Source organism: Rhipicephalus sanguineus, chromosome 4 (assembly GCF_013339695.2).
Source record: "Rhipicephalus sanguineus isolate Rsan-2018 chromosome 4, BIME_Rsan_1.4, whole genome shotgun sequence".
NCBI lineage: Eukaryota > Metazoa > Arthropoda > Arachnida > Ixodida > Ixodidae > Rhipicephalus > Rhipicephalus sanguineus.
The window spans coordinates 116856505-116999828 of NC_051179.1; the positions used below are offsets into that span (position 1 = coordinate 116856505).

The 143324-nt window shown below is 47.0% G+C and overlaps 4 protein-coding genes, 1 long non-coding RNA gene and 14 other non-coding genes across 19 annotated transcripts in view; 17 read left to right on the plus strand and 2 right to left on the minus strand.

Annotated features, from left to right (window-relative positions):
• LOC119390613 (eIF-2-alpha kinase activator GCN1-like) overlaps positions 1-5160 on the minus strand; it is a 298045-nt gene extending 292885 nt beyond the window's left edge. Inside the window, 3 exon segments of the mRNA XM_049415316.1 lie at positions 211-406; positions 4843-4942; positions 5063-5160. Of these exon segments, the coding sequence (XP_049271273.1) occupies positions 211-406; positions 4843-4942; positions 5063-5077 (311 nt within the window). The 5' untranslated portion in view covers positions 5078-5160.
• Positions 5161-18980: 13820 nt separating this feature from the next.
• LOC125758284 (uncharacterized) lies at positions 18981-25366 on the minus strand. Its single transcript, XM_049415317.1, is given in 5 exon segments — positions 18981-19946; positions 19949-21182; positions 23642-23693; positions 24694-24842; positions 25362-25366. Coding segments are annotated over 5 exon segments (2370 nt in total). The 3' UTR covers positions 18981-19016.
• Positions 25367-49230: 23864 nt separating this feature from the next.
• Positions 49231-49303, plus strand: Trnam-cau (transfer RNA methionine (anticodon CAU)). The gene has a single exon. It is a non-coding gene; the product is annotated as a tRNA-Met (tRNA).
• Positions 49304-49464: 161 nt separating this feature from the next.
• Trnam-cau (transfer RNA methionine (anticodon CAU)) lies at positions 49465-49537 on the plus strand. Its single transcript has one exon. It is a non-coding gene; the product is annotated as a tRNA-Met (tRNA).
• A 2189-nt stretch (positions 49538-51726) lies between these two features.
• Positions 51727-51799, plus strand: Trnam-cau (transfer RNA methionine (anticodon CAU)). Its single transcript has one exon. It is a non-coding gene; the product is annotated as a tRNA-Met (tRNA).
• Positions 51800-58833: 7034 nt separating this feature from the next.
• Positions 58834-58906, plus strand: Trnam-cau (transfer RNA methionine (anticodon CAU)). The gene has a single exon. It is a non-coding gene; the product is annotated as a tRNA-Met (tRNA).
• Positions 58907-59300: 394 nt separating this feature from the next.
• On the plus strand, positions 59301-59373 carry Trnam-cau (transfer RNA methionine (anticodon CAU)). Its single transcript has one exon. It is a non-coding gene; the product is annotated as a tRNA-Met (tRNA).
• A 160-nt stretch (positions 59374-59533) lies between these two features.
• Positions 59534-59606, plus strand: Trnam-cau (transfer RNA methionine (anticodon CAU)). The gene has a single exon. It is a non-coding gene; the product is annotated as a tRNA-Met (tRNA).
• Positions 59607-59767: 161 nt separating this feature from the next.
• Trnam-cau (transfer RNA methionine (anticodon CAU)) lies at positions 59768-59840 on the plus strand. The gene has a single exon. It is a non-coding gene; the product is annotated as a tRNA-Met (tRNA).
• A 184-nt stretch (positions 59841-60024) lies between these two features.
• On the plus strand, positions 60025-61246 carry LOC119391541 (uncharacterized). Its single transcript, XM_037659219.2, has one exon. It carries the CDS (start codon positions 60059-60061, stop codon positions 61244-61246), a length of 1188 nt encoding a protein of 395 aa, XP_037515147.1. The 5' UTR covers positions 60025-60058.
• A 3570-nt stretch (positions 61247-64816) lies between these two features.
• On the plus strand, positions 64817-64889 carry Trnam-cau (transfer RNA methionine (anticodon CAU)). The gene has a single exon. It is a non-coding gene; the product is annotated as a tRNA-Met (tRNA).
• A 161-nt stretch (positions 64890-65050) lies between these two features.
• On the plus strand, positions 65051-65123 carry Trnam-cau (transfer RNA methionine (anticodon CAU)). Its single transcript has one exon. It is a non-coding gene; the product is annotated as a tRNA-Met (tRNA).
• A 161-nt stretch (positions 65124-65284) lies between these two features.
• Trnam-cau (transfer RNA methionine (anticodon CAU)) lies at positions 65285-65357 on the plus strand. Its single transcript has one exon. It is a non-coding gene; the product is annotated as a tRNA-Met (tRNA).
• Positions 65358-65518: 161 nt separating this feature from the next.
• Positions 65519-65591, plus strand: Trnam-cau (transfer RNA methionine (anticodon CAU)). The gene has a single exon. It is a non-coding gene; the product is annotated as a tRNA-Met (tRNA).
• Positions 65592-72586: 6995 nt separating this feature from the next.
• Trnam-cau (transfer RNA methionine (anticodon CAU)) lies at positions 72587-72659 on the plus strand. The gene has a single exon. It is a non-coding gene; the product is annotated as a tRNA-Met (tRNA).
• Positions 72660-72823: 164 nt separating this feature from the next.
• Positions 72824-72896, plus strand: Trnam-cau (transfer RNA methionine (anticodon CAU)). Its single transcript has one exon. It is a non-coding gene; the product is annotated as a tRNA-Met (tRNA).
• Positions 72897-73057: 161 nt separating this feature from the next.
• Positions 73058-73130, plus strand: Trnam-cau (transfer RNA methionine (anticodon CAU)). The gene has a single exon. It is a non-coding gene; the product is annotated as a tRNA-Met (tRNA).
• Positions 73131-75423: 2293 nt separating this feature from the next.
• On the plus strand, positions 75424-79313 carry LOC119391542 (activating signal cointegrator 1 complex subunit 2 homolog). Its single transcript, XM_037659220.1, has 2 exons — positions 75424-75828; positions 79074-79313. The coding sequence occupies exons 1-2, from the start codon at positions 75424-75426 to the stop codon at positions 79311-79313; spliced, it is 645 nt and encodes a 214-aa protein (XP_037515148.1).
• A 2974-nt stretch (positions 79314-82287) lies between these two features.
• LOC125758106 (uncharacterized) lies at positions 82288-86870 on the plus strand. The gene is made up of 3 exons (XR_007415857.1): positions 82288-82333; positions 83268-83372; positions 86847-86870. It is a non-coding gene; the product is annotated as an uncharacterized LOC125758106 (long non-coding RNA).
• The last annotated feature ends 56454 nt before the right edge of the window (positions 86871-143324 follow it).

Consider the following 143324-nt stretch of genomic DNA (forward strand, 5'->3'; position numbering starts at 1 on the left):
AACTGCATACACTTAGGATTACACTCACTCATTACTCAAAATAATGGTGTCAGTTCATGAGACAAGTACAGCAAAGCCTCAGTAATCAAACTGATAATCATGCCACACCGGGCAGCAAGGAGAGAAGCAACCAAAGTCATGTTTGCACAGCTATGCATGACAACAGGAGAAGCATCAACCCAGCGTTGCAGCAAACGAGGTAACACTCACGTGATGAAGAGGGGCTTGTGGTCACGCGACACGTCAAGGATGGTGGAGATGAGGTGACCCGCGCTGGACGGTTGGGAGGCCAGCAAGGAATCGACCAGCTGTTCCACCAGGTGGCGCGAAGTGCTCCCATGATACCGGGAAAGCGTCAGCCGCAGCACTTGGCACAGGCCACGCACCACAGGGTCCGCTAGGCATCCTGAAACGAGCGTCAGCAGGAACCCTCGAGTCTCCGACAAAGCTGTGTCCCGTAACAAAGTCTTCCTAACTCATCGTTTTAGAGTACACCGGCGAGAACGAAGTCACGGAAGAAATGAACCTCGGCTCAACAGGTGGTTTAGGGTGAAACCGTATTGTCGTCACCAGAATTCCTGTGTGCTCTAAACATAGCTTTCATCTTGTGTTCCACACAAGCGTGACATTGCTACAAGACTTCTGTCACGTGACCACTAGAGCTGGCCTTTGTCAGGCCTTCTATGTTTCATGGCAGGAATCGGAGGCCTCTCCCTACATTCACCAATTGCTCCTATTTTGTGCAAGCAGACATGAATTTTAAGCCTACACATGTCTTTAGCTTCTCTCACCGCATAGTTTTCTATTTTACCCAACTTCACTTCCCTTCTCCTTGTGGCACTAATTCAGTTCTGTGATTAATTGACGACCAGCTCTGTCCCACACACTACATGGACTGCCCAGCAGCATACTCCGCTCTCAATAAGAACTAGAATGTCCCTATGTTTCTACTCTGCATCACTCTCTTCGTATCTACTATACACTTAACACCTTATTTTACTGTAGTACGTAAAGCCAAGCTAGTTGGTATGAATGCGTAGTGCAATAAAACGTGAGTTGAAAGTTCGCCCCTGTATCGTCTCTCTTACCTGTGTTTCTTGCGCTATTGCACTATGCTTATTTTACTGTATGCTGCACAGTCCTTAAGTTCTCAAGTTTCACAAGGCTGTTACCAAACCTAACTTTATGGGTTAACTTGCATGGTAATACACAAATAGAAAAAAAAGAAGCATATATTTTTTCTTCATAACAGAATTAACTGCGTTTAGATTAATTCAACACCTCAAGACAAACAGCACAGGCACACATTGTGATAACTTAACGGCTATGCTGCTGCAATACTAAGCAAGAGGAGGCAGTTTTGATTCCTGGTTATGACAGTCACATTTGAATGGGAACTAAGTGTAAAAATACCCATGTATTTTGGATATAGGTGTACATAAAGATCTTAGATCATCGCAATCAACCTAGAGTACCCCCCTACAGCATGCCTTGTAGTAATCGTATCGTGATTTTTACACATAAGTTCCCAGAATTGAATACACTAAACACAGCACGACATGCAGGCCAAATACTTTTGGGTGTCTGATAGAGTTGAACAGCCCGACGTTACACCATACAGTTAGAATGACTACAGTTTATCAACCTCACAAGGACACGCTTGAAGGTGACTCATACCTCTCTAGTCTTAGACAAATGCTCATGCAGGAATGAATATTTGGAAGTCCACAGCGTGTGGGTCGCACAATGGTCAGAGCTTCTATGTGCTGCATAGTCCAGTAATATTGCCATCTGTTCAGATAAAAGTGCCCAAAAAAATCTGAGTTCCTTCAAGCTGACTGAAGTGTAGTATCAGCTGTACAAGTCATCAAACATATATAGGGGGTATGCACCTGACGTCATCCGCAAGGAGCGCTAGCGTCGTTCCAGGATGCCGCCATTTTGGCGGTCTCGGTGGTTCGCGGCGCTCATGGTGGCACTGTGGAACTATCTGTTTTTTCGCTTTTTATGGTGCATCTGTGGACTGCAATGGACTTAAGCGCACACGCACGTGGGTTAGATAAACCTGCGCGATTGCGCTACCTGGCGAAAGTGCGTCTGTGCGGCGGCGCAGACCCACTCGAAGACGCTGAACTTCAACCCGATGTTGCACTGCATGCTGCCGCGTGTCGACTTCACCGACATGAAGGACTACCTTGTTCGCGAGACAAGTTTTGTGTCGCGTGAGCAACTGAAAGCTTATAAATCCATGCACGGTCACAACTATCTCACGAGCGGACGGGTGCAGCAGCCGGGTATCAAGGTTCTCCAAGACAGCAGGATAGTTGCAGTTGGAAAGGTAAACAGACTTCCCTCGTCCACTTGTAATCGCGTTTATTGTGCCGTGCGAGCGCTCTGCCGATACTGTAAACCCAGTAACGGGATGTAATGGCAGAAAAGCGATCACAGCAATTGGTGCAGTGCTGTTTTCAAATGGTTTTTTGCTTCTCAACAACCGCTGCGTGCGGTGCTAATGTGTAGCCGATTTATCGCAGCTTTTTAGTACAGGCGTCAAAGTTCTGCCGTACAGCACAATCGCTGTTGTCAGAAAAGTAAGCCGACTTCCCCGTTTATTTATAATCGCGTTTGTTCTGTCGTGCTAGCGCCGTGTGAAACCCGTAAACACGGTAACGGGACGTCAGGGCAGGAAGGGATTACAGCACTTGCCAGTGGCTGCTTCTAAATGGTTTTTCGCATTTCAACAACCGCTGATTGCCTTGCTCGTGTGTAGCTGAGTTATCGCAAGCGTTGAGCGACAGTTCTAGCTAGGGCGACGCGCAGCTTTCTGAAGGATTAAGTATGATCTAACTCCATTCCGCGTTAAACGCGATCGCCAGACTTTAAGAAGCCGCATTGCGTCGATCACTTACGTCGTGCAAGTCAGCGTTGACGTTGCTTTATTCAGACATTCTTAGTGTTCCAACTTTGCAGCTATGATAGCTTTCTAATTTATTTCAAATGTTTAGGTCACATCACTGAGGTTGTCTGTTTGTACTCCCAGGTTCGTCATTCACAGTCATTTAATGAAAAGCTCCTTACGCCGTGGCTTCTCATCAAAGAAGACGGTGAGGTACAAGCTGCTCACTGCACCTGCAAAGCTGGCCTTTGGTATGAAAAAAAAACCAACCGAGGCAGCATACTGATCCACAGGCTTCTTTTTCGTGTGGTTGTTACAACCAAACACGGCGCAGTTCACCATTGTCGCAGCTGGCTGACGTGCAACCACGCCACGTACCGTCTCTCCGCACACACAAATAAATTCGTTCAAAGATTTTCATGTAATAAATACGCACCGCGCACGAGACACTGCGGTGCGTGGGCTAAGCAGAACGCATACAGAACGTAGCCCGATACTGCCGGTACTGCTACCTGCTACTGCGCTCACGAACGGCCGGACCGCCAAAATGGCGTCGCTGCCCGGCGATGCTATCGCCACCTCGCGGATCAAGGTACAGTGCATACCCCCTATAGCTAGCTGTTTCTTAACTAAATATCTGTTACAATTTTTCCATTGGATATGTAGTACCAAAGTGAGTGAACCAAATCACAAAGGCGTCACTGACATAAGACAAAGTGAAGTGCCTCTGCTTGCTCTAAAGTCTCCGCCCAGGCAATGCAGAAGATATTTGTGGAAAACAAGGGCTGGCTTAAGGTAAAAAGTGGCCTTTGCATTTCGAAGTTGCTCAGGGAATTGCTGGCTGATTTTGTCTCAAGTACTTGAGAGCAATGCTTCATAAATTTAACGCCAGCATTTTAGGTTTACATGGCCAAACCAAGGTTAAGTTGCCTGAAAGCAACCGTAGGCTTTTAAAAGTTACCGCTTGATGAATGTTGCACAAAGTGGCGGATAGCAAATAAACGGACAGTCAGTGCAGTCCTCGCAGTTTTTTACTGCTTTTGCTACAACCGAACTTTTTCTTTAAAAATCTCCTCTCTACCATGCAGCTCGGTGCCCCCTTTATCTACAAAAATGCACAGGTCATCAACACCCACAAAAGGGGGCGGGGGGTTGGGCACTAGTCTTTCATACTGCAAACTACTCGTTATGAGGAGCCGTCACGGTCTCTTTTCAAAACTTTACACTGCGATTACTGCGAACGAAGCGGGAGATAATCGTGTCGCTATTGCCCAACGGCATCCGATCACGCTTGTAGCGGTGGTGGTGCATCGGGTTCTCGAGCTCCCACAGTGAATCGAGGGTTACTTATCCCGCCGCTTCTGCCCCGTGTACGTCGAAGGGCATCCACGATTTCATAAATGAATGCTCACCTGCGCCCGCAGGGTCACCGCACGGCATTCCGCCCACACTTCGTGCGTAACCGCAAGATCCAATTCAGGAACTTTGGTGCCTCGCCCGATCGAGCAATCGTACGATCGTTGCAAGCAAGCCGCCACCGGCGCGAAAAGTATTTACGCTGGATTACTAAACCAGACTAACGACACCGGCAGGTGCTGTACAACTGGGCAATTACACACCGTAGTAGCAACAGCACCGGCTTAAGATCTTCATCGTCTTTGCGGAGAGAAATAACTACTCGCGAGACTATTTTGCGGACTTATAAAGGGTTACGAAAAGAAACCCGATCACGCAAACGCCATGAGAGACGCCGGCCCGGCGTGGCCGCAAAACTGGGCAACACGTGCAAGTTATCGAGGTCGGTGCCGCATTTTGACGGCGCAGAAAAACTCCGCACTTAGTGCGAATCGTGAAGCCGCTGTGACACGTCACGCCGGCGAAATTGCGGGGCCGGCAAACTCATATTTTCCGTGCCCCGAATGAGTACAAACTGCGGAAGTCTTTACCGGTTTTTGCCGCTTCTTCCAGCTGGCAGAAGAGCTCCTTGCGAGTGACAAGCTTGGACGTTTGCACTTTGACCGGGAGGTCTTTAAATACTGGAGGTACCTGCAAAGAAACGATGTTTGCCTGTGCATCCTGATTCTTTCCACGTAAAGGATGCGCTCGAGGCAGTCACGTAGAGGCAGCAATATTTAAACTGCGCTAAACTTTATTGGGAAAACTTACTTCCACTCCTGCCATGACCACTACTCACAGGCTGCACTCACGGCGTGGAAAAACATGACGTGAAGCGATGACTATGGCAATGTGGCAGCTGGCGACGCTCGAAACAAAAACTGAGCTTGAAAATAAAAACAAAAATGTTCGGATGAAGACCCTTTATTTCGCTTACAACAAACGCTGACACTGCAAAATTTTTTTACACCGCATGTTAAAAACACACGCACGTACCATATTCGCCCCCTCCCCCTACGCTCCCTTTTCCTTAAAAAAAAAATCTGCTGTGCCTCAGCTACAGAAAGAATTACAAAAGTCAACGCAGGCAAACTTTATTATGCAAACTGAAAAATAAAATCACGCTACAAAAAAAATAAAACAGACGACACCGAACCCCTTGAGTTGCTAAAGAGCTTCGCCAGATGGCGGCACGTGTATAGAGGCCGAAAGACGCGCATCGCAAGTTTTCGCCGTGCTGTAAAAGGCCAGTTATCGCAGCAATTTTTCTGGCTATAAAACGTCCTTTGTGTTTTTGGAAACTTGCGACGGCTACCTGCCGGCTTTTCCCACAAAAGTAAGTGCCCCATGCTCCGTGGAGCTCAAAATTTTCTAATCGGCACGGACAATCTCGACAAGACTAGAGTGCCTTGATGCGCGCGCCCCTGCAGCGCGCGGGCATCAAGGCCGTGATCAAGGCACCCTAGACAAGACTGACGCAGAGCGCCGATCGCAAGGGACGTGCGTGCATTTTTTGTTATGGTAGTGTGAAAATTCCTACCGGCGAGTGTACAGAGTAAAAAGAAAATATTTAGTCTGCACGTCATTGTGAGAAGCACTTCGATTATGGAAGTAGGTAATTTATTATCTCCTGCGTGCAACTAAATTTCACAAAATATTGGAATTCACGATTGAATTGCCGAATAACGATCGATAGCTTAAAGTTATTCGATTTGAAGTTAACATTTTCGAGACACTGCATGTACTGGGAATACAACACCAGATCAGAGGAAGGCCTTTTGCTCTATGAATCAGGCTATATTCAAAAATGGTAAAAAGAGCGATAAATTGAAAAATCGTGTGCGCACAAGAAAAGTGCACTTGCCATCAGTGGCGTAAATCATGGGGGGGGGGGGCTCAGGGGCGTCTGGACCCCCCTTGTGTTCAGGTGGGGAGGGACACCCCTTGCAAGTGTCCCACCTTGAGATTTATCTTTCAAACGTCATATTGAAATTTTCAGTGCATTCACCGTAAAAGCAGCTCTGAAATCTGAAGCTTTTCCAATGAGCAGAAACGAAGTATAAAAGTTGCTGGTCGTTTCAAAAAGAGCACGAGCTTTCTGAAATGCTAATTCTGAAGTGCCGCAAATGTTTTTATGCTGGGCTTTAAAATGTAAAGTAAATAAAGAATCCACGATCACGTGCCGGCCGTTATTTAGGTCGGCGATTTGCTGAAAACCATTCACAATGAAGTATAAATCTGATTGCTTGACTATGATTGTGTGATTAAAAAACAAATTACCGGTGAACATAAAGATGCTTTACAAGAAATTTTCCAGGGGTAAATCGTGGCAGCTGCTATATAATGCAGTTGAAGTTCAAGAAAAGCTGTACCTTTGCGCGTTATCACGAAAAAGTGCTAGCATTGTTATTTCGTGGCTTGACCAGAATGACATAGCTGGAAATATGCTACCCTACCTACGTGTTACGCTTAGAAACAAACATCGCCATGCAACGTACGCTTACACTTTTGGCTGCTCACGCTCGTTATTTCTGAATTTTCATTTGAAAGGATACTCTTAATTTTTATATAATTAAAAACGTAAACCTATTCATAAAAACAGAATGGCCGCCATTGCACGACGTTCGTCCCTCCTTGTGATTTTTCTGGATTTACGCCACTGCTTAATTGCCATGCAGCTGGGTCACCCAACTTCGGTATGGCTATACCCTATATGTCAGTCTGCGAAAAAAATGCTGGCTGCTATCTGCAGACAAGGTAAACCTGCCAAAGATGACAGCAAGGAGTACAAGAAGATGGCCGTCATTCCGTACTGATATGCCGTATCGCATGGGCTCAAGAAAAAGAAAAGATAGGCGAAAGGAACGGGGTGAAATATTCAGTGCCATTTAAACCGCGTGGACTGCGTAGCCAATTCTGAGCAGGCGAGTCATGAAAAGTGCACTGTTAAACATAGGCATAAATAGGCGGAGGGCTCTGGAGGAGTCAGACATACGTAGGCCAAACCAATGATCTCCGCTGGTGGAGGCCAGTGGGCCAAGCTGGCCAATGCTTGGACGAAATTAATGCCGCGACAGCGTGAAGATTTGGTCAAAAAGTTGCCGATTTTGGACAAGACAAAGAAGCTAGCGCATGTGGCAGGGGCGTAGCCTGAAATTTTTTTCGAGGGGGGGGGGGGGGGGGGTCAACCATACTTTATGTATTTTCGTGCTTGCGTTTGTATGTGTTCGTTTTATATATACGCAAGCAAAATTGAACATTTTCAGCGGGGGGGGGAGGAGTTCAACCCCACCCCCCACCCCCCACCTTGGCACGCCCCTGGCATGTGGGAAGGAACAGCAGTACGAAGGAAATGAGCAAAGCGTTTTACTTTATGAATGAAATATTTGGCCGCGACTGCGTAAACGCATTACTGACTTGCTCCATGTGCTTATAACACGTGCTCGTTGGAGCTTGTTACGTCACACTTTCTTGTCGTTGCATCCCACTTCCTTGCGTCATGACAAGCGTCACCTTTCACTGTCTGTGCGTATAATATGACGAGCGAAAGCGAATGAATAAAAGTTGTTAGTGCGCAAAGTCCGTGTCCTTTTTGCGTTTCTTCTGGGTTTTAGTCTGTTGGCGGTGCATCGTTACCCTCAGTAAACTTCACTGTTGCGCGGTTGTCAATTATTTAATTGTTCAGCTTGCTAAGAACTGAAGGAAAGAGTGCAGAATAAAAGGGACTAAACAATTTTAATCGCAGTTAACTTGAGAACATTTCTCTGTGCTAGAAAGTGAATACATTTTCAAGGTTTCAGCATTTTCTGTACGGGCTGCAATAATGAAAAAAGTTTCAGGTAGGCCATTTTACCGTACACACATGATCGTGTAGCTGGTTCAGTCGCACTTCCTGCAAATTTCAGCTAAGATTCCGACGTCACTGCTCAGCTAAACGTAATATTTTCAGGAAGGACGACGAACTTTTAAAGGGACCGACAACTGGCCAGAACGTGGAGTTAGATCCTGGTATAAATGAAAAGACCGTAAAATATAGTGACTGATTCCAGCATCCTTTTCGCGTTGCGAGTAGGATTTATATTTTTAAATCGTGTGTAACAGTAACAAAAACCGGTATGTCGAGCAGCCTAGCGGAAGAGCCTTGAAGCTGTATTATGAAGTCGATCGCTTTGCTGCACGTAGTCTGATGCTGTCATGCATCCCATAATTAGTCCTCAAAGTTAGAGCATGCATATTATTATCCAGCCCCACTCAATTCTGTGCTGCTTACGAGGTAAAAGGAGCTGCACGGTGAGAAGCGGCGCTGCCCCGCCAGTGGCCCATGTCGAGCCGCGGCGCATGAGCGCGAAGTGCATGCATGCGCAGTAAACTCACCGCGCTCGAACACGAACCGCTCTCGCACTCACTGTTTGCAGCATATGTCTCGTGTGTATAATGACTTCATAATAATATATTAATATCTGGGGTTTAACGTCCCAAAACCACGATATGAGACGCCGTAGTGGAGGGCTCCGGAAATTTCGACCACCTGGGGTTCTTTAACGTGCACCTAAATCTACACGGGCCTCAAACATTTTCGCCTCCATCGAAAATGCAGCCGCCGCGGCCGGGATTCGATCCCGCGACCTTCGGGTCAGCAGTCGAGCGCCATAACCACTAGACCACCGTGGCGGGGCCTGTATAATGACTTCATATTCGCCGCAGATGAAAGAATGCCGTAAATCCGGAACTAATACAACTAATTACAACTTCCACTCTTCCCCTGCTAAAGTAAGTACTACGCACATTAAGAATTGAAGGGACCGGCAACCAATATTCATGGTACCTACTTTCTTCTCACCGGTCAGAGTGCCTAATGACGGAATGGTAACGCGGAAAAAACCCTGAAACATTTGTAATAAGCATTCTTTCATCTGCGGTGTATAATGACTTCATATTCGCCGCAGATGAAAGAATGCTTATTACAAATGTTTCACGGCGTTTTCCGCGTTACCATTCCGTCATTACGCACTCTGACCGTTGAGAAGAAAATAGGTACCATGAATATTGGTTGCCGGTCCCTTCAATTCTTAATGTGCGTATACTTACTTTAGCAGGGGAAGAGTAAAAGTTGTAATTAGTTGTATTAGTTCCGGATTTACGGCACTTCGTGATCTCGCTAGAAATCGTACATGGCGTGACGCGCTCACTGAAACGGCACTACCCGAGCCGGCCGGTCACGTGATCTCGCTTTGACCAGTCAGGTGTAAGTGCGCGTATTTCAGATCTAGCGGCGGATTTACGACGCCACGTGATCTCGCTAGCCGATCTCGTACACTCGAGAGCTTACAGCTTCGCTGTCCGTAGGGTTTTCACTGCGTGGAAGTGGCTCAATGTCTTTAGGAGTGCGCTTTCCTTGAAAGAAAATGCCACGGGCAACAGTCACAAACAATATATGAATCACAAAACAGCACAGTGGCTTCATTATCTGCTGGTTTTTATTAAGGTTGTGTCAAACAAAGAAACGAGCCCTCGATCAAAATCCTCATCATTAGGAGAGAATAGGACGTCATAAGTAGATTACGTCAAAGGAGGTTGTTAGGAACATCGCCGGCACACCATCAATATTTTCGTTTATTTGATTAGCACTCACTTGCGCGTTGCAATGGAATGTGATTTTTCTCCATTGGACACGTTGCTCACGTAATGAAGTCGTACCAGCCCGATAAGAGCCGAAACTCTGATAGCAGTGCCACCACGGACGCGCTCGATAAGACACAGTGCAAAATGTCGGCCACGTCCACCAACATCCATGCCCTCATTATCTCTCCGGAGAAAGGATTAACGACAGCCATGCACCGCACGCATATGGTTCGCCAGTTCTTCTTCTTTCTCGAAGCAGCTCAAGCACTTTTCACACGTGTAAGTGGGTTCGTCATGGACGCATATAGAATGCAGCCACCGCTTTTCGTTTGACACAAACTGAAGGCCGCAGATCGAGCATCGATGCAGTTGTGGAGCCGGACTCAAAGTAACTGCGACGTCAACGCTCTCCACATCTGCAGGGGAAGCTTCCTGGGGGAAACCTCTGGGTGCAGTGCCCTCAGTGTGCCTGGGACTTGCCAAAGTTCTATCAGCCTGGGCACCTCCTGCTACCACAGATGGTTCTGAGGTACCCGAACACAGTGTTTCTTGCACGTACGGTAATCGCCTACTTCTGTCGCCATCTCCCAACGTTACAGTTAATTCGCCCGTGCTGCCACCTGTTCTTCCAAAACATGAACGATCCTGGACTGTAGAGTGGCACTTGTCGAGCCTTGGAGCAGGAGGCGGCGTTTCTTTCCCGTGAGTTACGTCGTGCGTGCGAGCGCCCTCGGCATCAATTGCGCCTGTTGTCTGCGGTTTTAGATGCACGGTCATGTGCATTGTACGAGCGAGTATAATGGCGAACTGTTGACCGCACACAACGCACAGGTGCCTCTTTTTCGGGCATTCCACGGCAAGATGAGGTGTCATACCAGGGGTAAATGCGTCCGGGCACTCCTGGCACTGGAAAGTGTCCGGGCGCAACAGTTCGTATTCAGCGCTCGGGGGTGGGAAATCAGGTGGTTGAGAATCGTCCCCAGAGAAATGCATAACGTACCCTTCAAGATCGTCGTTTACTCCCTCAGCTTGATCGGCCTCCGCTGTAACGAGTAGAATTCTTGGTGGCGCAGGTCCTGTCACTTCACTTAGTCAACGGTGGCAAAGCTGAGTACGGACGCCGACCAGAACGAAAGGGCGTGGATACTGGTAAATTGCTGGGCTGAAGTCGACCAACGTGTATGTGCTCGGATCGTGATCGCTGCAATGGCGTCTTCGTCCCTGTACGTTTCATTGGCAATAAAGTGGTATCATGGGCTTCTTGATGCACGCTAGAAAAATATGGTTACAGCGCAAGAAACGGGACAGACTGAGGCACACGAAGCGCCGACTATCAACCACAGTTATATATGGCTTCTTTAAGGGTTCGTTTTAGAAAAAGGAAGAGGAGAATATTGATAGGTTCTGTGACAGAATGACGTTTTCGGCTAATCAGGCCACAGTTCAGAATCGCCTTTTCACTTTATAGATACGCACTTTCCTTACTCATAAGCGATAATGAGGGAACCGTCACGCACATTTCACCTTTTCTTTCGATGCATAGACATCGTAAATTTCGCGCGCACATTTGTCGACATAAGGTCTGAGTATCTTGCATTTGTACTTAGATTTAGGTGCACGTTAAAGAACCCCAGCTAGTCGAAATTTCCGGAGTCCTCCATTTCGGCATCCCTCATGATCATATCGTGGCTTTGGGACGTTAAACCCAAACAAATCTTATTAATTAGCTTGCATTTGTTGCAGAAAGCTTCACAACCGCACTGTCAGCTGCGCGAGGCAGTGCGACTACCGACGTGCCCCTTCATCAAATTTTGCTGTTACCTGAGAGGGCCGTTGAAGCATCGGCGAGTTTTGCCGACGTAACATTGACCACACGATAGCGGGACTTCGCAAACCACACTACGACAGAATTCAATGATCATATCAGAGGATTTTTTTTTTCGCACAAGTACTGCCCATACTCCTCGCTGTATGGCCTTGTGACACATGCTTGAGAAGCTGTTGTATGACGAAAGAAAAAAAAAAAAAACTTTTGCGCCTGATTGCTAGGCTACGATTTTGTATACGTGAGAAATTTTTGCCGAAATATTTTTATTCAGCAAGAAGGAGCATTCATAAGCTCTTGTATCGTCCCGATTTTTAGCGACATCTTTCTAGAAACGCTGCATGCTGGGTTAACATATGGACGGCTTGCTAATGCAGATATCACGGAATGCTTCCGTGTGCTCAACTTCTACAACTAGGCAGGTTAATCTCGTCCTTATAGCGACCCAATTAAAATGATGGTTCCGGGAAACACAGCCCGACAACAACACGACTGCGAGTGGAGGGTGCGGAAACCGTCAGGTGGCAGAATTCTTCATTAACCTAATGTCATTCATTGTAAATGACGTTAGATTTGCAGTGAAACCGGGGCATTATAAAGTCTTATCATCGTATTCTCTTAAAGAAGGCGCACATTTGCACATCGGCTAGTTTGCATAACGCATTTGCCACAGGACAGGACAGCGGAATGCGATAGCTGTCCTGGCTCGCGCTGCAGCAACAAGCCCACTTCGGGGCTTTTGTTGACAGTTTTAGGTTCATTAACCGAGAACTTTTTCAGTCTAACCAGGTGTGCCGACATTATGCCCCCCTCGCTCTATGACAAGCCGTCTGCCATTCAGCTCGGTGCATTTCATGCCGGAACGCAATTATGGGAGCGCAATGGGAGTTCTGGGCGAATCGACTAAAAAGCCGCCAAAACACGCCCATGTTGCCTGACCACTTTTTTGTGCTGTCCCTAGAAAATTCCAAGCGAGCTGTATACCTAGCCTAATCATATATGGCTCTACCAGATGTTCTCCGGCTCCGCGTGCGAGACCCACGCAAATGTTGGCGGCTTGAGTTCATATAGGTGCATATTTGCCGCTGTCTTTGGTAAGAAAGGGATCCACTTCCTCTTGAGCGGCATACGTGTATTTCGGAAAGGGAGGGGGAATATGTCAGGTTGTGTTTGAGCGTCCCGGAGAAGTGTGTCTCTGACTGCGGCCGGTCTGGAGGCGCACGCTCGCTCCGGCGAGCGCGCGTCTCTGACTCCCTACGTGAAACCAGTGGCGGAACCAGAGGGATCGCCCTTCGCACAAAAGCCCTCCCACCCTCTCCCTCCTGCAGTGCCTGTCGTCCATCTCCTTCGTCAGGTTGCTCCGGCTACTACTTTCCAAAAGGGGGAAGGAGAATCTCTTACTCCTCACCCCCCCCCCCCGGTCGGATGAAGGAACCGCCCCCCCCCCCCCCCAAAGTAGGCACCTGGATCCGCAAAGCACATTGCTTATTTCCTCATTAGATCAGTCATATGGTCCCTACTAAGCACTTCTGGGTGATAGTCACCGCAGAAAAAGATTAGCACGAGCGACCGTTGCGGCTAATGACCGTTTGTGCTGATCTTTCTCTGCGGTGACCGCACGTATCATGTAAAGAGATCTAGGCCGTCCTCAACCGGATGGTCGCGTATGCATGCGTTGCTCTCATTACTCATGCGTACAGTATCAAGGAGATACGGAACACTATTTTGAATAGCTTTTTCGATGGTATACGAAGACAAGTGTTTGTTTACGCCAAGAAAATATATGCACCTCTCCAGATGAAGTTTCGCACACCGTCGGATATCGGACTCGAAGGGGGTCGCGAAATAGTTCGATGTATCCGTAATTGGAGATCAAAAATACGCCTGTAAACCTTAATATTAACACGTCTCGGACAGTCCCATGAGCCGTCTGATTCCTTCTAAAGCTACTTCGAAGCCGTAAAAGTTTATCTAGCTATTAATTATTTTTCATCAAACCCTTCCCGGCCGCGAACTCTTTCCTGCAACGAAGAGCTACAGCTTCACAGTTTAGTTTTCTTCGCACAACGCCACTGTCTAGCGGTGAAGCTTAACAAGGCAAATCCCTTGTTGTGGAGCGCACATCGGAACACCATTCATAAGCCACACGATTCGTCCAAACTGAGCGCAGAGTACACAATGACGACGTAATGAGATCGCTGGTAGCCTAAGCAATCTCAGTAATTTTTAAGCGAACACTCGCAAGGACGCAGATACAGAAAATCTTTGAGAAAGACACGCCGTGGAGTTTGTCCAACTTCACGTTTCACCTGCACCTCGTCAGCTTGATTAGGGATTTTATCAGTACTAGCATAGTATGGTACTATTATAGTTTTGCTTGGCAGCACAGGGTAGCCAGCATGGAGAGAGAAGGAGAGAGAGAAACTTTATTAGCAAGAGTGTTATGGAAAATGCTTGCACCGCTAACAGCGGCCGATGTTTAGTTGGCTTTTTAGTCTCGTGAGGTCCTGGGCTCGTGAAAGAAGCGATAGCAACATCGATGTGAATCGCGGGGGGTCAGAGGGGTCCTGAGCCCCCTTGTGTTCCGGCTGGGAGAGACAGCCCTTGCAAGTGTCCTCCCTTGAGATTTATCTTTCAAACATCATATATTTGAATAGCTTGACAGTAAAGCATATAGCGCATTCAACTTTTTTAATGGCTGTTTCTTTTTTAGTGTTTAGCTGTGCTTCCAAAGCAATGTTGAGTGGCGCCACTGCTGTTATCGTCACTGGGAATAATATCCACGGGGCGTCTTTTGCCACAACACGGCCGCCCCCGCTTCCGCGCGCGCGCACAGCTCTCGAATTGCACCTGTGGTGCGTCACAGTGTAAGTGTTGCTGATTAGCAGTGCTCCAGGCCCAATGAGGAGCGCATGCGCACCAAGGAGGTTTTAAAAAAAAACTTCTGGAGTGGAGGTACGCGCCCACGCGAGCGTGTGAAGCCTGGGAAACCGGTTGGCAGCCATCTTGCTCCAGGCAAGAGGCAGGCGCGGGCAGCGTAATCGTGAGCTTCCGCGGGGGCGTTTCAGCATGAGAACGGGACAGTTAGTAACACCTATTTGACCTTTTTGTTTTGTCCTGCAAGATTGAAGGAGGCAATTTTTTACGCCATAGTACATGGGATGAAGCGTGCCTGATAACACGTAGAATTCGCTTTCAACATTCCCGAAGTAGAGCACATGGTGGAGTTAATAAGCGGTACATAAAATTTTATTCAGCCCCGGCTTTTATACAATTTCAAAAGAAAAAAAGAAGCATATACAATGTGGTTTATACGTGAATCGATAAATCAACAAGTTACGCAATAACTTCAAAATGCGTCATAATGCAGACAGTCACGAAACTAACCGTATGAAACACGCGCCCTTAAAAAGTAAACACAGCAAAAGAAAAGACATGAGAACAGATTAATTGACTAGCTTGCTGCAGCTCTTGTTTACGCTCGTTTAGAAATTTTAAAAAATAACAGTCCTTGTCAGCCGCGTTCTTACTGCACTATGGGAGCTTTAAATGCGAAGCATTTCTTAGCGAACCTTTGGCACATTCAGCGTTTCTATCTATCTATCTATCTATCTATCTATCTATCTATCTATCTATCTATCTATCTATCTATCTATCTATCTATCTATCTATCTATCTATCTATCTATCTATCTATCTATCTATCTATCTATCTATCTATCTATCTATCTATCTATCTATCTAGCCACCTACGTCTGGGTGCTCTCATGATCGCCCCCTTAACTTGGCGTAGACCAAAATCGGCATGGCAGGGTAAGAGGATTTGACGAATATGACTACTAGATCTTCGAAACCGCTGTTAAATTTTTCGTCGAAGCACTCGAAGGTTGTAAAAAACGGCATCGCCATGTCTTGCCTTAAATCAGCCCTCACCAAGTCGTGTGAGTACAAAATGAGTGATAGCTTTAACGCACAGGTTACGCGTCTTTTAGATGTAGGGTATCGTCGTGATGCAGTGGCCACGGTCGCTGAACGTTTAAAGAAGTCTATTGTGTTAAGTCCGAGCATGGTTGCAGAAAGCGATAGGAAGAAACGTGTCGTAGGTATACCGTACATTCATTGCGTATCTCACAGGCTAAAGAAGGTAGGAAGTAGATACGGCGTTAATGTTGTTTTCACGGCTGCCAATAAGCTAGATAAGATTTGTGCCGCTGTGCAGAGGAAGAATGAGCGAGTAAAAGATAAGAAGCGGACCGATATTTGTTTCGTAAAACACGCCAACAAATTCACTGATTGCCAGTGTGGTGTATAAGGTCCCTTTCAGCTGCGGCCGCTTCTACGTAGGACAAACGGGCCGATGCATTAACCACAGATTGTTGGAACATAAGAGATCGCTAATAGGAGGCTCATCTTCTAATATATCTCTACATTGTCGAGATTGTAAGTGCACGCCAAAATTCGATGCTTGCGCAGTGTTGTCGTCATAGAAATGAAGAAACGCGCCTGACGATTGAAGCATGGCATATCGAGAGTAGTGCATGCGTGAGCCAACCGTCGATTAACTTGCATAAAGATGAAATCAAATGCCTTAACAGTTATCTTCCCCGTAGACCGTAACGCGTGCCGGATTGATAGGTTCGCCTGTTGCATGGGCATGCGCAGATAAGTTTTCGTGCCTTCTTTCTTTTCAGCCGTTGTGCGTCTCTTCAGTTGTTAGTCGGCGTTTGTGGTGTCCTGACTTCTTTCTTGTGTCCGTGTTTACACGCCCTGTCTTTTTAGAATGAATACTTACCAACTAGCTCAGCTCTCTGTTATTCTGAGCTACATATACTACACGAATTTGACATCGCCGGCAGCAGGAGGAAGGAAGAAAGAAGCGGAAAGACAGGGAGGTTAGCCAGTTCTTAGACCGGCTGGCTACCCTGTGCTGGTGAAAGGGGAATAAAAAATGGTAGAAAAGAGATGTTACAAAAAAAAAGAAGAGCAAGAAAAGAAAAAAGGAAAGGAGAATAGGCTATATGTAGATAAAAGGAATCTAAAAAAGAAACGCTCCTAGACGAATTTTTTTAGAGGCCAGCGGCCATATAAAGTACACGCCTAACTGCACCTTTTGTTCTCGTCTATTACAAGTGCAACATATGCTGCACTTACCACGTCGGTCTTCAATTGAGCAATCAGGATACTGCGCTTCAGATATTCAAATAGAAATTTCCACGCATGCACCAATATAATTAAATTTCTTGCACAGGAAACTGCATCGAAAGGAATATTAAGTAACCTTTTAAGGAGTTCTGATTTAATACTGCAGTGTGAGTAGAAAATAATGTCCAGGATAGGTAAAAGCTCGTTCGTTCAGCCCTCGTTAATTCGGAAAATCGGATAATTCGGATGTGTTCCCTGGTCCTGGCCTTCGTATGCATTGTTTAATGGCATCAAACTCCCGTTAATCTGGACATATTTGGCTGCAAACTTGTTCGGGCAATCCTCGGAGCGCGCCGAGCCCGAAGCGCCGAAAATGTACGACGCAAAAGAGCGAAAACGGCGTTCGCAGACAAGCGAAAAGAGGCGGCGCAGTCCGCATCGCTATCTTCATCGTTTAGTGATCACGGTTTTGTCCACATACGAATCCGGCACTCAGCAGCAACGACCCCAAACGAGACAAAAGAAGTGGCAACATTCGCTGACTCAAGCGGGTCCAACATTTCAATAATCTCAACAGAGCTTCCGGCGGCCATCGCTCGGCGGCGCCACGGTACCTGGAAGTTGCGAATAGCTTTCAGCCGTAGTCGGCATGCTGGCGTAAAACTCGTTTGCTACATCGCGATGGACGAACTATCAGTAGCCGGCAATTTTACCTGCGAAAGAACTGTCGTCACGAGCATCGGCATACGTGATAAGAGAGAGGTGCAGAGCACGTTTTGAGCTAATTAAACGCAGGAATCTGCCGTAGTCGCATAGTGAAAGAAGTCGCAGGATGAAAAACTGCGACGTCTACACTGCTGTTTTGCAAAATAAGTGCAAATGTGCGTACTAATCAAGAAAATGAAAGTGCTTTGACGTAATAGACATCTGTTTATTGTTTTCTTGATATTTTCAATAATTCGGCATTCGGTTAATTCGAGCATTTTTCCTGGTCCTGTGAAATCCGAATTAATGAGCTTTTACTGTACATATTCCCAACCCAGTAAAGTCCCTTGTTCGCATTCAGCAAGAGTTGCATCACTCTGTTGGTATCCGACAGACGAACCTGTTTTCCCGTCAGCACTTCATTGGCAATGTTAAAGAGCCGCTCCATCGACGTGCATGAGGGTACTGCTGTGTTGTACGCATATAAGAATAAAGTCAATCGGAGGTCGTAGGGGCGAGGGCAGGCTCAGGGGGCGCAGAAAGAAGGTAGCGCTGGATGTACGCGTATCGTTAACTGCATGACAGAGAGGTTACAGGTGCGGCGGCTCTCGAACTGAGCTATAATAAAATTATAGACCTATAGCCACGTAGATAGCTCGCATGTTGAAGGAATACCTTCCCAATTGCAACCATCGAAAGCATCGCACAGGTGCCACTTCGGCGCCTGCGTCCACTGCCTGTCGGTCCTCTTCCCCGCCATGCACGCAGCCGGGTGCCAAAAGACAGACTTCTCGATAGGTGCCGGCGGCATGCACGAGATATATGTCTTAAAGGGTCGATCCAGCCAGCCGCTAACGAATGCGCGACGAGAAAAACACTGCCAGGAACAGGGCGGAAGCTTCGCAGTTGGCGAGCGCGCGAACATAAAACCAATAAAACGTCGGAAGCGTACGCTGCACGCGACAAGGCGCTCCTTCCCAAGAGGTCAAACCAAAGTGTAATTTCGCCACCGTTGCGTTGGGGCCCAAGACCACTCATGCGCAGCGGGAGGCCACCGCGTGGGATTTAGGGGGTTAGCACGTCGGAGCTCCACTCATTCTCTGCGGCCTCTGGCGTTGTGATGGGTTCCTCTATCTCACGCGCGTCAAACACCGGATTCGCGACGATGATTCGCGCTGTTACAAGACTCCGCGGAACCACGCGCAGGTTCCCTATGCCGACAAGGTCACGGGGACGCGTAGCAGAATCGTCTGAATACGCAAACACACCCCCCCCCCCTCACCACACACACACACACAAAAGAGGAAAAGCTATACTTTCGAGTTGGCCGAACAAAAATTCATCGAGGCAAAAAAAGAAAAAAAATTCCTGGCGGCGGCCTTGCGAGGGAGTTCAATAGTAGTAGTAGTAATAGACTTTTATTCAGCCAAATTCATAGGCCGAGCATTTCGACCGCCTGCGCGATCAGTCGACGCTGTTCTTCTTCCCCTTCGGCGCCGATCCAGTCGAGCCAGGTGGTGATGGAAAGGGAAGGGGGAGGGTAAGAGCTGGATTGCTGAGCAGTTGGGCAGTAGAAAAGGCAGTGTGGCAGGTCTGCATATGTAGATGGGCAATTGGGACAGCAGGGGTCCGATCTATATTTATAAAGAAAAAGGCGAGAGGGGGTGATCAGGCAGTTCATTTGGATGTGCCGTAGAATTCGAGCCTCTAGTAGAGTGAGCGATGGATGAGGAGGAGGGTAAAGACGCTTGTCGAGTCGGAGCTGTAGGTATACCTCCTTGATAGTATGGCGCAGCGAGATCTTCCCATCGTTCTTGACGGAGCTCCCACTGTCTTCCGAAGGTGTGGGCCAGGAGATTAACGGTGCCCGGTGCAATATATCACGGGCGAGCCGGTGAGCCAGCTCATTGCCGTCAATCCCCGAGTGCCCAGGAACCCAGCGTAGGAAAACAGGGGAAGGTTGCAGTGCATAGACAGCTTGCTCGACCTCCTGTTGGAGGTATGGGGGTAATGTGCGGTTCTGTATGTTACGGATGGCGGCGTAAGAGTCAGAGTATATCGTGTACTCGGGAAGTGAAGGGAGGGAAGAAAATGATTGTAAGGCATGGACAATGGAAAGGACCTCGAGCGAAAGTACATCGGGTGGGTGCAGGTATGGCCCGCTGGTGTGGGTTTCAGGTGTCGAAAGGTGTGGATGGTAGATAGCGTAGCCGCATGAACCCCGAGGAGCCACGAACGAGGCATCCGTATAGGCGACTCCCTGTGTAGAAAAAGGAGGGGAATGATGCTGCGCTGCCGCGTGACGACGGCCGGCGTGAAGAACGGGGGACATGTTGGACGGGAGAGGAAGGATACGAAGGTTGGGAGCAGGGTGCACGCGGGAGAAGGCAAGGTGGCAACAGGAACTGGAATGTGAGGGATACCCGCTTGGGCCAATAGCCATTGGCCCTGACGGGTAAGAGAAAGACGCGCAATCTGAGAGTCGTGGTGGAGCGAAAGAAGAGAACGTAGTGGATGGAAGAGGCCAGTGGCAAAGAGCTTAGTGGTAGAGGTAGTGATAGGGAGATTGAGAGCTGCCTTGTAGAGGCCTAACAGAGCTCTTTCGAGGGTGTTAAGTTGGGTTTGGGTAAATTGAACGTAAGGTATAAAGTACAGGAACTTGTTGAGGGCGAGCGCATGGGCAACACGGCACGCATGAGCCTCGTGGAGACCCGACTGCCGAGTGACAACGCGTCGCAGGAGGTGAGTTACCGAGTGGCAGGTCCTGACAGCGTGATGGAGGGCCTGCGCGTTCTTGGCCGCATGCAAAGGGAAGCCAAGAACTTTGCATTGTTGAACGGTAGGAATGGGAGAGCCAGAAAGATGCAGGGAGATGCGATCATTGTGGGAGCGCTGGTAAGCGGAGCGATTGAGTAAAAGCAGCTCAGATTTCTCTGGAGCAGGAGACAGGCCAGCAGTGGATAGAAAGGAAGCGATAAGATCTAGGCCACGCTGTAAAGTATCCTGCACTTGTCCGGGAGATCCAGACGTACACCAGAGAGTGATGTCGTCGGCATAAAAAATATGATGGAGGTCAGGAATTTCGGATAGTTGGGAGGCAAGAGGGGCCATAGCCATATTGAATAGGGTAGGAGATAGTACGGCACCTTGAGGAGTGCCGCGAGTGAGGGAGTGCGGGTTGGACAGATGAGTATCGACTCTAAAGCGAGCTACTCGATTAGAAAGGAAGGACCGAATGTAAGAATACATGCGGGAACCACATGAAAGGGAGGAGAGCTGAGCCAATATGTGGTCGTGGCAAACACCATCGAATGCCTTACGGACATCAACGGTTACAAGAGCATGAATCTGATTGCGAGAAGGTGAGAGAAATGTGTGCTGGAGGACGAGGAACATGTCCTGCGCACAGACGCGACGTCGGAAGCCGATAAGAGAATGGGGGAAGAACTCTCGCGCCTCAATAAGATCAGACAGGCGAGTCAGGGCCATTCGCTCAAAGGTCTTGCCTACGCACGACGTCAAAGAGATAGGGCGAAGGTTAGAGAGGGATGGAGGCTTGCCCGGCTTCGGAATAAAGTAAAACTTCTCCACGGTGTGTCTACACTCCAGAACGGCCCTCGATTGCTGTCAGACTGGCCATGACAAAAAATTCGGCAGATCCCACGTACCGTGGGAATTGATGTTATGCGAAGCATGCGGCTGGAAGGTGACTGTGACGTAATTTTTGTTACTGAGCGAAACGTTACAAAATGAAGCTAAACATCTATAAATTTTATACGCACACCTATATGCTGAAGAGCTGCATATGTGTTATTTAACCAGTTGTTTAAATTAGTTGGGTAACGCTGCCAATGGCAACGTGGGTATAACCAACACCAGAAGCCGTAAGCTGATATGTAGTGCTTATACTTCTCCATAATAATGGAGAACGCACGCACGTTTCACGAACCCGTGTGCATGTGTGGAAGAGGTTCTTGATAGCTTTTGAACAAGGTCAACATCACCGTGATCAGTGAGCACCAGCAGCTGGTCATGACTTGTTATTGGATCCGGTCGTGATCGCGGTGACGCGGGGTCCATATGTAGTGAAGTATGAGGTGCAGTACAGTTGTTGGAAATCGTGGATGCCTCGGTCATTTCATCGACAAATTGTATGTCAATATAGCCGGCGACATGTCGGAACCTGAAGTCACCCTTCGCGTTGGTGAGGTATAGGTCGTCGAGGCTGGTAGGCCTGGATAGTGCTACGTAGACCAACATCAGTTGTATGGCGCTTGTCGTATCCATAGACTACATGGGCGTATCTGGCCTACGTAGCCTAGTCTACATAGCGGCTGTCAATCAATCTGGCATCATCATCGGTCGGCATAATGCCATCGCCCGGCCTCGTAAGAAATGAAGAGGACACTGCGTCGTTCTGGCAGACTAAGTGCACTTTACCGTGCAGTTATGTGAATATCATACGTAACTTTCGTTAATGTATTCCTCCGGGGTCGAGAAATGCTTTAATATAGCTTTCTGAATCATAGGAATACAAATGTAATGTTTATTAGACTGCTATAGAAGCGGAGCCAACACTGGGACCACAGACGTTAATCTGATATGACGCCTGTATCGCAGGTATACACATCGTACGAGTATCATGTAGTGCTTATTGCTTTCTTGCAAAATTACATTGCCAGCACCATAATCACAATTCACGTTGCACCGACATCACGCCTGCATAGGCTGTTTTTTCAAACCAGCTTATAGACCTGGTGTGGCTCTGTGGTAGAATACCTGATTGCCGCGCATAATGCTTGGGTTGGATTCTTGCTGGGATCCTAATTTTCATTCTTTCCATTCGTCGGGTCAACGCTGCCGATGTCGGTTTTTCTTAACACTCTCGCATTTAACTTACCAGTGTCTGTCCTCGCCGTTCCTGGGTACATCTAAATTGTCAGTCACCTGTGGCGCATACCCGCACACCGCGGCCCGTGGTAAACGGGTATGTTCCACACGTGCCTGGAGGAAAGGGTTTGACGACGTAGGCGACAGGATTTTCACGTTATTCATGTCATGACCCCATAGTCATATTCGTCAAATCCCCTTACCCTCCCATGCCAATTTTTGTATACACCAAGTTGAGGAGGGGATCATGAGAGCACCCAGACGTAGGCGGCTAGATAGAGAGATATATAGATAGATACGTAGACAGAAACGCTCAAAGTGCCAAAGGTTCGCTAAGAAATACTTCGCATTTAAAAGAAAAAAATCAGCTGTCCCTGCCGATAACAATGTTCATTGTCTGTCTGTGTCCCTACCGCAAGTGGTCGGTCTCGGAGTCGCCTGCTTCCCTGCGCGCGCCTTGAAGTGAAAACCAGAAAGAACGCAAGAATGGGCTTGTTGGTGGCGTTACATGGTGAAACGAAAACCAGGAATCATCACGTTACAGGGAAGCGGTAGTGTTACATAGTTCCGACACACACAGGGCGTGCGTACAAAAGTACGACAGCACGCAGTTGACCGGCGAAACGTAATCGTTTATTCCTCCCACCTGGAAGCGTATATAAAGCAACTGAAGGGGGGAAGGGGGAAAGGGGAGAGAGAGAGTTAACGAAAGGCACATGCGCCACCAGCACGTGCAGAGCAGTTTAATAAGGACTGACGTCACCTTACAACATCTCTTCCCTTAACACTAAAGTCGCTGCACTGGTTTTCGTTGACGAGTAGAGCGCCGCAAAACTTGGGCAGGTTTGTCGGGCACGGCCGTACGTGGCAGCGTTACTAGCTGTGGCTTCCGGGCGAACTTCGGGATCAGCTGCTGCAGTGCCCTTCTGTTCAGTTGACGGCATCGGCGACTGTTCATGGTCGCTAGTAGTGCCTGATTGCGATGCTTGCCTCTCCTGTTCTTGATCCGAGTCGATCGTAGGTGTTTGAACATTGCCGCTTTCGCAACTGGTCACATGTCTTCTTAAAACTCCGGCCGGCGTTCGTATTCGAACTATCCGGGACCCTGCAGTAGACTCAACAGTTCTTGGCATCCATCTTTCACCCGTTCCGAAGTTGCGAGCGTACACAACTGCGCCCGGTGATGGCAGTGGCCACTCATCCGCGTCATCAGACGAACCTGCGCATGGAGGAGGAAAACATGCATCCAGGCGGGATCGTATTTGATATCCGAAGAGAAGTTCTGACGGCGATTTCCCAGAGCTGTTCGACGTCCTCCAGTAATTGAAAAGCAGCTTGTTTAGGTTATCTTCCAACCGTCCCTCATTTAACTTCTAGAGGCCATCCTTAATGGTCCTGACTGCCCTTTCTGCCAGACCATTCGATTCTGGGTGATAAACAGCTGTGCGCAGGTGCGTTATATTGTTCATCTTGACAAAAGAACGTTTCACTGGTAAACTGCACTCCGTTATCAGAGACGATGGTTCGTGGCACGCCAAATCGGCAGAAGATAACACGCAAGCAGCTAGCTGACTGTGCACGCAGCGTTGGCTTGTCTCATGGACACCGCTTCGATCCACTTACTGTTAGCGTCTACGACCACTAGAATCATACTCCCTGCAATAGGACCAGCAAAATCAATATGCACTCGTGACCACTTTTCTGTGGTAGGGGGCCAGCTCATCGGAATAGCTGACGTTGGCATGGGCATGTTTTGAACACAGAGATGTGACATGATGCGATAACTCGCTCTATATCGCCATCTAAGCCTGGCCACCAAAATGACTATCTAGCGACCGCTTTCATGGCCGAAGATCCCTGGTGTGTCTCATGCAGAAGGTATAAGACGCGACGTCGCGCCTTCATCGGAACGACTACTCGACGGCCCCAGTACAACAACCCGTGGGCCAAAGACAGCTCCAATTTCTTCTCGACGAAGGGTTCCATATTCGCGTTGAGGCCTTTTGCGCAGAACGGCCAGCCGTCCTTCGTGAAATTCATCACTTGACTTTAGAGGGCGTCATCTGCAGTCAACTGTTTTAGTTCTTTGACTGACACAGTTGCCTCATTGAAACCAACCAAGGCTAGTACATAGTCTGCTGGATCTGCTTCGGGGGGTTCCGACTCTGCCATCCGCCGTGGCAGTTTACTGAGGGCGTCAGCGTTCAGCAGCTGCTTACCGGGAGAATATTGAAGTTGGTAGCGGAGTCCACCCAGGTACAGCACCTGCAGCGCTGTATTCTGGCGGCTGCCAAAACTGGAGTTGGTCGGTCCGCCCTCAGCAGGCTCACGAGCGGCTGGTGGTCCGTGACCAAAACAAATTCTCGGCCTACGAGGTAATCACGAAATTTACACATTCCAAACACAAGAGCAAGGGCTTCCCGCTCCAGCTGAGAATAATTCTTCTCCGCACTTGTCAACGTTCTAGATCGGAAACCGATGGGTTTGTTGATCTTCCCGAAGGTATGGAAAAGCACGGCACCTATTCCATCTTGCGAGGCGTCACATTCTAGCTTGAGGGGTCTCTTGGGATCATAGTGGGCCAGAACAGCTGCTTCTCGGAGGCATTGTTTTGTCTTACGGAAAGCTGCTTCTTGAGACTGTCCCCAGACCCAAGATGTGTTGCTCTCTTGTACAGCGAAGCAAGTAAGGAAGACATGTTCGGCACGACCTTTGAATACAATGTGAGCATGCCCAGAGAAGACCGCAACTGCTGAACGTTCTGTGGGTTAGGGGCTTGCGCGATCGCCTCGACGTTCTTCTCTATTGGATGCAGACCCTCACGGTCAATCCGATTACCGAGATAAGTCTCTTGTCGAAAACGACACTTGTGAAGCCTGAGCCTTACTCCATGCTCACGGAAGCGCTGCAGTACTTATCTTAACCTGCCGAAGCTGCCGTGTTTTTCTGACACAAAGACGTCGTCGAGGTAAGCTTGGACACCCGTCAAGCCCTGCAGAACGGTTTCTATCTTTCGTTGGAAAATAGCAGGCGCGGAAGCTATGCCGAATGGCAGTCGGTTGAAACAAAACAACCCGCGGTGAGTGTTCATTACGCACAGCTTCCTTGACTCCTCATCCAGGGGAACTTGGTTATACGCGTCCCTTAAATCCAGCGTGCTGAAGTAGTCGCCACCATTCAGGCATGCAGAAATATCTATGGCTGGTAACGGATACTGTTCCAGTTCACAGACAGGGTTTAACGTCACCTTGAAATCAACAGAGATCCTGACGGTACCGTCCTTCTTTAGTACCGGCACAATGGGGGTAGCCCACTCGGCGTGTGTTACAGATGACAGTACCCCAAGTGACACTAGCCAATCTCATTTTAAACTTTGTCGCGCAACGCAAAAGGAAGAGAACGGGCCTTAAAAAACTTCGGCGTGGCTCCTTTCAGCTTCAGGTGGGCAGGATGGCCAGCAACTGAGGCCTCAGCTCGCTGCTGAAGACGTCGTGGAACTCCGCTAGCAGGGAATCGATGGCTGCGGTGCGGCTGCTTTCTGCCCCAGGCGCTTGCTGTGCGGATACGTTGAGCACAGATGATCCTGCCTCGCTGAACTTGGCAATCAAATCTCGTCCACAGAGGCTCGGACCTGAACAGTTCAACACTATCAAGGAGCATTTAACCTTCTGGTCGTTGTAGGACACAGTCATTTTCAGCTCCCCTAATACCGGCAGTTTTCCGAGATAACAGAAAAGTTTGATGCAAGCTCGGCGGCCACTGTTCACTGTGTTTCTCAAATAATTCTCTATCCACGACGCAGACAGGCGAACCGGTGTCCACAGTCATAGGTACATCAATGCCACACCATGTGAACGTACGGCGAATAGGAGGCTGTAGCCGACTTTCCGAGGGCGTGGTTAGCGTCCAAATGTGCTCGTTATCAGCATTTTCCTCCATTCCGTCCGCGGTTACTGCGAAAGTTTCGCCTTGCCTGGCTTGTGAACGCGTTTTTGGGCGTACTCTCCGCATGTCGCTCAGGCACATCTTCGCAAGATGACCGTACATCCTGCAGCGATAACACCTAGCTTTCGCCCAGCCACAAGCTTTGTTGTTGTGCTTCTTACTTCCGCAACGTTCGCATTGTAACACCGGTTCATTCGCACATGCTTGTCGCGAATTAACCTTCAGTACGGGGACAAGGTCAGCAGACATCTGTTTTGAATCGTTTTCAGCTGCTTCTGCCGATATGGCTATTGCTTCGGCGTCTTTCAATGTCAAGTCTGTTTTCGCTAACAGCTGCTTCTGCACAGAGCTTGACCTGACTCCGCAAACGATTCTGTCACGTAGCATCCTTTCTAGCATGTCACCGAAGTTACAGCCATCCGCAATCCGCCGAATTTCAACAATGAACTGTTGAGTGGGCTCCCCTTCCAAATGGCAGTGATTGAAGAAGCGGAAGCTTTCCGTTATCTCGTGACGCTTGGGGTGGAAGTATTCGTCCAAGACTTTGACTGCTTCTTCATACGTCAGCGAATTAGGCTTCCTTGGTGCAACTTTCCCTGCGAGCACTTGCACGGTGCGTGTACTTAGTGCTGCCGCAAGCAACGCCCTCTTCTTCCGCGAGTCGCTGACGCCAGTTGCCTCGAAATAAGCTTCCGCCTTCGTGATGTAGGCGTTCCAATTGTCACGCTGGTCGTCGTACTCCGGTAGTTGGTGATGAGCCATGGTCGGTATCGTTGCCGTCGTTGTTTCCTGCTTAACTGCCAGCTTGAGGCTTAATTCATGTTCGGCTTCGGGGTTCTATCTGCCTTCGTCGCCACTGTTACATAGTTCCGACACATACAGGGAGTGTGTAGAAAAGTACGACAACACGCAGTTGACCGACGAAACGTAATCGTTTATTCCTCCCACTTGGAAGCGTATATAAAGCAACTGAAGGGGGAAGGGGGAAAGGGGGAGAGAGAGAGAGCAAACGAAAGGCGCATGCGCCACCAGCACGTGCAGAGCAGTTTGATAGGGACTGACGTCACTGTACAACAGGTAGATTTCTGCACCTCACGCGGTCGCCCGTCCGCCCTATTCTGCACGATGTGCTGCATGCGTGCGCCGGTTCAATGCCGTGGAACGTTCACGGAAAACAACGTTCCCTCTGCCGTTCCTTCGTAAACGTAACGCGTTACCGTTACAGTTCCACCAATTCTGAATGGAACGGCGGCGTGCCTCCGTTCCTCCCAAAAGGAATTAGTTCATTGGAACGCCGTTCCGTTCCAAGTTTAACTCTCCTTCTCTCTCTCTAGCGTGCGATTGCTCGCACATTGCTTCGAGGATATTTTTTAAAATTTTTAATCTTGGGGATGTCGTGTTGGGGATGTTTGGTTGGATAAGCGGCCCAGGCACCTCGGCAGCTACCTTACGGAGGTTCCTTTTTCGTGAACTTAAGTTGGGCTAAGGAGGGCCGCTGAAGGCCAGACCTCTTCTTGAAACACGGTAAGGAGCCGCAAAGGTGCGGAACGCTAATCATAAGGGTGAGGTTGGCTTGTGAACACGGCGGTAAAACAAAACAGCCAAAACAAAACTGAGGCCACGGTGGTCAACTTACCTAGCTCGGCATCAATAACATCATTTATTCCTTATGTTGACCGAATTGTAAAGGTGTTTATTTTTTGGGGCGGGTGGGCAAGCAAAAGATTCTCAAACATGTGTAACTAGGTGAACAGGGAGGACTATGGGAAAAACTTGTGCGGCAAATAACACAACAATAAATTCGTTGAATGTTGTAACCATGTGGTGTGCGCCATTAATTTGAGCACCCTTGGTTTTGAGTTAAACTCGCATAATCTGCGGACTCGGTCCTGCCCTGCAGAAGCCGCTGCGCGCAAGGCAGGCGTGCTTGGCAGGGTCGCGACAGAGCTCTTCAAAAGGGTGCACCGGGAAAAAAAGGACCCCTAACTACACGTAATTAGTAGCATTCCAGGATGTTGTTTATTGGGCTCATAACATTTTGGTTGGAACCAACGTCACCGCCACGAAAATGGATTCGTATTGCAGGATAACGCTCTTTATTTCACATGACGGGCACCCACATGTTTAATTTTATCTTTATGGCCTTTGACGCTTGTGATGTGACGCAAGTCTCCTGACGCGTGTAATGAAAGCTATGTTTGGTGCACTCATGAATATGAGGCGGCGACACGGAGGAATCTGTGAGGCCGCGACAGCCAATGGAACAGCACCACGACCGTATACGAGGAGGCAAGGCTCTCTGTGTAGGAACCACGGAGCCGGCGGGTTCCCATCGTATACGTGCTCTCCTGTAAACAAAAAAATATTCGCAGATTTAATGCGGTGATCTCGAGAAACAGAAATGATTGACATTTAATCGCATTTGAGCTGTGCTGCCCTTGAGACGGGCAGCCAGCAATGAATACTTTCATATTAGCGCAGACAATGAAAATAGTTGGGGAAGAAAGAGCAGAAGCAACAGGTCTCTTTCTTCCTCAACTCTTAGTTTGCACTAAACTGGGTCCCCTAGCTGGCACCAAACTTGCCCAGCAACAAGTCCGAGGCTATGGTATAGAGGAGGCTCAGTGGCTATCGCCCCTTAATGATGCTTGATCCAGCCCGGCGATCAAGGGCGTACGTATAACTTTTTGCAAGGGGGTGCATCCGCGGAAGAGAGATTGGGGGGGGGGGATGGGGGAGGGGGGTGCAGCACAGGCCTTTCTGTCACTGCCGTCAAGATCATGTGTAACGCTCAAAGTTGGCTGGAAATCCTAAAGGCCCTTTCACACGGATACCTGAGTGTGCTAATCAAGCCGCGTAGCTTATTGCTACTGCATAGCAAAATACTATCAGAAACTTCAGGGGGGCTGGGCAGATGCCCCTCTCCTTGCACCCCCCTCCGGAAGCACATGCCGGCGATCAAGCCTCTGCTAAGAGTGTGTCTTAACCAGAATGCTTTCAGGACTAGTCAAGGTTGTGGCTAAGACAAACAAGTGCACATTTATCGCCGTGACAAATGTGTCCGGGATTTGAGATATGCTGTCTTCTCTGTAGAAGGAACATTCCTGCACTGCTATTTAATGCGAAGCTTCTTATAACTCACAGATTTCGGTGCGAAGAACACTGAACTAGAGACCGTGCAGAAATGCGGTCCTTGAGGGTGCGCCGGTCACATGCGATCAGCCGTTTCGGATATGGAAATTTGATCTTTCAACGTAGCCACATTTCATTGTTGCTTGGATATGAACGCATGACAGTCGTTGTTGCCTGTAGCAACCGAAGTGTTGCGCTGCAAAGCACGTGGATGAAGCACCTCCAATTTCTGGCGCGGAAAGAATTGGGAGGGAGCATTGCGCAATGCGAAAAAAAAAGAGAGAGAGAAAGAAAACCAGTAGGTACACCACCAAGCTTCACTTGCCTCCATTTTCCCGATAGGGCAAGGGCTCCTGAATTTTTTTCTACGTTTCTGCTCAGCCGTTTACTGTAGTTGCAGTCGAAGGAGCGACTTGTATAAGATTTCATTAAACGTAATGATAGTTTCCGTGACGGCCGCGCAGACTGCCGTCAGTCATTTCAATTACCCGGCCTGGTTCTTCTCAAACTATGACAATTCTAGGTTTTCCACGTGTTCCAGGTTGGTAGGCACCCTGCAGTAGGATCTAATAAGTTTGTTTATCTATCGCAATCTAGCATTACGACGATCTCTCCTTCTTTTTGTTCAGTAAAATGTATCTCAATGTTTTATACGTACGACCTGTACTGTAAACGATCTTGCTGATTTCCACAGCTCACCGGTGACTGCTTCCATCCACATTGAATTCATACTTCAAGACGCCTCTTCCTTCTAGGAATCCGCTGCCCTCTGGAGAATTCCATTCTCCATAAGCATTGTCACTTTCATCTGATGCTTGATCGAATATCAGATTTCACAGCCCGCGTCCTAGTTTCCTGTGGTAGATTGGATAAGAAGGAGGGAGAAGAGGGGTTCTTGTCATTAAAAAAAATCGTGGAGGACGGGTTGAACCATTCAGTCTACGCAAATAGAAATAATTCTGGGATGATCTCTACTACCTGTAAAAGAAGAGCGTAGTCAAGCATGATAGACACAATACTTTTGAGCGGGTCGTGATATGCGTTTGTAGTTTAAGAACATTCCAAAAGCTATGTGCAAGCAGTAACAAGGTTTTTCAAAGTTCAGTTACAGGAGTGCGGTTTTTTTTAAATCAAATTGGCAATAGCCACAGGCAATATGACGAGCATGGTCGAGAAGAGGACGTCAGAAGTGGATTACGACATGCGAGATTGTTAAGAATTTCACTGGCACACCGTGAACATTTTTGTTTATTGGATTAGTACTAATTAACTCGTTACAATGAAAAGTGTTTTTTTTTACTGCCGGTACTTTGATCACGCATTCACTCAGCAACAAATCGTACCGTCATGGGATGAGCCGAAGCGTTGACAGTGGTGCGACCATGGACGCGCTCGATAAGACACAGTGCAAAATGTCGGCCACGTCCACCAACATCCGTGTCCTCGTTGTCTCTCCGGAGAAAGAATTAACGACAGCCATGCACCGCACGCATATGGTTCGCCAGTTCCCCTTCTTTCTCGAAGCAGCTCAAGCACTTTTCGCACGTGTAAGTCGGTGCGTCATGGACGCACATAGAATGCAGCCACAGCTTGTCTCGCGACACAAACTGAAGGCCGCAGATCGAGCATCGATGCAGCTGGGGCGTCGGACATGAAGTGCTTGCGACGTCAACGCGCTCCATACCTCTAGGGGCAGTTTCCTGCGGGAAACCTCTGGGTGCAATGCCCGCAGTACTGCCCTCAGAATACCCGGTCCTTGCTGAAGTGCTCTTCGACCGAGCGCCTCTTGCAACAGCCGCTGGTTGCCGCCTTTTCTGCACGTTGGGCAATCGCCTGCTGCACTTGGTGTCTTCCAACATCACAACTAATTCACCCGTACTTTCATCAGTGCACCCAAAAGCTGAGCGGTGCGGGACCGCAGAGTGAGACTGGTTGTCAAGCCTGGGAAAAGGAGGCCGCGTTTGTTTCCCGCGAGTGACGCCGTGCGTGCGAACGCCATTGCCCTTGATGAAACCGTTTGATTGCGGCTTTTCATGCATGGTAATGTGCATTGTAAGCGCGAGTAGAATGGCAAACTGGTGGCCGCACACAACACACAGGTGCCTCTTTTTCGGACACTCCACGGCAAGATGAGGTGTCATACCCGGGGTAAACGCTTCCGGGCACTCCTGGCACTGAAAGGTGTCCGTGCGGATCAGTTGGGGGTTTGCGCTCAGAGGCGAGAAATAGGGAGGTGGCTCAGAAGTTTCACGAGAGAAATGCATGGCGCGCCCTTCAAGAACGTCGTGTACTCACGAAGCACCGTTGGTGCTTGGGCCTCCGCTGTAAATGGTAGAATGCTCGATGACACAGGTCTTGTTACTTCGCCTTGTCAACGATGGTAGAGCTGTGTCCAAATATGTAGGCTAGGGCGAAATGCCGTATATGCTGGAAGAGGTAAATTCCCGGACTGTAGTAGAGAAACACGGATGTGCTCGGAGCGCTGGAATGCCGTCTTCGTCCTACGTCTCACTAGCGCTCACCAAAAGCAAAACTGGCTAGTGTAGCTTCAACGACCGCTGACAGCTTCGGTGCCAATTTGAAGTCGCATCTCATCAGTGTCCCTTGACTAGAACGAGGTCGATAATCTTCTGTATATGCTGACTATGATCTTCTATGCAAAGCACACAAAACGGTGGCTTATCTGCTAGCACTGTAAGCGACGACTGTTTCTGCAGCTCACAAGGCAGTGTGTCATGGCGTCGTTGGGGGGAGGGCAAAGGGGAGTGAAACAGCAGAGGAGAAAGGAAGGGCCACCTTCCCGAGATATGAGTACCCACAGCAACGAGCGCCAGACGGAGGACCCCTCTCCCCATTGGAATGGTTCGGAAAGCGTCATCCTGCTTGGATAGCTCCCTCGGCGATTTGCAAATATATGTCAGTTGCCTCTCCTGAAAAAATCTTTTCTATCTGAAAGCTCTCGTTCACAGAATACTTTTCTCCCCAACCGCTTACGTCCCAGCGCGTCTCATAATAGGAAAAAAAAGTGACGGAGACATAATATGATAATTAGTTCTGCTGTCTTTGACTCCGGCGCACGTTGCACTTTTCCTTCAGAGCGAACTGGAGGTGCCTTCAATATACATACTTGTATTGTTTGATAGTCTTTCGCAGGGGCGTAGCCAAGGAGGGGGGGGGGGGTTGAAACCCCCCGAATATTTTCAATTTTGCTTGCGTATATATACACGCACACATACAAACGCACGCACGAACATACATAAAGTATGGTTGAACCCCCCTCCCCGAAAAAGACTTCTGGCTCCGCCCCTGGTCTTTCGGATCCTGTCGCCGCTCAAAAACGTCGCCGCATCTGAACAAGACTCAAAACTGGCCTTCGTGCAATTACTTGGTCGCGAGAAAAGCTGTGGCGACCTTGTGGTGGGGCCCAAGAAGAACGTGGTCTCGTCTTTGCTACGTTGTGCCCCTTCACCGAAGCCGGCGTCGATGAACTTTAGAGGGTCAAGAACACTGTCCACAGAGTTCGGCGGCAGAGGAAAAGGTGCACGGCGCAGCATTTTTTCCTTCCACTGGGGAAGGGAAAAAAGGATGATAAGTGGCGAAAGAGGGGTTCAGGAGGAGAGAGCAGAACTACTGTTCCCAACCTCCTCGCCCACGCAGGGAGAAGGCGGTCTGTCGGTCTGTCACCGTTCCCGCCATCAGCGGCTTTGTAGTCGCAGGTTGCTCAGAGCAAGAGGGAGATCGAGCGGCCGTGGCTCAGAGCTCAGAGTGTCGTTTGCTAGCGCGCAAGGGACCGCAGAAATTTTTGAAGGAGGTGCATTCGCAGGGAAGAGGGGGGGGGAGGGTTGATGGCATCCAGCAAAGGCAACCTTTCTTTCACTGCCGTGACCGGCAAAGCAATCCTGAAGGCCATTTCACACGGATATGCGGCACCAGAGTGTGCTAATCAAGCTGTGTAGCTTATTTCTAATGCATAGAAAAATATCTAAAATTCTAGGGGGGGGGGGCACCCCCTCTTCCGGACGCCCATGGTAGCACGTTGCGTTTTGCACGACTTTTGTGTCGCCGCTGTTCTTGCTCTTCGATTTTTCGTTGAGGTTACCTGGCATAGTGCATCTTACACTGTTCACGAACATGAAGAAGTGGTCTCTTTCTCTATCTGTATCCTTTCCACAACTGTACGTTTCCTCAGTCATGAAGTGCTCCCATGAAGTGCTCCCATTGGTTCTACTCAGTCCTTGCCCGCTTTCAAGATATGACGTAGCTTTCTATTGAGAACCCTCATTACAGACGACTTTGCAAAGACCCCGATATCTCAGCATTCTGCCACATCGCTAAAACGCGTATAAATGCGAGAACGCTAAGTTTCGTCGTGCGGGTTTCCCGTTCAGGATAAGGATCGGCCTTATGGATTTAGTTGCGTAAAATAAGGAAGGAAAGAGATCTAGCTCAAAAATTTGATTCCGATTGTGATTGAATGTGTGCCCACGTGACACCCATATATGCTATTTGCCAACACTTAGAATAACAGAGAGCTGAGCTAGTTGGTAAGTATTCATCCTAAAAAGACAGGGCGTGCAAACACGGAGACAAGAAAGAAGTCAGGACACCACAAACGGCGTTTGTGGTGTCCTGACGTCTTTCTTGTGTCCTTGTTTGCACGCCCTGTCTTTTTAGAATGATTACCAACACTTGTTGTTTCGAGAGAATTATTTGCTGAACGAAGAGTTTTGTTTCGCGACTCGTCGGCTACAACTCCCCGATTCATTTCTTTGCAGCTCTTCTAGTGCATACATAAACAGACAGGTGTAGCCGAGTACACAGCGCCTAACCACGAGTCACCACGTAGATCTTATTGACCTACATGTGTATTTGGCTTCGTTGAAGTCTTGAAGAAGAGAACTAACGGTTCTTGCGTGCTCATTCTAACATGCATTACATTATTCAAAATTATTGCCACGGTGAATGCACATGCGAGTGCTACCAAACGCCCTTGGTGTGGCAAAAAAAAAAAAAAACGAAACTGAAGCTGTGCTATCTTGCGTTCGCGTCGCGGCCCGAACGGCGCTGCTTCTCGAAGCTAGCGCCTTGTTCGTGCAACAAAGTGAAACGAATTACTGTATAAAACTCAATTAATAGAACTCCAAACTCGTCAGTATGTCTGGCGCTGTTGCCCCCCCCCCCTCTATTTTTTTACATGACTCGCCTCCAGCACCTCACAAATAGCCTTTCCAGCGCCCAGATGTAGGCGGAGACAGACAGACAGACAGACAGACAGACAGACAGACAGACAGACAGACAGACAGACAGACAGACAGACAGACAGATAGATAGATAGATAGATAGATAGATAGATAGATAGATAGATAGATAGATAGATAGATAGATAGATAGATAGATAGATAGATAGATAGATAGATAGATAGATAGATAGATAGATAGATAGATAGATAGATAGATAGAAACGGTCAAAGTGTCTGATATTTAAAAACTAAGAAAACGATAACTATCTAGACGAAGTTTGACGAACCCAGATAGCTCAGCTCTTTGCCAAGCAAGGCAACCGAGGATTGAGTGACGCAGGCCTCGGACAGAGTGCTTATGTGGGCTGCCTACACAATTTCCTGTGGCGTCTATATACACCGTGTGACGGCGCAAAATAGTGATGCTTCCAAACAAAGTATATAACCACACCCACGATAGTAGTGCGAATGTGTCGTATACGATACAAGCTACCATTACATGTTTTACGAGCCCCAATGAAAGAAGTATTTGTTTCTTCATGCTTATTATCGTTTGTTCATTATTGACACATGGGTGTGTGACGTTCCATCAGGCAGGGTGCGATCCGGCTGGCGTATGGATCGCTGAGAGAGAACGGACAGATGATTCCTTTGCGCGTCCGAGTCCGCATTGGCCTTGAGATTACATGTTTCATTAAATAAAATATGCCAAGCCCGAACACTTGGTCTGAGCAGTGGTTCCCTTGTCCAAAAGTTTGGAACATCACTTGGGAATGCCCCGCAACGGTGGTCTAGTGGTTATGGCGCTCGACTGCTGACCCGAAGGTCGCGGGATCGAATCCCGGCCGCAGCGGGTGCATTTTCGATGGAGGCGAAAATGTTTGAGGCCTGTGTACTTAGATTTAGGTGCACGTTAAAGAACCTCAGGTGGTCGAAATTTCCGGAGCCCTCCACTACGGCATCTCTCATAATCATATCGTGGTTTCGGGACGTTAAACCCCAGATATTATTACCACTTGGGAATCGCACTCCGTCTTTTTGACTCATGCGACGCAATCAGCTTTCTTCTGTGGCATTCTGACTTCTTTGGGAATCTGCGTCTGTAAAAATAATATCTGGGGTTTAACGTCTCAAAACCACGATATGATTATGAGAGACGTCGTAGTGGCAGGATCCAGAAAGTTTGACCACATGGGGTTCTTTAGCGTGCACAGAAATCTAAGTACACGGGCCTCAAACATTTTTGCCTCCATCGAAAAAGTAGCAACCGCGGCCGGGATTCGATCCCGCGACCTTCGGGTCAGTAGTCGAGTGCCATAACCACTAGACCGCCGTGGCGGGGAGCAAATCTGCGTGAGCTTGTGAATAACAACAAAAATGACTGAGTCATCCTGTCGTATTTTGAAACCCGTTTGTTATAATCTCTTTTCCTGCTCGAGGCACTTTAAAGCCCAAAGCTGTGAATATGATTTATATAGTTATTTGAGCGCGGCGTACCATATGTAAATTTTGTTCATTTCAGATATTGTGATACAACATTTTAAATTGCCGCGTTGGAGAGTCGTAAATCTAATTATTCAAGTTGATTAGTTTGAAGACGTAAAATTTCTAAACGTAAGCTTGCGCCTGTTTGGGGTCAAAGTAATCATCTCCCAATTCAAAAATGGTTGTAGGCTACATGAATATGACTGCTTGTGCGTAGCTAATTCATTCGCGGACTCGTGCACGGCTGCACAGTTTACAGCGGAACCCGAAAATTTTGACTCACTCCCTTTCTTAGATATCATCGGGAAACGAGAGCGACCGAACCTTTGCTTTCGTCGTTTTCATAAGATCTACACGTACAGGACGACGTTTCCAGTTGAATTTTAATCACCCCACCTGCCACAAGTTTTCTCTAGTAGCCCGAAGCATCGCCAAGACAGCCCAAAGAATTTGTTCGTCTCCGCACTTGCAGGAAAAAAAAAAAGAAAAAGAAAGAACTAAGTAATCCGTGACGGTGGGATGAAGGGTTCCCAAAGGCATTTTTTCACCGCGTCCTCCGCCGACGGAAGGAGAATGAAAAGAAGACGGTCACTGCCGCACCACAATGGCACCGTGCTTCGATGCCAGACCTTCGAGGCATCAGCCAGGCACCTTCCCCTGCACTGAGAAGGGCTGGGCTTGAAGTCCCTCAGTCACAAGCCTTTCTCTGAGGTCGGCAGCCAAGTCCCCCGTCCGAGAGACGCGTTCCTGTAGAAAAGAACGCCGCGGAATATGTGCAAGATTACTTACATCGGGCGACGCAAGATACTTCCTAGAAAGAATCAATGAAACAAGGAGAGAATTAAGCCAAGGAAAGCATAGGGTACGTTATTTGTTGTTTTTTAACTGTAGTGCAATTATTTTGACCTAAATTGAAGGGAATTAAAGTGGACGAAAGACCACCCTTTGTGTTGGTTAAAATTATTACACTACAGTTAAAAACAACGATAATGTCCCCTATTCCTTCCTTGCCTTAAGTGTCTGTTGGTTTCATTAGTTGTGCCTAACAAAGAAATGAGCCCCTCGAACAATTCCACTTCCTTCGCGCTTTCCTTGAAAGAATGCGACAACACAAGAATGACCTTCGCAACCTAAACAGATAACTGCGACCACCAGATTATCTCCCACAACGCTGTTGTCTTGGAAAGAGAAAGCAACCACGTCCTTTTCGAATCTTGGCATGCCCAGCAGATTTGAACGATTTCAAATATCCTCCTGCGGCGAGTGCCCCTTGCGATGGTTCAAACTGGTTTACAGTAAACCATTGGCGTAACCAGGGGGGAGGCGTTCGAGGATCCAAACCCCTCCACAGCAAAAATTTGCAATTTCACATGTGAATATATACACGCACACATGCAAACGCACGCACGCACGAACATACATAAAGTATGGTTCAACACCCCCCGACCAGAAAAAAATTTCTAGCTACGCTACAGCAGTGAACTAAATAACCAATTAGAGGTGAAGGACGATGAAGCAGATGTGCGATTATAAGATCTTCTGCAGTAAAATTGTTTCTCGTTGAAACGCAATACAATGTAAGCGTTCGGGGATGAAAAGACGAGCGCCAACCGCAAAGAAATAAAAGCGACTACCACAGGCAACGGAACTGCACGAGAAGGTGAAGCGATTGAACGGGAGTTTGTGGAGTATTTTCATCGTTTGCTTCGTCAAGAAGTAAAAGCTGACAAAAGGCGTGAGACTTAGCTACTACATTTGACAGAGCGAAGCTTCCAGACACTGAAATATAACAACAGGAAATGCCGATCGATATTGCCGAGATAAAAGAAGCTAACGGCGATTTGAGTGGTGGCAAAGCGCCGGGATCCGATGGATATGGAGCAGCTATGTATAATCGCTTTAAAAGCGTAACAGCTGAGGCCCTATGATAAATCATGTTTTCACAGAGGCATTAAAATGGAAAGCGCGTCCGGCGTCGTTTCGAAAGAAAGACGCACATGATACTAATACGAAAACCGGACACCCTGTAAAATTATTCTCCGTTAATATCGGTCTACCACCTTAGCGAACGTGTTCATGAAGGTTTTCCCGGGATGATTGCAGAGGGTGATAAGAACACTAGTCGGACCACATGAGACTCGTGTAATCAAAGGAGAATGCACAATAAACACCGGTATTCATGTAGCAAGGAGTGTGCTGGAGAATTGTGTTGAGTTAGACATATTAGTAATTGATGGGGTTTAATATCCCAAAACCACGATATGATTATGAGAGACGCCGCAGTGGAGGGCTCCTGTAATTTTGACCACCTGGGGTTCTTTAACGTGCACCTAAATCTAAATACACGGGCCTCAAGCATTTTCGCCTCCCGATCAAAAATGCATCCGCCGCGGCCGGGATTCGATCCCGCGACCTGCGGGTCAGCAGTTCAGCACCTTAACCCCTAAACCACGGTGGCGGGTTGTGATGAGTTAGAAAGAAGAGTGGGCATGCTCCAATTAAATATGGAAAAAGCGTTCGACCGCGTAAACCATGGCATTCTCCCTATGATGCTGGGATATGTTAATGTAATCTTTAAAGAGAGAAAGACGTCCTATAGAAAGCGCTTTACGCGTATGTTAGGGAGAGCTTTCAAGTAAAGACTGTTGGGCGTCAGGGAGGTCCAACGTCTGCTTTATTATTTGAAATATACCTGGAGCCTTTCTGTACGAAACTTATTAGCTCTGGAAACATGCGTGGTTATGAGTTAATGGAAAGTGAAGTAAAACCATTATATGCAGTTTACATTTCTGTGTTTTGTCGATATAAAGAAAGCATCAGCGAAGTGATAAGTCTTGTGGTCGGTTTCGTTAGTGGACAGGCAACGCAGAAAACTGGGACAAATGCCTCGTGATGTGGCACGTTTCTTGGGAGGCCATTATGCCAGACTCTGCAAGGAATTGGTCGATTGTACCAACTAAATATCTTCACGTTCTCGTGCAGTATTACAGAGATATGAATGATTATTGGAATGAGGTGTGCGAAGCTGCACGCGAAAAGACTCGTAAGTTGAGATGGCAGGGAACTTTCTATGTTTACTAATGCCACTGCAGGTAGCTGGTTCATTTTTTGCAAAGTATGGTACGTCCTTCGGGATCTGTTTCTGTCGAGAGCAAATTTACGAGAACTGCACAGAAGGTTTTTATCGGCCTTCGTTTGCTGAGCGCTGTGGGAGCGCATGAGACGGACAAACTTACTTCATTCTTCGAAAAACTGTGGAGTTAGTTTGGCTGATTTGTTCCTCAAAGATACAAAATCGAGTTTTATATTTTTTAAACGACCAATGCGCATGTTCATGCAACTTGTAATGCGCAATAGAATTCTAGGCAGGGCGTCTACCAACCGGGAGGTCTCAGGGATTTTGAATAGTCTAGATATACTCAGGGAACTCGGGCTTCCACAAGGAAAAATCAGCCGCAATTTCAGTGAAAAGGAACGAAGGTCGCTGTAATGCTGATCCTAGTTAGAGGACGTGTTTTAACGCGGCTCATACGAAGCGCGTCCTCTCCGGAGCCACCGCCGGACTCCCGCACCTTGCTTCCTAGAGCAGCAGAGCGCATTGCCACAGACATTTGGCATTGCGCAGGGGCGTATGCAGGTGCCTACTTAGGAGGGAGGAAAGGCGGATGGGAAAAAGGCACTTGCCCCTCCCCCCCCCCCTCCCTCACCCTTCCCACGCCGCGATGCAACACGGCTTTGCACCCCCCAGACAAACTCCTGTCGAAACTCATGGGGCGGCTCCTTGAAGCGGGGGAGGGAGGGAGGAGGCGAGTTAAGATTGGGTCAATGGAGGTGATCCCGATGGTTCGGATGATCGTGGCGACACGTTGAAGGACTGCACAGGCCCGGTTGCTCAGGTCCTGACAAACTTGAGTTTATTTACACACATTGAAACTTGCAGACAAAACAAGGGCCGGGACGGCCACTGAACAGCTCTCGCGCCAACAACTGGGCTGGACCCGCACCAAGCGTTCAAGCCTTAAGAGATTTCACTAAGTTTTTCGTCCCTGGATCTGAGTCGGCGCCAAGCACGACCTCTGTCCCGTCTTCAACCTATCCGTCGAGCACCAAGCTCCCCTTCCCCTCTCCTATTTCGTCCTTTAAATAAAGCCTGTCTCGTCTGAGACCTCCTTATGGGGCCAACACTTTTCGATGCGAACTTTCTCTCAGAGATGTGGCTCCGCCTTCACGTTCTCACGCTTTGCTGCCCTCACTATGCAGGAAACCAACTAAAGACGCCATCAGTCACATATACAGTCAAAGTACACTGAAATACACCACACCAACGTGCCTAGTTTACATTGCCGTCTCGAGCCTTGTCTGCGACAAGGTGCCGCCGCCTGTTGCAATTACCGCAAAACCACATCGGTGCTCATTCAGTGAGGACCGTCGCGACGGCGACATATTATTGTTTATGTTGTCAGTCTCCGTGAGACCGCTTCCGCCGCACGGGTGATTCCGCAGCGAAGTGAGCGGTCGACAAAAGGTCGCGGGGTTCGGCGACAAAGGCGCGGGTATGGGCGAACGGCCGGCCGCTTTTTATCAAAGGATGGATGGATGGATGTATACGGCTGTGCCCTTTAGATCGGGCGGCGGCTCACGCCACCTAGCCATAAAGTTAAGTACTATCACTATGTAGTGAAGGATTGCAATTCACTCGTGCCTTGATTGTAGCCACCAATCGGTTAGCCTCCTCCTGGTTATTTCTACTCGTTTAAAGTCTATTTTGCCTTCACTGTCCCTAAACCCCAATGCTTTGAAATATTCCGCGCCATTATCTTGGACTGTAGGGTGAAGCCCTTTACAGAACATTATCAAATGTTCAGCCGTTTCCTCCTCCTCTCCACACGCACTACATAACGTGTCTGTGCCTTCGTATTTGGCTCGGTACGTCTTGGTCCGCAATACTCCCGTCCTGGCCTCAAACAGCAGAGAACTACCCCGAGAATTATCGTCGAGCGCCGTCTACCGATTAGCCACCATTGACCCGCACCGGTGAAATCTCCCTCAGAACATAATTCCTTCCAACCCAAGAATGTTGTATGTGCGCTTGTACATTCAACATCAAAATTCCATGCGGGGGGCGGGGGGGGGGGGGTATTCACACTCAAGGGCGCAGACAACGTTTCGAATTTGTGTTCCAGTTTCATCACAACTTAGGCAAGTAAGCAAATAACATCGCACAAAAACAAACACTAAACATGCTATAGAAGGCTCCCCAACATCACTACCGAGCGCCATGCCGGATGCACCCCTTTCGTATTGTTTGTGGTCAGTCCAACGCATGAAGTCACGCATAATAGCACGAGGGGGGTTTTTACACACAGACACACACACACACACACACCGAAAATGCACTCAAGCAGACACACCCACACACTGTTTGGAACGTCACTCGCAGGTTGGACCCTGTACTGTAACATTCCTTGAAGCACCATGGCAATGAGTCAGCATTTAGGCACAATGCTCTTGCCGTCTGGCTAATAAAAAAAAAAACTGACATACTCTTATTTCACAATGAGGTCCATGTTACAGTATACTGGCCGAAAATAAAATTAACATGAAAGGCCTCTCCTCCAGTCACCCTCGGCTTCCATTAGCAATCCCCGCTGTCCAACCGCGACAAGGCATCGGCGCACTTATTAAGTGATCCCTTTATGTGAGAAAATGTGATGTCATACTTCTGTAATGCCAAGGCCCATCGGGTCAGGCGTGCACTGGATGATATGGAGCGGGTCAGGTAGGCAAGCGGGTTGTGATCAGTCACCACCTTTATTGTGGCGCTCAGTAACGAAGCGTTCAACCGTCCAAGCGTCCACACAACTGAAATACTCCACCGAACATAACTAGGGGGTTATTGCGCAACTCGCAGTAACTGAAGGGAAGAGTGCGAGAAGGCGAAGCCACATTCCTTCGCAGTAAGGTCCCAGGATTTTCAAGGTAGCGCTTCCTCTTGTTATCGCACGCGGAAAGTGAATTCCACATACTGAAAAATTGCTGTCGAAGAGATGCGGAGGCGGGGAAGATTAGTTAGTGGCTTTAGAGGGAGGGGGTGGGGGGAGGGGGGAGGCTTGCTTGAAACGCAACTGGTGAAACGTATCGCACGTGCAGTAAATTTTCGCTGATGGAGAGGTAATCGTGAACAGTGAAGATTTTACTGTAATTTCTCTCGGCCGTTTTAAATAATCGACCCAGTACGAGCGAGCTAGGACGGCTGCGCTTTCATTGTTATCAGAACCGTCCGAATAAACGTAGCCGGTAACGTTAGGTTGATTTTCGTGTCGTTATGGCCCCGTTTATTTAAGCGACCTTCTACTTAGTAGGGTAGCAGTTTGAGCTAGTTGGCTTTTTATGCTTGCTGAAGTGGTGCGAGGTGAAGCAGGATGGAGAACACAGACACGACAGACGAGCGCCTACTTCCAGCTGAACGTTTATTGTTTCCTGCGGACATGGGAGAAGAAGCAAGTAGCAAGAACAAAACAAGCAATGCGAAAGTAGACTTATATACCCCAACCCCTTCCCCTCTTTATCGCATACCGGACGCGCTGGCGACTTCCAGAAACTCCTTTTGGGGTAAAGGCCCGAACACACGTACGCGTTGAAGCGCGTCAACGCGTGGCTTCTTGACGCGGCGTCGCGCCCTCTCCCTATGGGGAGAGAGGGCGCGCGGTTACGCGAAGCTGCGCACCCTCCCTCTCCACAGGGAGAGGGCGCGACGCCGCGTCAAAAAGTCACGCGTTGACGCGCTGCAACGCGTACGAGTGTTCGGGCCTTAAGGCTAAGGTAAACATTCGACAGATGTATGCCCGGTTGGGGACAACAGAATTTAAAGGGGTGGTGCCATCAAATTTCGAGGCTATAACAAGCCTGTTGGGGGTTTCCTCTGTATGCACCGCAAACGTTTAGAATATATTTTAATTCACTTCCAAAGTGTACCTAAATGCCCATTCTCCCGATGAAAACCCATCGCTAGCGCGCCAACACTGACGTAGATCTGTAGGATGGGCAACGAAAGTTGTAGTGACGTCACACCAGATTTGCTGTAGTAACGTGAGTGACCTCCGGACCTCCGCCACTTCCGCAACGTACGTACCGGCTGTAGTGAACTAGAGTATATTCTAGTTCACTATAGTACCGGCAAAGCATCAGTTGCTACATCACTCGCCGAGTTTCGATCGCTTCCTGGCTATGTGCATCACAGCCTTGTGTGGTCACGTGACCAAGCCTCCTACACTTCTACGTCACTGCCCAACCTCGGCGCCCAGAAACCGAAACCGAAAGTTGTCCACATCAAAAGGCGATATTAAATTATTTAGCGAGAATACATGAATCTTGGTGCGTGCATCATGCTTCCTGGAGCTATAGAAAACGCTTACAGCAAAGAACGCGCAAGCCACAAATTTGATGGCACCACCCCTTTAAAGGAAAAGAGAAAAAAAACTCCAATCAAAACTGTATTTAAGGTCTCAAAGCCTGACCGGTTTCTTCAGGGGTGAGAAGACCCGAGATGCACTTTTTTTGACGTACAGTCGCGCTCAATATGACTTGCAACACGGGAGCGCGTGGCCTTACGTGTTTAAAGATTTCGCATTCCTTCCACTAGCCCTTATTTCTACGACTAAATGCTGCTCTCTCACTGGGGGATGTTCCCAAATAAGAAAATAATATTAAGTTACAGCAATGAAGCAAGTTGAAGCCATGCGCATTCATTAAACTCGTGAGGCCACGCGCTTCCGTGTTGCAAGTCATATTGGGCGCGACTGTACGTGCAAGGCTTGCGGCCACTTGTTGCAGGCCTCGGCAGTGGACGGAGGGCAGGTTACTTTATTTTCCTAGAGTGCCTCGATGTCCTCGTCGCCCGCCGCTCCGTACGGAGCGGAGACAATCGCGTCGTCTGCTACGGTGTGCGCCATTTTCAAGCCTGCTCCTATCTACGGACGCGTTGCCGGCACGCGTGTGAGCAGTTTGAAAGCACAATAATAATAACAATAATATCTGGGGTTTAACGCCCGAAAACCACGATATGATTATGAGAGACGCCGTAGTGGAGGGCTCCGGAAATTTCGAACACCTGGGGTTCTTTAACGTGCACCTAAACCTAAGCACACGGGCCTCAAGCATTTTCGCTTCCGCCGAAAATGCAGCCGCCGCGGCCGGGATTCGATCCCGCGACCTACAGTTTGAAGGCAGGACGGGGCCTTTGTGGAGACTTTAATACTGCGGAAAGGCATTATTGCGTGATCATATATAAACAAATAATATTTTTGATGGCTTATAGTCTATAACAGCACTATAAAATTCACCGCTTCACGGTGTCATCTTATGCTGGTGCCTGAAACCGGTTTTAAAGGCGCTGCGACCACTTGTTGGCGTGATAGTTTACTTTTGCAAACTGGGTCTCTTCGCAATGGCTAATCTTCCTCTGCAGGTGGAAAATAACGCATTTGCACAGGCATTATTGTAGAGCAATGGGCAAGCGACGGCCGAATGAAGATATTACTTGATATTACTTGTCGTTGCTGCTCTTCGGGAAGATTTGCGCTGCGAAGCTGTGCTGCTTCGGAACGGTCATTATGCAGCAATAATACTGAAATTCTTTGAGGACATGTCGACAGTAAAGGTAACCAGTTAATAAATGACGAATAGATATGTAATTGTTGTCTTGAGGTTTGGTCTAAATGCATGCTTTTATTATCTACCGCTATTGCTCACACATCTTTGGCAGGCACTCTGGGTCATTAGAGTATAAACTGGGAAAATTGTCATTCTATTCGTTTAAACGAAGCAAACAAATGAAGATATCACTCTACGGCTCAACTTGAGAAGTGAGGAAAAAGAACACAAAAGCAGAATCTGCATCATAATGGGCGACAAGAATTAAGCAAAATGTCTGAATTATGGCTAACGATCTCAAAGTTCACTGTAGCTCCCTCATGCACATAACTTGCTTTCATGCCTGTTAAGTCCCTTCTCCGAGACTTGGTTCACGTACGCGCAGCCTGGCGTTCGAAATTAGCCGCTTTTAGACAGTGTCTTTGTATTGCTGACAGCAACACAATGCACACAGATAAAGTTTTTGTGTAGCGGCCGTTTGTGGCGCTTGATCCTTGCCACTAGACAATTTTTCGGCGGTCTCTCGGAAAGTGTAGCAGCTGCCAACAATTCCCGGACTGATTTGAACACAGTGGAACACATCAGCCCGGCACTTCGCACAATGCCGCTTTGAACTCACTGCTGGTAATTAGGCTAACCGATAAATTACTTCGCATCGCACCGTTCTTGCTCAAAAACATTCCCTCTATCGTAGAGTGTAAGGGAAAAATATGCTTCGGTCACCGCTCTCATGCCACATAACTCCTGCAGACCAAACAATTATTCCGGGGGAGTGCCGTAATGCTAACACTGCATAGACATGCGGTTTTTGCTAAGCTGCCACTTGCCGCGCTTAATCTTCACCGCGCAGATTTTCCTTTTAACAGCGAAGCGAATCGTTCCGTGTTCACCCCTTACCAAAAACCTGTCATCATCATCATAAACGGGTATGAGCCACAGAAATTGGGTAAGTCCCACTATTCACCCCTTCTGGTCAACTAAAAATGAAGGCGGCAACAGTTAGCCTAACAAACGGGTATGTGTCACAGAAATTTGTGCGGCCTGTCAGAAAACTATCATCATCATAAACGGGTACGTATGTACCATAGAAATTGTGTAAATCCCACTACTCACAACTGCTCCACTAAAAAGGAAGAAGGCAATTCAGTCTAGGGAACGGTGGCTGCGAGAAGACCCCGAAGCATCGGAAGGCCTACGCCAACGACGACCTGCCCGTAGATCTATGAGAGGTGCGAACGCTTGATTTCAGCACGAGTTTCTGTCTCTGGAGTTCGGACATCCATGTCGTGTCTGTGACTGTCTGTGGTTTAACTCGAACCTCTCTGCGCTGAGAATCGACGAAGGAACAACCTAGCATCACTTAGCTAAAGCCTAGCAACGACCTAGAAGCAACCTAGAAACAACCCTTATCACCTTCCTAAGGCCTAGAAACAACCTAGAAGCAACCAGATTAGTCTCCAGAATCGTCCGGTTTCGCTGTTTCAAGCCTTGCACAGCTTAGTGCAACCTTCGCCAAATTTTTTTTTGAGTCTCTTGGAAAATTCAACCTTTCCTGAAATATTTTGAGCAAAGTGGCATGTAGAACTGGGCATTTCGTCCGGCAGCTCTCAGTGAACGATGAACTGACACCCGCAGAAATGGAATCAATAGAACATTACTTTTTGTCATGTCGCCGATACACATTACTAAGAAAAATACTTCTTCGCAAGTTAGCCACACGTAAAACACCTGCCCCTGTTGGTCTGGGCGCTGCATTTTATGAGAATTTCAAGTGTGACGTAGCAATAATCATTCAAGGCGTATAATTAAAGAGGCATATGAGAAAAAAAAATTCTTCCTTTCGCGAGAGTCACGTGATTTTAATACCGAACAGTGACGACCCTGAGACTCTACTTTCAGTACAGGCATATCGCCAAGTTATTAGCCTTACAAATACTGACCACAACATATTGTGATGGAGACGAGATGACGATTTAATGGATATTTACAACAGTGAATCGGCAGCCAAACAAAATGACTGAGAAACCCCACGCGCAAGCACTTCACGCCCACTCGTTGTCTTCATCTGCGGAGAGCACCGCGCTAACTCATATCCATGACGCACCGTAACAATATATACTAAAGTTCTCTGAAGGTGACTGCAATCTGCCATACATACGCTAGTAGGACCACATCAGACGTGTGGAATAAAAGGACGGTCGATTATGACCAACACACACGTGGCAAGAATTGTCCTTGAGTGTTGATACCTTCTCAGAAAAGGTCGCAATATTACAGTTGGATCTAGGTAGGCCGTCGATTGGGCGACAGCTCAGATTCTCTTTAGTGTACTGAGCATGTGAATGTCGGATCGATATTGACGGAGGGTGTTAAGACGTTCTACGGTAACGTTGTGCCTAAGATCATATTAAAGAAATCAATATCGGAAGTATGTTAGTGAAATCCTCTTTGAGACAGTGATGTTGTTGGTCGCCCTTGCTGTTTGCGCTATACTTGGAGTCCTTCTGTTTGAAAGTGTTATCGGGCAGTGAAATAGTAGCTTATAGTGTTGGCACCAGTGAACTGACGCTATTAGCATACGCGGATGGCGTAACGGTGTTTTACGGTCACAAGGAAAGCGTTACCAAAGCGGCTGTAGTGGCAAAAGTATTATGTAGAACGTCAGGTAGTGTTATTCATTGGAATAACACTACCGGTACCTATACATTGCAATAACACTACAGTTCCACTGAAATAGAAGGTATGAAGTGGCAATCTACGCCTATGAGGTACCTCAGTGTTCCGATACAGCATTTTCATGACACCAAGGATAACTGGAAGGATGAGGGCAAGCAAGTGAAGGAAAAAAAACAAAGAAATTTGGTGGTAAGGACTTTTCCATGTTCTCAAGAGAGTCAGTATGTAATATTTTTATTGCCGCTCAGTTCTGGTTCATGCTACAGGCTCTCTGGCCATCCAGGATGAGCACACAAAAACTGTACAGAGAATTCGCCGTCTATATCTGGCGATCAACGTGGGAGTGTACTGTGAGGGCTGGGCGTGATGACTGAGGCGTGAAGGCTGAGGCGAGAGTAACAGGGTAACGAACTATTTATTAGAGAGCATAGTGGAGCGCGCCAAAACCGTGACCGTCCGTCGCGGCGGCGGTAGCGAACGAACGTGACCCCTCCCTCGCTTGGGCTTGGTGTTGAGTTGGCGTAACAGCGCTCTAGGTGACGCTAGTGATGAGACAGGCGGCACATGCGGGCGCTCACAGTACAAGCCGTACGAATTTTTTACATCAGTTAAACGAGGTGGCCTGGGTTTAGCTCACTTGTTTTGAAGCAAGTGGTTTAACGGTTTCTGTTCTTACGCGATCAAATAATTTTTTTCTTACTAACTGTAATTCAGGAACGCCTACGCGACCATTTACACAATTTAATTGTTTCGTCGCAGCCAGATAAGGCTACAAGTATTAAATGTTTTCTTTACGTAACATTGTAATGGCTTTCGAATTCTTGTGCACGCGTTTTGCTTCAGAATATCTGAGCACTGTCAAACGCAAATAGTTGTACAGAGGTGTGGTGGACGTAACTCTGCCTGTACCAATTTATGGGTTGAAATATTGTCTGGAGATTGGTGCAAATGTTTTCAAAAGTGTAAAGCGGATGCCTGTACGTTCGTCAGTTAAATCCTGTTTCTTTCAACTGCACAGTAAAACACTACCGGTCAAACCATGGCTCATAGAAAAGGGATTGTTTTTAGCTTGGTCAATCGACTGTTTAAGATGCATGAAACCAGAGACAATAGAGCACATATTTTTGGACTGCTTTGATGCAGTACGCCATGAGCATATAACGATTCAGTCACCAAGAAAGAACTTCATTGAGAGTGTGATTCTAATGCATCAGGTGTACACGGAAAACCGGAAGAAAATGACTTACTTTCTGTAATAGATTAGCTGTCAAATAAAGTGATTTTAAACGCCTGCGTCAGCGTGGGTGTGGCAGACGTTTTTAATTTTTAAACATCATTACATTGTGATATTGCGTATTCTTTGAATGCGTTGTTCGTCGACAATTAAAAAAAAGACTCGGTAGCGCACTGCCCAGCGGGTCAGTCACATAATCTGAAGGTCGTGAGTTCGATCCTCACCCGGGGCAAAGGCGGCGCAGTACTTTTATTCTCTTATTACATTTTAATGTCATGGAAAGTGTGCTGTTATGTGTGCATATGAATCACTCTCGCCCTGTAATCTTACTTTTAGACATTTAACTCATTGGAGCTAAGAATGCCGGGTGTGTTTCCCCATGCTTCCTGTCCGCCTCGGTAGCGCAGTAGGCAGCGCGTCAGTCTCATAATCTGAAGGTCGTGAGTTCGATCCTCACCCGGGGCAAAGGCGGCGCAGTACTTTTTATTCTCTTATTACATTTTAATGTCATGGAAAGTGTGCTGTTATGTGTGCATATGAATCACTCTCGCCCTGTAATCTTACTTTTAGACATTTACCTCATTGGAGCTAAGGATGCCGGGTGTGTTTCCCCCTGCTTCCTGTCCGCCTCGGTAGCGCAGTAGGCAGCGCGTCAGTCTCATAATCTGAAGGTCGTGAGTTCGATCCTCACCCGGGGCAAAGGCGGCGCAGTACTTTTTATTCTCTTATTACATTTTAATGACATGGAAAGTGTGCTGTTATGTGTGCATATGAATCACTCTCACCCTGTAATCTTACTTTTAGACATTTACCTCATTGGAGCTAAGAATGCCGGGTGTGTTTCCCTATGCTTCCTGTCCGCCTCGGTAGCGCAGTGATTCCACTTCCGGCCGCCACGGGTGACGGACGTGTTTTCATGGGCTCGAACGACCCAGTGCTTGCGGCACAGTTTAGCTGCGTAAACAGGGACGCTATGGAAGATAACCAGGATTATCAAGTACTGCTGCCGCATCTGCCGAAAGGTTGTATTGTTTTGAACACAGTATTTTTGCACGGTGACCTACAAGCGAGACCGTACCGAGTCGAAGACTACAGGGATACCCTTGCTCAATTGGAATTTCTACCTGAGGTGGAAGCCTTAGGTGCATTTCAAATGAATCATGTGTGGGCCGTGACGTTCAAAAGTCGTGAAGGTATGCGAAAGTTGTTAGCTGCCGGACATATTAATGTGAAGAACAGGAAGTGCCTGGTGGTAGACCCAAACAACCAGGAGGTTCGAGTGAAGATACACTGGGTGCTCCACAATGTAACTAATGAGGATATACGTGTGGCCTTCGAGCCGTATGGCGAAGTCACAGAAGTGAATAGGGAACGCTGGCGCGTGTCCGGTGTGTCAGAGAAAGGTTCTACAACACGTGTGCTAAGCCTGAAGCTAAAGACAGGGGTCACAATTGAAGATGTTCCCCACCAAGTACATGTCGCCGGAGAACTTGCCCTCGTCGTAATTCCTGGAAAGGCGCCTCTTTGTTTGCGCTGCCAAGGAAAAGGTCACATCCGCCGTGACTGCCGAATCCCTCGATGCCAGCGGTGCCAACGGTTTGGCCACGACGAAGCCCAGTGTGTGCCTACGTATGCGAACGTAACGGGACCCGCGAAAAGCAAAGATGCTTCTGAAAATTTCATGGACGAAGCTGAAGCCGAAGAAGCAGCAGCGATGGTGCCGGAGAAACCCAAAAAGCCGGAAACGCCCCCCAGTACGACGGTGAAACGGGTGTTGATAGCGAGCGACCAAAAGAAGTCGAAAGAAACGTCAGCAGAACCAAAAAGTGAGGCACCCCAATATAACACGACCGAAAATCGTGTGGTAGAAGCGGCTACGCCGTGCGACCCTTCGAAAGATGAGAGTGAAGCCATGGAAGGCATCGCATCGATGTCCGCCAAACGAAAGCATAACGAAACCTTCGAAGACTCGGACCTTCCTAAGGATGCAAGCGGCGGCCCTCCGCCACCTAAATCGGCTCTGATGCGACGAATTTCGTTCAAGCCGAAACCGAACATTCCTCCTGACGGACGACCAAAGCAAAACCGCCGAGCTAAAGGCGGGGCCTCGCTTCCCTTGTGCAAGCCAGCGACATGCCTCCTCTAAAACAAAGACGTTTAGACGCTGCTGCGGAGTCCAGCCACCGGACATCTGTTGAGAGGGAAGACACGGGTCAGCTGGATGATGCCGACTGTGAATTGCCGCAGCACGGTGAACCCTCTTATACATCTCTGCGCTCCGAGGTAAACGCTGTGCGATCTAAGTGCTCCTCACAAATTAAGAACGGAAAGCTTGCCGTGTCCTTACGAATCGCCACTTTGAATGTACCTGGACTACCAGCCAAGAAGCGCCAAAGTCAAATTAATCGTCTCTGTCTCGAAAATAACTTACATCTGGCAGCTGTGCAAGAAACCAAGATTGAAAGTGAGGAGCACACGGATCGTATGGTGGAAACTTTTCGAAGACACTACAATGTTTCTGTCATCCACGCAAAAGGTACATCCGGGGGCTGCGCAATTTATATAAGAAACAACGTAGGCATTGAAAGTGAAGAAGTTGTAGCGTCAGAGGAGGGGCGCTTGATTGTGCTTGACTTTTTGTATTCTGGAAAGGAATGGCGTGTTATTTGTATTTATGCACCAAACACTGATAATGAGCGTGCTGTATTGTTTGAAAGAGTAGAACAATTTTTGAAATGTGAAAAATGCCTTATCATGCTCGGTGATTTTAACTTGCATGGCTGAAGATAGAGCTAGAAGTGACTCGCTGTCACTCCGTATCTTACTTTTTCGACCTTTACTTCATGGGAACTAAGGACGCCGGGTGTGTTTCCCTATGCTTCCCATCCGCCTCGGTAGCGCAGTAGGCAGCGCGTCAGTCTCATAATCTGAAGGTCGTGAGTTTGATCCTCATCCGGGGCAACGGCGGCGCAGTGCTTTTCAATCTCTTATTACAGTTTAATCATGTGGAATGTGTGCTGTTATGTCTGCAAATGAATCGCTGTTACTCTTATCTCTTACTTTTTCGACCTTTACTTCATAGGAACTAAGCACGCCGGGAGTGTTTGCCAACGCTTCCTGACCGCCTCGGTAGCGCAGTGGCGTACCCTATGACTTGATTATCCTCTGCGTACTGCACAGTGTCTTGAGATGTATGGCATTGCGAAATGTGGATGTTGGCGCAAGAGCGGCAAGTGAATACTTTAAAGGGACACCAAAGGCAAATAATTTGTCAGAGTGAAAGCTCAATGTATGACAACGTCTAAGACGGTAATATTATCAACAGCAGTGCCCTACTTACCGATAAATTAAGCTAAATGTATCACACGATGAGCGCCACGAGCGGAACATTTTGGAAATGATCCCGATGACGTGATAGAGTCCGACTACAATTAATCACCTGTAATCAAACTAGCTGCAATAAAAAAAGAACCTTCCGTGCATCAAGAGACGTAATAAAATGCTGCTTGTTGGTTTCTGTTTGATTCATGGAAAAAAGAACTTCTTTGGCGTAGACATGGTGAACGGCGCGCGTGGTTCAAAGGTTCCGTTTTCGCCGAACTGCGCTTGGCCCGGCGCCCTGCTTCGCTCACGCGGTCGAGTCTCAGTGGTAGTTTCGGTATCGCGTACTGCCGCGTGTGTTTTGTGCGCTCGTGAAAGTCGCTCCGGCAGAAAGTGCGACAAAGTGCCGCGTGCATGTGATGTTGCCAGATGCCCCATTGGTGCAACGCCGCCAGCGCACGCCGCCGCGCAGTAAAGGCGGGCAACATTGGGCGCGGCAACAGTGGCGCGAGTACACTCTAGCGCCAGAAAGACCGCTTTCAGGCGGGTGATTTGAAGCGCGCTAACGCTATGCGGACCACTAAAACGTGATTTTATTTAAAAATAAGCACTTCCTTGGCACAAAGGTAGCACTACGAGGTTTCTGGACCGCTATTTCAATAATAAACGTCGACGTAATATTTGCCTTTAGTGTCCCTTTAAGGAAAGCCTTCACAGATTTGTGGAAGAGCATAAATCTCAATCCAATGTACCGAAATGGTTGCCGCAAGTACAATTGTTGTTGATTCAGCGCTATTTTTAGTACCATGTTCTCAAAGACCAGAAAACGTTTTTAACTTTTTACCCTTTGTTGTATTCTTGTATTGTTAACCCACCTGTATGTACTGAAACTGTAAATAAATGAAATAAACGCTAGTAAGTGTCGATCGTGAAGCATTACTTCTTTTCACATCTCACAGACGGCGGCGCCGCCCCGCTCCACCCGCCGCGAAAGAGAAGAGAATGTGTGAAAGATATATATAAAGCGCGTTCGCGCTTTGTCTAGCATCTGCCGAGTTAGCTTAGTCATTCTGCTTCCGGCAGCCGCGCTGAACGGATCTCAGAGTCATGGGCTCCAGCGGAGCGGCCAGTCTTAGCCGCGGAAACAGGAACGGGGACAACGAATACCAGTTTATTTTGCCGCAGCTGCCAAAAGGACGACTTGTTATCAACACCGTGTTTTTACACGGTGATGTACGAGCGAGGCCATACAAGGTCGAAGATTTCAGGGACGCATTGACGCCAACGGGTCTGCTGCCGGATGTGGTAAGCCTCGGTGCGTACCAGGTTAACCACGTGTGGGCGGGGACATTCAATGACTCCGCTCCCACGAAACGCCTGCTCGCCTTGAAGGAGCTGCAGGTGAACGGGCGGCGCTGCGTCGTCGTCGACCCACAGGACCAGCAGGTGCGGCTGCGAATACACTGGCTGCTTCACGGGGTGAGCGACGAAGAAGTACGGACGGCGCTTTCGGCTTTCGGCAAGGTGGTGGAGGTGAGCCGAGAGCGGTGGCGTGTCCTGGGCATGTCCGACAAGTGTTCGACCACAAGAACAGCCCTCCTGAAGCTGAAAAGCGGCGTCAAGGTCGAAGACCTTCCGCATCAGATCAGGATCGATGGAGAACTGGCCTTGCTGGTTGTGCCAGGTCGGCCGATGCAATGCTTGCGCTGCCAAGGCACAGGACACGTCCGCCGAGAGTGCAAGGTCCCCCGTTGCTCACGCTGCAAACGCTTCGGACGCGTCGAAGCCGACTGCGTTAGAACGTACGCCAGTGCAACGGGGCCAGCGATGAACGATGTGACGGCTGAGCACGTAATGGACGCGGCCGAGGCAGAGGATGCCGCCAAAGAGGTCGGAAGCCCAGTGGTCCCTGTGACTACTGGAGGTGTGGCGCCGCGAGACACACCCAAGGAACCGGAGGCTCTCCAGCACATGATTACACCGGCCAGCGCCCCGTCAGCGGTCGGGCCGAAGCGGGTCGAGAGGGATGTGGTTCCAGTGGGGGCAGCCGACACGACGAAGGGTCAGGGAGAGACGGCGGCGGACAGCGAGGACGAGATGTGCGCGACCAGCGCCACGCTAAAGCGTCCACTCGACGACTAGGGGGAGCTGGACGGGGCGTCTTCCACCAACAGCCAGGAGCCGCCTGCGAAGGCGCCGTAAGGGAGGCGGCTTAGTATCAAACCTAAGCCGAAAGTCCCCACCGACAGGAGACTGGCGGACAAGGCGAAAGAAAACAGCGCCGGGAAGCAGGATGGTCCTGGAGGCGGCTAAGCCGAGGGCTGGTCGTGAAAGGTAAGCACCATGCTCCGGGCCTACTCCTTTAGCGAATAAGTCACCATGGCACTGACTCGGCCATTCCGCATAGCTACGCTTAACGTCAGAGGGTTGGCGGCTAGGCGTAGGCAAAGTCAGCTCTTGCGGTTGCTCACAGACCAAGACATAGACGTCCTAGCCGTCCAGGAAACCAAGGTAGACGGAGAGGAGGAGACCGGGAGCATGGTGCGCCGTTTCACTGACCGATGTGACGCGGTTGTAAACCATGCGATAGGAACGTCCGCGGGTTGTGTTCTTTTTGTGAAAAAATTGCAAAGCCTTCTTGTGCAAAGTGTTTTTTCATGCCAGTCAGGCAGAATGGTTTATTGTGACTGTTTATTGTGCCACTGAATTCAGAGTAATATGCGTATACGCACCGAATAGTGTAGAAGAGCGTGCTCAGTTTTTTAAATGCGAAGCATTTCTTAGCGAACTTCTGCGACTTTGAGCGTATCTATCTATCTATCTATCTATCTATCTATCTATCTATCTATCTATCTATCTATCTATCTATCTATCTATCTATCTATCTATCTATCTATCTATCTATCTATCTATCTATCTATCTATCTATCTATCTATCTATCTATCTATCTAGCCGCCTACGACTTTGTGCTCTCAAGGTCGCTTGGTTCATCGAATGTGCACCAAAATTGGTATGGCGTAACATGACTGTATGACGAACATAAATGACAAGTCATAACATGAAAATAATGACACGCATGTCATGTACAGCATGATTTACATGCTACGCTCATAGTGCGCTGGCGGCCGTTTCGCTAGTTTGATATAAACAAAAATTGGTATCTTCCAACGTGACTGTGTGGCGAACATAAATAACACGAGTTAACATGAAAATCGTGACACGCATGTCATGCACAGCATGACTTACGTGCCACGCTCATGGTGCACTGGCGGCCGTTTCGCTAGCTTTATATACACCAAAATTGGTATCTTGCGACGTGACCGTGTAACGAACATAAATAACACGAGATAACATGAAAATCATGACACGCATGTCATGTACAGCATGACTTACGTGGCACGCTCATGGGGCGCTGGCGGCAGTTTCGCTAGCTTGATCTACCCCGAAATTGGTATTGCGCGACGTGACTGTATGACGAATATAAAAACTCGAGTTAACATGAAAATCATGACACGCGTGTCATGTACAGCATGACTTACGTGCCACGCTCATGGAGCGCTGGCGGCAGTTTCGCTAGCTTGATATACACCAAAATTGGTATCTTGTGACGTGACTGTGCAATGAACATAAATAACACGAGTTAACATGAAAATCATGACACGCATGTCATGTACAGCATGACTTACGTGTCACGCTCATGGAGCGCTGGCGGCAGTTTCGCTAGCTTGATCTACCCCGAAATTGGTATTGCGCGATGTGACTGTGTAATGAACATAAATAACACGAGTTAACATGAAAATCATGACACGCATGTCATGTACAGCATGACTTCCGTGCCACGCTCATGGAGCGCTGGCGTCCGTTTCGCTAGCTTGATCTACCCCGAAATTGGTATTGCGCGACGTGACTGTGTGACGAACATAAAAACACGAGTTAACATGAAAATGATGACACGCATGTCATGTGCAGTATGACTTACGTGCCACGCTCATGGGGCGCTGGCGGTGGTTTAGCTAGATTTATATACACCAAAATTGGTATCTTGTGACGTGACTGTGTAACGAACACAAATAACACGAGTTAACATGAAAATCGTGACACGCATGTCATGTACAGCATGACTTACGTGCCACGCTCATGGGGCGCTGGCGGCGGTTTCGCTAGATTTATATACACCAAAATTGGTATCTTGTGACGTGACCGTGTGACGAGCATAAAAACACGAGTTAACATGACACTCATGACTCGCATGTCATGTACAGCATGACTTACGTGCCACGTTCATGGGGCGCTGGCGGCGGCTTCGCTAGCTTGATCTACCCCGAAATTGGTATTGCGCGACGTGACTGTGTAACGAACATAAATAACACTAGTTACCATGAAAATCATGACACGCATGTCATGTACAGCATGACTTACGTGCCACGCTCATAGGGCGCTGGCGGCCGTTTCGCTAGCTTGATCGACCCCGGAATTAGTTTTGCGCGATGTGACTGTGCGACGAACATAAAAAAAAAGCCGGCAGATCCCACGCATTGTGGGAATCGATGTAATGCGAAGCAGCCATCAAAGAGCTGCATACATCGTCTTGTATGTCGTTTAGCAAAATGCGTGTCATGGTTTTCATGTTAACTCCTATAATTTATGTTTGTCACACAGTAACGTCACGCAATACCAACTTCGGGCTAGATCAAGCTAGCGAAACGGCCGCCAGCGCCCCATGAGCGTGGCACGTAAGTCATGCTGTACATGACATGCGTGTCATGATTTTCGTGTTAACTCGTGTTATTTATGTTCGTTACACAGTCACATCGCAAGATACCAATTTTGGTGTATATCAAGCTAGCGAAACGGCCGCCAGCGCACCATGAGCGTGGCATGTAAATCATGGTGTACATGACATGCGTGTCATGATTTTCATGTTATGAGTTGTCATTTATGTTCGTCATACAGTCATGTTACACCATACCAACTTTGGTGTACATTCGATTAACCAAGCGACCAGGAGAGCACAAAGTCGTAGGCGGCTAGATAGATAGATAGATAGATAGATAGATAGATAGATAGATAGATAGATAGATAGATAGATAGATAGATAGATAGATAGATAGATAGATAGATAGATAGATAGATAGATAGATAGATAGATAGATACGCTCAAAGTCGCAGAAGTTCGCTAAGAAATGCTTCGAATTTAAAAAATACGTGGCTTCAGCTCGGCGACAGTGGAGGTTAAGCTGCTGGCATATGCAGATGACATTGCGGTGTGTTGTACGAACAAAGAAAGTGTAGAGGAAACGATAAGTGTTGTGAAACATTTTTGTAGCGTCACAGGGAGTCGCGTAAATTGGGGGAAATTCCTTGGGCTTTGGCGCGGAAGGTGGCCTTCAAAGCCGGAACATTTTGCAAATGTGCACTGGACGGAAACACCGACAAAGTACCTCGGTGTTCCCCTTGAATGTTATAACGGGAGTGAGGAGTATTGGTCGCGTCAAACAAAAGAGACGAAGGAAAGAGCAGACAGGTGGAAAGGCCTGAACCTGTCTGTTTTTGCTAGGGCTACTGTGTGCAACATGTTTTTTATCACTAAACTGTGGTATGTGATGCAGGTGCTACATTGTTCAAGGATCAACGTGCAAAGGCTGCACAGAGTGTTCGCAGTTTTTATATGGGGCTCGGAATGGGAGAGGTGCAGACGGACCAATTTGTTCAGGCGCGTGAAGGACGGGGGTCTCGGTTTGGCGCACCTATTTGTGAGACAATTAGTAAATAGATTTTTGTTTTTCCGTGACGTCAGGGATCCGTTTTTGCATACGGTATGCCAGCTCAGGTTAGGCAGTGCCATACCAGATCTTGTTGTCACTACGGATAGCCGGCCCGTGACGTTGCGTGGCTATCTCAAGGAAGTGGTAGATAGTGTACGTTTTTTATCTGTTCGCTTTTCGTTGGATTATCTGGCAAGTGTTCGAAGAAAAGAATTGTACAAAGATGTATGTGATATGGTTTTGCCAGTACCATTGTACAGGGCCATATACAGTGGAAGACCGGGACAAAATGTACTGAAGCGGGTGAGAAACATGCAGGTACCTACAGGGGTGAAAACTTTTTTCTGCAAGTTACACACAGGAACACTATCAGTAAAAGACTTTCACAGAGGAACGGGGCTTTTTTACACCATGGGGGTCACACTGCTTGATATGTAAGAAACCAGAAACAATAGACCATGTTTGTTTGCATTGTTGGGAAGGGGTACATTTTTGGGACATTTTACAGAGGACAATAAAGAAGGATTTTCCACTAGACCAACACGGGATAAGGTATCTCGCAGTAACAAATGATGATGGGGTCCCATTTGATGTAGTGATGTTGACCGGTCTCCACTGTATATGGTGTGCGAGAATGGCCGGATACCACTTCGACCCGGATGCAAAGCCAGCAGTAATTTATTTCAGGCAAAGCATGTCTGCATTCATTGAGTGTAGCAAAATACAGGAGATCGAGCCAGAATGGTTGTCAAGGTTTGAACCTCTGTCAACCCTTAAGTATTTTTAAGAGGACAACATCCGTCCAAATGGGACTGATGGCAATGCTTATTCTTTTTGTATTGTATTATATGTGTGTGCAATGATTGCCCTGTACAATGTCCATGCCAGGCAATAAAGAAAAAAAAAAAGCCTCGGTAGCGCAGTAGGCAGCGCGTCAGTCTCATAATCTGAAGGTCGTGAGTTCGATCCTCACCCGAGGCAAAGGCGGCGCAGTACTTTTTATTCTCTTAGTACATTTTAATGACATGGAAAGTGTGCTGTTGTGTGTCCATATGAATCACTCTCGCCCTGTAACCTTACTTTTAGACATTTACCTCATTGGAGCTAAGAATGCCGGGTGTGTTTCCTTATGCTTCCTGTCCGCCTCGGTAGCGCAGTAGGCAGCGCGTCGGTCTCATAATCTGAAGGTCGTGAGTTCGATCCTCACCCGAGCAAAGGCGGCGCAGTACTTTTTATTCTCTTAGTACATTTTAATGACATGGAAAGTGTGCTGTTGTGTGTCCATATGAATCACTCTCGCCCTGTAACCTTACTTTTAGACATTTACCTCATTGGAGCTAAGAATGCCGGGTGTGTTTCCCTGTGCTTCCTGTCCGCCTCGGTAGCGCAGTAGGCAGCGCGTCAGTCTCATAATCTGAAGGTCGTGAGTTCGATCCTCACCCGAGGCAAAGGCGGCGCAGTACTTTTATTCTCTTAGTACATTTTAATGACATGGAAAGTGTGCTGTTGTGTGTCCATATGAATCACTCTCACCCTGTAATCTTACTTTTAGACATTTACCTCACTGGAGCTAAGAATGCCGGGTGTGTTTCCTTATGCTTCCTGTCCGCCTCGGTAGCGCAGTAGGCAGCGCGTCAGTCTCATAATCTGAAGGTCGTGAGTTCGATCCTCACCCGAGGCAAAGGCGGCGCAGTACTTTTTATTCTCTTAGTACATTTTAATGACATGGAAAGTGTGCTGTTGTGTGTCCATATGAATCACTCTCACCCTGTAACCTTACTTTTAGACATTTACCTCATTGGAGCTAAGAATGCCGGGTGTGTTTCCTTATGCTTCCTGTCCGCCTCGGTAGCGCAGTAGGCAGCGCGTCAGTCTCATAATCTGAAGGTTGTGAGTTCGATCCTCACCCGAGGCAAAGGCGGCGCAGTACTTTTTATTCTCTTAGTACATTTTAATGACATGGAAAGTGTGCTGTTGTGTGTCCATATGAATCACTCTCGCCCTGTAATCTTACTTTTAGACATTTACCTCATTGGAGCTAAGAATGCCGGGTGTGTTTCCTTATGCTTCCTGTCCGCCTCGGTAGCGCAGAGGATTCCACTTCCGGCCACGACAGTGAACGGACGTGCCATCATGTGCTCCCGTGTAGGGGCGGTTTCAGCGGCTCGTGTGGGCCGCGGTATCAGGTGTACCGAAAAGCCAGGCGAAGATTTCCAGGTTGTTCTGCCTCATTTGCCTTCAGGTGATTCTGTTTTGCACACGGTTTTTTTGCATGGCAATTTAAAAGCCAGACCGTATCGAGTGGAGCATGTCCGAGACAGCCTTGCTCGTCTTTCGCTGCTGCCGGAAGTGGTCGCCCTTGGGGCATACCAAATGAACCACCTGTGGGCAGTGACGTTCAAGGATGATGAAGGCAAAAAGAAGATGCTGGCGGCGGAGTCATTCGACGTCAAGGACCATCGCTGTATGGTGATTGACCCCCGTGACCATGGTGTGCGGCTAAAGCTATACTGGCTGCTTCATGGCGTGCCGGACGAAGACGTGCGAGTTGCCTTGACGCCTTTCGGAAAAGTCACCGAAATAAGCAGAGACAAGTGGAAGGTCCAGGGTTGCGGTGACAAAGGGTCAACTACCCGCTCGGTTACAATGAAACTGCATGTGGGCGTTACTGTGGACGACCTGCCACACCAACTGCGTGTTGCGGAAGACATGGCGCTCGTCGTCATTCCTGGCAGAGCACCGCTCTGCCTCCGATGCCGGGGCATCGGGCACATTCGACGGGACTGCCGCGTGCCGCGTTGTGGGGTTTGTCGTCGCTATGGCCACGATGACTCTCACTACGTGCGGTCATACGCCAGCGTTACCGGGCCAAGCCGAACGGATGAAGTCTCTGAGCACCTGATGGACGCCGCGGACGCCGAAGAAGCGAGCAGGGAGGACGACAATGTGGAAATGCCTGTAAAGCCCCTTGAACCTTCTTCAGGAGCCGCACAGGAAGGGACCAGTGAAAGCGACAAGCCCCTTGTTGCGCCAGGAACGAAGGCAGAGAAAAAAGCAGGAGACGACGACGCGAAAGCCGCGAGCGAGTCATCGTCAGCTGCGCGAGAGGTCGGCCCGGGTGCAACGGACGTCGAGATGACCGCGGCAGGAGCCATCGCTTCAAAGCGGGCTCGTGAGGCATCTGACATCACAGGAAACGTGGGCACGTCAGGCACCGGAGAACCTCCAAAAAAGACAGCGACTGGTCGGCGGCCTACCTTGAAACCAAGGCCAAACCTGCCGCCTGACCGTGGGGAGACCCCAACGGCGCCTCCGCCTTAGCGGGGGAGACGTTCCAGAGGAGCACAAGTACCCACTGCTGCGACGTGAGTAGGACACCCGGCCAAATCACGAAATGGCGACTAACTTTAAACCTAATATGCGCATTGCGACGTTGAATGCAAGGGGACTGTGTTCACGCAGGAGGCAATGCCAGATTAGTCGCATTCTTTTGGAAAACGACGTAGACCTTTTGGCTGTACAAGAAACTAAAATGGAAAGCGAAGAACAAACTGAGCAAATGGTTCAAGTTTTTCGCCCTAGGTACAATGTATGCGTTTGTCATGCTGTGGGGCGGTCAGGAGGTTGCGTCGTTTTCATTCGTAGTAGCATCGCGGTTGTTGAAAATGTGTCCACCTGCGATAGCGGTAGGCTGGTTGTGTGTGATTTTATTTTTTCTGGAATGCCTTGGCGTGCCGTGTGCATTTATGCACCGAACAGAGCGCACGAACGAGAAGAATTTTTTAAGGCGGTTGAGGGGTTTTTAAAAACAGAAAGAAGTGTTGTGTTCCTAGGAGACTTTAATTGTGTCTGTAGAGCTGAAGATAAAACGACGAATATCAGTGTGCGTGATAGAAGCGCAGAGTTGTTGAGCGCAATAGTGACCGAGAGAGAACTGGAAGATGTCGGTTACGTAATGACGCGAGAGGGCCAAGTACGGTACACGCATTTTCAAGGTCAGTCGCATGCAAGGTTAGACAGAATATATTTGTCGGCGAAGTTGGTACCTCTATGCTCATCCTATGAAACGCAGCACCTTAGTTTTAGTGATCATTGTATGGTCACGGTTAATATTGGCGAAAAACGAAAGGCTGCGATGTTTAATTGGTTTCTATGGAAATTTAATGAAAAGCTACTGCAAGATGAAGTATTTGTCACGAAAACCAAAGAATGTCTTACAAATGCTCTTCGTTTAGAAACCAACAACTTCATGTCTGTGTGGGAGCAGTTTAAGTGTGACGTAAAGATGGTTGCCATCGAAAGAGCCTGTGTATTACGTCACAAGGAAAGGCAACAAGAGAAGCAGTTACAAAGTGAGCTGGACTACATGTTAAGCGTAGAAAACGAAGCGCCGTGAAAGTTCAAAAAAGAAATAAAGGAGGTGAAAGCAAAGCTCGAATTTATCGACGAAGATAAGTACCGCGGAGCAATGATAAGAGCACGCACTGAACGATTGTGGATGGGCGAAACGCCCACTAAACGAGTGCTCAGTAAAGAAAAGAAACATGCAGCAAACAAAGAGATAACTGAAATACGGTATCGCAATCACACTACACGTGACCGTGCAGAGATAAATCTTGCTTTTGTTGAGTTTTACACGGAACTTCTGAGAAATAAAATTAACGACCCCAAGCGCTTCAAAGAGGACTTTCTGGCCCTTATGCCAAGATTGGAAGACTCTGAGAGGGAGTTAATAGAAGCAGAAATTACGGTGGCGGAAATTGAAGCAGCTATAGACGGTCTAAGTAACGGCAAGTCACCGGGGCCGGACGGCCTGGGTGCTGCCATATACAAACATTTTAAGACAGAAATGGCAGTAGCATTACATCGAGTTATCACAGAATGCTATGAGAAGAAACAGGCACCTCACTCATTTAGGACTGCTCACGTAGTATTGATACCCAAAACTGAGGATCCTGCAAAGTTAAGTTCAGTAGAGTCTTATCGGCCCATTAGTCTGACCAACACCGACTATAAAATATACATGAAGGTGTTAGCTACACGGCTCCAAAGTGTTATCACGTCCCTAGTCGGCCCACATCAGACATGTGGTATTAAAGGCAGAACCATCTTCACGAACATACACATAGCCAGAAGTATCCTGGAATGCTGTGACGCAATGCATGACCGCGTGGCCATGATTCAGCTAGATCTGCATAAAGCGTTTGACAAAGTTGTACACGAAGTTTTGTTTTTATTGTTGGAGCATGTGAATGTTGGATCTGTTATTACCGAAGGTGTTAAAATGGTGTACCATGAGTGTACGGCTAAGTTAGTAATCAATAAAGAATTAACTGCTTCTATTCCAGTGCGCTCGAGCGTGAAACAAGGATGTGCTCTGTCGCCTCTCCTTTTCGCGCTATACTTGGAGCCATTTTGTTTACGTATGCTTGCAACCCCTAGTGTAAGAGGGTATTCCTTTTTGAGTAGTGAAACCAGAATATTAGCCTATGCTGACGATATTGCCGTGTTCTGCACTGACAAAGAAAGTGTGCAAGAAGTTGTAAGAATAGCTACAGATTTCTGCGCAACGACCGGTAGTGCAATCAGTTGGCCAAAGTGCCTTGGCTGTTGGCATGGCAATTGGCAGAGCACACCTGAGGTTTATTGTAATATGAATTGGAAAATCACGCCGGGAAAGTACCTCGGCGTTCCTTTAGACCATTACCGGAATGCTACTGAGTACTGGTCTGAGGAAAACAAACGCATCAAAAATTGTACCGACAAGTGGGGTGGCCGCAATTTCTCGATGTTTGCAAGAGCGTCTGTTTGCAATGTATTTTTGATTGCCAAAGTTTTTTATGTTCTGCAAGTGTTAACCATGACCCGAACTTCGGTTCAGAAAATGCACCGAGTATTCGCGACCTATATATGAGGATCGCAGTGGGAGCGCACGAGCCGGTGCAATTTATTTCATAAGGTGAAAAATGGTGGCCTAGGGCTATTGCATCTGTTCCTTAAACAGCTGGTGAGCAGATTCGTTTTTGTTCGGGATCAAACTGATATTTTTTTGAGAACTGTGATCCAAGCGCGATTGCAGAATGCCCTACCCGATTTTGTTGTGTCGTCCTTTTCTTTTGAAGCTGGACCGCTGAGTCCTTATTTGCGTGAAGTTGTTTCGTCTACACGCCTGCTCAAGGAAAGATTTTCTTATGAATACTTGTCTGATGTCACCAAAAAGAAACTGTATCGTGATCTTCGGGATGTGTTTTTGCCATTACCATTATATCGAGCTCCGTACAGGCTGGGTCCTGAGCGCGATGTGTTAAAGCGTGTTAAAAGAATGCCGGTTAGACCCTCAGTCAAAACCTTCTTTTTTCAGGTGCATACCGGCACTCTCCCTGTGTTGCCATGGTTACAAAGTAAAGGGCTCTTTGTACCCTGGTCAGTGAACTGTTTAATATGCGGGAAACCAGAAACGATAGAGCATATTTTCCTCGATTGCCACGATGCTGTATTCTTGTGGGATGTGCTACAACGGACACTAAAAAAAGAATTACCTATTAGCGCATTCGGAATTCGCTTTCTTCCATGTACAGGTACAGGGGAAGTGCCGAGTGACATGCTAATGTTGCTTTGCATGCATAGCGTATGGAAGACAAGAATGGATATCCGACATGTTCATATAGAGGCTCACTCAGCGAGGGACTATTTTGTTGAGAGTATGCTGTACACACGAGACTTATTCAATGCACAGCCTGAACCTCCAGAGTGGCTACCTGTACTTGATCAATTGGCTTCTGTGAAGCCGTTTTAAAGCATACGCGCTGGCTAAGTGTTTTTATAAAATGTATATATTCTGTATGTGATCATTTTGGTTGTGGTTGTAAAAAGCAATAAAGAAAAAAAAAAGCCTCGGTAGCGCAGTAGGCAGCGCGTCAGTCTCATAATCTGAAGGTCGTGAGTTCGATCCTCACCCGAGGCAAAGGCGGCGCAGTACTTTTTATTCTCTTAGTACATTTTAATGACATGGAAAGTGTGCTGTTGTGTGTCCATATGAATCACTCTCGCCCTGTAACCTTACTTTTAGACATTTACCTCATTGGAGCTAAGAATGCCGGGTGTGTTTCCTTATGCTTCCTGTCCGCCTCGGTAGCGCAGTAGGCAGCGCGTCAGTCTCATAATCTGAAGGTCGTGAGTTCGATCCTCACCCGAGGCAAAGGCGGCGCAGTACTTTTTATTCTCTTAGTACATTTTAATGACATGGAAAGTGTGCTGTTGTGTGTCCATATGAATCACTCTCACCCTGTAATCTTACTTTTAGACATTTACCTCATTGGAGCTAAGAATGCCGGGTGTGTTTCCTTATGCTTCCTGTCCGCCTCGGTAGCGCAGTAGGCAGCGCGTCAGTCTCATAATCTGAAGGTCGTGAGTTCGATCCTCACCCGAGGCAAAGGCGGCGCAGTACTTTTTATTCTCTTAGTACATTTTAATGACATGGAAAGTGTGCTGTTGTGTCTCCATATGAATCACTCTCGCCCTGTAACCTTACTTTTAGACATTTACCTCATTGGAGCTAAGAATGCCGGGTGTGTTTCCTTATGCTTCCTGTCCGCCTCGGTAGCGCAGTAGGCAGCGCGTCAGTCTCATAATCTGAAGGTCGTGAGTTCGATCCTCACCCGAGGCAAAGGCGGCGCAGTACTTTTTATTCTCTTAGTACATTTTAATGACATGAAAAGTGTGCTGTTGTGTGTCCATATGAATCACTCTCACCCTGTAATCTTACTTTTAGACATTTACCTCATTGGAGCTAAGAATGCCGGGTGTGTTTCCTTATGCTTCCTGTCCGCCTCGGTAGCGCAGTAGGCAGCGCGTCAGTCTCATAATCTGAAGGTCGTTAGTTCGATCCTCCCCCGGGGCAAAGGCAGCGCAGTACTTTTTATTCTCTTAGTACATTTTAATGACATGGAAAGTGTGCTGTTATGTGCAGGGTGTCGGAACGGAACGAAAACCGAAAACGAAAAACGAAAAAAAAACGATATTTTGGACTGGAACGAAAACGTAACCGAAACTTTATCGATTATTTCGTTCCGGAGTGAAAACGAAATTTTTCCAATCGTTTTTCGGTTCACGAGAAAACTTCGCAATCCGGAGCAACTGAGCTCGTGCAATGTGAGCATATCTCAGGGTACGGTATTAACGCGTACCTCAGGCAGGAATTCCAAAGCAAAGATATGTTGAAATTGTGCGAAAAACGAAAACAGTGGCAACCAGAGATGTTTATATTAACGCAAGTGGATTTTTGCGCGCCTGTCACGCAGGCCAGCGTAGAGAGGGCATTGTCGGCGCTGAAGTTTGTTACAGCGAAAGCTGTCATGAGATCACAACGGCTGATTTTGCGCCATAGTTGTCCACCGCCGCCGGTGTCCGTGACCGCTATCGCGTGATATAAAAGAAATAAATGAGAAACAAATTTCTAGGATCGGATGGCATTTCAACCCGCGCCCTCTGCGTGGCAGTCGGGTCTTCCACCACAGTGCCACGCTAGTGCTTCTGTGCTTGCGAGGAGCGCTTGACAAGCGTGAGTGCTGACGAGCAGTGCGGCCCAGTGTTCCGTATTCGATACAAAGGCACAAGGTTCCCGAGCGGTGCACTGTTCCAACTAATACCATGGATCTAGAGGGTCTTATTCCTTCCTCATTAACCAAATCTTATTTTTGTCCATATTCACAACCGCTCCAGACGCGTGGCAAAACTGCTTAGTCTTCTTGAATACTACTTTTGTCAGCATAAAAATAGGCTACGTCGTCATTTTAGCATTAACACATTTAAGCATAAACAATATTAAAACACCACCATTCGTTCAAACATGCTGACCATGCAAATACTATAGGTAGCGGGAGAACTGCCCCTATGGGAATTAGTAGGGTGGTTGTACTGCACGAGATATGTAACCTAGCTTCTATCCCTCGACTTTGGTAACCTGTTTTGCGTACTCTTGCAGTTCTTAATGCATCTAATGACATCAGCTATATAGGGCGTTCATTGTTAACTCAATAAAACTATCAAGATGCCTTTCTTACGTGGAGGAATAATATTGATGGAATTGAACTGCCCGGCCATACCCGGAGTGCGAATGGGCTAAGTTTTTTCATTCCGAGGAATTGAAAGGAATGGAATTGCGGCAAGTTCTAATAATTGAAATGGAATGGAGGCGCCCATTCTGCCACACTGCTTCCCACCTACTGCAAAGTGCTCAGCCATAATTCTTCATCACCATCAGTCACAGCGCAAAGTGCACATAATGCCTTACAGATGTGTAGCGTGTACCACGAGACTCCGAAGAATGACGAAAAATGGCATAGTGGGAACTTCTCTACTTCAGAAGAATTGGGATGATTTATGGCGTAGTGGGTACCTTGCATGTGTACTTGTGTTATTGCCCCAAGAGACTCTCCAGCGGGCTCTACGAAGTCCGCTCTTTCAGCTTTCGTTGTGACTGTGCTGCGTGTGTCGCGCAGGCCTGGCGATCTCTTTATCAGAACAGTGGTCTCGCACATCAGAGAGTACACTCAATGACGTGCTGCTTCTGAGATCGTGCTCACTCCCTTGACACAAAGCATTGAGCCCACTAAAAAATTCGTATTTGTCTTTTGAGAAAATAAATACTATGACTTTGAAATTAATACTGGTTTGTGCTAGTTGGTAGAAATTCGTGGTACAGTAACTCCCGCTCCTCTGAAGAACGTATTTTACCCTTGTCCCGCTTTCCTAAGACCAGGGCAAGTAACTACATCACAAATCCAATGTTCGTTATGATTACCTTAACTTCAAATTTTTCCATAAAGAAAACCGTTACGAACCGTTACGGAACATCTTTTTTTTTCGTTCCGGAACAGAAACGAAACGGAACTTTTTGCGGTGGAACGAAACTAAAACCGAAACGAAAAACATTTCGTTCCGACACCCTGGTTATGTGTGCATATGAATCACTCTCACCTGTAATCTTACTTTTAGACCTTTACTTCATTGGAACTAAGGATGCCGGGTGTGTTTCCCTATATATGCTTCCTGTCCGCCTCGGTAGCGCAGGAATGCCACTTCCGGCCGCGCTAGCGATAGGACGTGTTTTCATGTGCTCCGTAGGGGCGGTGACAGCAGCTTTGAGCCGCGGAAACGGGATGGAAAGCAGCAGCTCTAAGGATTACCAGGTGGTTCTACCGCAATTGCCTACAGGTCCGTGCGTTTTAAATACTGTTTTTCTGCACGGGGACATAAGAGCCAGGCTATACCGGGCCGAAGATTTTCGTGACACGTTGGCCCGTCAGGGATTGCTGACCGAGTTTGTGGCCCTCGGAGCGTTCCAGATGAACCACGTGTGGGCGGTGACTTTTTCAAGTGCTGAAGCAGTGAAAAAGGTACTGTGCCAAGGTCACTTGAAGGCGAAGGACCGAAGATGCCTCGTCGTGGACCCGTGGAGCCAGGACGTTCGTCTTAAGTTCTAACTGGCTTCTGCACAACATTCACGACGAGGAAGTTTGCTCGGCACTAAGCCCGTATGGGAAAGTGAAAGAAGTTACCCGTGAACGCTGGCGCATTCAAGGCATCCAAGACAAGGGCTCATCGACGCGCACTGTTTGCCTGAAGTTAAAGCCGGGCGTGACTGTGGATGATTTACTGCACCAGCCATGCATCGGCGGCATCATGTCGCTTCTGGTCGCACCCGGACGAGCCCCGTTATGCCTGCGATGCAACCGAACGGGACATATAAGAAGAGACTGTCGTGTGCCCCGTTGCGCGGTGTGTAAACGTTTCGGTCATGAAGAAAGCGAATGCGTGCGAACCTACGCCAATGTAGCTGGCCCTCCGAAAGGTGATGAAGTAAACCGCGAACACTTAATGCATGAAGCAGACGCCGAAGAAGTCGCCAGCGGATCAATGATGGCGCCGCAAGCTACAACTCCGGAAACGGTGGTGCATGCGGCGGACAAAGAAACACCGAAGTTGCCTGCGAAGATCGCCAAAGTCGACACCGATGAAAAGACAGACAGGAGCTCGGAGAGGGATTTGAAGATGACTACCGATGAGACGTCGATGGACACAAGTGGGGCGCCGTTAAAACGAACCCTTGAAGAAGACCCCTAAGGAAGTGCGGGGGATACCAGCACGAAGGAACCGATGCCAAAGACGCCATATCGTCGGATGACCTTGAGACCGCCACCGAATTTGCCACCGAGCCGGAAAGCGACTGACACAGCACCAAATTAGGTCTTTTGTTTCTTTTTACTTTTTCTTTTCTTTTTCCTTTCCTTTTTTTCATTCTTTTACATTTTCGACCGTAAAAGTTATTTCGTATCACGTGCTGAGTGACGGGCTTGAGTGTAGCTCTGTCCGCCTCTTCGTCACAACAAAATGATTCGCATAGACAAGCCCTTGCGATTACCTACTATCAATGTAAGGGGACTGTCAGGACGAAGGAAGCAATATCAGCTACGACGCCTTCTTGACGATAAAGATCTTGATATTATTGCATTGCAAGAGACAAAGATAGAAAGTGAGGAAGGAACGAACAGAATGGTAAATCTTTTCACGTCGCGCTATATCTTGTGTGCGTATCTCATGCATGCGGAAGAGCCGGCGCCTGTGCACTCCTGATTAGAGAAACGTTGGGGAAACAATTGCAAGTGTTATAACGGATGAGAATGGACGCCTGATTGTGTGCGATTTATTGTTTTGTGCAATGAAGTGGCGTGTTATCGGTTTGTACGCACCGTATGGAATAAGCGACCGGACGAGCTTTCTTGATATTTTGGATGGCTAATTGAGAACAGAAGGGTTTATTATAATGATGGGTGATTTTAACTGTGTGTGTAATGTGGAGGATCGTGTACGTGCACCACCGATTTATGATGCTAGTGCAAGAGCTCTTGTAAGAATGATAGAAGAGCATGAAAGTACAGATGTTGGTTATGTATTTGCAAATACAAAAATTCCAAAGTTCACACACTACCAGCGAGATAGTCATGCGAAGTTAGACAGAATTTGTTTCAACCCCAATTATATCGCACTGTAGCGACTATGCCGTATTAAATGTGTCATTCAGTGACCACAGTGCAGTCCACGTTTTGATAGGTCCGAAGAAGCTCTCAAAGTTTAATTGGTCACTGTGCAAATTTAATGATAAACTTTTAGAGGATGAAGTATTCGTAAGCAAAGTAAAGAATAGTTTTAGGGCGTAACAAGAAAGGCCCAAAACAAGTTGCTGCGAAGTGTGGGAATATTTTAAGAAGCAACCATAGGCGTGCGCAGGGTTGTCCATCAGGGGGGGGGGGGGGGCGAAGGTTCATCGCAGCGCCCCCGCCCCCCTTGTAAGTCAATGGACGAGACAGATTTTGCGCCTCCCCCCTCTTAGGTGACTATAGGGAGTCAATGTATGGGGCAGATTTTGCGCCCCCCCTCTTAGGTTATTAGGGGGGGGGGCGGCCGCCCCCCCCTGCCCCCCCTGTGCGCACGCCTATGGGAGCAAATCAATTTAGACGCTATTGAAAGATCATGTGTGTGTAATAAAACAGAAAGAAAAAAGGAAAGAAAGGGAGCTACAAGCTGAGCTAGATTTTCTCTTGAGCAAAGAGAGAAGTGCTCCTGGAAGCTTAATGTTAGAAGTACAAAGAAAAAATCGCAGCATATCCACGAGGTGAATGATGGTGAGGTGGGCGAAGCTCCGGAGGTTATGGGTGATACCGTTAATCCTCCGAGAAGTTCGCCCGATAAAATCATCATGCAAACACGTGAGGTACGGTGAAGATCTCGTTCCTGATGCCACAAACCGCGGTGATGCTATTATCGAACCAAAGTCGATCACGCACGTCGCAACTGCGGCCAAACAAATGAGCGAGAGATTCCCGCTTGAACCGCGCGTCGGCTCCTTGAATGTGAGACTGCTGACGCCGCCGCTTGGTCGCCGCTTCCCGCGCACGAGCACCATCAACGTTTGCCAGGCGCCGCGCTCGCTTCGCCGCCGCTTCTCGGGCTCGCCTTTCGGGGTCCGCTGCTCGGAGTGCACGTTGCGCCGCGGCGTCATTGGCGCGCACCGTTCGGGATCCGCCAGGCGCCGCGCTCGCTTCGCCCACCAAGGATCCGACACGTACGGCGACGATCCAAGAGACTGAGAGAGGCACTCGTTCCCCGCGCACCCAGGCACAGCCCGCGCAGCAGCCAATCGGAGAGTAGCGGCACTTTCACCGCCATCTAGTGGCGATTCACACAAGTGCACTATTGCACACACTTCTATTGGACCAACGCCATCTAGGAAATGAGACGAGAAATGGTGATGACGACACAGATTGTGTACAGCGCCATCTAGAATATCATCACTCAACTGCAGTTTGTATGTACTTCTATGAGACAGCGCCATCTATTACACTGTTCGGGAGATACTGCCGGTTACGCCTGACGCGGGACAAGGTTAGACTAAGAGGAGCTACGCCCCTAAAAAAGGTTGAAATGGTGCCATTATCCGCACACGCGCAGAAAAGCTTTGGTGCAGCGAAGAACCAACGAAGAGGGCTATGCTGCAAGAAATGAGATAAATGTGATAACGTACCAGAATAACGTAATCTGGGAAAAAGAAATAATCCTACGAGCTTTTGAAAACCATTATGAGGGAATGTTGGGGCAGCAAATGTGCTTTTCAGAAGGATTCGATGAACTTTTTCTTCAGAAAATGCCTAAGCTCGATGATAGCGAGAGAGAAAACTTGGAGGCCCCTATAACGGTCGCGGAAATACAAAAAGCCATCGAAAAATTGAGCAATGGTAAATCACTAGGACCAGATGGTTTAGGTGCAAGTTTCTATAAGACGTTTAAGGAAGAGCTAGCCGGTATCATACATGAAGTAATAACGGACGCGTATGATAAGCAAGTACTCCCTCCACCTTTTCGACGAAGCCTTGCAGTGTTACTCTCAAAATCGAGTGATCCTGAAAAACTGCTATCAGTGCGACAGTATCGATCAGTTAGCTTGACCAACACAGACTACAAGATATATGCGAAGGTATACTGGCAAGTAGGCTGAAAAATGTAGTAAGACATTTAGTAGGTCCACGCCAAACGTGTGGGATAAAGGGGAGATCTATAAAAAGAAATATTCACTTTGCAAGGACGATCCTTGAGTGCTGCGATGCCTTCTCGGAAAAAGTTGCGATGATACAACTAGACTTGGAGAAGGCTTTCGATAAGGCGTCGCATGAAATTTTTCTCCTTGTCATGGAACACGCCAATGTAGGTTCCATCTTATTGGAAGGGGTAAAGATGTGCTACCGTAACGCATCGACGCAAATTGTAGTTAACAAAATGTTGACTCACAGCATTAACATCAGGACGGTGATGCTGTGTAGCATCATCATGGTGATGATGCTACACAGCATTTGGAAGACTCGTATGGCAGTGCGCCATGAAGACATCTGTATACTGTCACCGAGAGAGTACTTCAATGAGAGCATTGTTTATATACGTGAAAGCCTTAAACACAAGACGGACAAACCAGTGTGGTATCTCTTGGACAGTTTGATATGCCATAAACCTTTTTAATGTCAAGCATTGGCCAAGATTGGTTAATGTTTGTTTTATGATTTGTATCATGGTTTTGTATTGCAACTTGGCGATAACGAAAAAAAAAAAAAAGCCTCGGTAGCGCAGTAGGCAGCGCGCCAGTCTCATAATCTGAAGGTCGTGAGTTCGATCCTCACCCGGGGCAACGGCGGCGCAGTACTCTTTATTATCTTAATACAGTTTGATCATGTGGAAAGTGTTCTGTTATGTCTGCAAATGAATCGCTGCTACTCTTTACTCTTACTTTCTTTTTTACCTTTACTTATGGGAACTAAGCACGCCGGGAGTGTTTGCCAATGCTTCCTGTCCGCCTCGGTAGCGCAGTAGGCAGCGCGTCAGTCTCATAATCTGAAGGTCGTGAGTTCGATCCTCACCCGGGGCAACGGCGGCGCAGTACTTTTTAATATCTTACTACAGTTTAATCATGTGGAAAGTGTGCTGTTATGTCTGCAGATGAATCGCTGTTACTGTTTACTCTTACTTTTTCGACCTTTACTTATGGGAACTAAGCACGCCGGGAGTGTTTGCCAATGCTTCCTGTCCGCCTCGGTAGCGCAGTAGGCAGCGCGTCGGTCTCATAATCTGGAGGTCGTGAGTTCGATCCTCACCCGGGGCAACGGCGGCGCAGTACTTTTTAATATCTTACTACAATTTAATCACGTGGAAAGTGTGCTGTTATGTCTGCAAGTGAATCACTGTTACTCTTTAATCTTACTTTCTCGCGTTTAAGTGTTGCGTTTAAATGCGCTTTCAAAAGGTCATGGTTTCTGAAATAATAATATTAATAATGATATCTGAGGTTTAACGGCCCAAAAGACGATATGAATGGTCGCGATTTCTCGAATATTTGATTTATTTTTGTAGATGATCATGTCAGCCCGCGCGCCATCGTCTAGAGTGGTCATTGTAACAGGCTACTTTTCTTTGTGCTCAGCACTCTATGCAAACAGCGTTTCTCATGTACCGCGTTCTTTTCATTCTTTTATTACCTTTCACTTAATTAACACTAATAAAAATTAATCTGGTTGCTTGGCTACAAAGGAATCAAAATAATTGAAATGGTGGACAGCTTGGCGAAAGCTGCTCTTAGTGGTCTGATCCTCCTCGATTGTTCTGCTGTCAAGTCTCATAACTGCTAATAGATTCAGAAGGCGAGCAATAAATCAAGATTTTGCAACAGCTTAATTAATCATCTAAACGAATACCGATAGCTCTTATTCCCTTGGCGCAGAAATTCCTGATCTACAGGAGAAGAGGAATTTAGGTTTGCAAAATTACGCTGTCGCGCACTAAAATGAAACTCTTATATTCACAGTGCTGGTCTGGCTACTTTCTCACGAGCGTTCATTTTGTGTTAACGACGAATAAATCGAACACTATTTTTATAATGCATTCGCTGTCGTTTACTCGGAAAAGACACTCTCAAAGAAGAATGTAATAGAAATGAATAATAATAATAATATCTGGGGTTTAACGTCCCAAAACCACGAGATGATTATGAGAGACGCCGTAGTGGAGGGCTCCGGAAATTTGGACCACATAAATCTAAGTACACGGGCCACAAGCATTTTAGCCTCCATCGAAAATGCAGCCGCCGCGGCCGGGATTCGATCCCGCGACCTTCGGGTCAGCAGCCGAGCGCCATAACCACTAGACCACCGTGGCGGGGCTGTAATAGAAATGAGGAGGCTCCCGAGAGACAGGATATTTGATGTAGTAAAATCCAATGTAATAGAAATTAATTGGATCTTACTACTTCAAATATCCTGTCTCTCGGGAGCCTCCTCATTGGGCCATTGTCACAGGGATGTCTGCTCTGCTGTTGCAAAATATTTAATTGAATCAGGGTGGTTTTTAACTCGAAATTCATAAAGTACCATTATTCATTATTCTAAAATTTATCTATAGCCGCACAGTTCATATGCGTCCATTTTTTTTGTCGAAATTTATTCGTTTCTTGGCCAGTTCCACCGGGATGGTGTGAGTCAGTAATGTAGGCCATCATCATCATTAATATTATCACCCGATTCAAGCATTAATTTTACTGTGCTACCTCTCGCCGTTCAGCTCTGCCATTTGAGGACTGTGGTCGTCCGCAACGCCGAACGGAATTTGATTCACTGAATATACATCGCGATGTGCTTCCTATGAATACGCACCATAATTCTCCTGAAACTGTTTCTCACTCTCTGCTCTTTTTGTAATCAGGGGTAAATAATTCACCCTTCTGCCTATCTTGCGGCCCTTTCAGTGTTCCAAGAAAAAGATTTCTTTAACAACCTCTTCGAAATCTAGGCCTGGGATTAACAGAACAGTTTATGCTTTTGTTTTTGGCTTATACTCTGGGGTACTGCCACAGGTGAGGTTGCTTCACCATTGAAGAGTTTAATATATGGTCCGAAAATGTCATGCAAAATTATATCATGTTTAAATAATCCCTTATTTATAATTTGTAATCTAAACCGAAATGCTGTTTGAATGTAGTAGGAATAGTAACGTTGTAAGGCACACAGGGATTCTAGCCATTTTTGGCAAGCCCTGTGTTGAATATCACCCATCACCCATACTTAAGATAAGAAGAAGACAACGAACATTGGCGTCATCACGAACTATAACCACTATAACAACACAACAGCGCTCCTTCGAGTCAATGCTGATTTATTTTAGCATCTATTACTAATAAAAATAACTTTGTTTTTTATACATTTGTTCAAGCACCAAAATTTCCTGGACAATTTGTAATGTTTCTATTCAATAACCTCCCTATAACATTTTCAAAAATTATTCAGTTCTAGGCCAATTCCCCACAGTGGGTGTGAGCCACAGTTATAGGTGAACAAGAGCAAGAACAAGATCGTCATAACCAGCAGCTCCACGTCAGGCAAAGTTCTTAGTGGCTGCATGCGACCATGTTCGGCAATCGATTCCCGCCCACCGGACAACCTGGCTCCTTCCAGCAGCAGGGCGTGGCTGCGGGGCAACAGGCACCCACAGCTGCGCCGGCACAGTTTGCACCCGGGTACGGCACATTGCCTGTGGGCGCGCAACAGCTTCCTGGCGCCGCTGTTCCGGGACATCAGTTAGGAGGTCCACAGACATTCCTTGCACCTCAACAGCAGCAGTTCCAACAACAGCAGTTTCAGCAGCAACAACAGTTTCAACCACAGCAGCAGTTCCAGCAACCACCGCAGCAGCAGTTCCAGCAACCGCAGCAGCAGTTCCAGCCACAGCAGCCGCGGTTTCAGCCACAGCAACCAGCTGCGTCGGCGTACCAGATTGCCCCGGGATCCGCCTATCCAGGTGCAGCCCAACCCGTCGGTTTTCCGGGATCCCGAGGAGGTAAGCGATCTGTGAAAGGTCACTTATAACACCAGCATTAATGATCACCTGCATCTATAAGAATGCGAGGGTTCGGGAAAAAGAAAGAAGTTGTGAGAAGAAGCGCTCTATCCTGTTTCCTTCGAGAACATAGAACGCAAAAAGAAAAATAGGCTGGTTACACGCAGCCAAAACCTCCGGTCGCCCCTTTCATCGGGCATTACACTTTGCTACTAAGTTTCGGCAAAGTTTTGACTGAGGATTTCATTGTTGTTGCTTTGTCCTTCAGGTTTAGCCATGCGAATCCCGCGCGACGATATGCCCATCCACCGCTGCGCTGGAACGCTGCGGTAGCGTTCCAATGTGGCCGTGGCCCATTCCACTCGCCCAAAACGCGTATTAATATCACTGCCACACAGGAACGCAGGTAGTGCCATCATCATCACTTAGCATCAATTAAGTTTATATGTTACTTTATGCACTGCCCCTCCTGGTCACGTGACCTGCGTGATGCCTACTACTACTACTACTACTACTAGTAATAATAATAATAATAATAATTACTACTACTACTGCTATTACTACGACGACGACGACGACGGCTCAGGGTACGCTAAGACAGCTTCGCTTTAAAAAATCGGGCACATTCCTGGGCAGGGTTGCCAATGGTGGCTACTTTTCGCCAAATTGGCGAATTTGAGGGGCCCGTGGCGACCTAAAATTATGAATGGCGACATGGCGAATTTTTAGCGATGTTCGGCTTAGGTCTCCCCTGCGTTATGCGTCCTAAGCTCAGTGTCTTCCCAACGAATGAGCGGCAACATTCTCTGTATTTTTCTTGGTTTTAGACCCACGAGTAGAATGTGCACATCACGAGCCAATCGGTATGTCCGTCCTGTAACTCGTGCTTATCTCCAATTCATCTAGATGCAGGAGTTACTTGAACGTGCCCCAGCGACATTCTAGCGAAATGTAGGTCAGCGGACTGCCTTGCAAACCGCGAGGGGCAGTGTTTGACTATAAGTTAATGGCTTTAGGTGCTTTAGGCTTCTCTAGAAAGTTTCGTTTCTGAAGGGGCTAGACGACGGGTGGGCCGCGTGTTTCGACCATTTGTTCCGCCAAAGCTCCAACTGTTCTGAATAGCTTGGCGACTTATTCACTGTTGCAGTACCCACAATTCAGCTCGTAAAGACAGTTTTGGAAAAGCGAAGAGAGGCGGATACGCGGCTATTTGTGCAATAAAAATATTTATTGAGGCATTTTCCACTGTTCTCGGTGAGCGCGTGCGACGAAAACAATTGCTATATAACATTTTAGATTGTCTACCTGTTCATTAATAACGCATCGGATTGACGCGTGTAGATATAAGTGACTATAAGAAAAGGTCGGTGTCGTCCGGTGTCTTATTAGTTCACACTGAAAAGGTGTAAGACTCACTAATGATCGGTTCCTATAAGAATTCTGTCGTGTTACCTTCAATAAACCTTTTAACCCTTTCAATTCATATAAGGGTACGTAAAGCTGTCTACAAACAACGCTTTCCCAATTTGCGCCCCAGGTTAATTTACCACACTTTTACCTTTGAAACGAGCCGACAGGGATGGAAGGATATCATAAGCGTTTCATTCATTCACCCTTGCGCCACCACGCACATCTTGCGGCTAGTCGGAGAAGCAGCACCATGCACTCCCATGGTGAAGCGGGCGATACGACTGGCATTGAGAAACGTCAATATAATTTCAGGGTCTTGGATGGTACTGTATTCTACGGGGATATACGTGAGTAGAAATTTTTATTACTAGGTATGCCGCACATAGAGTGGCGACGTTTTTGGCGAAATCTAAAAAACAATGGCGACATTTGGCGACTTTTTGCTTGTCGTTTGGCGACATTTACTCGAAAGTCAGTGGCAACCCTGTTCCTGGGAATGCTTGCATCCTCAATGCAAATAAACTAAAATAGCTTCGAAAGTCCCGTCGGACACTTTCCCATCGAGTTAATGAACGCCTGGGTCAGTGCGCAGAACTCGGCTGTTCACTGCAGTATTTTTGAGTAGCACTTGATTCAATGATGCTACATATGTACGACTTATTGGTGACGTTATCTAGACCAAGTGATTGATACGGAATAAAGATTAGTCGGGCAGAGGCGGGCCTTCAGCAGTTCACCGCCAGCGAGTACGGCTGTGCATCTCCTTTCTCGCCAGTGATGCGCTCAGAATACAACACTTGCGTTTTGAGATGCCAAAGCCAGCGTCGCATCGCGAATGGAGTTTCCATTTCCCGCCGCATCCTATCGTCGTACTTCTCAAAACGTGAGCCAGTACCTTTATTTCCCGCTTCCTGTCACACTAACCTAAAACGTCTATAAAAAGAAAATGGGAACCGAAAAACTAGTTAGATGTATGCAGTGAGAAAGTACTGATGCCAATCTGACGTTATTAATAAGGACAGTATAATTTCGCGTTGGTAATTACTGTTCTGCAGCTTTACACATGAACCGTCTTCACTGGCACCGGTGAGAAGGAAATACAGTATATAGAAGATCTGCAGATATTGCGAACGCTGTGAGCGGTACGCGAAACATTGGACGGGTGAATGTCGTTAGGCAGACGTGCTGGAGTTTCGGTTATGTGCTAGAAAATGACGCGGCGCGTCCACGTGAAACAAGGGTACGTACGACAATGGCATTTAGACGAGAACGACGTAAACACGATGCAAACTTGATGAGGGCAACAACGAGAACACTGCACAAGATAACGATGGTCGCATCGTGGTAGCGCGTCGCCAACGCATCGCAAGGGATCACGGCACAGAGTGAAAACATTCATGCCCCTACACTCTATGACAGTGTGCAGAAGGGAACCTGCCGATGTACTACGATGTCTACCGTTCCATCTTACATTTTTGTTTTGCGTGACCTTCGAAGCGAACTACGGTGAACTTAGCTTAGGTGCAGTAGTTTAACAATGCAATTACTACATAACAGGCGCCCCGCCACGGTGGTCTAGTGGTTATGGCACTCGACTGCTGACCCGAAGGTCGCGGGATCGAATCCCGGCCGCGGCTGCTTCTTTTTCGATGGAGGCAAAAATGTTTGAGGCCCGTGTACTAAGATTTAGGTGCACGTTAAAGATCCTCAGGTGGTCGAAATTTCCGGAGCGTCTCTCATAATCATATCGTGGTTTTGGGACGTTAAGCCCCAGATGTCACTACGTAACACTTGCACTTCGTTCGTGCAGTGCCGCAAGCTTATCCCAGCGGAGCACCAGGAGGCCTACCACCACGAGCTCCATTCGCGGCCCCACCACAGGGCCCATATGCAGCGCCCGCGCCACAGGGCGCACCGGGAGTTCAGCCACTGGGACCTCTACAATATCAGCCCGGGCCACCTGGCTTCGCCCCAGCGCCGCCTCAAGCTGTGCCACCGGTTGCAGGAGCCGCGCAACAACCCTTGCCGGCGCACCTGTTCACCGGAATAGATCCTGGTGCGGCAATTGTCCCTCATTCCCAGAATTAGACACATTCTATCTATCTATCTATCTATCTATCTATCTATCTATCTATCTATCTATCTATCTATCTATCTATCTATCTATCTATCTATTGTCACGTTAACAGCTATTTTCAGCCATTTTGATCAACACTCCCGCTTCTTTCTGATCTGTTACTTTCGCATTTTAAAATTAAGTGATGAGGATACGATTTCCGGGCAGCCGGGAGCCAGAATTAATCGTTGTTCTAGTAGTAAGAAAATATGCTTCAAGAGCAGCTACGCATTCGCACACAAAACTGGAGATAAGCAAGGACCATGCTATTCTCTCTCTCTGTACATTTTTACGTTGCGAGTTCGAAAGGAATTCCTTCGGAAATTGCACGCTAAATTAGAGGTGTGGATGCCTGCTGAGATGGTTCATTTCTGAATGCCCTTTTTCGAAGCGAGAGATTTACTAAGAAACTGCCGCAACAATTGAGCTATTCACTGGTCCTGAAAAACTATATTGAAGGGGCAATATAGGAAAGTACAGTATTTGTTGAAAACTCTGCGTTAATTTATATCCGAGCAGTAGGTTTTATTATCAGACATTAAAAGAATAGTCAATATTCGTTTTTATCGTTTTTCATGCCGGAAATCCGCTGCCGTACGATCGTCTGACATCACATCACAGATTTCGAAGTGCTTTCTTTCCCTCAATGGGCGTCATTGCGGTTGAGTAAATATGCGTCAAATTTTCAAGGTGCAGTGACTGGCACCTTTACAGTACAATGTAGTTAATACTTACCGAATAAAATCAACAAAGGCCTGAGTAAACGCTTTAAAATTTCACGCCGTCACGGCAAGCTGGCGTGATGTTGTGAAAGAAAGCGCGACAAAGCTTGAGAAGTGCCTTGTCACGCTATGAGGAAAGATAGTTCCAATGTGCTTTTGAACCGTTGTTTGATGTTGACAGCTAAAGTGGTGTCGCTTTACAGGGACCAACACCACAGTCACAATCTTGCCTAAAGTTTGCACTAATATACACAATACCGCATGAGGTATCGATGTTGCGCTTCGTTTTATAGTTTAAAGGAGTGGTGAGTCTGGTGACACAAAAATTCGGACACAATTTGACTGTTGCATCACACTAATGGGTGCATATATGTGCCATCTGTGCACTATCAGCAACAAAGAGGGCCCATAAAGTATTTTAATTGAGTTTTAAAGTTCGTGAAATTCCGAATCGGAAATAGAAGCAAAAAGCGATGATGTCATCGAGAGGGGCCGTTTTGTAAACGTACGTCACGAGTTCTGGCCGGGTTACTGGAGGCGTGTAGAAAGACGAACAACGCTGGTGGCGACACCTGATGATGCATAGCCTAACCAGAGACCTACAAAATAACATTGCAGTGACTTACCCGCTTACTGACTCTGTGTAAAGCATAAGCATTGAGAAAATTAGCAGCTCACAGCATTCTCATTGCTTTTTTTTTGCGACAAGAACAGCAACGCGACGGAGAAAACATTAAAAAATATTGTAACTGGACAGAACGCCACAAGATGTCGCTACCGGTTCCACGGCTGCTGCTACTGCTGCAGCCGTCAGCAGAGGAAGTCTAAAAACAAGCTACAGCTCTCTACTGCCGGGATCGTATTGCTTAGTGGACAGATAACTGCTTCGGCGTTCCGACGGGCGTACGTGGTATTGGTATGCCTTGGGAACGCAGCGTTGCCCAATCTAAATACGAGTTAGTAAAGCGTACATCACGTCACTTGCATGTTACACATAAGAAGTGTCACAGAGCGCCAATGTTGTGATTTCACTGCTTCCTTCGTCACGTCTCAACCTGCTACTTTACAAATAATCGAAGCGAAAATGTTTCAACACGTCTAATGCTGCAGCTGCTCACGGAAAATGTCGCCTCAGTTGGACGATGAAGAGAACAAAATCGCAGCTAGATTCGCGCAGAGAATAGAGGTTTTCTGACTGATTTTTACACTCTTCCCAGCTGTTTCCATTGCCGCACTAGATAAGCAACGTTGTTTGACGATTGAAGAAACAAGCACTCGCAACGCTCAATACAGCAAACGAAACAGCATCGCTGACAACATGGCAGAAGCTGGCCAGTCACTGGCTCTCGTCACTCGTCACTGGCTCTCGCGGTCACCTGATAGTATTTGTTAACGAGTAGGCCGACTACGTCACGGAGTCACCGAGTGCTCTTCGAAATCGAAACTTCCTCCGGTCGTAACATACGAGCATATCATTAAACAATCGTCTCGCGCTGGGGCAAACGAGTTTTGTTGCCGCTATTAACGAGTCAGTAGCCACTGATTAGCAGCAAAAAACAGAAGTTCATAAATTTTCTGTCACCACTCCTTTAATGCGCGTGGTCGACAGCAAGCCGTCGCGAAGCATACAAATCAAGTTATGCTAGGCCAGAGGTCTCAAACTCACCTGATATAGCTTGTCGCTGTCACGAAATTTATTCCCGCAAGGGACAATATCTGTGACATCATGGAAAGATGGTGCGGGAAACTCAAGGCGGTGTCCCAACTTGTCTTTTTTTTTTCGGGACATTTTCTGGCTTACAGAGCTCCTTTTCGCGGCAAGAGTGTTCTTTTCTGTCGTGGAACAGCCATTTAGTACCACAAGTGAAATCATTTTTCTATTTAACCTCACTTTCAGCTATTTCCGCAAAGTGAACACGAGACAGTGCAAGAATTCCTATGACAATGTCCCCGTTTGCATGAATGCGATGCGCTACTACGCGGAATGTGGCACCCCAGCGTCTTATTGCAATAAGCGCGGCCATATTAGATACTGAGTCACTTGATGTGATTTGTGCCAGCAATGCTTAGACATGTCGTCTGTCATGTAATTGTAATGCCTATTGTGCATTACACAAGCGTTCACAATTAACGTGGAACTGTTACTGGAGGCACTATTTCTTATCCTTGTTTGTCTGTTCTGCGCAGCGCACCTTACCGTGGACAACATCTTGCAAGTCCTATCGGAAAGAGGTAAAAGTGGAGCAACCGCTATATCCACATCCAATTTCGCGTAGCGGGAGAAGCAAAATGATGTGGTTTTTTAAACCGACAGAGCTGTTGCGTTTAGCGTTCCTCTGTCTTAAGACGTTGAGTACGTGTTCCTGCTTGTAAGTGAGGGCGGGCAATTTTAAGCCGCACAAAAGACGAAAGGAACGCTTGCTGAAATATTCCCTCAAAGGAGCGTCATCTCCGTGTCTCGTTTATGGACAGTCGTGCGTGTAGGGCTCGAACATTTCCGGGTAAATGATTCCTATACAGGAATATCAATGCCAGTGTCATCCACCATCAAGCAAAGCAATGGACCGACGGCCTTAGAAATGCTAGTGCCCACATTATTCAATATCGTTACGCGAATTTCCCGCGACAAAATAGAGTAAGTGTTGACGGAAGAGCATCAATATGTCTATTGTATCTGTAGGCAAAGAATAAAGGTAACTCGAGAATGGCTTGCCGCTATTACGAGCATAGTGCTGTTTAAGTATTTACGTGACTAACTTGGCGCAATGTTAGGTGGGCCTGAGTAACACCAAGGCACTTTTAGCGGCCAGCATTTGGAAGTGTACTAGATTAGGCAAGTTGGTATTGGTCCAATAAACAATAGTAACAGTGTGAGAGCCTAACAATGTTCGACGGCGAAAAAAGGACGTTGTCTTTCCACACCAGTGTTACTCTCCGGACTGCTGGTTTTCGATGCACGCTGAATTCTTTTCGCAGGAGGGCTGCACAAAGAAAGATCTTCGGCCCAATTAATTCGGCTGCAGTTTATAAGTGAATATCAGTAGCAACATAAAGGCGGACTTCCTCCAATCGTCTCAGTTCTAAATCAAGTGTAACTACAGTAGTGAGGCAAAGTGCGGGGTGTACAGATGAACGATGGGATACAATACGGAGAGGCATTGCGCAGGCATTGACTGGCGCCGCATCATCGAGGACCCACAGTACGCGCCAAAGATATTATCCGCCCTGTCGGATGATGAGAGTGAGGAGGACGAGGAGAGTGAGGAAGACGGTGAGTGGCCATTTTTATGAATCCTCGTTGTAGCTGGCTGTCACTCGCTTTACAGCCACGCATCCAGAAGTAGAAGTTGTATACCGTATTTACTCGATTGCAACGCGACCACGATTGTAACGCGAGAGGTGACTTTTCATTACGTCCAGGAAGGAAAAATAGAATTTCGGTATTCGATTGTATAGCGAGGGTCGGCTTTAGGTAGGAATAATCTAAAAAAAAAAAACGCATTACATTCGAGTAAATACGGTAGTTCGCGCAAACCTTTATGACACGGGCATGCGGATTTCTTCGTGTCCGTGTCACGAAGATAACCGTCCCGCCGACAGAAGCGAAAAGTGCCTGTATGCACTGAAAACACGCATGCAAGAATAAATCGTTCTGCTTAGTTCTTTCAAATGCTTATTTACAGAAGAAAAGCTGCATGATTTCCGGCAAAAGTGTTAACGTTGGCTTCTTATTGTTGGGGTTATCTTAATATGTCAGCATTGTTGACCATAAAACTAAGACATGACGTTCAATGCTTCATCCTTAAACCAGGAACCCAGAGATGGGTATCTACCATTATCTCTGTAGTCGATATCTCTCACCGGTGGTACCACTGGACCTGCGCTTGCAAGGCACACTTCAAAATTCGTTTCAACAATAACAACAAAACCCACAAAACAAGTGTTAAGACCACGTCTTAGATAATAAGGTGCGTGCCGGCCATTTTCATTAACGTAGAATACAGCCACATTTTGCCTTTTATAAGCGTATCCTTAGAGTAACCTCTTGCTCCCTCAAGAGGCATTGTAAACGAAGTTTTTCCTTGCGTGTATTCGCGCTTATCCTTACCTCTGTAACGTGTCATACGGGGTGCACTAGCGCAACCTAATGGCCTCTAAAATTTCTGGCGTAGTTGTTCGTTCGTAAAATCACACTGCGCGCAAATAATTTGAAACACCGGGCTTATTAAAGGGGTCCTGCAACACTTTTCGAACAGGATCAGAACATGCTGCGGATCGGTAGTCGATGCTCCTGTGAGCATGTGAGCGCAGCACGTGGTAAGAAATTTACAATTAAAGTTCAAAGTCAGCTAGAAATCCCTCGCTCTTTCGTGACAAACGGTGCCACAAATACGAATGACCGCGCCATAAACCAAAAGTCCACTGTCATTGGCTGATTTGCACATCGTGAGCTGCATCGTTACCGCGTCCGCCGCGGTGCGCCGCTACATGCGCTCGCCGTGGCACGTCGTGGTGCGGGTAGGTTGTTGGGGCACACCTATGGTGAACTACAGGCACACCCATAGTATGTGGTGATGAGACCAGAAGCGTGGGTAGAAGTCATAAAGGAGCACAAACTGAGATATAAAGACCCGGCTGGCGGACTGGTCTCCCAAAGTTACGGCCCCCCTGGGTCCCAGTCTAGCCCAGCGTCCAGCCTGGCCCCCCCCCCAATTCGCACTCCCATTTTAACACTAAAGTGTTTTATGCCGCGGTCCACCAAGACTTTCATGACGTATTTCCGTTACGGAAATACGTCAGCAAAATGAAAACAATCAAATGGCAAAGAAAAAACTATAGTTCTGTTGACCGGCGTCGAACCCATGATCTCTCGGTCCGTGACGATGGCTGGCGGGCGTTTAGCCCACTGAGCTACCGCCAAACACATAACACAAGCTACATAAACGCGGCTTTTATCTTTCACACTTTCCTCTCGCAGTGCTCTTGCATGGATGGATGGATGGATGCTATTAGCGTCCCCTTTATAACGGGGCGGTGACATGTGTGCCACCAGGTTCGAAAAAATGCTACGACCGTCGCATTCGGCACGTTTCCAATAGAAGTGTAATTTCGTCAACGCTTTAACACACCGCGAGGTGGTGGCTTTAGCCCACGCCTCGCTCATAGCATCTATTGATATCGAAAAATAGCTCTCCGACAGTTGTCTGGGCGTTGCACCGCGTTCCCCGCTCGCCCTGTGAGAGTTAACGGCCAGGTTAGAGGGAAGACACGACGCGCGTAGCGTTTCTCTTCGCGTTTCACGACACTTCGAAGGAGTGCATATCGAGTATCAGTGTTTATCATGTGCTTGTTGATGCCATCTTTGCGCAGGATTCACCATATGCGGTCTCCACGTATATGCTAAGAACTTCAGCTACCGCAAGGGTTAAATCATGATCATGGGCGTTAATCGTCGGTACGGAGATGTGCCAGTAGACGTCAACGTGAGGGCGTCCACATCAACCGGTACTATATCTGCCAAACAACAGTAGACATTGTACAAGCTCTCATATATAAATGCACTATAAGCAATCAACTACTTGTGTAACGACAGGAAAGGCAAGTGCTCCCTTCTATCACCCCCCCCCCCCCCTGAAACACACACACACACCCCTGTGTAGCTTTCGGCACGCTCGCTGGGGAGTAAGGAGATAGAGAAAGTTCCTTGAGCGTGCGACAAAGCCTAACTCCGCTCGTGCTTGACGGATTCCAAAAATGTTTGCGGCCAGGGGCGTAGCCAGGAGGGGGGGGGGGTTGGGGGGTTCAAACCCCCCCGAAAATTTTCAGTTTTGCACGCGTATATATACACGCTCACATACAAACGCACGCACGAACATACATAAAGTGTGGTTGAACCCCCCCCCCCCCCCCTGAAAAAAATTTCTGGCTACGCCCTTGTTTGCGGCAATCGATTTGTGCGGCAGTAAACTACGATGGGGAGGTTCTTTCATGAGTACTCGTAAAAGTGTTGCAGGGCCCCTTTAAACTTATACGCCTTCTTGGATCATTCAACACAATTTTAAAAGGGCTTCCGATAACCTATAGAAATTCAAGCCTGAAGTGTACGATGTCATCCGCCCAGAATATATGCTTCAACCAAAAAAAAAATGAAAGAAGGCGCAACGTCGATCGTCTCTCGTGCGCAGAACTGTTGATCGCGGTTTAGCGGTTACCCATTTTGAAAAAGCCGTCCATTATGTTGAATACAGCAGAGAAAAGTGCAACATGCAGAAGGAGGAGTTGCACGAGGCATCATTTTCTTTTTTATAAAGCGGCAAAGACACTCGATAAACATGTTTGCCTCTGTGTCACGTATATAGTTACAGAAACAATCGTGCCAATCAATGAGCACTTCTGGCAACTTCGGGCGTAGTATGTCGCGCCTTTAAATTACCGGCCGCGTTGGCCAGCGCACGAGTGCACTGATGGCCGCAGGTTGACCGAGCGTAAGTGTGCCTTTACTGTTTCGTGATTAGGCCACTATCACACTTTTATTCTCAGTGTTGTCTAGATGTACTTCTAACTAGGTTATAATACATTTCGGTAACAGCAAGCTTTGTAACACTATGTGTATACTACTGACTTATTTCGTGCATCTTCTATGTACGCCTGCTTTGCTTACACTTTGGTCGAAAACAAAGAAATACGTGCGTACTATATTTGCTGACGCGACGTTCCGTCCTCCATATTCTTTTTTCTTTTTCAGAAAGCGGAAGCGAAGAGGAGGGAGGTGCGTACGATGAACCGCACATGCTACACTTCGTATCTTTCTCTGCATGAAATTGTCAGTGACCGCAAATAAATCGCGAATTTACGTTCCCGTGTACTTACGGACAACTCGGTTGCAGTGCGCGGTGCAACATGAAACATTAATATCTCATTCTATTTATTCGTAGACCAACAGTGATGGTAACGCGCAATTGAAGGATACAGTTCAGGTATGGCATGTGCACGATCGAAACATTGTTTGAGTATAAGCAAGGCAAAAACATTAAGAGCGTACACACCGTGAGTGAGTAGGATACGACGTTCTTTATGTTCTGCCTGCTTCTCGTTTTCACCCTGCATGCCCTCAGAGATAGCTAAAAAAATGCAACATGCATTCGCCTAGTCGCCGGACCAGCCGCGAGGCACGATTCACACTCACTGTGGTTATTTTTTTCGGGCGGTTACTTCACAATTAAAGCGCTGACTGCATTCCTTACTCGTAGACAGTGACGTAGCTAGCAATTTTTTTTTTTGGGGGGGGGGGGGAGGGGGGTTCAAACATTTTATATAGGTTCGTGCGTCCTTTTGTATGTGTGCGTTTATATATATATGCATACAAAACAGAAAAACTTCGGGGGTTTTGAGCCCCCAAATCCCCTGGCGCCGTCAGTGCTCGTAGGCAATAAAGCCTGTTGCAATAGCTGCCTGGTATTGCTGTGTTGTGGTTTGCAACCACAGCAGCCTTCTTAAAGGAGTACTGACACGAATGTTAAGTATTTGCGGATTCTGGCTCTAAATGAAAACACTCGTGTCGAAAACCCTAAAAAGAGTACTGTGGCGCCTGGGAATGCTTCGTATATATTTCTAATACCACTGCCTTAAAGGGCCCCTGACAGCCGATTTCTTGTTTGGGACATTTATGTTGTAATAAGTAGGTCTATGTCTTGTAATCACGGAATGACACCGTAAATCCTCCAACGTGATGTCTAAATAATCCTAGCAGCGTTAGTTGTGGTCATTTTTAGTGTAGGTTCAAAACGCGCGCCGAAAGAGGATAAGAAACTAGCGCCGCGCCGCGGCGGTCGCGCCTCGGGGCACGCGTGATGACGTGCGCTCAGTATTGGGTGACGTCAGCCACGCGCTTGTTGAACTGCCAGTTGTAGAACACACACACGGAGAGCTCACGCCGCCTGCCGACACGTACTGAAGAAGGAGAAGGTGGGAAAGCAAACATGCTTCGCAATATACCACAGTGCATGCACCGCGCATATTTCTGTCTGTGACGTCGACAACACTTGCTTTACCTCTGCAACGTCACAAGGGGCCTACGTCTACGTCATACTAGTGGTTATGTTGATAGGAGTTCAAAATTCAGATGAGCACTCAGGCTTACTTTAAAACCAAATTAAAATATCTTAAAGGCAACGCTCGTCACTCATAATCGGTCAGAAGTGCGCCCGCATGCAGGACTATCAAACAACACAAGCATCTCGAGTTTCCAAATTCGGTGTCAGGGGTCCTTTAAAAGAACACTTTCTGTTTCGATATAGAGAGTGTGGCTTCTCAGTGACGTGCCATCGCAATGTGACGTCACGGGGAGGCATGAACTCGCGACGCACTAGCGGCAGTTCTGTCATCTACTCGAGGTGCACGTAAACAACGATGAGTGAATTGTCATCCAGCGACCCCGACACTGATATCTGCGATTTAGGCTGCACGCAAGACGCAAGAGTTCGCAAACTCAGCGGGACTGTGTTGACTCGTCGGGATAGTGTCCGTTGCAATGGGCTGGCTTGCAGATCCTCAGCGACGAAAACTTTCAAATCAAAGTAAAATATTTCATACGTGTTGTCTGACTCCGGTGTGTGGAGAGCGTTAGCACTGCGTACCAATGAAAAGAAAAATGTCCCTTTTGGGATGTCTTAAAATCGTGCCACCGTATTCTTCTTCTGGTGTGAAGCTCACGGCATCGTGAGTTGTGATCAGTGAGCAGGTTTAATATATTAGTGTAGCGTGAGTTTGCCTTTTTACCGGGAGAAGCTACTCAATTGCACGATAGTTTTAGTGTATCTTTGCTTGTGTGACGTGGTGGGAGAGAAGAGGGCAATGATCTTGTGGTCGGGCCTGGCGTTGTCCCCAAATAAAGGGTAGCGTCAGAAAAGCTTTCGCCTCGGTAAGTAGTTTTGAATTAGGAATAAGTACGTTATCTTTAGTAGGATTGTTGAACATGGCATTTATTTAAATACTATGTGCGCAAAAATTGAGCATCGGCTTAATTTATTGTGAGTGAGTAGTAGGCACAAATGAAGCAATGCTGAACGTTGGAAATGCTGCAAGACTGGCAAGCACATAGCATTTTTTTGTGAGCAGCCTTAAAACGGTACCTGAGCAGGTGATACGTGCACCTGGTTGTTGTAGCAACGACGCAGGTCTAGGCACCACGCATCTGAGATGTTTCAACACCACCGTGTATCACAGGTCAAGCCGTGGAGCCGGGCGTTCTAGATCCCGCTGATGTTATGCATCAATGCCGGCGATGATTATGGTGGCGTTTTGTTTTTCAAAGAACCAGTATTTATGCGCGCTTTCGGGCGCTTCCGCTCGCATTCCAAATATTAAGCCCTTGCGTCGAAGGTCCCCTAGGCGTTTTATGCCGTGTAAGCTTTTGTTGAAGTGGTCCCTTAAGCATATAGCAGTATCCATCCAGCAGAGAATCAGGACATAAGCTACTGTCCCAGAGACACGAGGATTTAAAGGTTAGAGGTAAATGAATACGCTGTGGAGGCCAGTAAAAAATACGCAGGAAAAGTCGTGGTGTTTAGTTGAGGAAAATCCAGCACTGAAGGAAGATGATACTTCAAGGACCGAAAATGTATTCACATTGGGTTGCTAGGGTAAGCCAAGGATCACAAAAGCCAGATGGTGTTGCTCGTTGGGCAGCTTGTTGGGCAGCAACAATCAACTCAGTCCTGTTGGTGGTTGGTAAAAGTTCTGAGGCACCCACCTGTTGAAATCAAAACGACGAACTTTCAAGTGTATTTGTTCAACATTGCGTACGAACGTATCCCTCAGTTTGCACTAATACTTAATATTTAGGCACACTGCGTAATTATACACAAAACCAGCGAAGCATAACTATTATTGAAGTCAACGAACATAACTATTACTGAAGTCAACGAAAGCTTAGAGCCACGTGGATTAAATGTTTAGTTTGTGTTTTGGTTGCATTTATAAACGCGCGTTACTTTCTTGCTCTCACTTTGAAAGGGCTAGCAGCATAGGCGTAGCCAGGTGGGTGTTGGGGCGTTCACCCCCCTCCCCCCGAAAATTTTCAATTTTGCATGTGTATATATACAAGCACACACACAAACGCACGCACGAGCATTCATAAAACATGGGTAAGCCCACCCCGCCCTCCCGCCGAAAAGAGAAATTCTGGCTATGTTTTTGGCTAGCAGTATGTTACTCAGGAAAGATGTATCTAAGCCCACTCTAATGTAAAGTCTCAACTAGCTCTGGCAGAACAAGAGTTCGAGCTTTGAGACTGTTTAAGTGTATTTGGCAGAAATGCTGACGAGAACGAACGTACATCACGGTCCAGCGACCATTAAACTTGTACAAATTATTCGTTCAAAATGTATCCGATGCCGCGCGGGAAATAGGCATCTTCGCTTATGTACTCAGGAAGTGTTGTTTGTCTTGCAAATCGGCGACGTTGATCTAATTATTTGTTCCGTATGTGCGAACACTGAAAATACACGCACCGCACTGAATAATCTCCCCCTCGCCTCTTGTAATGCGATGTTCGGTACATTATTACACACGTTATCGATCTCCAAATAAGGTAGATGTTCAGGGGAAGATGGAACCTTGAAGCGATGAAAAATCCTTGGAACTCGGGATGTCGCTGGAGCCGCTCTTGTTCTGAGAGGATTAGCAGTATGCTGCTCAGGGGAGACAGCCTAGGGCAGCAACTACAGTGACCCCCTGTGTTCCAAGGATTTTTCTCCGCTAGTCGGATGTGCGTTTAAATTGTGATGTCATTTTGCGAATGTCTTTCGCATTTAGGCATTACGCTGATTTTTGTTTTGAACAATTTGCAGTGGCTGGAGCCACCCCTATGTTTTAGTCGCTTAAAATTGATTCCTTCGCATGCATTTTCTTCCATCAACCTCCTCCCGTCTTTGTACGTTACATTTGTGCATAGACTTCGGACATGTCAAAATTACGCCAGAGCCACAGCATAAATTATTTATTCGAAACAACTCTTACCTGCGGCTACACTGTTTAACTATATTATTACCGTTAGCTCCTTAGAAAATAGAGACAAACTGAATGTTTAAGTTTATGTCGCCATAGACTACGAAAAAGAGTGTGAAGCAGCATTTGGAATACGATGGGGTGGCTTCAAAAAGTGTAATAAAGAATAAGGGTACCACGTGTTTCGCAAAACAGAGGCATATTTTATCATGCCACGTATGAGTACAGTGCTACATTGTGTGTGTTCATGGACGCATTGCTTTCGCCATCTAGGCGTTCTAGTAAAAGGTAGCTTTCTTTGTGTGTTTCACATACACGAAAACAGTGAGGACTGGCTTTTATAGTGTTCGTGTCTCTAAGCTATCTTCAGTCATCAAAAAGTTAAACTGTAGCCAGAGAAATAGGGAGACCGATGGCAACGCTTTGTAAACTTAAGTATTTAGAAAAATAAATTACGAAACTTCGGTTATACACAAGCACCAATAACGGATTTCGTACTATTTTAACCTGGCATGCTTTTTTCACCACTCATTTACTTTCATTCATTTGCAGGTTCTAAAGAGGCGGAGTCGACCGGTGCTGCTGAAGGAACTGCTTCGACAAGTACTCAAGAATCCCCGAGTCAGTATGAGTTCTTTTTTTCAAGCTTTCGCTCCTATATTATGTTTATTCGCAACTTTCACGCAAACTGGCACCATAGAGTGATGGCCGCCGGAAGTCCTATCGAGGTTATCGAAGTCTAGGACCTGCTCAAAACAGCTACCGCACTTACTCGGAAACGGTGTTCAAGCACGGATTAGGGCGACACCTATATACTGTGCTCCCGAAGAAGTACAAAATGTATTCAAATATAAGTCGGCCCTAACCTTTTCAGAAACGGAAAAATTGGAACAAGACGCCTTTATTTACAACAAACACGACGTATTTAAAGTAAGCACGAAGAAAAACCCAGTACATCTCAGTTTTCCGCGATGAAAAGAATGATGTTGGAGATCTGTATTTTTGTAGTGTTTTAATGCTATTCTTCCTTTTCGTTTATGTGGTGTGTCAATTTACTGCAAAATGTACACATGTGAAGTACTAATGCAGCTGGCGCTGTTTGAAAACCGGTGGGAACTACAGTAGAGCTCCGTCAGGGCTGGGCAGAGATACTCGGAAAAGTATTCCGGAATACAGATATCGAAATACATGGACTGGAAGCCTAAAATACAGATACTAAGATACATTTGCCTTTAACGTAACGGGATATTTCGGAGATACTTTCGCAATAAGACGAAAAAAGTATTCCGGAATACAGATACAGCAATACAGATACTGGAATACTTTTTTCATTTCAAGGATGCTCATACTCTGCAAAGACATTTATAAGTGCAGCATAATGTTGCAAGTAAAGTTGCAGCGCATTGATACTTTCAGCTCATTTATATTATCAGTGCCATTTATCAGTGCCATTAGGACATTAAACAGGGGGGTTACAAAGTCCATAATTAGTAATAATGACATAACTACACGTATCAACTGCAATAAATTATACACTATTTCACAGCGAGAGTAACAAGCATTAGACACCGAAATCGACATACTTGATGATAACAAAATGAGCTATGCTAGAAACAGCACAGTTTAAGCAAATCACTCGAATAACCAGTGAACACCAGTCAATTGAAAAAACGTGCACACTTATTTTGCACACAAGATCTGCGTTGCTGAGAAGGTTGCTGTGTGAGCATCTCAAATAGGCTGTCTTCTAGACAGTGTCGGTTCGGCCTCAGCAAAAGACTTGCGGAAGAAGAAAAGTATCTCTATACCGCTGCAGACGAGCACAAATTCGTGTTATAGTGAATAAATACCGCCTTCATAGCCGGGCAGCTCTGCAGCGTGGCGACATCTCTTCTCGGGTCATATAGATACCGACACACTTCCGCCCTCACGTGGGTTGTTCTGACCGTCCAGAAGCCTAAGTCGGTCCCCATCTTCGGAATCCTCAGCCGTCTGGCCCGGTCGGCGCCGGGCCAGACGGCTGAGGATTCCGTTGCCCATATAGGCCGGCCATAATTACCTACGCGCAATGGAACCCAATACGTAAAAACTGCACAATTCAAACATTGGCTTCCTAAAATCACGTTCTTTGGGGGTAAGAGGGTGTAAGCCCTCCCAAGTCACTCCTGCCAGCTCTCTATAAAGAGACGTGGAAACAGGGACAGCTGCTCAGAGCCCGCAAGCACTCATCGCCTGGGCCGAAAGGGTCACTCTTCGATAAAGCTGTCACCACCACCGACGCTACCAGCACCCATTTCAGCAAGCCGCAACAGGCGATGTCGGCTCCAGCGGTGGGAGAGCTTGGTACCACAAAAGCCCGTTTCACGCTTGTGATCAATTAGGAACGCACCCCGACACGCTGGAGAGGTGGATGAAAGCGCGACAAAGATAGCCATCTCCTGGTCACTTCTCGTCACTCCGCCGCGACTATGGGAACTGCCTTTAGAAGTGTCGCCGCTTTGAGAACTGAACTCACGCGAAGCATTGCAAAGCCTCTGGTCCAAGGCGGTATCCGCGCGGTGGTTTACGAAGTAATCGCTTGCCACCCGAAAAAAATTAGGCGTGCTGCACTGGCCTTGAGAGACAGTGACTTTGTCGGCAGAGGCCGACAGCACTGCCTCCGCGATTCTGCTGCCAGTGGCGTCGCGTGCTTTACCACAAGGGCCATTCTGTGCATGAGGGGAAACCATCGCCGCCCTTCCTGTCGGCGACCGGCGGCGCGCCTTTGCTTGTGTTGGCACAGAAACAAACAACAAAAAAACCCTCATTCCCCCCTTGGAAACACGCCTCAACTCATTTCCGACAAAAAAAAAATGTAACGAGGTGCTCGTGTCCTGCACAGTATCGCGATACAAACGATGCATCGTAAATGTATTTCACTACTGAGATACAAATACATTTTTCAAATGTATCCCGATACAGAAATACTGATACTCAAAAGTATCTCTGAAATACTATCGCGATACTCTTGTATCGCGATACTGCCCAGCCCTGAGCTCCGTTAACTCGTTATTTTTGCTTGCTTTGATCACGAATATAGGTCGATGGCTAATTATGGGTGACAATTCAGAAAAAGCAAAAAGGTCACCTGTTCTCTTCAGTTCGTGCTCGTTTTGTCGACATTTAGAACTGCCGCGATATTGAAGTCAATTTGTTGAGTGAGTGAAGTTTAACACAAAGCATACAAAAAAATTCGGCAGATCCCACGCGTTGTGGGAATCGGTTTCATGCGAAGCTGTCAGCGAGTACTTCTATGCTATAACCTCTGGCTTTGAGCCAAGCGTTACGAGGTGGATTGACGTGTTTTTGTAGGTGTGGTAGCTGTGTGCACATCGTGGGCTTACCAGGCACGTCGACAACGCTGGCGTTTAAAGCGCAGCTTATGGTGCGACGTAACGTCAGCCCTCACGTTGGAGTACACACGTCAGTATTATCGAAACTATAGGTGCACTTCATGGTGCAATCATGAGAATATCATAAGAAGCTTTCGGTAATGTATTCTTCCGGTGTCGAGCAATGCTTCAATAATATAGCTTGCTGAATCATAGGAATAAAAAAATGTAATGTTTATTATACTGTTAGAGGAGCGGAGCCAACACTGGAACCACCGATGTTAATCTAATATGACGCTTGTATCGTAGGAGTACATATGTAGTGTTTATTGCTTTCTTGTAAAATTAGATAGCCAGCACCACAACCACTATCGACGTTGCACCGATATTAAGCTTGTACAGGCTTTTTTTCCAAACCGGTTTACAGACCAGGCGCGGCTCTGTGGTAGAATACCTGATTGCGCCGCAGATTGCTTGAGTTCGATTGCTGCTGGGATCCTAATTTTTATTCTTTCCATTCGTCGTGTCAATGCTTAACGCTCTCGCATTTAAATTACCAATGTCTGTTCTCGCCATTCCTGGGTAGATATAAACTGTCGATCACCTGATCCAGCACCGCATAAGAACCTCACAGCAATGGAATCTGCGGCGTTACGCAGACTCCAGACAAACACATACACGAACTTACACAGGCTACATGTATTCTACCCCACAGCATACAGAGATATATGTCCGTGGTGCGGGGCCCCACCAACTCTGTTTCACATTACATGGGAGTGTACACTTCACAACGAAGAACACCACAACATGAATAACACAGAGGAAAAATGGGAGGCACTGCTGTCCAGCTCGGCCTTTGATGATCAGCTTTGTCTGATCCAACGGGCAGAGAAGATGGCAAGGGCCAGCGGAGCCCTGGAATAGGGGCCCGACCATTTGCTTTGCTCCGCGTTATACGCAAATAAAGTTTCTCTCTCTCTCTCTCTCTCTCTGAGGCGCATACCCGAACACCGCGGCCCATGGTAAACGGGTATGTGCCACACGTGTCTGGAGGAAAGGGTTTGACGACGCACTCGACAGGATTTTCACGTTATTCATGTCATGACCCGACAGTCATATTCTTCAAATCATCTTACCCTCCCATGCCAATTTTGGTCTACACTAAGTTACAGAGCGATCATGGGAGCACCCAGACGTAGGCGGCTAGGTAGATATAGACACGTATATAGAAACGCTCAAAGTGCCAAAGGTTCGCTAAAAAATGCTTCGCATTTAAAATCCTACATGTGTACATGTACACATCCTACAGCAGGAGGTTAAGTTAGCCTCCGCTTCGAACATCCTGTTAAAAATGGCGTGGGAACTTCGCAATCAAGTAGTCAAGAATACGAAGGAATGCAGCACCCATTTTGTGCCCGAAGACTATAATTTCGGGGTCACAACAAGTTATTTCGCGTTTCTCGCGCTTCGTTGCTTCGCTAGATACGGGCCGCTATGCGAACAGTACCAGAAGTCGCAAGAAATATGCTCCGCCTCTGAAATGTAACAAACGCCAGGTTTCGACAGGACATCGCTGTATAGCATACCTCGAGCCCCTGGAAAGTACCTCTGTGGCCTAATCTCGGGCTCTCATAAGTCCGAAATGAGTAGTTGGATGTAGGGCAATTCACGTCATTTGACGTATGAAACACATATAACGTAAATGTATACAAGAAGCTGTTGGCTCAATCGATTTGCACTCTTCAATGGCAACTGACCATTCAAAGCAATTAGGTTAGCTCTTCTGACTAAGTTGCGGAAATTCTGGCGGTGCAAGGCCACATGTCCATATCTAGGGAAAGAACTTGAGAAGGAAAACCATGACTCGGGAGAAATTATTCGCCTATATCTGCCTTGACATAACTTACTACACCTTAATTATGGCGCAAATGATTTACGACAATTGTATCACAACCATTTATATAGATTCAGGAAACAAATGGACTACTTTCCCGTAATCGAGAGTAGATGTAAGCACGAAATGGCTACCGGCAAAGCAGATTGGTTGGAGATGATACCAGCCACAATCTTGTGCATGTCCGCAAGGGCCACATCACACCAGACTGTACCACGCTACACTGTACACTCGCCCATATGGACGTCACTGTTTCCGGTCTCTGAGTGCGACAAATCTTGGGCTTTCCCTAGCGCATGGTGCCACGAAGCGACAACACGCTGGTGCACCGCACGCAGCGTGGCGCCATCTCTAGAAGGAGGCGGCGACCCGCATCACGAAACCATTCCCTCCGCGATTATCTCCGGCAGCGCGCCGTTTACTTGCCCACCGCTGGCGTTTTAAAGCGTCTCAAAGAACGCAGGTGCGGCACTGGCGCTTAAAAGAGGAAGCGTATGGTGCCCTCTATCTGCCTTTGAACGTCGCTATTGGAAACGACAAAGAAAACTTCAGCGTACTACAAGTTACAACTTCAGTTACAGTGTGAGCAACACTAAAATTAACTCTGAAGCAATATTTTCTGTAATTTGTTTGGGCCTTAACTAGCGTATATAAAGTGGACCTGTACGAAGGGTTGGCAGCCAAATACCACATTTTCTTTAACAATTTAGGCTGGTTTCCCGGATGTCTCCTTTCGTTCTCGCAACGATGCCCGGATGTCTCGATTGGGGGCCGATTTTTCGTATTCCGGAGTTTTCCGTTTTTCGTAAACTTCCTCACGATGTGACTGATATTTCTGCATTTGTACTACTGAATGATATTTGCAGAAATGACTTCTTCACGGTGGGCTACGCGGGTTTTTTCATGAAATAATCTGCCCCATCTATTAATATCGACATTACATCCAGGTATCCCAAACAAAAACTAATGCATATTGGCCCCCCAAAAATGCTTCCAAATACTGACAAATCATAACAATAAAAACGACGGGAAAAATTATCGAACACGGGATGTCACTGTAGTCAACGTTTCGACAAGTGGGCTTGTGTTCGTCAGAGCAACAACTGCATTTTTTAACAGCGTTAGCAGTTCCTTAGTAGTCATTAGCTGCCCTAACGAAGAGAAGTCCACTTGTCGAAACGTTGGCTGCAGTGACATCCCCTGTTAACTATTTTTCACAACTTCGAGCCTCCGCGTTTTCCTAAATTACTACGTATATTGTTTGAGTAATAAAAAGGTGCGATGAAATTTAAAGCGATATTTAATTTTTGCATCATAACCGCATGCTTTTCTTCTTGTCCTCAGTAAGTGACCAAGAATTGGCCGCAGGTAAGAAGATTGAGCTGGAGGCGCATATGCCGTACGTCACAGCATGTGCAGTCTTTTTTTTTTTGTTTTCATTACGGACATTCAGATGAAATGCCGCGCTGTGATACCCTTGAACCTGTGCGTGTTCGAGGGAATTGTGCATGGTCACGATCGAATCTGCCTGTGCTGTGCAGTAGTATTGCTATTTAATCAGCTTCGGAACGAAGGCACATAAACATGTTCTTTTTTAGTTTTTTAAGCGAAAGAAAGATTATTTCCTTAACAGGTAACATGCAGTGACGGTGGAGAGAGGCGCAGTGGTCCGCCAGTAGGCAATTTCTGCTAGTGACATGGCTGAGGGTCTGTAACACGTTTTTAAAGCGTCTTTGGAATGTTATTTAACCTATACCGTAGTCGGATACAGCATAAGAAGGTGCGAGAGGCCTCACCTAAATGACCGAAGCGCGTTACCCAACAGTCTCCTCTGCATATGAAATAGTCTAGCTCATGTACTTGGCAACGAACGAGTTGCATTTGTCATGTTGTGCTGTTCATAATCTTGGTTTTTGTTATTCCTGTTTTATCGCTTGCTTTTGATTATTTTCGTGTCATTTTTTTCAATAGTGAGTTTTACCGTTATGTAATGTATTGATCGTATTGTTATTGTTAATCAAGCTTATTCTTTATTGCTCACAGTTCCGCTTACTTTTGCTGTATTTTGTAATTAACGCATTCATGGAGTCATAGGTGGTCACCCTGTCAGTTTCTCTGAAACTTTGAGACCTCCTTCTGCAATATGCTAACCATGTAACTCAACTGAATTATTTAATAAACTTGACTTGAGGGTCACCGATTGTGCGGCTCATGACGTCAGTCTAGTGCGCACACTCATTGGTGCAGGCTTCGGTGCATCCGCCTTTGAAGTGGAAATAGCGCTGCCTTATGAAGTTGTACCCGATTATCGCACACTCGAATATTAAGCTTTGAGATCAGCAAATACCACCATGAGCCTACTTCAACAGCGTATCATTAACCCCAGGTGAAAACGCTATCGCATTAACCGAGCAAAAATACGTAGCTTCCACTGGCGTAGCCAAGCAGGGATGGGAAGGGGGGTTGACCCCCCTCCTTCGAAATTTTTCAATTTTGCATACAGGCAAACACACAAACGCACGGAAGAACATACATAAAGTATGGTCGAGCACACCCCTCCCTCCCCCCCCCCCCCCCCCCCGCCCGAAAAAAAATTTCTGGATACGGTACTGGTAGCTTCTACAGAAAGTTGGCCGCGTTAAACAAGAAAAAAAAGTGTAGTCCCTAATAGCGTCAAATGTATCACCAAGATCTTACTGTGACACGCCCAAGATTAGCTTCTGCGATTCACCTCTGCACTGGGATGAAGCCGAATACGGCATTTGGATGCTTCCCACGTTTTGCATGAAGGGAACCGTTGATATCTGGCGAAATTACCATCAATTATTTTTCGTCAAGGCTACATCTTTTCTCAATATGATAGCGGCAGTTCAGGACTATCGACTGCATAGTCGAGTACCTTTTACGGCTGCGAGCTTGACATCTGTTGCCTTCCGTTCCAAATCTGTTGGGTTGGTTCATATAGCCAGGCGCCAAAGTAGGAAATTCTCGGATCCAAAACCCAACTAGTGGCATACCCAAAAATGACATAAGCGTTACTTTTCCATTGCGTATACCCAGCTGCAAGCTTCCGTACGCGGGCACCGCTGGAAGTGCGAATGTTTGCTTTGTTATTGCATCGCACTTCTAATATAGCGGGTTGACAAGAGCTTATAGTAGGGTGTTCCATCGCTGTGGGGGAGGGGGAGCACTGGTGTACCGCTGGGGAGGGGTGCGGAGGAGCGGGGATGAAGTGCACCTTTTGCACCCCCTTGGCGACGTGCATGTGCACATGTCTGTCTTGATGAACTCTGTATGTGCGCCGCCAAACAGGGATACCAGGTATTTTCTGAAATTGCGACCTGCGCAAATGTTTGCTTTGTAATGCGCATGACATTGACGTGCTGCTGCTTTCATTATTGTTCCTTAGCACTGGAAGGAGGTAAGTACTCTGCGTAGTAGACGTGCCTCCCTCCTGCCCCTGCGAGTCGCTTGATTTTGATGTGTTGGTGGATGCTGATTGACATCGGGGTCTAAAATTTTAAGATACTTCAATGCCTTCTATTTAATGTTTGCCAATAGCTTTCCATGATTGGTCGAAATTATTTAGAGAATGTTTGCCGTGTTTTTCAGTCACGAGATGTAGCAAAAGCTGCGAGAACTTCCGATGAACGGATATGTGCAGATCCCTTATGCGCGATTACGTAGAACAAAAAGAAATTATTTAGGTTTCTGCGCGTTGTCCACCGTTATTCGCGATGGGCGAAAATTTTCCGACTGCTACAACATAACTTGTATGACACGCAACATCAGATACCTTGAAAATTTTCCACTAAGTTGAAGTGCGCGCAAAAGAAAGCAGCTTCATGCATTGAAAAAAAAAATTGATTAACCGGAAATTGGCCCCGCGTCGAAAAGAATAGAACATGGATAGCCGCCGGTCGTTACGGCGCTGTCTATGTGTCTATATATATTTGCCGGTGAGAATTGGTTTCCTTGCGTATAACAAATATTTTGCACAGTGAAATATAGTTCACGAAACGTACCGGCATGCATAAATATATCCTATTTTTAACACCCACGTGCAAGTTGCCGCCATCCTGGACTACCCATTGCCAGATAAGCAATTGCAAGCGCACCAATTCGAGATAGCGGCGAATTCTGTACTTCTGCGTTTCGCTTTAGCTCTGCAAGCTAATGCCAGCTAAAACTTCTCCGCTTCCGTGCGGTCCTGGACTTATATCAGCCAGGAAGATTAACAAAAATGCGCCTGAACAGGAAATGCAATTCATTTTGAAAAAAAAAAGTTCGTCTTCTACTCAAGGCAGTTTGATTAGGACCTCCAGAAGAAGTTGCGGGTTGCTGCTTATGCTCCCAAATGCGTTTTCATGAATTTGACGCCAGCAGATGGGCGTAGGATCTCTATAGGATAGCCTTATATGTTTCTTGTCATTCTTTTTCTTTTTTTCTATCGCGTAACATAAACCTCACAGAACGACGTTACACCTCTGGTCGACCGCCTGGATACCTTAGATTCCCGTTTTAAACATGCGTTGTGGAAAGCTCTCTCCTCGATGCCCCGGAATAAACAAGATTCTTCATTAGAAACGGTATTTCCCGCTGTCTCGCGGACTACTCTAAACCTATAAGAAACGCGGCAATCACCTAAGCCGACTCGATTTAATATGCGTTTCTTACGATAAGGTTTCAAAAAGTGATCTTTCAGCGGGTCGTCGGAACACTAATTAACGTAAGAAGCTAAACACGGCTGCTGGATAGTAAAGCTGAGTGAAACCCGACCACGACGCCTTCACAAACTCATCGTCATCAGCTTCGTAGTCCTGCCACGGTCGACCGTGAGAAAAATTTTGTTGACGGGGCTATTCTTACGTATTGCTCGTTCACTCGGCTGAAATCATGCAACCCGTGTTGTAGAAACGTCATTAATAAACTGAGTTTTCGGTTTCTCTTATGGGAGCTTGTCGGCAAAACTCTTTTGATTCGATGACAGACATTAAAGGAGAAACAAAAACGCGTCGTTGTTTCGTCGTGACGGTACATGAGGTTCATGAGACTGAGAACTTTACTCGGCGTAGTTGTTTAATGCATTGCTTATCTTTGTCACTGCTTTGTCGCTTGGGAGGAACAGTGACTTTTTGAAAGATTGAAGGTCTTTCCTGTCCCAATTTTATTTCACTTGGCTTGACGCGCCTTCCAGCCTATTTTTTCATTTCATTTCAGTCATCGACTTATTTAACTTGTTTGACGCTTCTGCCTGTCCTTGTGCTATAATGAAGTCTGTAGTTTCATGAGGGACACGTCTAGGCAGGATTCATTATGCAGAGTGAAACCGAGAGTAACGCCGACCAGAAGTATGCAAACAACAGCGCGAAAACATCGAACTGAATGAGCGTGTTTACAGCTTGGCCGTACGGCCGACGAGGAATAATGACCAACAGGACATCATCTGCTGGTTGGTGTAATCAGTTTAGCAGGCCGCAGTGACTAGCCCATGTGTCCGCCTTTAGTTTGTTTTAATTGGCGCCTAGAAACTATGCTTAAGGAGATTAATGAAGTGATGAGGTTGAAGAAAGCTGTCGTGGTCTGGATCGATTATAATCCGAGAAAAAATAGGCGCCAACTGCAATCGTAAAAGCTTCATTTGGAGTAAATGTTTTTTGCGTGCCCGTCTTATTTTGCTTTGACTTTTTACGTCCTCGGCCTATTTCACTTTACTTGATGCTCGTTCCTCTGCGTCTCTTATTTTTTGTTCTTGTTTCATTTCACTTTGGCTCACGTTGTTTCCTGTCGTATTCTTTCAATTTATTGTATGTCGTTTCCTGCCTATGTCTTCTTGCACACTGTTCGATGCCCATTCCTCACTCTCTTATCTTCTTGCATGTTGACGCCACTGTTCTCATTTCTTCCTTTATGAAGCCCATTGTTTGACTGGCGGCAACATAGTGTCAACGTGCCAGTTGCAGTGCGCTAGCTTAATGCTAGGAATCATCCTGCTATAGCACCTCTTGTGTTCGGCCAGTTCTCACGTCCTATATCTACTTGTTCGAATCAAATAGCGCGTGTGGTGGCAGCATGACAGATACCAGAGTTTCCACAATGAATAGCTGCGTGTTTCAGCTTTCTACAAAACTTACTGGGAGAAACTTTCATAATGCAATTCTCGGGTTAACACGAGGAAGGCTTGTGATGCGTGAATTCGTCAAATGTCTTGCTACATGGAACGTTCTTGCTGTGTCATTTACTACGAATAATGTTTCTAAATCTTCGCGCAATGGTAGTTTTCTAACCAGAGCAAGGTACCAAGGCACCGTGCGCGCGATTGACTATTGCGCAATAATGCAATCATACGGCCGTATTTCATTAAAAAGTGCTTAAGATGCAGTCGTCATAGAGTAGTTTGAAGCCAGACAACCGAACTTCACAGCAGCCATGTCCAGGAATTTTCAACATTGCCTCTTGTACTATCTGTTAGACACTACCGCAATTAAACATCTTAGCTCAATGGGCTGCATTGAAAAGAACAAAATTATGCTTTCATGTACTTTTTATGTAACTAGCTACCTTGCGCCAACCACATCCGAATGTCTGGTAACATTCCAGATTATTTTAGAATCTTCCGATAAGATTGTGCACCCAACGTGAACAATAGGGCTTATTCTGAAACTAACCGGGCCGCCAACGACAACGCTGGAATCTTCGATGCCGCATGGAAAATGCCGACGCGCTTTACTGCTGATCAGATTAATCGACGACCGATGACTGTGCGCTCCGATATGGTTGCCCACCGAGTGTCCCTTTTGTGCTCACAAGTTTGGCAATAAACATTTTGATCTTTACCGGCTGCGATTGCTTTCTTCACCATCACAACGTGACAATATGATGAAGTTGCGTAGATCAGCCTACCGTGTAAGGTCCAAAATTTCTGCACGCGATAATTACCTCTATTCACGGCTAATCGTTGCCATGGTTGCACACCTGTCACACTTGGAGCTCGAATACGCACCAGCGCCGCAGTTCCGTCTAGTAACATTTAAAGAACTATTCCGTTATGGATCGTCAAAGCTGCCGTCAGGAAGCGTATGCCCGCGTCGCGCGCGTTCGACGACGCTTCATTCTTGCTGCTTCATTCTTGCTTCATTCTTGCTGCTTCCCGATGAAACGTCTGCTTATTGTTTCCTTTTTACATTCAACATTCTTCCAGGTGAATGGTAAGGATTTGAAATTTATTGTAGCTTTCTAATGTCTCGGAGTGGCGAGCTGCTGTGCTGTTGGCGACTCTGTGTAAGGTATCCGGAAAGCGAGCCATACTGGCGCCCAGAAACTTTTGATGCGTCTGTGGTGGCACATCGTTTTCGAGGAGGCATCGCCAGTATAGTGGAATGGATGACACTGTTGCCAAATTAGCAAAATGTCGGACGCGCTGATGGTGGAGCTCGCGCACCCTGTCATTAGTACAATATGGCGTGTATGACGCTGACGCGCAGTAAGATATTTCAGATACAGGTGAGGCAAGAGACACGTGCAGCGTGACTGACGTGTGCTGTAACTGTCAACACCGGAGTATGTAAAGCAAACACCGTAACCAAGAAAATCGACCGTGCGCGTTGGAAGCCACCCAATAGTGTAGCGACAGTCTGGGAGATGCATCAGAAGTATTCCGGCCACGTCACCTGCTTTGTACGCATGAGCTTAGCGTTGCAATAAAGCCAACTGGATCAGTTGAACAACAGCGAAATTCTCGCTATGCCTGCGCTTGAGTATGTGTATTTGTCCTGCGCTAAAAAGAAATTGCGAAAGAGGTCTGGCATTTAAAACTGCGTATTTTTTCTTATCTGTTTACCTACCTCCAGGGAATTATTGAATGATATGGCACTGGCGACAACACTTCGGGCACTTCGTGTGATGTGAATTGTTGGCTAAATTTTCTATATATTCTTTTGCTTTTGTATTTTGTGCAACTTACAATTAGTTCTGTGGGACAATTTACTATGTATTTCGTGTTCATTTTTAACCACTAAACAATCCCTGAAAGCGCTTTTAATATAAGCGACTAAACAATTGCAGGGAAGAATGTGCGGGACTCTCGTACGCTGAGTGTAATTGCGGAAAAGAAGTTCTAACACTTCCACCTCCGTGATTTCTTATTTTCTTACCTCGTAGCTCTATCCCAGCTTACTCGTTTTATATTTATCCATTCATCATTATCAAAATTGATTGATTTCTATCTGTACATCAACAGAAATCGATGAAAATCAAAGGCAACGCGGCCTCATAGAGGCTCTTGATCAGAAATATAGTTCGGCACGAGGACAGAATACAAGTATGCAAAGAGCATTTATACAAAATTAGGATCAGTTAAGATCGTGTTCGCATTTTGTTAATATTTTCTTTCTGTATCAGCATTATCTGCATTGCACTCCGCCTTCACCGCTTTTCGCAGCAATACATATTTCATACAGATGTCCTGTCTACTGCGATGTTCAGTTCTCGTTTCTACTTACTACGTTTAACCTGTTGTTACGGAAGGCAATAGATGGAGATGCAATAGTGGAGATCGCTTTGAACTTTTACGTGTCAGTAAACACCTGAGAGTCTTTCTTGCATCTCTCATCGGTGAATGATTGTTCGGTAGCAATGAAAGAAAATGGCTCCCGCCACACAGGGACCCTGGTGATGCCGTGCTGTCCCGCAACTGCAACAGTCTCATCAACACACTGTGCAGCCTGCTGGTTTTTCCGGCCTTCGCGGTCACCGCCGTGTTCCTCCTGCTCGAGCGGACACGTGAGTTGACCAGAACTGCGAACAAGAGCGAGCTCCAGGGAAGAAGGTGGCTCGAAGTGATGAAAAATGCTTGAACAGGCAACGCCGTTGAAGGTAACGTTGCGGCAAGAGTACTCGCCTTTGCCAGAGCACCTTCCTTAGCAGCGAATTTATGTACGCCTTGCTGACTCTCCCAAAATTTCAGAAGTGGAGGTGGAGGACAGCAAACTCTTCACTACAGAAGTTGGTGGAGAGCGAGCAAGAAGGACGTATATAAACACGCTGCTATGGGAGGCAGTTGCTGTTTTGTCGATGACTAGTCCTCTTGCCGAAACGTTGCCTCCAGAGGCATTGCCTGTTCAAGAATTTTTCATCACTTAACCAAAACTGGGCACACATATGGATTAAAGACTTTCAACGCAAGTACTTTGTGCAAAAGCGGAGGCTAGTTTCTCGTAATGTTTAATATGTCATGATTTAAGGCAATCGTCAAATGTGAAAGAGCACTTCGGAATGAATATCGCTGAATACAGCCACTAATGGAGTGGCAGCTTCTTATAAGATAGGCACTTCTGCCTCTTGTAAGTGCTGTGAGCTTCTCCGCGTGACTTTCTTCTGGTCTAAACTCATCCACTTTATTTTGCTTTCATTTTGCTTTCACTAGCACGCTTGAGGGCATAGTTATGACTTAACCTGAGCCTTTCTCCTACCATGTCATCATAGACGTGAGCCACGTAGTACCTCCTCTGCAGTAGCCATTGAAGTTTTACTAAGTCCAAGATTTTCTGGTGCTTTAAGGTCAAAGGAGCGCATCGATCAACTCGCTGCTTTCGTAGATTCCATCCGTACACCGTCACCTTCCCGGCAACCTCCGCTCGCTCTACGTCGTTCTTGTCTATGCAAGAACTCTTCACGCCATCCTAGTTTCTTTCGGATAGACTGGTATGGTTTGTGCCATGGAATGTTACAGCACAAGACAAGCATGCGCACTTTGTCATGCGGCTGGTTCGAATAGACCCGCGAGATCGCTTACGGCGACTTATGACCTCACTCCTCAATCTGGCCGCATCTTTTGCTTATAGATAAAGGCTCAGGAATGAAGTTCCTCGTAGACACAAGAGCACAAGTACTTGGGCACATACAGCTGCCATGGTAGACAGCTTGTCCAATTCCTACTGGACGAATGAACGTTAGGTGCCTTCGTGAACATCCCTTCGTTTACCTGCAGTTGACCTGCATCGAAGCTTTAGGTGAATGTTCATCGTAGCCGGTGTTTGTGCATACAAGCGTTTGAGCCGACTTCTTGTTCACACACCCCTTGGACACAGTTGTACTCTTTGGTGGTATAGTCGGTTGATACTATAGCACAGACCGTAAACACTATTGGGTAAACAACGAATTCGCCATGAAATAGCAGGTATGAGGAAACACGGTAAGAGTGCATTGTCTCTGAACGCTCACCTTGACCATTGCGTCTTAGTTTAGGTCAATTTGTGCTAAGCGGCCATAGTGTAAGTTGTTCGTTAGTGCGAGGCGCCATCAGCCAATCGACAAATGATTCGCCTCGCGATGTCAGGCGTGCACTGCGACGTTGCACCTGATGGAATTCGCACGTTCATTCCAAGTTGTTCACTTGAAAAACTCTTCGCCGAGTTCCACGAGCTGACGAAGTCCTGCAACCTCACCCAACGCCTCAAGCCTGCTCTGACACACCGCATTGTTACACTTAGTGGACACGTTGCTTCTCGTTCGCATTTTCTATTTGCCAACGATTAGAAACATTCAGAGTTTTTCCACGGGCTGGAGTTAGATGTGTAATAAGCTACTACTCAAGCTATTGGATCTCGTAGTGGTTTCTCATTCCAAAGAAGGACCCTGAAGACCGGCATCTAGCTGTGAGTGGACTCAATCGCCCTCAACGCTCAGACTCCAACACAGGGATGGTAATATCGATGCATGATTGCTCGATTAATCGATGAAAGGTGTCACGCAAAACTGTTATTCGTCACCAATGCCTGCCTTTCAGTTAATCGATTTAATCAATTAAACCTTTTCGGTTAATCGATTTACATACAGTGACGGGAGTCCCATGCGGCACTCTTTAGCTGAAAAAGAAAGGAAGTAAACGAATCTTACGAAAAGAACATGACAATTCACAGAGCGAACGCGTGTCGTATGAAATTCAACACCAACTCACCCAACAGCAAGTTTTATTGAAGTGATAGGAGTGACGCCAAAAACCTGAAACCATACCAAAATGCTGAGCAAGGGCCACGAGTGCGATGCTGCTGGCTGCGAATGCACGGTGGGCCAATGCGAGCTGCGCTCTATAGTGTCGACGGTGTCCTCGAGTTCTAAGTAATGACGCAGCCGTCGAAGTGAGGTCCGTGTTTTCCACCACACTTCGCATGCACCCGTCGCGCAGTCAGCCTTGGCGAGCGACCTCTCCGTGAAAACTTTTCCTACACATGTTCCTTCATTGTACCGGCGCAAACTGTATTAGTGAGGAAATGTTTGGTATGAGGTAGTTAATAATCGATGTACACTTGGGCGGCTGTGGCGCCGTAAAGTTTTGCCTGCAGAGCGGGAGCGTTCGCGAACCCGACACTTTTTTTCTTTAATCGTGTTCCGCAGTTCCCTCTCCAACGGTTACATCTCTGTAATTGCACTCGTAAAATGCATCAAGCGTGGGCAAGTCGTGAATTTCTTCGTAACCCCAGGCGTACAGCTGAATCGTTAAATCCCAGCCCGTTGGAGACAATACAGGTTTGTATCATTTATTTTTATAGCGGCGTACGCGTATGCGCCATGGTCCTGCACATGATTACCTATTAGTCACTGTATCAGGGTGATTAGTTACTGCAGTTGCAAAGCTACACACACAGCAACTGCAGATAGGCGGTTCACTAAACTGATATCTAATGCACTTGTACATACGGTCAAACAATTTCACGAAAGTGACCAACATGGCGGTTTCCCACTTGCGGTATGGCTTGTATTGTCGATTCGAATCCTCGGGCGGATCCGTACTCCTAGTGACGCAGGTGAGGCAAACGTTAGTTCCAGTGCCAAAGAGGTCTCGAGATTCTAACGAAGGGACAGTTAGTCTTTAGTAGCTATACACAGAGCGGTTTGAGGGCTCTTTGTGATCATTTCGAATGAGATATATGAGCTTTTACGCGCTGCTTGCAAAAGAATAAAATTTACGAGTCTAAAAATGTATACAGGCCCCCCATTTCTCCCTCCCTTCTAGTGCGCACACCTATATGCATAAGACAACCCGCCACGGTGGTCTAATGGTTATGGTGCTCGACTGCTGACCCGAAGGTCGCGGGGTCGAATCACGGCCGCGGCGGCCGCAGTTCGGTGGAGGCGAAATGCTTGAGGCCCGTGTACTTAGATTTAGGTGTACTTTAAAGAACATCAGATCGTCGACATGTACGGAGCCCCCCACTATACGGCGTCCCTCATACCATGGTTTTGATTTTGACGTTTGATTCGGCACGGTCACACTTGAACACTAGCATCATTGTTTGGGTGACAACCAATACTCCTAGCCCTTTCTTGCCATTTCATCAATATGGTGCCTGCCAAGGGATGATCGTGTAAACATATCAGCAAACCAACCGCAAACATGTATACCAAGTGAGAATAGTCTCTCGGACGCTGCACATGTTGCTGTAATCGACACCACTATTGATTATGCATATAATAATAATAATAATAATAATAATAATAATAATAATAATAATAATAATAATAATAATAATAATAATAATAATAATAATAATAATAATAATAATAATAATAATAATAATAATCAATCATTTATTTAACGTGCCCAGGAACAACCGTGAGGTCTTTGTGCAGGCGCACGCAAAAAAACCCAATAAAAATAAAGAATACAATGCAGACAGTCTTCAGAAATAAAAAGAGCAAAAACACGTAGGCAAAGAGAAATGAAAACAAAAGGGGAGGAGTAAAATAAGACAATATGATAAATATTGAAGGGGAATAAAAAATTAGATTGCACATATACAACTATGCGGAAAGACGAAGGGAAGACTTTGTACATTGTGCCATAATATTGTTACGAGAAAACGTATATTTACAAATATATACAAGCAGAAATAGACGCTGAGACAATGGCGGACCGGAGCCTGTCCCTTCAGCACTTCGTCGTTGTCCCTCTTCCAGAGTGGGCCCCACTACACCCTTGTGCCACTGGCCCACTGCTACCTTGTGACACTACCCCGCGGCGTAAAAGCGCCGACCCGGCGCTGGTCACGGAAGTAGTGAGGTGGACGGCACATATGGTTTCAGTCTTACGACGTGCACAACAGTGGATGGCGTTGGCGTTGACTGCACTGAATCGGCGACTCGCTGTATTTCATATGTGAGGTCAGTGACCTTCCGCAGGACTTTGTATGGTCCGTCATAGCGAAATAACTTTTCTGAGAGACCGATGCGACGACATGGGGTCCACAACAGGACAAGTGAACCGGGTTCATAAGAGACATCTCGGTGTTGGCGATCATACAGGTCTTTTTGAGAGGCCTGAGATGCTGTGAGGCGCTCTCGGGCAATCTGTCGAGCTGTGTCGGCTCGGGCAATGGCATCGAGAACGTATGTGACAGGCGAGTTCGAGCCAGTGGGAAGCAGCGTGTCAAGAGGGAGGGATGGCTCACGTCCATACAGAAGATACAAAGGGGAATAAATAACCTGTGGTGTCATGCCTGGAGGAGTTGTAAGCGAATGTGACGTAGGGTAACGTTGCGTCCCAGTCGCGGTGGTCGGCAGAAGCGTACATCGACATGTCGGTGAGAGTGCGGTTCAGGCGCTCCGTAAGCCCATTAGTTTGCGGGTGGTATGCCGTTGTGAACTTGTGGTTTGTAGAACAGGAACGAACAATGTCCTGGATGACGCGGGACAAGAAGTATCGGCCTTGGTCGGTGAGAAGCTGGCGAGGAGCACCGTGATGCAAGATGATGTCATGCAGTAGAAAGTCGGCGACATCAGTTGCGCAGCTGGTGGGAAGAGCGCGGGTAATGGCGTAACGTGTGGCGTAGTCAGTCGCTACGGCGACCCACTTGTTCCCGGATGCAGAAGTGGGGAATGGTCCGAGGAGGTCGAGCCCGACGCGGTAGAATGGTTCGGCGGGGATGTCAATAGGCTGAAGGTGGCCGGCTGGAAGCATTGTTGGTCGTTTTCGACGTTGACAGAGGTCGCAGCTGCTGACGTACTTTTGCACGGAGTCATAGAGGCCTGGCCAGAAGAAACGGCGCCGGACTCGATCGTAAGTGCGTGTAACTCCAAGGTGACCGGCAGTAGGTTCATCACGGAGCTGGCGAAGAACATCTGCCCGCAAGTGGGAAGGCACGACGAGAAGGCGTTCAGTGCCGTGGGGGCGCATATTGTGGCGGTATAGAACACCGTCGTGAAGGCAGTACAAGTTTAGAGAACTGCTTGGAGTTCCGGAACTCAGACTGTCAATGATGGGACGTAAAACCGAGTCGCGGCGTTGCTCACAACCTATATCGAGGAAATCTGATATTGAGAATACCCCAGACTCAGCGGGTCTCTCTGCGGTGTCGGGTGGATCCACTGGGTACCGTGACAGACAATCGGCGTCCTGATGGAGTTGGCCGGATTTGTAAACCACCGAGAAGGTGTATTCTTGAAGGCGGAGAGACCAACGACCGAGGCGGCCCGTGGGATCTTTGAGCGAAGAGAGCCAGCACAGGGCGTGATGGTCAGTTACAACAGTAAAGCTGCGGCCGTACAGGTATGGGCGAAACTTAGCAACTGCCCAAACTAGAGCAAGGCACTCTCTTTCGGTGATTGAATAGTTCTTCTCCGCCGTGGACAACAATCGGCTGGCGTAGGCGATGACGCAGTCTCGTCCGTGTTGACGCTGAGCGAGAACAGCACCAATCCCATGGCCACTTGCGTCGGTGCGAACCTCTGTCGGGGCGGTGGGATCAAAGTGGGCTAATACTGGAGTAGTTGTGAGGGCTGTAACGAGCGCCGAAAACGCAGCAGCTTGAGGTGAACCCCAAGTAAAGCTGACGTCTTTCTTGAGTAGTTCTGTGAGAGGACGCGCAATATCGGCAAAATTCCGGATGAAGCGGCGGAAATAGGAACACAACACGAGAAAGCTGCGGACATCTTTAGCCGAACAGGGTACGGGAAATTGTGTCACTGCGCAAATTTTGTCGGGATCAGGCTGGACGCCAGCTGCGTTAACGAGGTGACCCAGTACAGTTATTTCACGACGGCCAAAACGACATTTGGAGGAGTTCAACTGTAGACCAGCGTTGCGGAATACCTCGAGAATAGTGGAGAGCCGCTCAAGATGGCTTGCGAATGTTGGTGAAAAAACGATGACATCGTCCAGGTAGCACAAGCATGTTGACCACTTGAAGCCGCGTAGAAGGGAATCCATCATCCGCTCAAAGGTGGCGGGAGCATTGCAAAGCCCAAACGGCATGACCTTAAATTGGTACAGGCCCTCTGGGGTTACAAATGCGGTTTTTTCTCGGTCTTGCGGATCAACAGCGATCTGCCAATAACCAGATCGAAGGTCAATGGATGAGAAGAACTTGGCGCCATGAAGGCAGTCGAGTGCGTCATCGATGCGTGGCAAGGGGTAAACGTCCTTCTTAGTGACCTTGTTGAGGTGCCTGTAGTCAACGCAAGATCGCCATGTATTGTCCTTCTTCTTTGCAAGCACGACAGGAGATGCCCACGGACTAGCCGATTGTTCGACGACACCTTTGGCGAGCATCTTTTCGACTTCTTTCTGGATGACAGCGCGTTCGGCAGCGGACACACGGTAAGGGCGCCGGTGAATTGGGTTGGCATCGCCGGTGTTGATGTGGTGGGTCACAACCGATGTCTGGCCTAAAGGGCGGTTGTCAAGATCGAAGATATCGGCATAGGATGTCAATAGAACACGCAGGTCTTGTGCTTCAGTGGGCGGAAGATCGGGCGCTATCATTTTCTCAATGTTAGTGCGTGCAAGGTCGAGTGCAGTGAGCGAGTTGGCATGGTGACTAGGAACACCTGCTGATAACTGAGAGATATGGCAATCTTGCAGTGACGACACGACGCCGAGCGTAATACCTGCAGGCAGCACATGGGTGGTTAGACCGAAGTTCAAGAGAGGTAAACAAGTCTGGTTGCGGCATACTGTGACGACAGTGTGCGGTACGGCGACAGAATACTTCAAGACGACGTCGGTAATCGGTGAAACAACATATTCACCATCGCGCACAGGTGGATCAGGGATAAGCTGGACGTACGCCGCGGCTTGAGGCGGAAGATGCACAAACTCCATGGCACATAAGCGACTGGGAGCGTCATGGTCAACGTAGGCGTCTAGAGGGAGTTCCAGCTGAAGAAGGCCCGTCGAGCAGTCGATAAGAGCGGAGTGCGTCGAAAGAAAGTCGAGACCGAGGATCACGTCATGTGGGCACTGCGCAAGCACGGTGAACAATACGATGGTCTGACGGCCAGCAATACACACGCGAGAGGTGCACATACCAAGAACTGTAGATGTGCTCCCATCGGCAACTATTACTGCACACTGAACAGGAGGCGTGAGCACTTTGCGCAGTTTTTCCCGGAGAGCAGCACTCATCACTGAAATCTGTGCACCAGTGTCTATTAGAGCTGTAACGGTAACGTTATCCACCAAGATTTCTAAAATGTTTCGGCGCGTAGGAATCGTCAACAGAGGATTTGAAGTCCAGGTCGTTGTTGCAGCCTCACCTCCGGGAGCTGCATGGACTAGTTTCCCGAGGTCGAGGGGCCAGGTCGCGTAGGGGACGTTGATCGACGAACAAGCGGCGATAGAGATCGACGGCCTTGGGGTGACGGGGATCGGCTGAACCTTCTGCTTGGAACGTGGACATCAGTAGCCTGGAGATCGGAACGAGGAGAAAGCCTGCGCGAGTTGCCTTCAAATCGACGCCATGTCCCGGTGTTCCAGGAAGTCGACGACCACCGATTGCGACAGTGGCGCGCAATGTGTCCTACGCGAGAGCAGTGAAAGCAGATTGGCCGATCATCAGTTGTCCTCCATTCAGCAGGGTTTCGGTAGCGTGAAGGGTACACTGGGATCTGGTTTCCTACGGCAGGAGTGCTCTCGGGGGTGCGAATAGAGCAAACAGGTGCTATGCCGAGATTCGCAATCTCTTGGCGTACGACTGCTTGTATGAGCGATACGGTGGACGCGTTAGCCTGTGGAACGTCAGCAGGAACCATTGCTTCCAGTTCACGACGGACGATGCGGGTGACATTTTCTGACGACGTAGCCTGCGTGAACGTGGGGGGGTCTTGGCAGGTCGATGTGGCTGCAGTATTAGGTAGTCGTACGAACTGGCGGCTGATGCGACGACTCTTGGCCTGCTCAAAACGCTGACATTCCTTGACCACGGCGTCGACAGTGGTGCAATCCTTCACGATCAGTAGATTGAACGCCTCGTCGGCAATCCCCTTCAATATATGCGCAATCTTGTCAGCCTCCGTCATGTTCGCGTCAGCCTTTCGACAAAGACCCAGTACGTCCTGTATGTAGCAGACGTAAGACCCTGTCGACGTCTGAACGCGGGACTCGAGATCTTTTCTTGCGGCCTGCTGGCGACCATATGGCCTGCTGAACAACTCGATGAGCTTCGACTTGCAGGTGTCCCAGGTGGTTAATTCCGACTCGTGCGTCTCGTACCAAACGAGTGCGGTCTCCCTGAGGTAGAAGACCACGTTGGCGAGCATCAACGTGGGGTCTCACCTGTAATACTCGCTGACGCGCTCGTACAATGCGACCCAATCCTCCACATTCACCTTGTCTTTGTCAGTGCCCGAAAAGGTTCCTGGGTCTCGAGGAGGCAGGAGAACCACATGGGGCGGCTGCTGCTGCTGCTGCTGCGCCGGCGATCCTCGGTCAGTCATTGCAGGAAAAGGGAGGCGACGACCGCTCCGAAGTTCCGTGTTGGTTTTCCGAGAGGAAACGCGGGCAGGTAGGCGTACCCCGCACCTCCACCAATAATGTTACGAGAAAACGTATGTTTACAAATATATACAAGCAGAAATAGACGCTGAGACAATGGCGGACCGGAGCCCGTTTGTTTGTTTGTTTGTTTGTTTTGCCTACTTTTCTATGGCACGTACCCACTCTGGGGGATGGGCCAAGAATATGTAGTTGAAGCTTAAAATCTTATTCGAAGAATGTAAAATGGTTAAAAAAATTAAGAGTAGAAATGGTAACAATAAATAACACATCAAATTAATACTTCAAAAATTATGCTATTGCGCTCGTATTTCAGACAGCCGTATTAACCTGATGAGAACAATTTGGTGAGATTAGATATATTGAACCGCATTTTAATTAAGAGCGTTTTTGAAGGAAGATTAAAAAGGTACACGTTTAGTGTTTTGCATGAAATTACATACGGCATTGAAGGCATCCCTATGGCAGTATCCCAACCCTGAGGCTCCGAAGCTTAGTATAATTTCTTCAGTTAAGTTTAAGCCTATTTTTAACAGCGGAGTAATGAGCAGTCGTGATCTAATAATTGAATATCTGCTGCATGGCAAAAAGAAATGTGCAATATTTTCTAATTCTCCGCAGAATTGACATAGGGGCGATATCGTCAGACCAGCTCTGTGTAAGTATAGACTTAATGGGGGGACACGGCATCGAAATCTGGTGATCGTAACTTCAGATTGTCTAGATTGGCTCCAATGAGACTTCCATGGGAAGTTGAGATGTTTGTATTCCGTCCACGTTGTTATTGTTTCCATCCTATCAGTGTGAATTGCCGATTTTCTGTATCTGATTGCGGTGAAATATTCTACCACTGGAAGAACCTGGATTATTGGGAGATCTATCGATGCGCGCGCTAAAGCATCAGCCATTTCATTTAATTTTAAGCCACAGTGACCTGGGACCCACACTAGTTTTAGGTGCTTCAGCTGAGACGGAACTAAAGATCGAAATGTCTTGAGCCTGTCCCTTCAGCACTTCGTCGTTGTCCCTCTTCCAGAGTGGGCCCCACTACACCCTTGTGCCACTGGCCCACTGCTACCTTGTGACAATATGTCAAAACAGTGCAAAGCTCGGATAAAAACAATGATTGTGGACTATGAAAAACGTCAAGATCAATAAAATTAATATTATAAGGACTTTGTATTCTGTGAACGGTAGAGTGTTGGAAGAAGCAGGCGGGTACTTGAAACGGTCTTTTCTCTCTGGTTAACTTACGCGGAATTCGAAAATTAACACAATTGAGAAGTACAGGGCAGGATATGATACCGTGGACTAGCTTGTAAAGAAATAAGAGATCAGAACGATTTCGTCGGCAGTGAAGTGATGGCAGTGATAATGATTCAGCAGTATTTGAACGAGATCCAGAGTCATTTTTAGCAAAGCGATGGTTGTATATGCTGAAGAATTTTTTCTGGACTCGTTCAATGGTGTTACCGCTGGATTGAGCAATGCCATTCTATATCACGGACGCATACACAAGTTGCGGAAGACATATTGCCGTGTACAATTTGTGTAGGGCCATGGGAAACCTGAATTCTCGAGATATTCTACAAACACATCCGAGAGAACGAAGGCCCCGCATAGCAGCACGCTTAACGTGAGAAGAAAAGTTTAACGCGCTGTCAACAACAACACCAAGATCACTGATTTCATAAACCTTGCCTAACGGCACAGAATTGACAGAGTATTGAAATGACACGCTAGATGTTTTGCGAGTGATAGACATGAATTTTGTCTTTGAGGTATTTAGAGAAAGGTTATTGCCGTTGCACCATTCGGAAAAAAGAACACAAATCTGACTGCAGCAAGCGACAGTCGTTAACTGAATGAATTTCCTTAAATATCTTGATGTCATCGGCATACAAGAGGAAATAAGAATTACGAATGGCAAAAGAAACATCATTAACGTAAATTAAAAATAGGAGTGGGCCTAATACCTACCCTTGAGGGACCCCACTAGTCACTTTATACAAAGAAGAGGTTTGGCTATTTCGGCAACATAACAAGATCTATTGAGCAGATAGCTGTGCAAGAGATTCACAATCGACAAGTCAACGTCAAAGTTCGCAAGTTTAACCATTATCAGTGTGTGGCTGACTACGTCAAAAGCCTTGCTCAGGTCACAGTAGATTACGTCAACCTGTCCTCTCTGAGAAATAGGTGTGGAGATCTACGTCATGAAACTAGCAAGATTTGTGGTAGTTGAGCGGCCAGCAAGAAAACCATGTTGATTTGGAATCAATGAGTTTTTCACACTAAAAGACAATATTTTGTGAAGAGCCAGTTCGAAGATCTTTGATGTGGCACATAGTAGAGAAATCGGGCGATAATTAGAAACATCTGTCTTAGAGCCCGACTTAAATACTGGGAAAACACGAGCAGTTTTCCACATGCTAGGAAATGTGGAAGTGTCCAGGCAGTTATTAAATATCGTAGTCAGTACTGGGACAAATATACTACCATAAGCTTTTAGTATGGCGGAGGGGATGCCATCTGGGCCACATGATAAGGATGGTTTTAAGCGCTCAATGCATTCGCTGATAAGATTTTCATCCAGCGACAAAGCACTGGATGAGCTAACTGCCTTGGGCTGTTGTCTGATATCAGTGCTAGAGTCTGAGGCCTTATAAACGGATGAGAAATGTGTGGCAAAACAGTCAGCGACGGCATGCACTTCTACCCCATTTGAGTCTAGCAGTCTGAAGGACTCTCCGCTTTTGCTAGACCGTTTACGTACATACTTCCAAAACTCAGCCGGCCTGTCAGAGGCGCTTTTTTATAAGAATTCAATATACGAACTATGATCCTGTTTATATAGGCGTTTTGAGAGAGTTCGAAAAAAGCTGAACGATCTTCCTTCCACTCGCTGGATAGAGAACATTTAGATTTCCTGTGTGCGTGATCTTTATGCTTCAGTGCACTGATAAGTTCAGATGAGAACCAGTGGGGATATTTACGTTGTTTAGGTGTATACTGGGGAATAAAATTAAGCATGCTGCTCAGTACAAGCTCCGTAAACCGATCAACCTGGTCATCAACATTAGGTTTGTCAGTAACCTGTGACCACTCAACGGTGGACAAGTGATGATAGAGGCCCGTGTAATCACCTCGCTTGAACGCAAATCTTGGAGATTTGTTTACATAACTGCTGTAGCTCGTCGTTTCGGCTGATGCAGATAATCTTACTTTAAGTGGTGGGTGGAATTTGTCCGGACGTACAAGAGAGATGTTGGAGCGGGAAACTTCAAGGGGTTGATCGTTTGACACACATAGGTCTAAGACGTTGCCACTGGAATTCACGACTGAATTATGTTGAAGTAGGGAATTAAACGCCAGAAAGTCCCAGAGCAGGCTGCACTTTTTCTGTATGAAATGATTGTAATGACAAAAGGTTAGCGTGCTCCAGTCAATTCCAGGTGCATTGAAATCCCCAAGAACAATAATTCTGTGCCCACTGTGAGAAGATATCACAAGTTCAATAGAAGACATGACATCGTGAAACGAGGCAGGGGAAATGCTGGGCGGTAAACAGAAGCACCCAATCAACAATTTTTCACGGCGCTCAAGGTTGATTTCTAGCCAGATCGATTCTTCGATAGTTTCTAGGTCTTTCCGTCTAACGGATTTCAGTGAATTGTCAATGGCAATCAGCACGCCACCGACTTTCTGTTTGGATTCACTGGAATCTCGGTCACGGCGGAAGGTGGTGTAGGTCGGGGGAAAAAAGTCCGATGAGGGAATTTCAGTGCCGAGCCAGGTTTCAGAAATAGCAATAATAGGAAAAGAAGACGAAAGAACATTAGAGAAAAACTCGAGTGTCTTGGTACGCAGACCCCGAGCATTTTGGTAGAATAATAATAATAATAATAATAATAATAAATAATAATAATAATAATAATAATAATAATAATAATAATAATAATAATAATAATAATAATCCAGAAATTTCGAGCACCTGAGGTTCTTTAACGTGCGCCTAAAACTAAGTACACAGGCCTGAAGCATTTTCGCCTCCATTGAAAATGCGGCCGCCACGGCCGCGACCTTCGGGTCACGAGTCCAGCACCATAACCACTAGACCACCGTGGCGGGAACGGGGGAAAGGGAAGCCTGGCCTGTGCGTGCCTGAAGTATACTACTTTTCTTTCTTTCTTTCTTTCTTTCTTTCTTTCTTTCTTTCTTTCTTTCTTTCTTTCTTCCTTTCTTTCTTCTTTCTTTCTTTCTTTCTTTCTTTCTTTCTTTCTTTCTTTCTTTCTTTCTTTGTTTCTTTCTTTCCGTCTTCGTTTCTTTCTTTCCTTCCTTCCTTCCTTCTTTCTTTCTTTCTTTCTTTCTTTCTTTCTTTCCGTCTTCGTTTCTTTCTTTCCTTCCTTCCTCCTTTCTTTCCTTCTTTCTTTCTTTGTTTCTTTCTTTCTTTCTTTCTCTTTTTCTTTCCTTCTTTCTTTCTTTGTTTCTTTCTTTCCTTCTTTCTTTGTTTCTTTCCTTGTTTCTTCCTTTCCTTCTTTGTTTGTTTCTTTCTTTCCTTCTTTCTTTGTTTCTTTCTGTCCTTCTTTCTTCCTTTCTTTCCTTGTTTCTTTCTTGCTTTTTTCTTTCCTTCTTTCTCCCTTTCCTTCTTTGCTTGCTTCTTTCTTTCTTTGTTTGTTTCTTTCTTTCCTTCTTTCTTTCTTTGTTTCTTTCTTTGTTTCTTCCTTTCCTTCTGTCTTCCTTTCTTTCTTTGTTTCTTTCTTCTTTTCTTTGTTTCTTTCTTTCTTCTTTTCTTTGTTTCTTTCTTTCCTTCTTTCTTCCTTTGCTTCTTTCTTTCCTTCTTTCTTCATTTCTTTCTTTGTTTCTTTCTTCCTTTCTTTCCTTCTTTGTTTCTTTCTTTGTTTCTTTGTTTCTTTCTTTGTTCCTTTCTTTCCTTCTTTCTTCCTTTCTTTCTTTGTTTCTTTCTTTCTTTCCTTCGTTGTTTCTTTCTTTCCTTCTTTCTTTGTTTCTTTGTTTGTTTCTTTCTTTCTTTGTTTCTTTCTTTCCTTCTTTCTTTCCTTCATTCTTTCTTTCTTTGTTTCTTTGTCTCTTTCTTTCCTTCTTTATTTCCTTCTTTCTTCCTTTGTTTGTTTGTTTGTTTGTTTCTTTTTTCTTTCTTTCCTTCCTTCTTTCTTTCTTTCTTTGTTTCTATCTCTCTCTCTTTGTTTCTTTCCTTTTTTAACACGAAAGTGTTTTATGCCGGGGACCACCAAGACTTCAGTGACGTATTTCCGTCAAGGAAATGACGTCCAAAAATGTATGCGATCAGATAGCAAAGAAAAAAAGTTCCGTCAACGGGCATCGAACCCACGACCGCTCGCTTCACAACAGATGCCCGGCACGCTATCCACTGCGCCCCGGTCGCTTTTTTTTCTTTATTGCAATATTAATACATTATATACATATACACATGCGTCACACATCACCCACCAGCATGCGTAAGGCTGGCTTGATCTACTTATGCAGTTTTAACTGTTTCAATGTATCTAATATACAAATAATTTCATCACTTGCCCCTCGGTGCTCCAGCACCTCTCTGAGCTTCGTGATCTGTTCAACAAAATAGGCGTTAAACGATCGCGCTTGGGGCTCAGCATTTCGTACATCCATACGTGACCTCCATATGCTATAAAGACCTAGAAGCGTGAAGAGATCATACGGGACACTATTTCCTCGAACAGGCAGAAAATGAATTACGTAGGCATCAACTGGTAGTTCCTTCTTCAGTGTTCTCTGCAGAACATCCCAATAAAAACACAGCGTCCCAACAGTCAATAAAAACACGTTCTACAGTTTCTGGTTTGTTACACAAAAGACGATTCACTCCCCACGGCACAAACATGCCTCGTTGTTCGAGCCACGTTTTCACAGGTAGTGTGCCCGTGTGAAGTTTAAAGAAAAACGTTTTAACCCCAGGTTAGGGTGGCTAGAATGGGGAGGTGTGCTGAGCGCAGCGCGTTTCCCTTGCCAGACGGGGTCCCTCTGCGCGCCGATGCCGCAAGGGGCGCTGGTGGAAGGGGCGCTGCATGGGTCAGCCGCCGCTGACGCACATTTTAGCCGAATGGAGCCAGCGCTCGGCAGCGCGGCGTCGTTTTTTTCAGCTTTCACGTGGTTTTTATTGCACATGGATTATGGATTTTTGAGCTGTGAGGATAATGCCGTATAAAGCGAAGAAGAAAGCTGAGCCTTCTTGCTTCATTCCTGACTGCAACTTCGGGTACAAAGGGTCTGTGAAAGTTCGAAAAGCTCGAATAACAAATCGAATGGTGTTCTATTCAATCTGGTACTCGAATCAAATAGGACATATTCGAAATGCCGAATATTTTTCGAATAATTAGACCGGTGGAAAAACCCCAAAAGTGCAACACATTAGAACATCGACATCGAGGCAGCGCTTTTCTTGTTTTAACTGTTGGATTACCAAGATACATGCATGCAGCCGAATTTTTCACGGGGCTATCGATACCGTACTAATCACAGATGAAGGTGCTTCTATTTAAAACTTTAGCGTCGCCAAGCGATAGTGTCCTCAATCTGCTATGCTCATGATGAGGTTCCTGAGGTTGATTCATCAAACATCGTTTGATTTCTATGTCTCAATTTTATTTAAAATTTGGCGACAAAGTACCGCCTTGAATTCTGAAGGAACGGCTGCATATCAACGTACACTTAAAAATATCTCGTAGGCTGTCACTGCATGCTTATACGAGCTTACCTCAGTTTACATAACTGTGGCATTTTTTTGCCGGTTAAAGTTAAAGTAATGTTCCTTTCTTAATGTTTGTGACTGTTTGTTCCATATAAAATATTGCTGAAATATAGAACTGTTTTGAAAATTGTTCACTTTTTCGAACATTATTCGAACAGTATTCAATTAGTATTCGATTCGGTTCAAAATTGACTATTCGCACAGCCCCAGGTACAGGTCGTCCACAGAAAAAGCATCTTTGTTCCAAGCAGAGGTGTGCAAAAAAAAAAAAAAGAGGGAAAAAAGGAGCTGTCTGAGAAGTGGGCTCGCGCGATACCGAGAGCTGAAGCTGAAGAAGTGGTGTCCGCCTTGTCAATTAGATCGCGGGCTATGTGACAACTAAGCAGATTCTTTGCAGCAGTGAACCTTGCAAAGCAGCTTGCCTCATCATCAAAGACAATGGGACCCTAAATCTGCTGGCGCGTGCAGTAGGACCATGGTGGACTCCTTTATCTATCAGGCGTGCCGTACGACATGATTTAGTCGGTTGAGGACAAGCTGACCACATTTTAGCACACTTCGCCGCCACGCACAGTCCGTTGCAGACATGTGGCAAAAGATCGGGCAAACGTCACAGGTTGGCATGCAGTGAGCATAGCATTACGTTAACGCGATCTGTTGCACGCTTTTATTGCGTAAGTCGGGTGCACTTTTTAAAAGGAGTCAACCAAAAGGAGGAAGAAAGGAAAGCCAAGTGGGCTTAGCCCTGTGTTCTGTAGAAAACTTTTTATTGCACAGTTAAAATAAACTTGCTTCGTGTACGAATGTGTTTTCTTTGCAACTAATTTTTTCACCTCTGCCAGCGAAACGTACACATGACTGTCATGTGTACGTTTTCAAAACGTCGATCATGATGACGTTTTGACCAGAAGCAAGTGAATAGTAATGGGTCCAAGTACGAGAGCAGGTAAGGTTTTAACAGTGTGAATAAGCATTGAAAATGACTTCAGTATGTTGCAGTGATGCGTAATTGCAATTTGTAAAAGGGCTCGACACAAGCGCAAAAGGAAGATAATAACACGGTGCTTAAAAGTGGCGCGCCCGAAGTGCCTCGAGCGATATTACTGGCGCGCGCAGTGTTACTCGGTATGCAGCCTGCTACATGATAATGCATACGAACGCTGTTTTTGAAAGTAGGAGATCAATCAACCCTTTATTAGTGCACTTGCTGAGCAAAACGATTAGCGTTGGAAAGTGTAACACGCAAAAAATAGCGCGAGCCAAGTTCGTCGCACGCTAGCAAGGCTGCGCTGAATACGTCGTCTGTTCAACGCCACGCGCCCCTGCGTACAGCGCCCCTTGCGGCATCGGCGCACTTTGGGGACCGGTTTCCGAGGCCGCTTTTCACACCTCCCCATTCTAGCCACCCTACCCAGGTGGAACTAACATCTTTTTGACGCGTTTCAGGACGTCCCTCCCCGATCCCTCCCCCATAAATGGTTCTGAAGAGCGGGGCTGGAAAAACTATGTCTACCAGGTCTTTCAGTAGGTGCTTCCTGGGAACGTTGCTTAAGTATTCAATAGAAAATCTACTTATAAGAAACTTATAGGAAGAGACCACCTCGCATAAGTAGCGGGATACTTTATACGGACCGTTGTCCATGGTGGAGACAACAAATTCTGGTATAGCTCCCGGTAACATTACCTGAATAATTGTACGGATGAAAGGATTTTGCTGATCTCTTAAGAATAAAAATATACTAATCACCTGTTTCAAGAACAGGTGACTTAACCCCAACCCACCTTCTCTGACCTTCCGGAAAAGGTTATTCCGAGATGTTCGCTCGTATTTAGAATTCCAGACAAATGTTGCAAATATCCTATGAAAACGCTGAATATTACTTCTTGTGCAGTTGAGAACCTGGAGAACGTACCATATTTTAGCTGCCAGAAAAACGTTACACACCGTGGATCTTGCAAATATTGACAAATCCCGCCCACCCCAGTTTGAAGTCTTTGTGTTCATTTCATCCGCCTTGTCTCTCCAAAACTGCGTATTTTCTCTATATCTGTCTAGTGGTACCCCTAGGTATTTGTTGGGTACAGTGCTCCACTGCAGTTTCTCATAGACAGTGGGTGTCTGCTGCCACGAGCCATGCCATAATCCAAAGCTTTTGTCTCTGTTCAATAAACTACCAGTTTGGTCGCAGAAGCTTTGCGTGATCTGCAGTGCTATTTTCACACTTTCCTTGTCAGTACATATAAATGCAACATCATCAGCATATGCACTGCGCCACGGTCACAGACTGTAGAGGCTTTACAAACGCGCCTTTTATATCTACCACTCTCCCGGTCGGCGGGGTGGTGTTGCCCACTGGGAGCAGTAAAGTAATTCATTTCTGTGGCCTTCGCGATTATCACCTGCAACGCGCGTTGCTACACGTCCGTCCCGTTCGGCGTGTTTTCAATAGAAGTGTAATTTTGTCAATGACTTAACACACCGCGAGGTGGCGACCAAACGTCGCAAAAGCGTCGGCCTCGCTCATAGCATCACGCTAATCAAAACCAAAAGTACTTCTGCGACGCGCGCCTGCCTCACCTGGCTGTAACGTCGCGTTCCCCACTTACGCTCGCCCCGAGCAAAATCGCGCCCGGCCTACAGGGGCGGTGCGACGCGCTTTCCGTTTCCCTCTAGTCCGGCCGTGGTGTTCTGTCCCGCTTTAACATGCTGCGGGATGGCGATCAAGTTCTGCGTCCAATATGCGACGCTCTTCTGGCTATCACACCTCGTTCTCTGATTACGCTTTCGCCGTTAACTACTACAGCTACCACAAGGGTTTGTTTAATCGTTGAACGTGTACGTTAGTCATCGGGATGGAAATGAACGACCAAGCATCAAAGTGGGTGCATCCACGTTAAACGGTGCTATAGCTGCCAGACATCAATATAAATTGTGCAAACTCTCTTATATAAATGTACAGTAAACATTCAACTACTTCTGCAAGGAGACGTTTTGCTTTCGTGTTATTCCGATTCCTATGACGGAGGATCAACCATGTTTTTTCTTCCTTTCTTTCTGTTTTTTTCCTTCTTTCTTTCTTTCTTTCCTTCTTTCTTTCTTTCCTTCTTTCTTTCTTTCTTTCTTTCTTTGTTTGGTTCTTTCTTTCCTTCCTTCTTTCTTCCTTTCTTTGTTTCTTTCTTTGTTTTTAAATGCGAATGCATTTCTTAGTCGGGCTATGTAAGGCATCCGGCGTTGTCCGCGCGCCTCTCCGCTCTCACTCCCTCGCCCATAGCAACAGCTGCGGGCGCGCGTGCTTTATCCTCGCCCCTAGCAACCAGAGCAGGTGGTGCGGGCGGATAGCGGAGAGTGAGTGGAGAGGAGGAGCGCGCTCTGGCGTGTGAGCGCGCTCGCATAGTGGGAGCTCGGCGGAGCTCCCGCGTGAGTGGAGAGAGTGTAGAAGAGGGTAGGTGCAGTGCTTCGCCGCTCCTCTCGCCGTTCGCTCTCTCTCCTCCCTGCGCCACCACCTCAATGCAGTGCGTTTGAAACTCGTTTGTAGCGTTTGTGCTGCCTTGGCACAGCCTAAAAACAGCGCGTTCTAAACGCGTTTGTGCTGCATTGAAGGCGATGGCAACATCCCTGAGGTGATTACGAACCACGGTGTAAGATATATATACTCTTTAGGTGTGGACACTCCTCGGCTTGCATGCAGAGCGCGTTCGACCAGATAAAGTAACAACGGCGTGCGTCTGTTGGTCCGGTGACCGCAGCGGGTATCTAGCGGCGGGAAGACGAAACTTAAAGAGAGAAAACGCTTTCTGCACCGTTGCTATAGCAACCGACGCAGTCGGCGGCAACGCCGGCGTCCGCTGCATGTCTTGTTTTTCGCTCGTGAAAAACGCGGTATGCGTTTCTAACTTGAGTTGCTGGCGGCCGTAGCCGCGGTTCGCTGACTAGGAAATTCAGATTTCCCGCGAAGCGTCAGTTGCTACGGGAACGCGTTTTTGTGGTGAAGTTGCATCTTCCCGCCGATAGGTATCCGCTGCCGTCAGCGGTCCGACGGGCTCTCGGCGTTGTTACTTTATCTGGTCGATCGCGTCTGGCGAGTGTCCTCACCTAAAGAGTATATATCTTACACCGTGTTACGAACGCACGTAGGAAGCGTTCGTTGAAAGAGGCGCCGGAAAGGGAGACACATGAGCGCGCCGATGTGTGCAGCTTTACGCCATTAAAATTACTACGCCGTGTACTCTCGGCGCAAGAAATGCATTCGCATTTCCTCACGATTCCGTTCGGGGAGGTGGGGGCATTTTTTTCTTTCTTTCCTTCTTTCTTAATTTCTTTCTTTGTTTCTTTCTTTCCTTCTTTGTTTCTTTCTTTCCTGCTTTCTTTCTTCTTTCCTTCTTTCTTTCTCTGTTTCTTTCTTCCTTTCTTTCTTTCCTTCTTTCTTTCTTTGTTTCTTTCTTCTTTCTTCCTTTCTTTCTCTGTTTCTTTCTTCCTTTCTTCCTTTCCTTCTTTCTTTGTTTCCTTCTTTTCTTCTTTCTGCCTTTCTTTGTTTCTTTCTTCCTTTCTTTCTTTCTTTGTTTCTTTATTTCCTTCTTTCTTTCTCTGTTTCTTTCTTTCTTTCTTTCCTTCTTCTTTCTTTGTATTCTTTTCTTCTTTCTGCCTTCCTTTCTTTGTTTCTTTCTTCCTTTCTTTGTTTCTTTATTTCCTTCTTTCTTTCTCTGTTTCCTTCTTTCCTTCCTTCTTTCTTTCTTTCTTTCCTTCTTTCTTTCTTTGTTTCTTTTCTTCTTTCTGCCTTTCTTTCTTTGTTTCTTTCTTCCTTTCTTTGTTTCTTTATTTCCTTCTTTCTTTCTCTGTTTCCTTCTTTCCTTCCTTCTTTCTTTCTTTCTTTTCTTCTTTCTGCCTTTCTTTCTTTGTTTTTTCTTCCTTTCTTTCTTTTTTTGTTTCTTTCTTTCCTTCTTTCTTTCTCTGTTTCTTTCTTCCTTTCTTTCTTTCCTTCTTTCTTTCTTTGTTTCTTTATTTTCTTCTTTCTGCCTTTCTTTCTTTGTTTCCTTCTTCCTTTCTTTCTTTCTTTGTTTCTTTCTTTCCTTCTTTCTTTCTCTGTTTCTTTCTTCCTTTCTTTCTTTCCTTCTTTCCTTCTTTCTTTCTTTGTTTCTTTCTTCTTTCTGCCTTTCTTTCTTTGTTTCTTTCTTCCTTTCTTTCTTTCTTTCCTTCTTTCTTTCTCTGTTTCTTTTTTCCTTTCTTTCTTTCCTTCTTTCCTTCTTTCTTTCTTTGTTTCTTTCTTTTTTCTGCCTTTGTTTCTTTGTTTCTTTCTTCCTTTCTTTCTTTCTTTCTTTCCTTCTTTCTTTCTTTGTTTCTTTCTTTTCTTCTTTCTGCCTTTCTTTCTTTGTTTCTTTCTTCCTTTCTTTGTTTCTTTGTTTCTTTATTTCCTTCTTCCTTTCTTTGTTTCTTTCTTCCTTTCTTTCTTTCCTTCTTCCTTTCTTTCTTTCCTTCTTTCTTTCTTTGTTTCTTTCTTTTCATCTTTCTGCCTTTCTTTCTTTGTTTCTTTCTTTTCTTCTTCCTGCCTTTCTTTCTTTGTTTCTTTCTTCCTTTCTTTCTTTCTTTGTTTCTTTATTTCCTTCTTTCTTTCTTTGTTTGTTTCTTTCTTTCCTTCTTTCTTCCTTTCTTTGTTTCTTTCTTTCCTTCCTTTCTTCTTTCTTTCTTCGTTTCTTTCTTTCCTTCCTTCTTTCTTTCTTTCTTTCTTTCTTTCTTCTTATTGCGCGATGCTCCCTCCTAGCGTGAGCGCTGTTTTATCAAGGGTATACTCCATACTTTTCTACGATACTTTCTACTAGTATGAAACTTCCGCTGTAACGATATCGGAGAGCTTCATATAGCGGCAGCAGTCGCCACGCCGCGGCGTTGCGTAGCTAGAACGCTAGGGCGCCTCGCTGCCAGCGTACGAAGGAACGCTGGAATCGAGGCGTCAAGGCCAGTAAACAGGCTCCGAGTTTTTTTTTTACACCCCCGAGGAGGAGGAGGATACAACTTTATTGACGCCATGAAATGGGTCAGGTGAGGGGGGGGATGGGTGCAGGGAAAATGTAGCCGATGGGCCCTCGGGCCGCTTTAGGTGGCCGAAAGTCCTTGCGCTTCGGCGACCCCCATGGCCCAGCACACCCCCGAACAAGCTCGCCAGTTCGTACAGTAGACCGCGGCACTCACATTTTCCGAATATTACAGCGCTGCGCGCTGCGGAGACCCTCCATTTCGAAAAAAATTGTCTGGTCTGCGCGAAACGCAGCACAGTCAGAGCGTAAGCTTGAGGAGCGGCCTTCTTAGAGACCATTATAAACGCTTGGGCCAACTAATGCAAGTACCGATGGTAGGTGCCCAGTGCACCATAGCTGTAATAATTTCGTAAAGTAGGGCAGTGCCCACTACGCTATAAAGACCACTGTATTTTTTATTGATGCTGAAATGTTTAAGGAGGTTGTTATCAACAAGCGTTTATTTCAAAACGGTTAGGTGTGTTTTGTGATCGGAGAAGTACATCGCGAAGGACACGCACCCTAACAATATGGGCACTTTGTTGTTCGTAAAGACAAAATCAAAACAAGAGCCGGTGATCGATGAGCTGCCATTTGTATTCGATGCAAAGGTCATGGCGACGGGCGTCGTTTTCTCGAGAACGAACCAACTGTCCGCCCGGCGTCGACGGCGAGCTGCGGTTTGTGCTTCTCTCTGTGCAGGGGTATGTTGTGCCCGACGTTGCCTGGCCGCAGCCGCGCGCGTAGTTCTGCGATTCGCTTCTTCAGCAGCGGTCCGCACCTTGCAAAGGAGGCGCCATCAAGTATATGGAAGAGCCAATTCAAGCTGCTGTCGGGGCTGCGCGGCGCAGGTCGTCTATAGCATGACGCATGGCTCGAAGCGATGAAACTGCTGTACAAGGATACGCTTCATAATGATGATGATGATGAAATTGACAAACAAGAAATTTTCATAATGATGGCTCTGACAACGACGCAAGCGTTTATGATGATCTCTAAGAAGGACGCTTTTAAAGCTTGCGCTAGGACTGTGCTGCGTTTCTAAATAGCACGCAATGTTTGCATGTGCATTTCCGTATGCTGTCATCGTATGTTGTCACACAGGTTTGCACCTTGCAATTATGGCGGAGTGGAACTGCCCTCCTTTACGAAATGATTACAATATGGTGCAGTGGGTACCTACCACCGGTATTTGCACTAGTTGATACAAGCGTTTATAATGGTCTCTAAGAAGGCCGCTCCTCAATCTTACGCCGTGACTGTGCTGCGTTTCCGCGCATGCCTGACAATTTTAAAGACAATAGTCTTTCTTGGGGAACTTAAACGCAGAAATTTTGGTCTGTCTTTCTTTCTGTCTGTCTTTCTGTTTGTCGGCACGTCCCTCGATTCAGCCACTCGGCCAAAGTTGAACCACTTGCCCAAGGGCCAGCCATCGTGAACGGCTCACTAGGTTCATACTTGTATACATTGTTGATCAAAAAGCAAACATTACGCATATCTGAGGCGCAACATCACTAGGTAAGTATTAGGTGGTGTGTTCCTTTAATAGAAAATACATAGATACGTGATTCTAGATACCCTAGTTTCTTAAGCTGCGCTGAAAATGCGACTGCGCTGAAACTTGGCTTCCTCCGTGCCCTCTGCACGAGCTCATTGTTGTGTTTCGGTTTTGGTTCAGTATTGCACTGTACGAATGCCATGGAGCGCCGCTCTGGCATTCCTGCTTTACCCAGGCGACGTGAATATAAAAGAGTGTGTGGAGAGTACTCGTTGAGTGCGGACGTTTCTTCTGCTTCGGCGCTTCGCGCCAAACCGCGTGTTCGGGCTGGCTGGCGTCCCCGCCGGTCTCGTTGGTCACCGCCGGTCTCCGCCTGCTGCTGCGCCGGGACTACCAGCCCGCAACACAGCATTCACGTTTACCGACGTATTGCCAGATGGCGTTCATATCTCACGCAGCGCCTCTTCTATTGTCTTTAGACGACATTTGCAGCGAAGCACGCAGATACGCGGCCAATTTTTTGTCATTATGATTATGCAGTGAATGACGATGAACATTAATTGTACATGACGCCTCTGTAATTGGTGCACAGCTTTAGATCATGCACCTGTGCTCTTTGTAATTAGCATGTACCTGTGCTATTTGAATGCACTCCTCACACTCGTTAGGCAATCCACTCTGTGTGATACGTAGGGGTATTTTACTGTTGTACCCCGTAATATAACATTTGTTAATGAGATTCCTCCGCTGACTTTGTACCTGTATAGGTATTTTTTGCGAAGAACTTTCATGCAAAGGCGTGGCTCAGCGCTAGGATACTGGACTACCACGCAGATGGCGTGTGTTCGAATCCACGCAGAGGACGTGGGTGCGAATCCTGCTAGGCTCTGTTTATTTTTTTCTAAATTTGCGTGATAGTGGGACGGACACCGGCGACGGCGGACAACCACGGCGCCAAAAACGGCCCTCGTTGTGATCTCATAACAGCTTACGCTATAAAACAATCCCCGTGCATCTTTTTTCGCCGGACCAATCCCCCTCGTACGCGCAACGACGCAAGCTTGCCCATGGACAACTTGACGTACCACTCAGCTCGTCGGTTGGTCTAAACCAGGTCTCAACAAGTTAACGTCAGTTCCTGTGCCCACCCACCGCTACGAAACTGCTCCTTGTTGCGGCCCTGCGGTGATGCGGTTTCGGCCACGCAGTTGTCGCACGTGGAGGAAGCGTCGTTCACTTGTCGGGGAGAGGGGGAATCTCCGGTAGCTCGGACGCGTCGCGCTTACTTGGGGCTCTCCACGCTTTTCGTTCGCGCCCCTTCGTCATCTTGGAAAGCAGGCACGCATTCCTGAGCACTGCATTTTGAACTGTCACAAAGGTTTAAAAATACCGAAAAGCCTAAAACTGCCCGTCGAGTTACGGAGCATGTGCGACAATGTAAACAATAAACTACCAGGAGCCGCAGCAAGCGGAAGTGCAATGCGACTGATCGAGCTCGACGATCACGTCAATTGCTGACGTCGTGTCACATTGCCGAAGTGGGCGGAGTCACGACAACGGGCTACGCCTTCCCCTTCCTGTGGCGGAGAAGGGTGGCGAGGCTACAGGAAAATCTGAAACCAGCTGAAACGGATGTTCTAACCCTTGTAACTTCCTTATTAAAGCAAGCACTCGCAAAATTCTTGCGGCAGCATGTTCACGTAGCAAAAGTGCGCATATTTCTTTTCATTACAATTTTTGGACCTCGGAGTTATTTACTGGCCATTTAAGGGAAAGAGCCAGTAACAGTCAGAATAATTAATTAAAATTATTTGACTGGTGCAAGGTGGGATTCGGGAGTACATAGCCGAACAGACTGGTTGACCCTAAGCGAACATAGGAAATTAACATTTGGTGGTTACTTAGTACCCAAGTGCAGGGCCACCCAGCACGCGTGTAATAGTTAACAAACATTAATTAGGGGACTGGTTACACTGTTCGAAGCCCATCCCTACCAGCAAAATTTGCTTGGCCCAAGCATGGTAAATCATCAGTGGCCAAGCTGTCCATGAATGGAAAGTTATTGGAGGCCAAGCAAAATATGAGCTTGGCAGATGTGACAAGCCTACCGTTGGCCAAGCAAAGGAAGGCCGTGCTTGGCAAATCATTGGAAACACCTCTTGCCATGGTTGGCACTGTAGTGGAACACCATGCAATAACCAAGCATGTTCTAGATATGGAAGCCAAGCATTTTGGCCAATGTAATTTCTGGCACATTTTTTGTAGTTTTTCGTCTTGGATAAAATTTGATGCCTGGCTACTTTTTTTCTACATTTTTGTCTGTACTCCTCCCCCCCCCCCCCCCCAGATAAGTCACAAGGCAAATATTTTTGGTGCTTCAGATTTATTTTACACTGAATATATACAAGGCAATACGCCATTTTTATATTCCTTCCTGACCTCTTGCGATTATAAAGTGTTGCTTGGGCTTCCGTTGGAGTCTTTCATCAAGTGTCACGCCGTCTTTGCATAAGTGCACCTTCTTGATCCACAGCGCACATGAGCCACATTTTTGTTATGTCCGAAACAGCTGTGTCGGTTGTGTTGAACGGGGTACGTCTGGCAGCTGTGAAATACAAGGAGACAAAAAATCATCAGCTGCTCTTTAAAGTCATTTCTCAGGTTTTCAACAATTTTCAACACATAGTGGGAACATTTTTTGGAAGGCTAATCAGTTATGCATGATTATGAAGATCAGAACACATGCATGGACAGGAAGAAGTTGGTTGGACAGCATGATACATTTTTTTTTCACTTTCAACTACAAGTTCATTAATGGAGTAGCTTGCGTAGTTATGTGAGAACCCCATCATTATGAAACAAAAGATGAAGAAAAACAACAAAAAATGTCCCACTTAATCTTCTATTCTGGCACCCTCTTCCAGAACAACATATATTCTTTGAAATTATAAAAGATCATACTTTTTTTGCTGATAGCACTATGGAAGGAGCATTGGCGCCTGAGCACTCTTATTATGTCCTTGTTTTCTTCCTGTACGTATGTCCTTTGATATTTATGAACGTTGCTGGGATAGTCGATGTACCATAATGTTGTAGTTGCCATGTAGCTTCTGTTGAGTCCTGCTGCTTAGCAGTGCTGCTGACTGTTAAAGAAATTGGTTATGTGCTCCCGTTCTCGGCTCCTAAAAATAGGAACTCCAATAAAACAGAAAATAAGACGATCGAACACTGCACTGGAAAAGCATCTTGGTAGTAGTGAAACTGTTTGTTTCAATGCTGATTCTTGCTCCTGATGGCACAAGTTGGCAGTATTCATGAAGTCAGCATATATAAACTCTGAAAAATTTTTATCAATTGGACAAGTTTCCAAACAAACATCAGTAATGCAGTATGTGCAAATATACTGGTCGTGGTGAAGCATCTTCTAAACAACTACGACCGAAATATCACAACATGGAGAAGTCTACATAATACAGAACCTCATAATGAGGATGTCCTGCAGAGCAGGAGAGAAAACTAGAATTTGTTTTTTGTTGACACTTACCAAGGAGAAACAGCAGCACATTTGCCAGGCTTTTAAATGCTAATTTGTTCTCAGAAACCCAGCTGTACTTCTGTACGACCATTTTAGATACAATGTGCTGGAGCTCTCTGTGCATGGCATCTTTAGCACTGCTGCCATCTTCTAGGGAGAAATAGCTGATCTGTAATAAAAAAAAGCAATCAATAAATTTTTAAGTTTATCAAAGAAATGTTACACATGTTTAAAAGCTTGGAAAGAAGTCTTTATTATATTCAGAGGTTGTGGTGCCAACAGAAAGATAACCTTGCAGTGATAAAACAGCATCACTTGAAATATTCATTATACATTCTACGCAGTACTTGTGCGGACTGACAAAATCTATGCCTTCATGGTGGAAAATTGTGATTAAAAGTAATAAAACCCAGTAAGAATTCAGCATGGCAATGTGGCAACGCGAGGCGCTCCTCCAGAAGCGAACGAGAAATAGCCGCGCACGCCGACCACACGCCACTCGCTGCTACGTGTTAAAGGGCATAGTATACGAAGCTCGACGCTGCTTGATACAAAGTACGGTCATACTGCATACTAAGTGGAACCTTGCATTTACCGAGATGTAGCAGCTACAGACTGCGTCAGCGGCACGGCAACTGTCTTTCGGACCGTGCAGGGGGCAACACCTCAGGTGGCAGTCCGTTCAGTTTGTCATATCGCGAGTAGTTTTCACAGAACACCGTGGATCGCTCATGAAAAATTAAGGCGAATTGAAGCGATGCTCGAACACCGTACAGAAGAACGTTTCACATATGCCCGGTTTTCGCTGGTAACATGGGAAAACTACGGCATGTGCAACCACACACATTGAAAATAGTTAGGACTACACATGCACTACGTACGCAGCATCCGCGATTTTCGCCTCAATGAACCTCGTCATCGAATCCCATATTGCATAGAGGGAACAGGGGCAAATAGAGACTGCTGAAATTTACTCACCTTCTATTTCAACTTGAATTAGAAGCTCGTCGCCCCCCTGCACAGCACACCTCCACCTTCTACCAACGCCATGCGAACAAGGAACAAGGCGACGCCGCCGGCCGCGCCGCACAGTCATACACGCGTGGTTGGAGAGTGTATTCGGTACATGCGAATACACGTTTAAAGCCACATTAACTGCAATATTTTTGCTGACTTGTGCGCTATTACACAAGCGCTTAACGGCCGCTGCAGTTTGTAAATTCGTGAAAATTGCCTGTTTGGATGCATTGGTGAACTATTTTTTTAGCGCACTAAGGTTGTGCACAGGCCGAACCGTGCCGCGCGCGGGAAAAGGTGCGAAATTCAAACGTCGCACTGCGCGCGAGCGCATGTACAGGTCTGGTCCTCTGGATAAAAAGAAATGAAAAATGAAGTATTCCGTAGAGCAATCAGAGCGAACTGAATTAATGACCGGAAAAAATATTAGCACGTGGCTATTCGGTAGCTGTTTGTAAGACTTCACGACAAACTGTACTAGAGAAACGGACACAACCGCTCTTCCGTCTCACTTTTTAAACCGCTTGTACGTCTTCGTGCGTCACGAATTTCCATGGAGAAGAATAATACAAAGAAGTGAGTATGCTTGATGGCCAAGCACATTCCGAGAACATTGGCCAGCAACCATGGCACGTTACAGAAAAGCCCTTGGCCTCCATCTTAAATGTGGCAGATACCTTTCAAACCTTTGTTTCATTCTAATAAGTGGTAAGAGCCAACAACTACGGGAAACACACACTTAAAAATAAATTGGCCACTTTCGCTGCCATCTTATCCATATTTTGCATGTAGGCCATGCCCTTTTCTAACACGCTGTCAGGGCATTGGCCAATGATAACGGAAGCCGCTGGGAATCCAAGATGTGTCCAATGATCGGCCATCGGCCACTGCTGGTAGGGATAGCCTAACTCCCATTACAGTTAGGACGATATCGTTTGCGGTGTGGGCCCCTCTCCAACAGTTCACTCATCCGTTAACTTACACTAGCGCATCATTTTATAGAGGGTGAAAAAAGGTAGGACGTCACTCCGTAATTTGTGCCACGCCTCCCTCTTACCCAGTGACGCTCGCGTCGCACCCGACCGGTGATTTCGCTCCGTCGCATTGGCTCCGTTTAATGTCCCTGTATAGACTATTTTATGTAAGACATGTGGGCGCCGCGGCCTTGGGCTCTTAAATGAAATGTTCTTATTTTTGTATGTCGCGGCGGGAGCTGATAAGGTCAGGAAACGCCGATCGCACCAACCGAACTGTTTTCATGTGTATACGCCCAGCGCAGCGCTGTTCGCTTAGTTGTTGAAGATAAAAAACGGCGAACTGAAAGGGGTACTGACACAAAATTTCGCGGCCGAGATAGCTTGCGGGATCGATTCCCGTGAACATGCGTATACCATCTGCAAAATATCAACACCGAATATAGCTTGGAAGGTATTTTAAATGGATTTTGATGTTTGCGCGAGCGATCGACACCCTCGAGCTATTGAAATCCTCAGAGTTGACCCTCGGTGACCTCCTACTTCCATCACGTGTCCGCGCTGCAACAAGTTATGATAACGTCATAGCCGCCATTTTTTTGCCACGTTCGCTCCATCAGTATAGTGAACTAGAATGTATTCTAGTTCACTATACCATCAGCCTACTTCTCGGCGGCTGCTCGCGAACAACGCGGAAGTGCGTCACAGTTCTGTGTGTTGGCGTGATCGAGCGCTGCACCCGCTAGGTGGTGATAGTTGCACCCGGAAGCTTGTCGTTTTTGAAACCGAAACTGACAGTGGTCGGTAATGAGGAGCCTGTAATTAATTCCGTATCGCGCGCTGCAGCAAACGATGTGCCGTGTTACGACTTACAGGCCCCCAGCAACACATTGTAGCAAAAAAAAAAAAAGAAACGCGAGGCCAAAAGTTTTGTGTCAGTACCCCTTTAACAGCCCAATATGGCGGCACCGAAACTTATCCGTAAAATAGCCTATATGTTACAGCAGCTAGCAGAGTTGCACATAACGTTTCCTTGCGCCGGTTTTCCTCGGTGCTACTGTATCTGCGCATGCCTAAGTATTGGTTTATTTTTTAATGTATGCGGTACGTGGTCCGGGTTCAAATAAATCATTTGTTCAAAGCTAGCAACTCTGTGTGTGTCTCCCATCATCTTGCCCCTTCTTGATAAGTCGGCGCTAAGCACTTAAGATATGTCGTAAGGCCTGAAGTCAGCCCTTGCTCGCTTAAGCAACTTGGTATAATTTACTAGGAGTCCGCGGGACAGCTTATATTTGCTAGCAGGCGGAAGTTGCTTTTGTAGACAAACACACTAATAAAATAATGTTGGGATGGAGACTCGTCGAGCAATAAATGCCTCTGGAGCCAGGACTTGGATTACAGCGGCTTGCATTCGTTGACCTTGTGCCCTGACGAAGACAAATCTCCCTGTGGAAGCGTTGGATGCAGCGGCATACTTTTGTTTGACGATTTTCCATCCCTCCATCCACCCTTGAATTTCGGTATTGTTCGGAATGATTTCGTCGCAACTCCTCAAAAGGATCGCGTCATCGTGAAAGCTTATACTCTGTATAAGGCTTGCACGCTTTTAGCTGTAATGTGCATACGTGTATGTGGTGTGTAATTCAGGCAACACGAATCTTAGTAATCAAATTGAATCTGTGTAGAGCTGCGGCGCGCGCGGCCCTTAAAATGTGATTATCACCTGCTATTAAGTGCTGTTGTAACCTTCTACTTAGCGGTAAAATATACGTGTGTTGTTATTTGTAATTGCATTATACATCTATTAATCGAGCGCTACGATAACTATACCCGTGAGAGATTTGCATGTTCCGTCAAGCGCAGACTGTAGCAAAGAGTGTGCCTTCTGTGTTGTAAAGGTAACTTTTCTTTTACTCGTTCATAAAGACAGCGGCTGAGTGGAATCCCATAGTCATCTGTATTGTGATCAACATTATTCCTATTTCTGCATATAACCTGTTGTCTACGACTATTTAAGACGAACTGATTGATCACGTAGCCATGCAGTCGTCATGTTTTGTCACTGCTCTCTTCTGCAATATCTAGTAGCGTTGCGGGTATTTCGAAAAATATCTAAATGCTGAAATAAATAAATTATGTGCTGCTACGAACAGTCTTTTTAGAGGCGCTGGCTTATACCAACTAATTCGATGCAGCTCAATGTTGTTCTTGAGCGCCGTTTTAATGGGAGTTGAACCTCAAGAAATAATGTGGTGTGACATTGTCCTAATATGTGACTTAAACGACGGAAGGCATGAACACCGTAATAAGAGAAAATCTCAACGCTTTTCGAGGAAAGAAACTTTCTGCTGCCGCTGACTGCTCTTCTGCTTTTTTTTTTCTTCTACGCAGGAGACCCAAAGATCATTGGACTGCGAGGTGAGATGAACCTAGAAAAAATAAAGAATAAGTAAAAACTATACGCACAATTCTGACCATGACTACAAGAAAATTCGACGACGCAAACCACCGAGTGACGCTCTTTCCTTTCTCCTTTTCTTCTCGGTGGTTTGCGTCGTCGAATTTTCTTGTAAACATGCACCAACTAGCCCAGCATCAAGTTTTACTAAAGTATATTTCGACCATGACGTGGAGCAGGGACACAATCGGCAGTTAACTATATGTACAGGGAGGCTTAGACTTCTTCGCGAGTTCTTTGTTGGAGTGAATATTTGCAGTAGTGGGCAGTCGTTCCAAGAAGCAAACGTGGCCGTCGTTTAAAAGAGCTGCGGATCGGGCTAGTTGGTGTGTCATGGCTGCTGGCGAAGTTATTTACCGGTGAGAGCTACACTCTAAGAAGAACGAGGCCTTTTGCTTCATTTGGCGAGTCCTGACTTGCTACATGTATGTAACTCCTTTTAATGATGCATGTTAACTCTCTCTTGGAGATCTTCGGAGAGACGTCGGTTTAATGACTCGCCAAAGGAGTTAACATGTGTCAATGACAGCTGATATATACGTGACAAGTCATTACTCACTGAAAAAGGTAACAGGCAATAATTTTTTTCTTAGAGTGTTAACTAAAACCGACAGATAATGTTACAGGAAAGCATTGCCTTTGTCTTCCACATTGGACATCGTCTGTAGCTTTCGTCCTAGTCCTCACCAGTAGTGGCCGTCGTATTGTTTTGTGGAAGTTGCTGCTACCGGTGGTGAGTTGGAAAGGGGAAAGCGCCATAAACGACAGAGTTCTGGTGTCGATCTGTCGAACGCGACATTGGGCACTCAATAGGAATTTCATGTTTGTATACCGTGATCCGATTATAATGCCTTACGAAGCACTGGTTACACAATGCAAAATGATACGTAGTTCCTTTGTTGAGCGAGAATCCTTAATGCATCTAATTAGCAGAAATCCGAACCTCTTCCACTACAAACCACGAAGAGGTAGGCAATGAAGGCTTCGTTTAAAAACGGAAAACGCCGGCTCGTTTTTTTTTCTTTTTAGCTACCTTCTCTATGATAGTGTTTACAACATGCACAGAGAATATCACTAGTTAGTCCAGCAGCAACTGAACCTTTCTACAGAATGCCGCAGCGTAGAGAACATAAAACTAACCTTGCCGACATTCCAGACAACTGTGCCATATGCTTGTCGTCGAGGTAATAATATCACACCATGCGTGACAGCTTCCGCAGCCGCATGTCTACCATATGCTAGTTCACATGTTTCTCACAACGTGTGTGCTTTTCTTGCTTTCAGCCTACGAAGAACTAGACCATCATGGAATAGCTGACTGGGGCAACATATCTGACTTTTTACCGAGCTCCAACCACGCCACTCCATTGCGTGGCGAAATCTTCGATGTAGGAGACGTGTTGTGGAATGTCCGCGACGTCAATTTCACTGAGGAGGAGCCCGAGATACCTGTGCAATGTACGTTCAGTGTCTCTACAAATGACGCAAGCAAATGGTGCAGACTACGACAAATGCAAAATATAATGGAAAAGATAACAAGAAAGTATTATGTGTAATACAAGGTCCTGGAGCATGTACATCTTTTACAATGCGCCTCCTGTTATGAGAATGAATATATGTATTGTAAGGAACGAGACAGAGACAACGCCCGATCCTGGGCCAGCTGTTCTATTGTCTGACATCTTCTTCCTCTGCCTCTACCCGCTAGCTGTCCACGCGCGCCAGAGCCCCGGTGTCGATCTTCGTCCTCACACTCGGCCATGACTGCAAGCGCGCGGAACTGCCGAAAGTGTCTCTGGTGGGCGGCTTTGGCTGCATCGCGGTGGCCGGTCTCGGCCACGCTTTGACTTGGCTGGTGCATCTGCCTTCTTGGCTCGTGGGTCTGGTGGGCGACCCTGGCTAAATCGCAAAAAACATGCTTCCGGCAGCCGGCTTTGGCTTTGTCTCGGAGGTAACGGCGGATGTGGCATGCCCGGGGACGGATGCCAAAACAGCATCCGAGGCGGCACCGTAGCTGGCAAGGTGTCTTGGCGTTTCTTTTCGGTTAAAACCCCATGCTTGTAAACACCGGGAAGAAGGTCAGGACATTCGTCAGGAACCTTCTGCGGTTTTGTGGGAATTGAAATGTTCCCTTCTACTGCCGAATCCTCCACGCTGTCAAGGGGGCGCTCGCTCTCCTCCTTTCCATTGACGCCCGATGTCTCTGGAGGCGGTCTAGGTGACTCTTCGGGAGCCGTGGTTGTGAAGTCCAGCGCACGTTTCTTCATGACTGATATTCCGTCAGCAGGCAGTGGGAATAGCGACGGGGAAACTTTCATGCGCTCGTCCCGGGAAACCTTCTCGCTGAATGCCTGCGTGTTGGACACATTGCACTCCATCGCGTCAAACCGTTGATGGTCTGTAGTCAGGTACTGCGAGCCTTTTCCTTTCAGAACGGCTGCTCTCACCATTCCACACAGGCATGTCCTGGAATCTTCCAGATGGGTGCATAGGGTAAACGTGGTCGCCACTACATCCTTGGTCTCATTGAAAGCAAGGTGGCCATCTGCGCATTCGGGCAATGAATGCGCTTGAAGTTGCGGATGAGTTAGCTCAGATGGCTCTTCGCACACATTAGTAATGGTCTTGGATTCGTCCGGCTTCTGGACAACCAGCGTGCCGAGTCCAAGAGGAGCCGTCACGTCCGGGTCACCAAGGAAAGATGAGTTTGGGGCACGCGTTACCAAGTGCTGTGGAGAGAATGTTGTCTCAACTTGTCGTGGTGGTAAGCTCCACTGTACAGTAGCAGCCTCGAGGTGGTGCCCCTTCAGAGCTCCATCCTCGGTAGCGGTGAGGTTGGACTGGGTGGTGGTAGCGAGGTGGTAGTCGATCGGCCCAAAGGCAGCTATGAGCCTGGTGCTCCACTCGTCCCAGGATTGCTGCCTCACGCCTTCGTACTTGTGCCACGCCGCGGCACCTTCTCGAAGGCGGTCTACCGCCATGGACCATTTCTGTGCCTCCGTCCAGGCTTCGCGAGCTCCTAGGGCGTTGATGGTCGCCACCCATTTTTCGGCGTCGTCCTGGAAGCCGCGGAACTCTGGTAGTACGGAGGTAGTCTGGGATAGTGATACGGCAGGCGCGAAACGGTAGATTGTGTACGCGAAGTCACCAAGTTGAATAGATATCTGGCTGAGGGTAGACTGGAGCTCTCTACGTTGCTCAGGCGAGCTGGCCTCGAGGTCTAGCGAGGTGGCTACGTCCAACACGGTGTTGATGGCTGTCAGTGCGGGAATTATTGGAGGAAACAGCGCAGAGCTCGACGCTGTCAAGGCGTTGGCCGTGACGTGAAGTCGCGCAATGGTACGCCGCAGGTGCGCGGCGCTCTCCGATGGTTCGCGTGCGGAGCCCGTAATGTCGGACCAGTAGGCGGTGGTGGTTGAGCCCACGACGGCGGGCTGCTGGTCCGAAGGAGCTCGTACCGCATCCCAAAGCGGCTCAGGTGCGGATGGAGCCCTGAATGAGAGGGTGTCGCCACGGGAAGCGTGAGCGACATTCCCGGGCAACGGTAGGCCGTGCACTGTCTTGGCGGCGCCGGGGTAAGCGTGCCCTTGAGCCACCGAGGAGGCCTGGACGCCGTCCTGGGATGGTTTGATGGGTAGCTGTAGCAGCGGTCGGGCCATGGTGTCCATGACCGAGGAAGCGTGGACGGCGTTCCTGTAAGGAACGAGACAGAGACAACGCCCGATCCTGGGCCAGCTGTTCTATTGTCTGACATCTTCTTCCTCTGCCTCTACCCGCTAGCTGTCCACGCGCGCCAGAGCCCCGGTGTCGATCTTCGTCCTCACAGTATCTATAAATATGCAGTGTACATGTAGTCGAGTATGCAGTCATGGGGTATGAACTAAAAGAACGATTATTCGGCCGTCTCTCAAGGGGAACGGCATCCAGCACTTAAGCAGTGCCTCGTGTTTGGTCTTCGGCCTTCGGTGTTGCTTGCAAGATGTGATTTAGACTCCAACTAGCGTTGCCTGCGTTCAGGAAATTCAAGTTCAAAGTAGACATCGAGGGCACACCAATGAACACTTGGATATGAGTATTGTAGGCGCCCAGATGCTCTGGTAGAAGCCGAGGAGCCAACACAAGGGGCTCGTTGCTGGGTGGCGTCCAATATTGATTGGCACAAACGCAAATGTTTTAGACTTTGGCCTGAAGCTACGTGCTATGTATGCTCTAGCTCTGGAGTAGCAGCTGTTTTCTTGTAGCTACAGTGGATGCTTGGTCGAGTTGGTGCCACATACTCGAAATAAAAACAGCTCAACAGATAGAAACCCAGTAAAAGGAGAGCACAGGCAACAGCGCTGTTGTCCATGTCCTCATTTTACTGGCCCTCTCTGTTGCGCTGTTTTTTCCCCACATGGTCTGTTGTCTTGCTGTTAACCTTTGCGCATGTCAGTCAGCAGAGTGGATATGAAGTTCGCACGTGTTATAATCGGTCTACTTTTGGTATATCCACTTTTCCTAAGTAAACAATTGTTCGAAGAGAAGAAACGTTTACTTCGAAATTGCCTTTCTGCTGAGCTCGAACGCAAAAAAAAGAAAAAAAAGGAAAAAAGAAGAAAGATGAAGCAGAATAATAGAAACAGATAAGCAGAGTGCTGGTTTCAGCACAGGTGTGTCTCGCCGTCCGTATAGAACAAAGTGAGCCGGAGGCCGCCATTTCGTCGGTATGGCTCTTACCACGCGGAAAAGAAAAACAAACAACAACAACAACAACAACAAAAAACGGATCATCTGTGGAGAAGCTAAAAATGCCTACAAGAACAAGCGCGGAAAAATAATTGAAAATATAGGTACACACCATGACCGGCTTCAGCTCGTGTTAGGTTGTCCTGTATTCGCACTGTTTTCAGCAACGGTAACTTGCCAAACAACTTGCGAACGGTGCTCTCTGGTCCTGAAAACTACGTATTATTGCGCCTGTGCGGCTTTGACGGCTTCTAGTATTGTGCTATTTTCTCTAGTATTCCTTAAACCTTGAAATAAAAGGTCAGTCTATTTTCAAGGAACAAAGATTATTGCAGCTATTTTAGTGAATGTATATATTCTTGCTGCACAGGTTCGTCCTTGATTCGTTCTGGCACCTTCTATTAGCCACTGCAGCGTCTCGCGGCGTTGTAGTGCCCGGTCTGCACATTTGCAGTTTTATATAATCTTGGCAAGCACCCTGAGCGATAAAGAGCCTCGTACGTCAAGTTACGCATGAAGTAACTTTTCGCGCATAATTTTCCTTTTGTGCCCCGACCAGTGCGCTCTTGAATGAATAGTTGATAAAGATGCGCAAGAGTCAATATTGTGGGAAGCCATTGAAGTCGAATCCTGCTTGGACTATGAGCACGCCACGTATGCAGTGCACTGGATGACTGTTGCTGAGGGTCACCATCCCCGGTCTTCGGTGGCCGTGAGTTTCGACGGCCAAGAGCTTTACTATGCTGGCCGCGCCGACCGAGGAGACGCCTGGACGCCATGTCTGGTGCACCAGAAGTCCAGGTGCGCCCTAACAATGAGACCACGCTCTCTTCGTTTGCGAGAACGGAATGGATGCAGAAGTGTTAATCCTGTGTGCTACTTTTTTCTCGCCTGACGCCTTTCTTGGGTTTCTTAAGGATGTTTCAACGGGTAAATGAAATTCGCACCGCCAGTCGATGTCTGAACGACAGGAATGACGCAGTGGAAAGTAATAAAAACCTAAAGACACCACTGGAAGAGCACGGCAGTGAAGGTGAGGTTAAGGATACAACTGGACATTACAGCTGAACAGACGAACATTAGAAAGACGAAGTATATTCTTTGGCAGGTTTGCTATAATATGCACAAATGTATATCACCACGATAACACTCGGCGCCAAAAAGCACATCTCTATCAGTAATGCTTAGAGGTACGTCGCTCACACAAATGTGGTTTTTTAACTGCGTGGAAGACCTCCAAAATCTTTATTTCTATTCTTTTTTGTCCTCGGTCTGAAGCAGGAGTGCACCAAGACACCAAGACATGCACAGTGGCTTGTCAGGCGAACGCCGAGAGTCGTGCAAAGGGAAGCCTTGAAACATACACCGAACCCTTTGGCTCATATAGCTATTTACACCGACAAGGCAAAATATTGAAGTAAGGTAATTGTGTCGCGTAAGGCGCAAGCTTGATAGCCTGGTCACTGCCACAAAAGCCTTTACTTGTACACGCTAACTGATGTGGCTGCGCTAGGCAACCAGCTTCTGTGTAACCATGCGCACACTGTATTAACGTGCCATTTGTTAAGTCATGTGCGACCACTTACTTACAAGGCCATGTGTCAAAACACAGTTTTCTTTCTGTCGCTGGGTAGACTGTTTGCTTGTTCCTTATACCTGCATCAGAATTTCAGCTCCTTTAGCAGCACCTCGGCGACCATTCCAGTTAGGCTAGCTCTCTAGGAAACCAGCCCATTTGGCATGTCGCCTATTGTCCAGCGATGGCATAAATTGTGTAAACAGCTCGTCTGCAGTACCTTCTTAATACAAAACACTACAGTTTGCTTTAAAAAGCATGCTTCTGCATGTACAAATGTATCTCCTTCTTTTAACGTGGTGCATAGATCGAGCAAACGTGCCCATTTTTACTAGCATGCCGAAAAATATTTGTTCAAAAATGCTACGCCGCCACACCATGCTTCGACATGTTCCGGTGTTCACGTGTTGTGAAATATACTTAATCTAGACTAACTGAATAAGAAAGCGGAGGTCGTCACAATCAGAACCGCGTTGGTTGGCGTGCTGCTTCACCCACTGCGCTTTCTTTTATATTATTGCGATAGCAATTATATGGACAGTCTCGGCTGGATTTTGCCGTCACCGTCGCCGCCGTCATGCACCATATATGTATAAGTATGTATGTATATATCAAAGTCTCAAAGAAAAATAATTCAGAAA

What these genes read in the sequence shown, in the direction of transcription:
- LOC119391541 (XM_037659219.2), top strand. Translation starts at nt 60,059, where the DNA reads ATGTGCTCCCGTGTAGGGGCGGTTTCAGCGGCTCGTGTGGGCCGCGGT.
- LOC119391542 (XM_037659220.1), top strand. Translation starts at nt 75,424, where the DNA reads ATGTTCGGCAATCGATTCCCGCCCACCGGACAACCTGGCTCCTTCCAG. An exon ending in ATCCAGGTGCAGCCCAACCC is followed by an intron (nt 75,829 to 79,073) that starts GTCGGTTTTCCG and finishes TCGTTCGTGCAG; the next exon opens with TGCCGCAAGCTTATCCCAGC.